This window comes from Choloepus didactylus (assembly GCF_015220235.1).
Source record: "Choloepus didactylus isolate mChoDid1 chromosome X unlocalized genomic scaffold, mChoDid1.pri SUPER_X_unloc1, whole genome shotgun sequence".
In the NCBI taxonomy this organism is placed as follows: domain Eukaryota; kingdom Metazoa; phylum Chordata; class Mammalia; order Pilosa; family Megalonychidae; genus Choloepus; species Choloepus didactylus.
In genome coordinates this window covers 319184-463362 of record NW_023637621.1, presented here as the reverse complement: position 1 = coordinate 463362, position 144179 = coordinate 319184, and the positions used below count along the sequence as shown (strand labels likewise).

Below are 144179 nucleotides of genomic sequence, written 5' to 3'. Positions count from 1 at the left end.
AAAGAGAGCCATGTGACAACAGAGGCACAGATGGGGTGATGTGGCCACAAGCCATGGAACCCAAGGACAGCTGGCAAACCCCAGAAGCTGGAAAATGCAAGGAAGGAGCCTCCCCCAGAGGTTTCAGAGGTAGCATGGCCCCACCGACACCTGGATTTTGGACTTCTGCCCTCCAGAATGTTGAGACAATACATTTCTGTATTTAGGCCTCTCAGTTTCTCATACCCTGTAACAGTAGCCCCAGAAACTCATAGAGCAAATAAAGCAACACATCCCCAGGTTCATGGGATTAGGGCGTGGACATCTTTGGGGGCTGTGATTCTGCCGACCACAGATGCTGCTGACCTTGGAGCTGAGGCCAGGCTGGAATGCACAGGCTGGTGGCTGCGGTGACCCAGGGGGCTGTCTCATCACCCAGGGCTTCCCTCAGGGGCTCCCAGGCACCAGATAAGGCAGACACAGCAGACGATGGCACAACGGAAGCAGGCAGAGTGGGAAGAGCTCCAAGGGCCATGTTAGGATGTGAGGAGGGTGTGGAGGACTCCAATGGGTAGAGCTGGTATGGAGTCCAGCCAGAGGAGGTCTCCGGAAGGTTCCAGGATTTCCTGTTCTTCCTCTCATCAGTTGTCTTGCCCCCATCTCATTCCTCCAAGATCACTCCATTAAGAACCCAGTCCATGTGCATGTGTACATGTGTGTGCAGATACGTGTGTGCACATGCATGTGTGTATATATGTTTTGTGTATGTGCGTACATGTGTGCACACGCATCTCTTTGTAGGTGTGCACTGTGTACCTGTGTTGTGTGTGTGCATGTGTACACGTGTGCATATGTGTGTAGGTGTGCATGCATGTACATGTGTTGTGCCTGCACGTGCATATCTCTGTGTGTATGTGTGTGTTTCTGTGTGTGCATGTGTACATGTGTGCATGTTTGGAAATATGCATGTGCATGTGTAGTTGCGTATGCTTGTATGCATGTGTGCATGTGTAGTGTACCTGAGTTGTTTGCATGTGTGGTGTGCATATATGTATTGTGTGTGAATGTGCATGTGTGTGTTTCTGTGCTGTGTGTACATGTGTGTTTATATGTGTGTGCATGTGCACATGCACATGTGAAGGTGTGTGTGCTTCTGTGCATGTGTGTGCATGTGTTGTGGGTGCTTTTGTGTGTGCATGTGTACATGTGTACATGTTTGGATATATGCATGTGCATGTGCATATGTGCATGTGTAGTTGTGTATACTTGTCTGCATGTGTCTATGTGTGTACCTAAGTTGTGTGCATGTGTGGTGTGCATATATGTGTTGTGTGTGAATGTGCATGTGCATGTGTGTGTTTCTGTGCTGTGTGAACATATGTGTATATATGTTTGTGCATGTGTATATGCACGTGTAGGTGTGTGCACTTCTGTGCATGTGTGTGCGCATGTGTTGTGGGTGCCTTGTACATGTGTATACATGTGTGCATGTGTGGGTATAAATGTGTCATGTACATATGTGCATGTGTAGGTGTGTGTGCTTATGCACATGTGTGCACTGCAGCATACATGTGTTGTGTGCATGTGGGGTGTGCATATAAGTGTGTGCACATGTGTGAATGTGAATATGCATTGTGTGTGTATGTGTGTTGTGGGTATGCACATGTGCAGTACACATATGTAGCAATACATGTGTGTATACATTATGGATTGTGTGCACATGTGGAAATCCACACACTGGCTGAGCCCTCCCGGGAGACACTTGCACCAGGAAAACTGGCAGGAATGACCTAAAGCAGGGCCCCTCTCCCTCCTGAACCAGGGGCTTTCTTTCGGGGTTGGAGACAATGCAGGCACACCCAGGGGCTTCGGACAGCACCAACAAGCAGACGGGGATTCTGGGGCTCACGACGTCCACGATGCTGAGTGTGAACTCCCCCTTTCCAGCTGAGGCAGGCCACTGGGATGAACTCCAAGAAGAGCTTGGAAGAGAGGAATCACTCAACTGCAGGAAATCCTACAAAATGAGGTCCTGAACAACAAAAAAGTCATCCTAATTTCAGCCAAAAACTCCGTCGTAGGCAGCGTGGAGGCAGGTAATGAAAGACCCTGGAAAAAAAGGCCTTGTTTCTGATTTGGATCATTTTTATGAGCTTCAGTCCATTTAATACTCTGGGTTGGAAGGGGGTGGTTTAATTTCCTTTTCTTTGGTGCCTTCATAATTAAAAAGCTGGAGTTCTCAAAAGGACAAAGGAACAAGACGGAATCCAGCCCCTGCTTGAAGTGATTCCAGAGAAGGGAGATTTTTCTCTTCTGTGAAGTATCAAGTCTAAATGTCATCAGCACTTAACAAATAACCCGGAGGTCCCCATCTTCCCTACAAACGCAGGGGCTTTGAGTTTCTCGCACATGGTGAGCACACGGGGGACACTTTGAAACCAGCTCCTGCACCCGTGCCCTGAATTTCCGTCTGGGACACGACATCCATCTACGCAGAATGTTCGACCACTGGAAAGGAAAGGAAAGGAAAGAAACAAAAACCGCACTGCTCTGATCTCATATTGAAGATCACACAGTGGTTTTCACATTTTAAAAGGTTGTAAAAATATCAGTAATAGCATACAGGCCAACTCTCAAGAGATTCTACCACCTCCCCTTCTTAAAATCTACAAAGCTCGTGCCCTCAAGAAACAATTTCATGCAGAAAACGGTTGTGAGGTGGAAAATAAGTTTCTCCCAATTGTGGCAAATGCAGGGTCCTTTCTGACAAAGATATCAAAGGAAAGTTTGGCCGAGGGCTTGAGGTCTGAATCACACATCATGGATCACACTTCACGGAACTGAAATTAGTTGGGTTGACTTTGCATCTGATCATGATTCTGTCATTTATGGGTTTATTTAAACTTTGGGTTTTATATGTTCCATTTTATGTGGGTTTATATACTTATGTACATTATATATAACATATATATACACACCAACCTTATATGATACATAAATAATATGTAACGATAAACCACTAAATGATACTCTATTAAACTTTAGTTTTTATAACCGTTTTAGATTTACAGAAAAACTAAGGAGCTAGTATGGAGACTTCCATGCACCCTACACTTAGACCCCCTATTATTAACATCTTACATTAATACAGTACGCTTGTGAAAATTAATGAACCAATACCATACATCATCATTAACTAAAGTCCATAGTTTATTTAGAGTTCCATGGTTTTCCCCTAAAGTCCTTTTTCTGTCCCAGAACCTGACACAGGACCCCACATGACATTTAGTTGTCATGCCTCCTTGGTTTCCTCTGTCCTGAGATGGTTTCCCAGATGTTCCTTGTTTCTGGTGACCATCAGAGTTTTGAAGGGCATTGCTCAGGTGTTTTGCAGGACACCCCTCAATTGAGATATGTCTGATGTTTTTCTCAAGGCTAGACTGAGCTTATGGGTTGTGGGAGGAGACCTCAGAGGGAAAGCATCAGTTAATAAATCCATTCTACTGCTTTGGAGACAAACCCCCACTTCCTTGGGGAAATACCCCTGGGAGGCTGGGAAGCCTGTGAGGAGCCCCTCCAGGCTCCCACCTGCTCCCAGCTGACCACACCTCTGTGAATCTACTCGGGCCGTGGAGCCCACGATTTCATGGTCTTTACATTCCCACTGACTCTCTTGAACTTTATATATAAATGTGAATTCTAATGTCTAAAATGTGTACCAGGCATTTCAAGGAATGTGGCTCTTATATGCAGCATGCTAACAAGTTTTACACATTTTAAAAAATGATGACAAGGTCAGAATTTTAGATTCCCCAACTGCAATCACTAGGCAGAATAATTGATGCATGGAAAGCTTGTGTCTTCATCAGACCAGCTGCTTTGAGCTTGTTGACAAACTATTGTCTTGGCAAATCCCTGCCACTTCCCATGTCCTCACGAGGGAATGGATTACTGCCAGCTCCCACCTGGCGGAGGTGGGGCAAGGATTAAACAGATGATGCTTGGAAGGGTCTCTCGAGGGGTTGGGCTTTGGGGACCTTCTCCTAACAAGCCTGATTTAAATGCACCAGAATTCTCTATTTAGGATCCATCCAGAGTAGTTCCTGCTGGAGATGGACTTTGGAGAGCTACCTGCTCCTGAGATGTTAGGGTGATGTTGTACCAAGAATTCTGTGTTTAGGATCCCCAAGAAGTTTGTGCTCCTGTAACGTGGGATCAAGACTCAGCTCTGAAACTTGCTATCTGTGCATTATTTGAAAAATCTCTTAACTCTACTTCTCTCACTCAATGGAAATAATATTTATTCCATCCGCCTCTGCATATTTTTGGGAGAACAGAATGAGAGTAAATGAAAGTAGTTAGTGGATTGCATGAGCATAAATTACTTTAATTTACTGTAATTTATTTTACCCAATCCTATTTATTTGGGCTTTCAAAGCACACAAATAAAAATAAACCTGTTTTTATACTCTGAAAACAACAGCATTTTTGCACTGAAATAGCATTTTACCTGGAAATACTCAAGGACACCATTGACTCTTGAAACCTGGAATTCCTTTTGAAGCTAACGCCATCAATTACCTGCATTTCATAAACTTGAAGTTACCCCCTAAGATGCCTGGTTATTACCTGGGAGACGGCTTTTAAATATAAGCTTTAGTTATTGAAATCCCTTACCAGAGAAATTGAATCTGCTTCTCTAAGGTGAGGATACCTCTTTGATGTCTTTGCTGCAGAGAACCATATGTGGCAAATATCTCCTTTTGTTACAAGTGGAAAAGGTGTGAAGTGATCTAATTTTTTGTTGATCATTTTCCTCCCTCTTCTTGCTTGCTCTGTGGAGTTGGGCTGGGGGAAAGTCTTTACCGATGAGGCTGTGTGGAAGAAGGCAGAGTAAACTCTCCAAGGCCAATAGGACAATGGGTAAATCTTTTTTCTTCCCCCTCAGAGGCTGGGTGCTCCTGGGGAGTTTGTAGGACTTGCTCACATCCAGTGTGTGATGTTGGCTTGCTCGGAATCAGCAGCAAGCCACAGGCTGCCCCTGTACCATTCTCAGACCCATGGAGAAGATGCAGCCCCTGTGGTTGGCTCAACATTGGCCACCAAGGATCTCCCGGTTCTGATTCCCAGAACCTATGAGTATGATGCCTTCCATGGGGAGAAAACTCTGGGTTATCCAGGTGGACCCAGGGTAATTACAAGAGTCCTGATAAGAGGGAGGCAAGACTCAGAGAAGGAGATGGACGACCAAAGCAGAGGTCCAATGATATACATGGAAGATGGCGGAAGGGGCTACGAGCCTGGGCATGCAGATGTCTTCCAAGGTGCAAAAAGTAAGGAAGCAGATTCCCCCCTGGAGCCTCTGGCGGGAGGCAGCTCTGCCACAGCCTGAGTTCCCCGGTGGACCCGTTTCAGACGTCTCTCCTCAAGAACTGCAAATTAACAAGTGTGAGTTGTTTTAAACCACGTTTGTAGCCCTCTGTTACTGCAACCAGAGAAAATTCATACAGCCTCTTTATTCTTTACATTGACCTTTCTTTCCTCATGGTTCCCCTCCACCGCGGAGTTGAGGAAACCCTACACCTTAGGGCAACCCACTCAACATTTCCAACCCAAACCAGTGCCAGCGCTTGAGGGAGATGCCCAGATTGAGGTAGAATGCCACCTCTTGCCAATTTCCACATCTCCATCCCCTTCCTGCTCGGGTGAGGCTGAGGACACCCCATGGCCTCCTGCTGGCTGAGTGGAGCTGGACCTTCAGATCCATGGGGGTCCCTTCCCACCACAAGGGCCAAGGCACCACTGCCCTGGAGGGCGCTGTAGTGCCCTGGCTGAGCATGGATGCCCCTGTCCCTGGATGATGACCCTCCCATGGTGTGGAGCCTCTGGGTGTCCTGTGCCCTGTCTGAGCCCTCACTGACCCCAGCCCTCACTGGTGATGAGCCTTGGGAAGTGCCTTCAAAGAAGAGACATTTGTCATTTCACAGTGCGGTAGACCAGAAGTCTGGAATGCCCTCTGTGCTCCTTCTGGTGTCCGTTGGGAAAAGTCTGCTCCATGACCCTCTGCTGGCTTCTATGGTGGCTTGCTGGAGATCCATGGTGCTCTCTGCCTTGGACACCATTTGGGTCCACCCAGCAGAGACCAGCAGACATCACCATGTGCCTGGCCAGGTGACAGAGGAGCTGAGGATCTCCAGGAGCTGATCTTCAAGGAGAAAGCATCGCCTGTTGATGCCTTAATTTGGACATTTTCACAGCCTCAAAACTGTAAGCTTGTAAGTTAATAAATCCCCATTGTTACCTATTCTGGTATAATGCATTTTGTCAGCTTTTAATGCATCTTTTGGGGGAACATGATTCAACCCAGCACACGGGGTTACCCCAAAATCTCTGTGGGTCTGGGAAGCCCACCATCACACTCCTGGCCCCCTCTGCCCTTTCCCACAAGTGGGAAAGCCTTCTCACAATGCCCTGGACACCTTCCAATACCTTCCTGGACAGAATTGCCTTTCTTCAACATTTTACAAATATCTGCTCAACTGTCTGTCTTTCTGCCTAGCTATGGAAATATAAAGTTCACAAAACCTCATTTGGAAATCCCAGGTAAATTTTTAGGAAGTTAGATTTAATGTTTGGAATTGGATAATGGGTAAGACAGCTACAGCACATTTGCCTGAGTGATAATTTACTTTTTTCCTCCTCCTTGTTCACTGGCAATTGGCCTTGCTATTGGCAGTAGATGGATTGCTTTTTATTACTTTCATATTTTTCATGAGGCCATGCTTCATTATTCATGCATTTAGATGCCTTGCACTTGTGTTCTAAATCATGCCACTAAATAAACTTGAACGACAAGATGCAACACGATGAACAGCTGCAGGTGTTTGCTTTCCTGTCTCTGTTTGAAAATAAAGAGACTTAGCAAACTTTGTACAAAGTTGGTACTGGCATGGTGTTCCTGTTTGCTAAAGCTGCCAGAAATGCAAAATTACCAGAAATGGATTGGATTTTTTAAAGGGGATTTATTAGTTTACAAATTTACAGTTCTGAGGCCATAAAAGTGTCCAAATTAAGGCATCAGCAAGAGGATACCTCCACTGAAGAAATGCTGGGGGCATCTGGAACACCTTTGTCAGCTGGGAAGGCACGTGGCTGGCATCTGCTGGTACTTTGATCCCGAGTTGCATTGCTTTCAGCTTCTGATTCCAGTGACCTTCTCCTTAAGCATCTGTTGGTTCTTACTTAGCTTCTCCAGAGCAAACTCTGGGCTTCATCTCTTACATTAGCATCTCCAGATGTCCTTTTGTCTGCCTCTCCAAGCGTCTGGGGATCCTCTCTGAGCTCTCTTCAAAATGCCTGTGCATTTTATCCATAGAGGATGCCAGTAAACTAATTAAGACCCACCCTGAATGGGCAGGGTCACACCTCTGGAAATAATCTAATCAAAAGGTCGCACCCACATTTGGGTGGGTCACATCTTCATGGAAACAACCTAACAAAAAGATCCCATCCACAATAAGTTTGGACCCAGCAGAGTGGATCAAAGGAACATAGTCTTTCCTGGGGTACACAACAGCCTCAAACCAGTATATATGGGAAGGCAAAATGGTGCAGCCCCTTGGAAAGTGTGCCAGTTTGAATGCATTATGTCCCCCAAAATGCCATTATCTTTGATTTGGTCTTGTGTGGGCAGGAAATGTATTGGTGTTGATTGGGTTGGAGACTTTTGATTGGATGTTTCTGTGCAGATGTGGTCACTCAACTGTGGGTGAGATCTTTCATAGGATAATTTTCATGGAGGTGTGGCCCCACCCATTCAGCATGGGCCTTGATTAGCTTACTGGAGCACTATATAAGCTCAGACAGAAGGAGCAAGCTTGCTACAGCCAAGAGGGACACTTTGAAGAAGGCACAGGAGCTCAGAGAAGAGCTGAAGATGAGAGACAGTTTGAAGATGGCCATTGAAAGCAGACTCTTGCTCCGAAGAAGCTAAGAGAAGATAAATTCCCCAAGAGCAACTGAAAGTGACATTTTGAGGAGGAGCTGTGGCTCCTTGAGGAGGAACATCCTGGGAGAAAGCCATTTTGAAACAAGAACTTGGAGCAGACACCAGCATGTGCCTTCCCAGCTAACAGAGGTTTTCCGGATGCCATTGGCCATCCTCCAGTGAAGGCACCCGATTGTTGATGTGTTACCTTGGACACTTTGTGGCCTTAAGACTGTAACTGTGTAACCAAATAAACCCCATTTATAAAAGCCAATCCATTTCTGGTATTTTGCATCCCAGCAGCATTAGCAAACTGGAACAGAAAGCAATATGGTGGCTCCTCAAAATTTAAATATAGAATTCCCATATGACATGACAATTCCACTCCTAGTATATACCCAAAGAAATTGAAAGCAGGGACTCAAACTTGTTCACCAATGTTCACAGCAGCATTATTTACAATAGCCAAAAGGTGGAAACAACCCAAGTGACCTAGTCCTCTGGGGAATTCCATGGGGGTCATGTTCCTCTACCCACCCTGCAGATAAGGGGTGCAACCGAGTGAGCCAGTGACAACCAGGAAGTGAGAGGCTCAGGCTGCAATTCCAAGACTGCCGAACTGCATAGCTGCTTTCCACAGGCCATGCCAGACATGCCCCTGAATGCTCCAGACCTCAAGGAGAACTTTTGGGGGAGAAGAAGACGATATTTTGTTTAGGTATATGCACATAAATGCATGCCCCTTCTCACTATCCCTTCTCTACCTTGGAGGATCATTGCCTAGTGCAGTTTTCTACACTGTCAGGAGATCTCTTTCTCCTAAAATAGATAAAGGAAAGATGAGTATGGAGATTTATTTTTTATTGCTTTGACTGGACATTAGCAATGTTTTTTCCATCACAATGACCAGCATCCATAGCTACTCTGTAATTTCCTGCCACACCTCCTTGCTCCCACCACCATGTCCAAAGTTTCCCATGAGGACTTCAAGCCAAGTGCTTGTTCCATTAGAGCCTCCCGTCCATTGCTCACCCTCCTTGTCCCTCACTTCTTTCCAGGCCAGCTTAAATCCAGTGCTCATGCCTTGCTCCTCTCTCACTCCATCATCCTCTTAAATCTGAAGCAGCAAACATGGCCCTGTTGGCTGGGTTCCCACTGAATCCAAGACTGCAAAATGGAAGTGGGTCCTTCTTGTGCATCACTGCTCTCGAGCCTACCTCTCTCCTGCCCCCAATCCCCATCTCCACACATTCTCACTCATGGCTAGTGGTCTGGCTTCCTCTTCACTGAGAAATCTGAAGCTATGGAGTGAGACCCCACTACTCAACCACCCATACTGCCTCCCTGATGGCCTCTTGGACCTACCACCCACAGCCCTGTCCACAGCCGACCCTTCCCAGGGCATAGACCCTCCTTCCTCCTTTGCAGGACCATCCATGTAGCAAGCCCCCTCCCTGTTGTGATTGGGTGGTGTGCCCCAAAAGACCTGCTCAATTCCTAACCCCTGATCCTGTGATGGCAACACTTGTTTGGAAATAGGCTCCTTGAAGATACAATTAGTTCAGATGAGGCCAAGATGGAGTCGTGTGGGCTGTAATCTAATATGACTGGGATCCTTATGAGAAGGGGAGAGACAGACAGACAGAGAGATGTAAGACAGCCCAACCCACCCACCATTGGTTTCTCCTCTTGATTCTCCCATTGGCAGGGAAACATGTTGTAGTTCTTCCTGTTAAATAAACCTTCTCTTGGTCTTTCCATCAGGCACCCCTACGTTTCTTGGTCATCTTTTAAACTGCTTTTTCTGGTTCTCAGCTCTGGCCCTTCTCCCCCAATCTCTCTCACACCCACCATTGCACACATGCTGTTCTTATCAATATCTCTAATAAACCCTGTGTTAATTCCACTGACCATATCATCTTTGACATGGCAGTCATGCTTGATTCACTTGGCCTCCAAGAGCTAATGCTCTCTCCATTTTCCTCCCACCTCCCTGGCCACTGTTGCTCAGCCTTCTGGAACTTTCTTCCCCCGGATATCCAGTCACATGGCTAACTCACTTCCTTCTCCCCACAACCATCCCTGGCTCCCCTCTTTAACCTACAGCCTACCTGTCCCTCACACACTCTCCTTTACTTTTCCTGACATCCACTACACTTACCCCCCTTTTATATGCTATTTAATATGCAAATTTTTTATGGGGTCATCTCATCCAGGAGGGTGTCAGTCCATGGGACCAGGATGCCTTTTTGCTTGCTTCAAACCCTGCCTGGCACAGGTGGGAGCACAACACACTCGTCCAATGAATGAGTAAAACTTCAAAGCCACCTGATCTGCTCTTATGTGTTCTTGGAAGATGGTGACCCCATCTCTCTTTTCTCCAGTGCATTCAAATGGTTTTCAGCATCATGCTATAAACATTCCTTCTTGGACTGGCTTTTGTTTCTGCGTAGGTGATATATTAGCCCCTTCTATCCGATGCCGCTTTCAACATATTAAATGGCACTTGCGTCTAATGGGAGACAGAGGTCTCGGTGCTTTGCAACGCCTTTTCCGGAGTCTTGTTAGCATCTGTCTGTGCAGCCACGGCCTGATGAGGTGCTAATATGATACAGTGGAGGAAGCATAACCCAACGACACTTCGGAGTCACATATGTATAATATACTGCGCTAATCTGATGGGACTTTCATGTGGTGGAATGTGTTTCAGTTCCCCGGCCCCAAGCCCCCCTAAGCCTTTGAACGTCTGTGGCTGATTTCCTGACCATTGCCCGTATAAGAATCACCCCCACTGCCCGCTCAGGAAAGCAAGGGCAGCCTGGCTGTGTGGAGGGAAGGCTGGGGGTGGGGATAACCATCTCTCCTTGTCCTTGGTTTTCCTTTCATTTCTCCCCAGATCTTGATATGAAAGAAGTGAGAGAAACTTCCACTCATGGGAAGCCACATGCTGCAAAATGGCGGCCAAACCAACTCTGAATGGATTATCTTGGAAATCAGAACAGAGAGAGGTTTTGTTAAAAATCTCAACTTGGCTCCACTTTTTCCTAGAGTATAGACCCATGTCATGTTCATAAACTTATTTGAGATGATTCCTTGTTATGCCTGAGAAGAAAGATAACTTTTGGGGGAAGAATGTTTCAGAATGTCCCCAGGATAAAATGACTTTATGAAGCCTGTAAAACACAGTGTTCATAAAATACCAGGCTTTTAAATATGGACATGGATGTATAAGTATTAAAGCCACACTCCCTCATGCAACATGTGCTTTGTGGTGCCATTTTGTTTTATCAGATTTTTTCCCTTGGCACCATAAGGCAAACCTTGGGTGAACCAGAGGGGGTGGGGGTGGGTTCTTAAATTGGAAGAGGGGATTATTGTCACTTTGTAAAGACCAAAAGGGAAAATAAATAAATAGAAGAATTCAGCCAACAAAAATACTTATGTATCTATAACTCCATGATTTACATTTATGAAGAGAACTGCATATAAATTGTGTATTCCATGGACCTGGGTCCCTTCTTCTAGGAACCAAACCAGACTTGATAAAGATGGCAGCTATGGGATTTCAAATATGTGGTTGAGATTCTCTTCCTTCGAGCAACAAGGAATGTGGACATAGAAGACCCACCTTAAGGCTTTTTCTCATTGTTAAGCTGAGCTTTCCCTGAAAACAAATACTAGCCTACATGCTCCAGGTTTCAACCTCGTAGGCATGAAATTTCCCTCAAAATGGAATTAATATCCTATAATAACTTTTTTGTTCTCTGGGTAATTTGCAGAAACTACATCAGTAGAAAACATGGTTTTATTCAGCACATAAACAGAAAATTAAGCTCATCAGTTGGTTGTGAGCTAATTTTTTCAAAGTAGCTTCCATGTTTGCTTTCCTCCATTTGTCTGGATGATCACAATCAGCTGCTTCCGATGGTGGGCTGTGTAAGTTTCCTTTTGCTGCTATGACAAATGATCACAAATGTAGTGGCTTAAAACAACTTGGCTTGTGGCCACCTCACTGCAATGTCTGCGTACTTACCCACATGGCCTTCCCCCCTGGTTCTCTCCTCTTCTCCACTTGTGATGAGATTTTGGGCCCACCCACCCCCTCCCTGTTTCACAATGTGTATGTTAGTCACATTTGCAAAGTCCCTTTTTCCAAACGAAGTTCGCATCCACAGGTTCTGGTATTCATTTGTGGACATATCTTTGGAGGTGATCATTCCACCTGCCACACCAGTGTTTGCTCAAACAAGACACCAACAGAGCAGAAATTCATGCAACGTGGCCCCTCACATGTGACTGAGGTTCTCTAAATTCTGGTTCTAGGTGACACTTGAGCTGCTTTTATGTTTACCATAAAACTTTGCTCTCCCCCTCCAAGTCCTCGGGGGAACACCCAGTCTCCTCTCTGGTCACTCTTCTTCTACTGCAGTAAAATGTAGGCTTGAGGTTGGTATAGAATCTTGGGGTTGGGTCTTCAGAAAATTACCTACCAGCCTCTGAGGGGTAGGGGTGGGGATAACTGTCTCTCCTTGTCCTTGGTTTTCCTTTCATTTCTCCCCAGATCTTGATATGAAAGAAGTGAGAGAAACTTCCACTCATGGGAAGCCACATGCTGCAAAATGGCGGCCAAACCAACTCTGAATGGATTATCTTGGAAATCAGAACAGAGAGAGGTTTTGTTACAAATCTCAACTTGGCTCCACTTTTTCCTATAGTATAGACCCATGTCATGTTCATAAACTTGTGGGGCTCTGTTGCCTTGTCTGTAAAATGGGGATGGGCTGTGAAGTCAATGAAGTCTTCCACAGAAAATGTTTGGCTCAGGGCCTGGCACGTACTGTATCATTGTCCTCTCTGGTCTACTTGGTGTGGTTGGTTTGACCATCGTGTTTGTATAACATCCTTCTGGACAGAAGGATGGAAATGTGGAAAGAGAGTTTCTAGGATGTCTCGAGAGATGGAAGACGTGCCCATATATTGCTTCAGGCCACCTGGGGGTCGGCTCAGCCTCAGGTCCAAATCGGCCGCATCTCCCTCACCTTCTTCCGCATCTTCTCACTGTTATCTGAGCTCACATCCTCTGATCCTTTGAACAGTGGAGGGCATCTGGGAAAGGAAATTCTAAGATTTGGCATTGAAGATTTGGAAGAGGGAGTTTTAAATGTCTCAGTAGACAAAATTTTGATTTTCTGTGCATTTCTCAGTGCTCTTTAGTAGGTAGAAGCCAATTAATAATGGACCAAAATAATTGCAAATGGTGATGTCTAAAAGGCCTTTTCCATTAATTTTTAAATTCATCTGCTTTTTAAAAAAAATATTCTGGTCGCTGTGAGCCACCAGCAGAACTGCCCAAGCCCCTCAATTCCCCTTTTCCACCTTATTTTTGTGAGTCTCTTGTGGTCATGACAGCAGCTTAGCCTTTATGCTCTGAGTAAACTTCTAGATGTGGACAGACATGAAAATATTTTAATTTCTGCCGCAACAAATTATCACAAACCAGGAGGCTTAAAACAACAGGGATTCTCTCCAGTTCTGGACACTACAAGTCCAAAATCAAAGCGTCGGCTGGGTTGGTTCCAGCTGGAGATGCCAGGTGTGAATTCTTCCTGCTCCTTCCAGCTCCTGAGGTCCCCAGGTGTCCCTGGCTCATGGCCACATTACCCCAGCTCTGCTCCATCTTCATGTGGCCTCCTTCTCACTGCGTCTCTGTGTCTTTCCTCTTTTTATAAGGACACCCACCATTGGATTTGGGGCCACCCTAAATCCAGATTATCTCATCTCAAGATCCTTAGCTAATTACACCTGCAAACACCCTATCTCCAAATAAGGTCCCATCCTGAGGTTCTGGGTGCACACGATTCAACACTTACATTTCCCCATGAAGCTCTCTCATCATGGAGATCTGTCTTCCACCTCTTCAAAGAATCTCCTGGTCCATGTATGGTCGCGTGAGAGATCAGAATCCAAGAGAGAAGGGACTACTGATCATGACATTTGATGAGTAATCCCTGGGCTTCTGGGAAATGCATCTAATTTAATTATGCAGCAGTTGCATCTGCAGATTTGAAATGACTTCAGGGCTGAGGGTGGGACTGATGGTGGGTCACGGCAGAGCTGGTTGAGTGTGTCATGATTCTGGCTCTCCTGAGGAATATTTCAAATGATTTTTAATTTCTAATGCCATGTGTGTTGCTGGAGGTTTCTCCTGGCCTTGCTTCTTCATTAAGTATTCAGTTCAGTAACATAGACTTCTTGTCTTAAGGCGAGCAAGGCAAAAGGTTTGGCTTCAAAACCCCAAGGTGTTGACAGGTATCCATGAGAGTTTTCAGCAGTGAAGTAAGCACTTCCTTCTCTCCTCGTGGAAAGTTGTGTTCACCTGAGCTGAAAATTGTCTGTTTCCCTCGCAATTGTTCTTGCAGAAACTTTTATCTGCTGCACGTTTAATTCTATGGGAGAAAGAAAAGTTGACTCCATCTGAGGTGGTGTTTTCAGCACCTGTCTTTTTAAAAAGCGTAGAGGCAAAATGCAACCACATTTTCTAAGAGGGCACATCATTGCTTAGTAAAGCAAAAGTCAGTATGCCTAGTTTTAGAAGATTCCTCAAAAACAGTGAATTCAGTTCCCTGCTCTTTAGCCCTAAATGAGTTGGCTCTCCTGCTTTGCAGACTTTCTTCAAGATATGAGGAAAATAACTACATAGGTCAAATTTTAACATTCAGAATGATTATCTCAGAAAATGTAATCCATTATTTTTATGGCTATCCCTGCCAATATTTAATACTCATAATTTTTTTTTAATTTAGGAATTTCAAACACTGGTTTTCAGTACCTGTATTCTGTACAGACTTCAAAAACTTGGAAGGCTCACAAGAAGAAATATATATATATATATAATACATATATCTTACCATCCATCAAATTTTCCAAAAAAATGCACACATTGGGTAATACTCCAATTTGTGTGCTTAAAAGGGAGGATCGTAGTGCAGCTTCCAATATTTTCTTTGCTAAGATATGCTGGGCTTCGGTTTAGCAAGCCTGCAAATCAGAAAAGCTCCAGAGACTATTGAAATGCAATTTCTATCCAAGGGCTCAGTTAATTCACTCTTTAATATTTACCTTAGACTTAGCAGGAGAGAACACTCCCTCTAGTTACCGATAGAAAACACTGGTGTTCTAGTTTGCTAATGCTGCAGAATGCAAAACACCAGAGATGGATAAGCTTTTATAAAACGGGGGTTTATTTCACTACACAATTACAGTCTTAAGGCCACAAAGCGTCCAAGGTAACACATCAGCAATCGGGTACCTTCACCGGAGGACGGCCAGTGGTGTCCGGAAAACCTCTGTTAGCTAGGAAGGCAGCTGGCGTCTGCTCCAAAGCTCCGGCCTCAAAACGGCTTTCTCCCAGGACGTTCCTTTCTAGCAAGCTTGCTTCTCTTCAAAACATCACTCCCAGCTGCACTCTCTTTCTTCCCCCCGAGTCAGCTCATTTATATAGCTCCACCGATAAAGGCCCACCCTGAATGGGTGGGGCCACGCCTCCATGGGAACATCTCATCAGAATCATTGCCCACAGCTGGGTGGGGCACATTCCAAGCAAATCCAACCATCACCAAAACGCCTGCCCCACACAAGACCACAAAGATAATGGCATTTGGGGGACACAACACACTCAAACCGGCACAACTGGCAAGTGGTGTCAGTCACAAAATGACTGGTGCTAATTAGCTGCTCTGCCGCTCGCTTGTTAAAATCGCAGTCTGCAGACATACGTCACTCAGAAGGGTTTAGTTTTCACTGCCTTGGCAAGCATCAAAAATGGACATCTTCCTCCAGGTCTTGATCGTGGAAAATGGTGCTGAAGAGGACAAATGGGGGTGGTGATTGGCGTTGGAAGGGTGTCTTGATCGCCGAGTCACAGGTTACAACCTGGCTTTTCTGCAACGATGTGGGGTCGGAACTGCTCAGGCACAAAGACAGCGCAGATTTTGCAATGAGGAACACCTGAGCAAAACGGCTAGTGGGTTATTATTGTTGTTGTTCTTACTACTTTTAGTCAGCAAGGTCATGTCAGGGTGCATGTGTTTAAATCAGGAAGGGAAATGTGAAAGCAGAATATGTCTTTCCAGGTTAAAAAGAGTTTCTGTTGCCAAAGTGGACTTGTGCATCTGCAGCTCTAAGGGTGAGAGTATGGTGGGCATGTCCAGTGACCCTGTCCTCTTGTCCATCCGTAAATGCCAATGGTTTACACCAAAACACCGAGCATGCTGTGTAATATCTATCTACCAAGCCAATATGCCTGGCTTAAGGAATATGTAAATTCCAATCTCTGAGTCATATGCTTTATGGGTATTTGTGAGACTTTGGTGGCATTTTATACTTTTCTTTGAATTCCTGCTTTTCTTCTAGATGAAGGGAAGGTTTTCATTGAAACTAGCTCCTGCACTTTTCACCCCCAAATTTCCATGCTGCTTCATGGAATTTCCACATTGGCATTCAACACGGGGTCTGAAACAAGGAGTTAAAATGTTTTGTAAATTGCAGTGTGCCACATTCTTTGCTTCAAGAAAAAAATATTTCCACCCATCAAGAGAGGATCACAGAATGTGGCCATCACTCACGTTGAAGACAGCACTTCATTGTTAAAGAACGCGGAGGAAGCTTGGTTTTCCATGTTGTGGGATTCCAGAGTTGAGTTTCGTTATCCGAGGATGATTTATCTCAAGCCGCAAAGCTTAAAGCTCTCGAAGCAGAACACAGTCGACCTCTTTATTCTCAGTTGTTCTCTTCTGTGACTTCCATAAGGCAAACACTGAATTCATGAAAACTGAGCCTTTGCCCCCAGGGGAAATGCAGGGACAGGTTCCTGAGAGCCTCTGGTCTCAATGTTTTGTCACCTGATCAATGCATAGCATGACTGATCAATGCATAACTCAAGCGATCAATGCATAATTCAGCCAATCAATGCATAACTTGATCGATCAATGCATAGCTCAACCAATCAATGCATAGCATGACCAATCAATACATAACTCGAGCACTCAATGCAAAACTTGATCAATCAATGCATAGCTCAACTGATCAATGCATAACTTGACTGATCAATGCATAGCTCAACCGATCAATGCATAGCACGACCAATCAATACATAACTCAAGTGATCAATGCGTAATTTGACCAATCAATGCATAACTTGACCAATCAATGCATAACACCACCGATCAATGGATAGCTCAACTGATCAATGCATAACACAACTGTTCAATGCATAGCTTGACCGATCAATGCCTAACTTGACCTATCAATGCCTAACTTGACCTATCAATGCATAACTCAACCAATCAATGCATAGCTCAATCAATCAATGCATAGCTCAACTGATCAATGCATAGCTCAACCAATCAATGCATAACTCGACCTATCAAAGCATAACTTGACCGACCAATGTATAACTTGACCGATCGATGCATAGCTCAGTTGATCAATGTATAACACGACTGATCAATGTGTAACTCACTACACGAGCCCGGTGTGTGGGCAGCGTCCATCACATGAAGAGAGACGGTAGTTGGGGGATCGAGCCTGCAGCTTCTGGGCCCTTCCTTGGGACCCACCTGAGGTCAAGTCCCCTTGGTGCATGCAGGGAGGGTCCACAAGTGCCCCCAGCACCTCCCTCCCAAAAACATCCCCAATATTGGGGTCCTCCTTTTCTTGCATCCAACCCCACTTTCCTTCCAGGTTATTGGGCTCAATTCCCATAGAAACCACTGGCTCCAAACCTGTCCTTGGAGTCTCGTTCTGGGGGCCCCAAGCAGAAGCATTGGAGGAATTGGGGATGGGAAGGTTATAGTGGACCCCTGGCCTCAACCAGCCCATGGGGGAGAAGTTGCAGGGGAAGCTGCACACAGACTTCCTCATACGCCTTCCCCAGGAAAGCCAGAGAGGAGCAGCCTGTAGTATGTCCAGAAAGCTGGGGTGGCCTGGGTACAACCACAGCCCCTCCCGGGATGTCCATGTGCTCCACGACCTGGGGACATGTGGTCCCGGTGCTTAGGTCTGCAGGGGAAAGGCTTGACTTCTGGCTCAGCTCTTCCTTCTGATAAGTCCCTGCCTTTCTGCAGGGCTGCTGCTCTCCTCTGTGAAATGGGAATTAACCCCCAGGACTCAAAGGCAGGGTCAGTGTGGCAGGTTATATGTGTGTCCTTGGACTGTTATAAAAAACGAGCACAAACTGGGTGGTTGAAAGCCACAGAAATTCATTCTCTCAGGGTTCTGGAGTCCAGAAATCAGAAATCAATGTGTGCCCAGGGTTGTGTTCCCTCTGGAGGTTCTAGGGAACCTCTCCCTGCTCCTGGGGACCCCAGGGCTCCTTGGCTTGTGGCTGCATCACCCAAGCTTTACCTCCATCATCACACAGCCTTCTCTGTGTCCGTGCCTCTTTTCCTTTGCTTATAAGGACACTGTCATTGGATTTAGGGTCAGGATGGCTACTTAACTGAATTACATCTGCAAAGACCCTTTTTTCAAATATAGCCCCATTCCCAGGTTCCAGTTGAGCACATCCAGTCAACCCACTCGTGTTACTCGTAGGTGATGGGTGATGCCCCTCTGAGTCTCTGCAGACCCCCTCCTCATTGAGGACAGAAGGGAGCCAGGCTCAGACCATGGCCAGGCAATAGCTCATTGATGAGACTTCAGTTGTGGACGTGCATGGCCCTGCATGGAGGCCCTGCAGGCAAATGCACAAACTCACTGCCTCCCTGGGGAAAGAGGTGAAGGCTGTGCATCCCAGCGAGTCCTGGGGTGGGAGCTTCCTGCCAAACCCATGGCCCAAACAAGCCCGGGGGCTGAAGCATCCAGGAGACCTGAGCTACGGAGACCGTGGGGCGCAGGGAAGATTTTATTAAAAACCACAGGAACTTTTCCAGTTTTTAAGTATTGTAAACATATGCAAGACACAGGAAATTAGTCTTCGGGGGCCGTTCATGGATGGCGCAGCCCAGATAATTGGGTTAGTAAAGTAATTGAAATACAATATCAGGGGATTGTGTTGCAATCCGTTCTGCCTTATTGGGGTAGATTATACCTGCTTGCATTTCTATTTATAGCCTGGCAGTATCTATATAATAAAGGATTTGTCATTGAAACATGTTCAAAGACACTTTGCAGAAGAGATGGGGAATGCAATTTTCCCTAAGAGAGAGGCAAGGGAGGGAAAATGATGAACTTATTAATAAAATGAAGACAGAAATCAGGAACTCACGTTTATTCAAACAGGTGCCCAGAATGAGAAACGGCGCGGCGTGGGGATTATTTGACAAAGCCCCGTGTTGTTTTGCCGTCGGTCCCGCCATCTGCTGGGGAGATGGACCCAGTATCTTAATATCATAATCATCCCTCTTCTTTCCTGGAGGCAGGTGGGGAGGGATAAAACCATCTGCAGGCAGTTCCGAGTACAATTACTGCATCTCAAAGGAAAGCAGACCTCGTGCTGGCTTAAGTGAGTCACAAATGTGCAAGCAACTGCTGTCCCTCAAAGGAGCCTTGCTAGGGGACAAGAGTTAGACTGGGCATTACCAAAATGCTGGAGCCAGGCAGTGTGAGAGGTGTCTTCCTCATAAGGTGCACTCTGAAATAAACATCTCATGGACATAAGTGGTTTCATTAAACGCTTAGCCTTGATTCTCCATAAATCAGAAGACTGGACATAAGATGAACATTCCACTGGCAAAGTCTTCTGCTGGTCAAAGCCACTTCTGGCCAGACCACACCTGAGTGTGTGCCTTGGAATTAACAAAGCAATATTCACCTGTGAATTCACAGGTGAAGGGCAGGTTTTAGCAAAACGTGCAATCTATAAGGTCTCCTGTGAGGAAAGTGGTCACAGATGGTCCCAATGTTTGGCTCAATCCCAAATTTTGGGTCATCCTTGGATGACTGGAGGCAATCTCCAATTTTTAAAGGATGCCCAGTTCTCGTGGACCACTGTGAAAAGAGAAGCTTCCAAGATTGGGAAGGAAAAAGCTGGAAGTTGAACTAAAAGTCAACACATTCAGTTGGTTTGTACCACTCAAGCAAGGAAACCAGCTTCTCTTAGGGCTTCAGCGTGAAATCATATGAACACCCACATGACTTTTCTCTTAAACAAAACCATGCAGAGAAGGGACAGAGCAGGAAAGAGTATTGGAAAGACCCTGCCCATAACCCTCAGCTACAATTGGTGTTGAAGTCGTTGGAAAGTAAGATAGATGCTGCCTTTAAAATTCAGTTTGTTCCTGTCACCACAGGTAGATGCTGAGTCAATAGTTGTTTGTCAGACCAAGTTGGGTTTTGTGTTTCTAGGCTTTCCACTAGCAAGGTTTGCCAAAGCTACAATTATGCTGCACCCAGATCTTCCAAACCCTCTGCTCTGAGCAGATCACCCCAAGTTTATGCACATTCTCTACTTCCTTTCTCCAGATTTTAATTTAAGTACATTTTGAGCAGGTTGCTCTGTCTGTTTTATCTTATAGTCCTCTGATTGAATCATTCTTTTGGAATAACTTCTTAACTTCCAATGAAGACCTTGATTTTTTTTTCTAATGCCCTATTTTTATCACTTGCAAGGAGAATCCCACTTGCAATTCAGGAAATATCATTTGACTTGTATCTAAGTCAGGATGCGGGGTATCTGCTGTGAACAAACACATGGTATTTTCTAGAAAAAGCTCTCTTGAGAAAATGAGGGATTGGCTTGTGGAACTTTCTTGCCAAACTGTTTGCAGTTCCCCTCCCTCCTCATCGTCACCCTGGGCCACTGTAGACCACCTTGTGGAATCCATTTCCCTGATGATAGCACCGAGCATGTGCCTTCTTGTTGGGATGTGCAGATGCCCATACCACTGCCCAAAAGGAGGATGCTTGGGCTGGGTGCTCTATGGAGAGAAACGGTGTCTTCTTTTCCCTGGGCTGCAGAAACAAAGCACCAGGAACTGGGTAGCTTAAAACAGCAGGAATTTAAGAGGCTCCCTCCTGCCTCCTCCAGTTCCCACTGGCTCCAGCTGCCCTTGGTTTGTGGCTGCATCACTGTAGTTCTGTTCCATCTTCCCACGGTCACCTCTGTGTTGCGGGACACTGATTACGTGCCTTAACTTGGCGGGCCTGGGCTGGGGGACCGGATCCACCCCTGGGGAGGGTAGTGGGTACGGGTGAGTGCGCCCTCTACAGCCCCCCGGGCCTGGGAAAGTGAGGCCGGAGGCAGGCCCCATTTCCTCACCCAAAATATACCAAATGTTAGGAGAGGCTTGCCGGAGGGAACCGCCTTTTCCCCACCCCCTTATCTTGCCCGGACACTCCCCGTTGCCAGCGCAACTCCCATCACCACCGGTGCGCATACATTGTTGCCGGACACCGTTACGGGAGCAACTCTCGCCCCTTTTCAATCAACCTCCGCGCCCTCTCAGAACCAATCCAAGCCTTTAACCCTTGCAGCTACCCCGCCCTCTAAACCGCCCGATATAAACTTGTACTCTCCCCTAATAAACTCTCTCTCTCTTGGTTTTCATCATCCTAAAAGAAACGTGTCCCGCCTGTTCCTTTCTCGCCGCCCTCCATACTTGCACGCCTCCCGCCGGGGACCTGGCCAAGTCCCCCGCCTCGCCCTCGCCTCCGGGAAAGAGCCCCCGCCGCCGGTACCCTCGGAGCAATCCTGGGAGCCTAGGATTTAGCAACCGGCCGCCACCCTCCCCCAGACGAATCAACTGCGACCGCACTGTGTGTCTTTTCCACTTCCTCTAAAGACATCAGCCGCTGGATTTAGGACCCACCCTACACTAGTATGACCTCATTTTAGGTTGATTACATCCACAAAGACCCTTTTCTCCAAGCATCACATTCCCAGGCTCCGGAGTTAGGACACGGATATATTTTGGGAACCACCACTGAAACCACTGCAGAAAGCAAGGAAGGAAAGTAAAGTCACTGGCCACTGATTCCTAGGTCTCCTCCTGGAAAAATCCCTTCTGTTGGCTTTTTAGCAGGATAAGCAAAACACAAAGCTGGAGTTTGAGGGGTGAGGACTGTTTTTATATTAATCAAGACTATATGTGAACATATCCTTTCCCAAAACTGCTAGATATATTGGCTTTATGTTCAACTAGAAACTTGGAAATGATGCAATGAAATTTCACTTTCACTTTGAAGGAAAAGAAACACACACACAATGAGAAGAGAAAAAGAAGCTTTCATGAGTGCTGGAACTAAAGCTCGTAGACTATTTCCTTAAAGGATGTCAACTGTTTGCAGTCCATAAACCCCAAAGCTGGCAGGACAGTGAGGTCCATCTTCTTTTCTGACGTGTTGGTGTTTGCAAAGGCTCTGCTTTGTTTTGCTTTCAGGCACAACTGGAAATAATACCTCAGTGAGTAGAACTCTGTAAGCCATTGCTTTCTCATGAGAATTTATGGTTATTCTGCCCATGCAGTAAGACTGGTTCTCTGGATGCATGCTATGCAACCAAATTAGCAGCTGCACTCCAAAAGCAGGTGTGGGTCTGTGATGGTTAGGTTCATGTCTCAACTTGGCCAGGTGATGATGCCCAGGTGTCTGGTCAAGCAAGCACTGGCCTAACCATTACTGCAAGGACATTTGTGGCTGGTTAATAAGCCAGAAGGCTGGTTTATTAAATCATCAGTCAGTTGATTGCATCTGTGGCTGATTACATCAACATCCAACTAAGGGAGAATCTTCTGCAATTAGAGAATTCAATCAGTTGTATTTAATCCAATTAATTGAAGACTTTTAAGGGAGAAGAAAGAACTTTCACTTTTTTCTTCAACCAGCCAGCCTCTCCTGGGGAGTTCATTGAAGACCTTCATCAGAGTTCCCAGCTTGCTGCCTGCCCTATGGAATTTGGATTCATGCATCCTGCAGTTGTGTGAAACACTTTTATAAAATCTCATATTTACAGATATCTCCTATTGGTTCTGCTTTCCTAGAGAACCCTGACTCATGCAGAGTCTATCTAAAATGTGATGAGCTCTAGAAGCCTGTGATGCATCATTGATAAGATACTAAACATGCATTTCACTCTGCTAGAGCTATTGATCAAGTCCTCAATAGACTCAGGTCAGCTAAGGAACTGTTGGTGCAGGACAAGCTTTGAAGGATAACAGGCTCAGGTTTTGTTTGGAAAATCTTCAGAAGGTGCCTGTAATCCTTTCTGATTCTCCAGTGTCACCTGGCAGCCAGGACATAAGGGCACATGTTCTCAGCAGCTTCATCCCCAGAAGTGAAAGAATGTGTATTCATCTTTGGGGTAGAGAGGTTGGGACCAGTGCAGCTCTAAAGCTTAGAAGGACACACAGGAGTGACAAGGAATTTTCTGCTGAAGGAATGCACCACACCACTTTGCTCTCTGGAAGTTCGGCTCTTTATAACACATGCCACGTCCAGGGGACAAAGGCGGACATGGCAGTTGTGAACCTATCAGAGGCATTGGCGGCTGCTCCACAGAGCATCCTCCCAACAGGACCCCCTCTGCTGCCTACTCCAGGCTCCCACCAGCCCTGCACCATCAGACTTGCTCCCATCTCCTGGAAAGTCACTACTTTGACCTCCTGCTGAATGTGTCAGAAACTTGGCAACTCCTACCTTCTCTTTCCTGATGGATGGATGGATGCCACAGGCCACTCACCCACCTGGACCACGAGCCTGAGCAGCTCAGGTGGGCATCACTAGGGAGGCTGGCATGAGCTGGATCCAGAGCTGGCTTCTGCAGTGCTGCAAAATGTGCACAGGGCAGCCTTCCCTGGCTTCCACTTCCTTGTCTCAAGGGGACGGGTGGGTCTGGTATCTTCAGCTCCCCTAGGACCCCTCCAGGGTGACAGTACGTTCCATAGCTTCTCCAGGGAAGGGAGTCTTGCAGGGTGCTGGGATGGGGGTGCATCTCAGCTGGTGACATCATCCCCAACACAAAGCCCATGCACCAGTCCAGGCCACCATCCACATCCAAATGCTTCTTGATTCCTTCCACCTATGGCTACAGACTATCCACAGTAAGCCAAATGTGGCTACACCTTGGCATTACAGTTGTGAGTGGCTGCAGCCATCCTAGCTGGAGCAGGCTGCCGAAAACAGAGGGAATTAGTTCAAATGCACTTGGTTTTTGTTAGTCAGGGATCTCCAGAGAAACAAAACCAAGAGGGTATTAACATAGATACCTAGATAGATAGATAGATAGATAGATAGATAGATAGATAGATAGATATGATAAATGATTGATAGATAGATGATAGACAGAAAGATGATAGATGATTGATTGATGGAAGGGTAGATAGATGATAGATGGCAGATACATTGACATGGATAAATAGATATATGCGGGACACTGATTACGTGCTTCAACTTGGTGGGCCTGGGCTGGGGGACCGGATCCACCCCTGGGGAGGGTAGTGGGCACGGGCGACAGCGCCCTCTACAGCCCCCCGGGCCTGGGAAAGTGAGGCCGGAGGCAGGCCCCATTTCCTCACCCAAAATACACCACTGTTAGGGGAGGCTTGCCGGAGGGAACCGCCTTTTCCCCACCCCCTTATCTTGCCCGGACACTCCCCGTTGCCAGTGCAACTCCCATCACCACCAGTGCGCATACATTGTTGCCAGACACCGTTACCGGAGCAACTCTCGCCCCTTTTCAATCAACCTCCGCGCCCTCTCAGAACCAATCCAAGCCTTTAACCTCTACAGCTACCCCGCCCTCTAAACGCCCGATATAAGCTTGTACTCTCCCCTAATAAACTCTCTTGGTTTCTTCACCCTAAAAGAACTGTGTCCCGCCTGTTCCTTTCTCGCCGCCCTCCATACTTTGCACGCCTCCCGCCAGGGACCTGGCCAAGTCCCCCGCCTCGCCCTCGCCTCCGGGAAAGAGCCCCCGCCGCTGGTACCCTCGGAGCAATCCTGAGAGCCTAGGATTTAGCAACCAGCCGCCACCCTCCCCCAGATGAGTCAACTGCGACCGCAACTGGCGCCCAACGTGGGGCTCCTGGAATTAAAAGTCCTCTCTACGCAGCGGTCCAGTAAAACCACCCGCTCGCCCGGACGCCTCTCCAGCTCCCCTTCTCCTCGCCTGCAAAGTAAGGGCCGCCTCTCCCTCGCCGCCCCGCGGAGCCGCCTCTCCCTCGCCGCTCCACGTCTGGGGCCGCCTCTCCCACGCCGCTCCGCGCCCGGGCCGCTCTTCCTTTCCCGCATTAACCTAACTCTTGCCCCCGACTACCTTTCGTCTTCTCTTCCTATATCCCCCACATTCCTCCTAACACTCTTCCTCCAGTAGCTTTCCCTCTTCCCCTCCATTACTTTGCTGTGGTCCTCTGTGTCTTTGTTTCTTTGTTTAGCGCGGTGTGGCTCTTTGCAACCGCCCCCCCCCCAAACTGCTCTCGCTACTAGAGGGTCCTGCCTTCTATTCTCACCGTCTCCTTCGGCCTCGCGGCCACGGTTTACCTCATTTTCTTTACTCAATAATCAACCCCCCTTTTTTTTTTTCTTTTCTCACTCCGCTATGGGTAATCGTCTATCTGCACGCCAAGCACCCCAAGTTCGCGCTCTGGCGGGTCTCCTAGACACACATCGCTGTAAAGTGTCTGTCCGGCAGCTGCAGGTATACTGGGACATCCTGCTGCCCTTTAACCCATGGCTCACCACTTGCCATCTTTGGGACCCTGTTACTTATGATCGCCTTATTGATCGGGTCACCAACGCCATGGAACATGAGAGCAAGCGCTTCCCTCCCGGCTTGCTCCCCACCTTAATAACCGTCCGCTCCTGCCTTCAAGGCTCCCTCCCCCCTGATCGAGGCCCCATTAAATCCAAGGAGGCCCTATCAACCCAGCCAACAGATTCAGACAGCGATACTAATGTAGACCACGATTCGGACACAGAATCCTTAGTCGAGCAAATTAACAACGCGCTCGAAGTCGCCCCCCCAAAAACAAAGCAATACTAAGCCTCGCCAAGATGGCGAACTTCCTCCTTCTTCTTCCATCGAGGGGAGGAAGTGCTCCGGCGATGACGTCAGCCCTAAGCTGGGCCGGAAACCGCATGCGCTTTACCCCGCCCTTTCACAGGGCGGAGTTAGTCCGCCATCTTATGCCTTGGGCCCCGCCCTTTCACAGGACGGAGCTAGTCCACCATCTTATGCCTTAGCCACTCCCACCGCGCCGCCGTCTTGCGACGCTTGGGGCCTCCCACTTCCGCCTCCCCCTCCGGCGAGCTCCCCCTCGGAGCCGCTACCGGCAGCTGCCGCCGCTCCTCCCACCCTGCCGACTAACAACCCCTGGCTGCCTTCTACACCTCAAGGCAACCCTTGGGGCAACGCTCCCCCTACCCCCACTCCCGCGCCAAGCCCTCTGCAAGCGCGTCCTCCTTTCTCTCGTGCTTTTCGCTGCTTTCCTCTTAACCTTACCCCCACACCACAGAAACCGTATGACTGGTATCCCATTGACTCTGATACTATCAAGCAGCTTCGCAGGGCCGTCAAGGAAGACGGGTTAGGTAGCCCATACGCTTCCCAATTACTACAGGATATCGCCATGAACTTTTGCCTCCCCCAAGACTGGGCCTCGCTTGCCCGTTCCATTCTTAACCCCGGCCAGTTTGTAGATTGGCGTGCTCACTTCCAGGCGGAAGCAGCTAAGCAAAGTGAGCAAGACGCAGCCACTGGAGTCTATCATCACCCCGAAGCCTACTTGGGCACGGGAACGTTTATAAATGCATCCGCCTATATTAATGCGCCTGCCGCCTTTTGGCCTATCCTTCGGGGAATCGCCTTGCGAGCTTTTGCCAACTGTTCCGCCTGTCGGCCTACTAAATTCACCAAGCTCCTCCAGGAGCCAAATGAGCCTTTTGCCACCTTTGTCTCTAGGGTTGAGGAAACCTGCGCTCGAAAGGTTAATGATCCCCAGGCCCAACTGGCTCTCGCTCGAGAACTCATTCTCGAGGGAGCCAATCCCCCTTGCAAGCAGGCTATTCTTCCCTTGCGGAAGAAGAGCCTATGCGATTGGATACTCGCCTGCAGTGCCTTTGACCCAGCTGCCGCGTCCCTAGCCCAGGCTGTCTCTGGCGCTGTCACTGCCGCCTTAGCCGCCACCACCGGTTGTTTTAAGTGCGGGCAGAGCGGTCATTTTGCCCGGGAGTGCCCCAATGCAGAAGTCAACTGCCCGCCTTTCATGCAGCGTAATGGGCGCCCCCCTCCCACTCCTTGCCCACGCTGCCAGCGTGGCTATCACTGGGCGCGCGATTGCAAGAGCAGCCCCAGAGATCTTAGCAAGGATAGCTTAAAAAACCTCTGCTATCCCTGGTGCCCTGACGGCAGTCAGCGCCAGGGCACTGAGCAAGCTTTAAACTCCAAGCGGGGCAAGCCTCAGCCCCGCCCCTAAGAGGCAGCGTGCCGGCCGGTTCTAATAAAACTAATCACTTCACCGGCAGTAAAACGCTTCTCTGGACAGTCCCTATCACCCCAGAAAAGCCTACTCGTAAGTTAAGAATAGAGGGGCAATGGTACACGGGCACGCTCGATTCAGGGGCAGAGGTCTCTTGCATGCCCGCTCAGTATGCCACCATGTGCATGGTTCTCGATGGTCCCTCGGTAGTGGGAGCCACTCGTACCTCCACCTCTCTTCAGGCCATAGGGCCCATTAAGTGGGAGGATGAAGAGGGCCACTCAGGCACCTTCCGCCCGTTATTTCTACACACCATAGACCAAATTTTATGGGGCCGTGACATCCTCGCCGCCTCTGGGGCAGTGCTTACCACGCAGCCCCCCCAATAATGTGCGCCACTGCTCGTTTAACACCTCCAGCGCCCGTTCCTCTGCAGTGGGATACTGAGGAACCTATATGGGTGGAGCAGTGGCCCCTTCCCACGCATAAATTAGTAACACTCCAAGCCCTTGTCCAAGAACAATTGGACGCTGGCCACATAGAGCCTTCTACTAGTCCCTATAATTCGCCAGTGTTTGTTATTCATAAAAAAGCCACAGGGAAATTTAGGCTCCTCAATGATCTGCGGGAAATCAATAAGCATATTCTTCCCATGGGTTCCCCGCAGCCTGGCCTCCCCCATCCGGTAGCCATCCCGGCCCACTATCATGTAGCCACCATTGACATCAAAGACTGTTTCTTTTCCATCCCGCTACATGAGCGAGACCGCCCGCGCTTTGCCTTTACAGTTCCCGTCCCCAATCACGCGGGCGCGGCTAGCAGGTACCAATGGAAAGTCCTCCCTCAAGGGATGCGTAACAGTCCGGCCATCTGCCAAATGTATGTTAATCACGCAGTGGCCCCCCTGCGAAAGCAGGCCATGCTCATCCATTACATGGATGACATCTTGGTGGCCTCTGAGGACGCCAAGGCGCTTCCTCTAATCCTCAAAGACCTCACCACTAATTTAGCCGACCTCGGCCTTACGGTTCAGCCCGATAAAGTTCAAATTGTGCCACCATTAGCCTTCTTAGGGTTTAGTATTGATAAAACCATTGCCCCGTCCGCTCCCCAGCTGGACATACCGGATCGGGTCACTATCACTGAGCTTCAACAGCTCTGCGGTCAGATCAATTGGCTCCGCTCTGCGTTGCCGATCACCACCGCACAGCTCCAACCACTCTTTATGCTGCTGAGTGTCCCTGAAGCCCCGCCGCTAGCAATGTCCCGGCGCATTAAGCTCACCCAGGAGGCAAAGGAAGCCATTGCCGCTATTAACAAGGCACTCGCCGCCTGCTGTCTCAACAGGTTCAGCACTAAAGAGGGCAATCTTATAGCACTCATCCTTCCTACGCCCGGCACACCCATGGGCTGCCTGTGGCAGGAAGGCCCTCTACTTTGGGCGCACCCTGCTAAAAGCCGGCTTAGAAAAATTTGCCCCGCAGTGCGGCTCTGAATCAGCCTAGCTTCAGATCTAGTCACCCTGGCTGTTCATGTATTTGGAGAGCCGCCAGAAAAAATTGTTTGGCCCCTAGACGCAGGCCAAACCCGCCTGCTTATACGTGACAACCCGGACATGCAAATCCTTTTAGAAGGATTTCATGGGGAATTCAGCTGCCACTATCCTAGCCATCGGCTGTTACAGGGACTCGCCAAGCTTCCCTTCCGCAGCCCCTTCCATCCTTTCCCCTCCTCTGCACCCATCCCGGGTGCCACTACCGTCTTTACTGATGCCTCTAATCTATTTCCCAACCCTCCCGTTGGCAGTAATGAACACCAATATTATATGTGCCCAGCCTCCAACCCTGGAAAATCGTATTGCAATGCCCCCAATCAATATTATTGTGCCTATTGGGGCTGCGAGACACTAGCTACTGGTTGGAAGCCGTCTAGCGTTGATCACTATCTTACCCTACGCTGGGCCCCCTGGAACTGCAAACCCCGTGATGAGCCTGTTTATTTCAGCACGGACGACAGTTCCCACCTTCCACCCACAGGTACCTGCACTCACCTTAATCTTACCGTGCAACTTCCCACTAATCCCTCCTGGTTACTCGGTCGAACTTGGGGCTTCAGAATCTATAAGGACGGAACTGACCCAGGATCACTTATTCTCATAAAAAAAGAGGCTGCAAACCAACCAGGCCAAAATACTGCATTAAGAACACCCTCTGGCATAGGTCCCAACCAAGTCATTAACCCCCTTTTTCCACAGCTCTCCAGCCACACCTCAGCTCCAACCAGCCGCACCTCAGCTGCAAACAATGCATCGCCAACCCCACCACCCCGACCTCCTCTACCCCACTCTCGCTACTCCTCTCGTTACTCCTCTCCCCTCCTCAGCCTTATCCAAGCGGCCTTCACCTCAGTGAATTCCTCCAACCCCAATCTTACCTCCTCTTGTTGGCTTTGCCTCTCCACTTCCTCCCCCCTGTATGAGCCAGTTGCCTCCAACCTCTCCTTTTCAGAAAACACAGAGGACAGCCCCTCGGAATGCAATTGGAATACCTCTGCCGTCCCCCTAACCTTTCATTCAGTCTCCTTTACAGGAAAGTGCATCCGCCCTCGCTCAAGTAACTCTCCCAACCTCACAGCTTGTGCCGACTACTCATCTCCCAGCAGCTCTGCAAAATTTCTCATCCCTCATAACTCCTCCCAATGGCTCTGCTCCTCTACAGGACTTACCCCCTGCCTTAACGTGCAAACCCTCAATACAACTAATGAAACTTGCCTCCTAATTGTCCTTATCCCTAGGGTCCTATACCACAGCGAGGAAGACTTCTTCCTCCGCCTGGAAACAACTGCAGCTTCTGCCCCACTGCAAAAGCGAGAGCCCATCACCGTCCTCACGATTGCCTCCCTCCTAGTTCTTGCAGGCGCTGGCACCGGAATCACTGCATTAGCCAGTCAAGACTCCGCCCTAACTCACCTCCGGGCGGCTGTTGACGAGGACATTCGTCACCTACAAGACGCTATTTCCCATCTTAAAAATTCTGTCAATTCCCTCTCTGAGGTAGTGCTCCAAAACCGCCGAGGTCTCGACCTTCTCCTCCTCAAAGAAGGAGGCCTCTGCGCCGCCCTAGGAGAAGAGTGCTGTGTATATGCCAATTCCACAGGTCTCGCCGAGGACAGCCTAAAAAAGGTCCGAGAGGGACTAGAACAACGCAAAAAAGACCGTGAAGCCACCAGCTATTGGTCCCACATCTTTACCCCCCTCCTCCCATACCTCCTCCCTCTCCTCGGCCCCCTACTAATCATTATTCTAGCTCTCACCTTAGGACCCTGCATTATCCGCAGAATTGTCCAGCTTGTAAGGAAACAAACGGATGCTATTTTTTCCTCGTTCGTGCAAGTCCAGTACCAGCGACTCGCCACCTCTGACGCTCCCTACTCCGAAATGACAACCAACCCTCCGCGACCTCACCGCCACCGGTCAACCCGCCGACCGCGAGGCCCTTCTCGATCGCCTGAACATCGCACCAACCTCGAGCTCCAGCTTCTCTGAACCTCCAACTTTAAACCCCCCACCCTCGTCCATCCCGCAAGCAGCAAGGCCCCTGTCGAGCGCCCGGGCGCCACACCAACGCCGAGCTCCAGCCTCGCTGAGCCACCGTCAACCCCTTTTCCCCTCCCCGACCTCCCCCTTCCCTCATCCCTTAGCGGACCTCTCTGGTAAGCTTCTTCCTTTAATTAGAAAAGAAGGGGGAAATGCGGGACACTGATTACGTGCTTCAACTTGGCGGGCCTGGGCTAGGGGACCGGATCCACCCCTGGGGAGGGTAGTGGGCACGGGCGACAGCGCCTTCTACAGCCCCCCGGGCCTGGGAAAGTGAGGCCGGAGGCAGGCCCCATTTCCTCACCCAAAATACACCACTGTTAGGGGAGGCTTGCCGGAGGGAACCGCCTTTTCCCCACCCCCTTATCTTGCCCGGACACTCCCCGTTGCCAGTGCAACTCCCATCACCACCAGTGCGCATACATTGTTGCCAGACACCGTTACCGGAGCAACTCTCGCCCCTTTTCAATCAACCTCCGCGCCCTCTCAGAACCAATCCAAGCCTTTAACCTCTACAGCTACCCCGCCCTCTAAACGCCCGATATAAGCTTGTACTCTCCCCTAATAAACTCTCTTGGTTTCTTCACCCTAAAAGAACCGTGTCCCGCCTGTTCCTTTCTCGCCGCCCTCCATACTTTGCACGCCTCCCGCCGGGAACCTGGCCAAGTCCCCCGCCTTGCCCTCGCCTCCGGGAAAGAGCCCCCGCCGCCGGTACCCTCGGAGCAATCCTGAGAGCCTAGGATTTAGCAACCGGCCGCCACCCTCCCCCAGACGAGTCAACTGCGACCGCAGATATAGATGGATGGCAGATAGATAGATATGATAAATGATTGATAGATGATAGATAGCAGATAGATGATAGATGATTGATTGATAGAAGGGTAGATAGATAATAGATGGCAGATACATTGACATGCATAAATAGATACAGATGAATGGTAGATAGATGATAGATATAGGTATAGGTATAGATATAGATATAGATATACATATAGATTTGGATTTAGATATATAGATATATTACAAGAATTGAGTCATGTAACCATGGGGATTGGCAAGTCTGAACTCTGTAGGGCAGGTTACATGTTAGAAATGCCAATGAAAGTGATGTTGGATTCCCCAGGAGAAGCTGGCTGGATGAAGCAGAAATAGAAATTTTTCTGACTGCTGAAATCCTCTGTTGTGGCTTTAAGGCCTTTAACCAATGGAATGAGGAGTCTCCCCACATTGCTAGGGGCAAGCTCCTTTGTTGATTGTAGATGCAATGAACTGTATGTAGATGCAATCCAGCTATGGAATACTCTTTCAGTAACAATCAGGCCAGTGCTTGCTTGACCGAACAACTGGATGCCATGACCAAGCCAAGACGACACATGAAATTAACCATCACTTGGGTTGAATCATGTCCCCTGAAAAATTATGTTCAAGTCCTAACTCCCAGAAGAGAAGTATGCGTGCGAGAGAGAAGATGGCCATGCAAAAATGGGGACAGAATCTAGAAGGATGGGTATACAAGCTGAGGAACACCAAGGTTTCTGGGCCATTTCCAGAAGCAAGAAGAAGCTAGGAAGGAGCCTCCCTACAAACCTCAGATAGAGCTTGTCCCACTGTTGCCTGATTTCAGGACTTCTGGCCTCAGAAACTGAGTGAAGACGTTTCTGTCATTTTAAGACAGCAAGTTTGTATACTTGTTAAATTCAGGACTACACCTGGGGAAATAAACACTTACATCCTCTGGGGGAAGGTGCAGATGTGTTGGACATCCTCACCTGGGCTGGTGTTGATGTTGTCACAAACATTGGGACTGGCGGTTTGATGTGCTGAGCCCTCGAGCATGGGACTTGCCCTTATGAAGCTCATTACCACAAAGGAGAGTCTAAACGTGCATGTAATGGTGCCTAAGAGTCTCCCCCTGAGTACCTCTTTGTTGCTCAGATGTGGCCGTCTCTCTCTCTAACTGAGCCATCTCGACAGGTGAACTTGCTGCCCTCCCCCTTATGTGGGACCCGACTCCCATGGTTGTAAATCTCCCTGGCAATGCAGAATATGACTCCCGGGGATGAATGTGGACCCAGCATCATGGGACTGAGAGTATCTTCTTGACCAAAAGGGGGATGCAAAATGAGACTAAATAGTTTCAGTGACTGAGAGATTTCAAATGGAGTCGAGAGGTCACTCTGGTGGACATTCTTATGCACTATATAGATAACACCTCTTAGGTTTTAATGTATTGGAATAGCTAGAAGTAAATACCTGAAACTACCAAACTCCAACCCAGCATTCTGGACTCCTGAAGACAATTATATAATAATGTAGATTACAAGGGGTGACAGTGTGATTGTGAAGACCTTGCGGATCACACCCCCTTTATCTAGTGTGTGGATGAGTAGAAAAATGGGGATAAAAACTACAGGACAAATGGGGTGGGATGGGGGGATGATTTGGGTGTTCTTTTTTCACTTTTACTTTTTATTCTTGTTCTGGTTCTTTCTGATGTAAGGAAAATGTTCAGAGATAGATTGTGGTGATGAACACATAACTATGTTATCATACTGTGGACAGTGGATTGTATACCATGGATGATTGTATGGTGTGTGAGTGTATTTCAATAAAACTGAATTTAATAAAAAAAAAAAACTTACATCCTTTCTCCCTGTTGAGAAAGGATGAATTTAGAAAAAGAGATCATCCACCAGCATTTGCCTAGGCAACAGCGTTTATGAATAATGATAAAACGTTGGCAAGGAATGTTCACCTTCTGTAAAGATTCTGTGACTCAAAAACAAGCAAATTCAGTTAAAGTTGCCTCGGCCACTGTGCTCAGGGCAACTTCTAGAAGTTATGGTGGGTGATTAAAGAATGCTTCTGCTTCTTTCCTCTGTTCCTTCTCCTTTCCGTCCTTTGATCCGGGACATCCCCTAAGTCACTGTCTCCAGCTTGTGGGCATGGGTTATTTTTACGAACAGAAGTCTTGATGCCCTGAAGTAAAGATTTTTTTTCATAAATTTACTATCAAGTAAAGGGGAAAAGGACACATCTTTGTCTCACTGAAGGCTTGTTAAAAGGGGAAAGCCACTTGAGATTTGTTATGATCCTTTTTCCTGCTTGAGAGCAACTTTGGGTGGGTTCATTGGAGTGAAACTGAAGGACCTGATCTAGGAGAAAGTCTTTACAGCCATTGAGAGGAGGTACAAAAATTCCTCGGAACAATCTACAGCTGTGCCTGTTTCATTCGCTGAATTTAAAAACTGCCAAATCTTGACAAGTCATTGGACCTAACATACTTGTGGGTATGTGGAGTGGTTATCCTTTCTTATTCCTGATTTGTAATAAGAACAATACTGGTTATAGGATTAAATGCTTCCAAATAAAGCAAAATGCAGGAAATATGACTTCCGTTCTGACCGGAAACTATTTTTACGCGATTCTGTCTGACAACCTTTGAAAAATATCACAAAGTATTGTTGGACCTTTCCATGGCACTTTACAGTTTATATATTAAGAGCTGTCTTTTTTCCAAAAGGTGATTTCAGAAAGCAAATAAAGGGAGTTGTCACAGAGCAAGGCGCATAAATCAGAAGAGATGACGAGTAGATGCGAGGAAAGGCCTCCAGAAGAGACCCAGTTGTGGTGCCGCGTGGCTGAGCTTCCCAGGAGCCAAGCCAAAGAGGGAAATGCAGTCGCCAGCTGTATGAGTTTCCTATTGGTGCTGCAACATATGACCCTAAACTTGGTGGCTTAAAAAAACACAAATGTGTAATCTCACAGTTCTGGAAGTCAGAAGTCTGAAATGGGTCTACCTGTGCTAAATTCAATGTCTGAGCAGGGCTGGTTTCCCCTGGAGGCTCCAAGGGAGAATAAACCATTTTCTTGTCTTTTCCAGCTGCTGGAGGCTGCCTGCTTGTCTTGGCTCATAGCCTCTTCCTCCATCTCCAAGACGCATCACTCAAACCTCTGCTTCTGTCATCACAGCTCTTTCTGTAGTCAAATCTCTCCCTAACTCCCTCCTTTAAAGATTCTTGTGGTTACATGCTCCCACCTGGATAATCTAGGATAATCTCCCCATCTCAAAATCTTTAATTTAATCACATCTACAATGTCCCTGCATCCAGGAAACAGTGGGGAAAGGGAGTGTGATAAGAGAGCTGTCACAGAAGCCAAGGGGACAGTGGAATAAATGCAAACAACTGCAGAACAGCATGCAGTCAGAGAAGACAGAGGTGAACCCTGACCTCAGTCTGTCTTGAGATGAAGATGACGGATTCCAGAAGAAGCATGGCTTCTCTTCCATTTAATCCAGGACACCTATACTGGTTCCAGTGCCAAGACCTCAGGATGAATAAAACATTCCCCCTGTGATTAGTCACTGTAAATGCTTATGCTATGTAACAAACAGTCCCAGGAATGTGGTGACTTAAAGAAGATTCTATGGCACTTCTGGGGTGAGTGGCCCTGATCCGACACAACCCTGCATCCCCTCTCACCTGAGAGCCTCCTCTTTCTGTACCAACATCCCCAAGATAATAACATCCACCTGTGTGGCCAAAGGCAGGTGGGGAGAGGGCACACCTGTGTCCCAACATGCTGAGAATGGAAAGAGCAGAGCTCAGGGTGGTAATTTCCTTTCAAGCCAGCAAGGTGGAAGTTGCACAGTGCACACCTGCCACAGTCCATGGGGGATGGTTTTGCTCGATGCCACACCTGAGCCCAAAGGTGGCTGGGAAATGAAAGTTCAATCTGGATAGTCAAGCTCCAAAAATAAAGGGGAGAAAGGAACTGGGGGGACCCCAAGCAGCAGCCCAGCACACTCCAATACACAAAGTGTCCGATTGCCTTTGGGGAGAGATATTACCCTCTAACCATCCTACTGCTCCTTCTCGCTTCACCTGCTCACCTGGGAAGGGAACACGGCTGCGAATTCCCTTCCCATTTGCCTGCCATATGTCTAGTTAGATGTCAACTTCAATGCCATTTTTATAAAAAGCTGTCCCAACTCCCCATCACCAGTATAAATTAGTGTATGAGCTTCCCCTGGCTGCTGTAACAAGTTACCACCAGCTGAGAGGCTTAAAACAACAGAAATGTATTATCTTATCTCCTAACACCAAGGTGGCAGCAGACTTCACTCCTTCCTGGAGGCTGCAGTGGAGAATCCTTTTCCTCATTTCCTCGTCTTCTCCAGCTTCTAGAGTTGTCTGCTCTCCGCAGTATCTGACCCCCTCCTTCATCTTCAAAGCCAGCATGCAGCATCTCCCAACCTCCTCTCCCTCTCTTTGTCCGACCCTCCTGCCTCCCTCTTACGAGGACCCTCTTGACTACACTGAGCCCACCGGACACTCCAGGACAATGTCCCCATCTCAAGGTCCTTCACTTCATCACATCTGCAATGTCCCTTTGCCATGTATCACTGCATATTCAGTTTCTGGGGTTTAGGCTGGACACATCGGCTGTGCACACTTAGCTTTCTCTCTCTCCCACCCTGTAGCATCCTTCAGAGTCCTCACTCATATGTGTGCTGGTTGCTGCAATGCCCGTCCCTCTCCATGGGGCTTACACCCAGTATGTGCATTTGGGAAGGCTTTTTTTGCATTCCCGTTAGTACGGTCTCTGCAGCTACCTATATATTTGTTCAGTGTTTTCAGGATGGGATCAACCAGAGGGAAAGCGCCTGTGTGACACCCTGCAGGCGCTTTTCTGGGAGTCTGCAGGCTCTCAACCCTGCCTGGGAGTATGTGCCTTTTTCCCGGGCTTTGGAGAAAAAACAGACTTTGCTTTCCCATTCCCAGCATGGGATTTGCCCCCTCCTGGCTTCTTCGTGCTCAAGAATGTCACTATCAGCCTCACTTCTTTGACAAGCTGTGACTATGCAATTCCACCTTTAAGAAGTTGTCCTCTAGCAACAACTTTTCTTGCCTCCCACTTTTTTAAACCCTCCCTTTGTGAGCAACTTAAAAAGCAGCAGGGTCCCCTCTTCTTTCCTCTTGACATGCAAATGGTATTTTTCTTGAGAGCTTCTTGGGGTAGGAGGATGTTTTCTTTCCTTTTTAACCTGTTCCTAGTGTTTCCTCCCTCCCTTTTTCTCTTACTGGTGCCTCTGAGAGACTTTTGTTGAGGTTGCCTGGGAGCTCTTGTGCTGGAATATGCATGCCAATTTTAAGTACAACCATGGAGAGGCGAAAAAGCAAACATTGATTCTAGCACTAGGAGTAAGTGTTCTAAAGCAACATTGTTTAAATGCTGGGAGCAAAAGTCTGGGATAGAACAAAGAAAGCCCCCTCCCACCCATACGGGTGACAACTACGTGTGGCTCAAATGTGTTCATGCCAAACAAGTCCACATCTGGGCTTTTCAGCCTTAGCACAAATGACACTTGGGGCGAGATGGTTCTCTGGGGTGGGCCATCCTGGGCACTGTAGGGTGTTGAAAAACAACCCTGGGCTCCACGCTGTAGATGCCAGGAGCACCCCCTCCCCAGATGTGACAACCAAACATGTTTCCAGACATCACCAGGGATTCCCTGGGAAGTGGGGCAAATGCACCCACAATTTCAAACCTATAGATGGTGTCCTAGTTTGCTAATGCTGCAGAATGCAAAACTCCAGAGATGGATAGGCTTTTATAAAACGGGGGTTTATTTCACTACACAATTACAGTCTTAAGGCCACAAAGCATCCAAGGTAACACATCAGCAATCGGGTACCCTCACCGGAGGATGGCCAATGGCCTCCGGGAAACCTCTGTTAGCTAGGAAGGCAGCTGGCATCTGCTCCAAAGCTCCGGCCTCAAAACAGCTTTCTCCCAGGACGTTCCTCTCTAGCAAGCTTGCTCCTCTTCAAAACATCGCTCCCAGCTGCACTCTCTTTCCTCTTTGAGTCAGCTCATTTATATAGCTCCACCGATCAAGGCCCACCCCGAATGGGTGGGGCCACGCCTCCATGGGAACATCTCATCAAAATTATCACCGACAGCTGGGTGGGGCACACTCCAAGCAAATCCAACCAGCACCCAAGGGTCTGCCCCACACAAGACCACAAAGATAATGGCATTTGGGGGACACAATACATTCAAACCGGCACAGATGGTAAATAGATAGATGGAAGATAGATGGATAATAGATAGGTAAAAGAGAGATATAGATAGATGATAGATGATAGATGATAAATAGATCGATAGATGATGATGATAGATAGATAGATAGTAGATGATAAATGATAGGTGATAGATTAGATAGATAGACTGTGGGTATGCATGAGTTCAAATTCTGTGGGGCAGGCAGCAAACTGGCAACTCCAATGAAGATGTTCTAAGAACTCCTCAGGCAGCAAACTGGCAACTTCGATGAATGTGTTCAATGAACTCCTAAGGAAACAAACTGACAACTTCAATGAACTCCTCAGGAAATGTTTTGTTGGTCAGCTGAAGAAGAAGTGAAGGTCCTCTATCTGCCTAGCTTAAAAATCAACTGATTGGATTAAATCCAGCTGATTGAATTCTCTCATTGTGGAAGACACACCCTTCATTGATGTAATCAGTCACAGCTGCAGCCAATTGACTGATGATTTAATAAACCAGCCTGTTGGTTTATTAACCAGCCACAAACATCCTTGACCAGACACCTGGGTACCATCACCTGGCCAAGTTGACACATGAACCTGACCATCACAGGTGGTATAGTGCTCTGTAGCTATGTACCCCCAGAAAAGCATTTTCTTAAACTTAATCCATTCCTGTGGGTGTGAACTCTTGTAAATAGGACCTTTTGATGAGGCTACTTCAGTTAAAGTGTGACCCAACCCAATCAGGATGGGTCTTAAGTCTATTACCAGAGTCCTTTAGAAGGGGAATCCTTTATAAGCAGACTGATAGAAATGAAAGCCATGGGAAGTAAGAAGCTGAAAGCCCTCTTCCCGTAAGCAGTGTGAGGTGATCTCTGAAAATGGTTTGCTATTCACTTGACCCTGAAAACTCCACAAAATCATGCAAATCAAGAGGTTCAAATCTTTGTGTTCACTTTAAGAACACCTGAGAAACTGCTCAGGCCATCGAGGGTATGCATATTCGAAAAGCCACCAAGTATCTGAAAGATGTCACTGTACAGAAGCAGTGTGTGCCATTCCGTCATTACAACAGTGGTGTCGGTAGGTGTGCCCAGGCCAAATAGTGGGGCTGGACACAGGGTTGATGGCCCAAAAAGAGTGCTGAATTTTTGTTGCACATGCTTAAAAATGCAGAAAGTAATGCTGAACAAAGGTTTAGTTGTAGATTCTCTGGTCATTGAGCACACCCAGGTGAACAAAGCCCCCAAGATGCACTGCCGGACTTGCAGAGCTCATGGTCGGATTAACCCATACATGAGTTCCCCCTGCCACATTGAGATGATCCTTACTGAGAAAAAACAAATTGTTCTTAAACCAGAAGAAGAGATTGCACAGAAGAAAAAGATATCCCAGAAGAGACTGAAGAAACAAAAACTTATGGCTAGGGAATAAATTCATCATAAATTAAAGCAAAAAAAAAAAAAAAAAAAAAAAGAAGAAGAAGAAGCTGAAAGTCAACAAACCCGGAAAAGAAGGGAGAGGCCAGGAAAAGTCGCCATGTGACAGAGGATCCCAGGACAAAGGATTTCCAGCAGTCAAACCCAGAACACCATCTTTGGAAAGAAAGCATCACCTTGATGACACCTTGATAATCAACATTTTCCCAACCTCAAAGCCATGAGCCAATAAATTCACATTGTTTAAGCCAACCTATTGCATGGTATTTGCTCGTGCAGCCAAGAAAACTAAAACAGATGGATAGATGGATAGAGAGAGATCAATGGATAAGATAGATAAGATTGACAGATGAGACAGAGATTAGGTAAAGAGATGAGTGGATGGATGGGTGGATGGGTGGAAGGATGGATGGATGGATGGGTGGATGGATGGATGGGTGGGTGGATGAGTGGGTGAATGGATGGGTGGGTGGATGGATGGATGGGTGGATGAGTGGGTGAATGGATGGGTGGGTGGATGGATGGGTGGATGGGTTGGTGGATGGATGGATGGATGGATGGATAGATGGATGGATGGATGGATGATGGATGAATGGAGGGAGGGAGGGATGGATGGGTAGATGGATGGGTGGATGGGTTGGTGGGTGGATGGGTGGATGGATTGGTGGATGGATGGATGGATGGACGGATGGATGGATGGATGGACGGATAGATAGGGTTTCTCCATTCAGCACTATTGGCTTTGGGGCTGGATGATTCTTCATGGCGGGAGCCATCCTGGGCACTCTGGGGTGTTGAGCAGCATCTCTGGGTTCCACCCAATGAGTGCTAGGCACCCCCCTCCCCACACACACACACTTATGGACCCCAAAAATGTCTGCAGACATTGCCCAGTGCCCCCTGGGGAAAGAATTGCCCCAGTCGAGAACTCCTGTTCTGGAGAACTCTGGTGTGGGGATGGAGGCCAGCACCCCATACACATTACAACAGAGTTTTACGCATGAGCGATTTTCCACAGTCCAGAGCATGCTCCTGCATTTACAGCCCTTAGAGAGACAAAGACTGGGTTCTTTCTCTCTGCTTTGAGTCCAAGGTGAGGTTTGGGGCTAGAAAAATAAAAGGCAGTGGCTCATCTTCCACCGGCGAAGATTGTTGGATCTCTGCTTCCCAGCAGCCATTTGGGAAAAAATCCTTTTCTCCTCCCAACCATCTAAGCCCATGGCAGATGCCCCACCTAACAAACCAGCCAGCAGCTCAAATTTATATAAAAGCCACTTGGGCTCCAGGCTGGTGAGGCAGGGAAGTTGAGTCAGGCTTGACCAAAACTTCCTGCAAGAAAGCTTCCCTTTCACTAATATTCTCCAACGTTTCTTACTTTTTTTTTTCAATGGGAATAGAAAAAGCTAACCAAAGAACAGTTGCTTTATTTATTTTTTCCCCAAACAATAAAGTCTTTAGCCTATGTGGTCCCTGGCTTCTCAGCTTGTTAGCCAAGTCATTAATTATGAAGCTTGGCCTCCGCTAAAAGGCTTTCCTGGCTCCTTCCGAGCTGGGCGGGCAACAGTGGAAGACTGTCAGGGTGTGTGCAGAGCACAGGGAAGGAGGGGGGCAGTAAAAAGGCTACTGTGGTGCAGGGGAGGGGGGCACGGAGAGAGGGGAGGAGGTAGCAGCGCTGCCTGACTGCTTTCTTTCTGTGCCTGGAGGAGGGAGGGGTTTGGGGCTGAAAGTGTGGAATTATGCTAGCTGGGGCTCAACTGCAAAGACTCCCCTGGGGGCAGCCCTTGGGACTTAGAAGGAGGGTCTTGCCTTCTTGGGGAGCTCCCTGTCTCCCCAATCATGATGAGAGGTGCATCTTTCCTTCTTCCCCCTACCACCATCCCCCTTGCAGCTGCTCCCCTTAACGTACTGTGCAAATCTATTAAGTGGACTCTCAGGGATATGTTTACATCTCTGCAGGTGATACCTGAGGAGCCTCTGTCAGGCAGCTTGAGCCTTCAGGCTTTCTCGGCCACCTCCATTCCCCTTCTCTGCTCCCACCCCAGGACTTTTCATCCTGTGAAGTGGGAGGGAGGCCCCCACATACACACCACAGGGAGCACATCACATGCACCCCTTTCCAAGTCCCCAGCCTGGCACATGGGGCAGCCTGTAAGGCTCCCGGAATAGGTTCCTGCTTAGCTACATGGAGACGCCTTCCGCTGGAAGGAAAGAGCTACTGGAGCTGCAAGAGCTGCAGGAAGCAGCCTCAGCAGGCACACTGAGCAGGCAAAGGAACACTATCCGGGCTTGCCCCCCATGGTGGAGCTAAGATTCCCGGTCAAGCTGGTGAGCCAGTTTTCCCAGATGTCCTTCCTTTCTTGCCTGCCAAATCTCCCAGTTGCGTGTCCTCCTGGCGCTCCGTGGCATCGCAATTCACCTGCGTCTGTCCTCTGCCTTCCCGCACATCTGCTGAATTCCTGCTGGGACCCTGTGTGACTGTGATGCTCGGCCCAAAGGCCTCTAAGTGGGGACTCGCTGTTTTAGAAACACGATGTGTAATCTGAGAGGGGATCAAATGCCACTATCTGAGTTCCTCACTGTAACAAAGCACCACACACTGGAGCAGCTTAAAACAACAGAAACTCGTCTCACAGTTCCAGAGGCCAGCAGGGACGGGTTCGCTCTGGCAGCTCTAACAGAGGACCATTCCTTGCCCGTCCCAGCTCCTGGGGGTTCCTTGGCTTGCGGCTGCTGTAAGACTTCAGTCTCTACCTCCATCTTCCTGGGACCTGCTCTCCTGACTCTCTGTTCAAATCCCCCTCCTCTTTTAAGGACATGAGTCACATTGACTCTAGCCCCACTCTACTCCAGTATGACCTCATGTTAACTAATCCCATCCTAAAAGACCCTATTTCCAAATAAAGCTACATTTACGGGAGGGTTAAGATGTGAACACGTCTTCTGGGGACACACGGTAGGCTAATTCTTCAGACATAAGCTTAATTTATCCTTAAGAATGGAGTATTTGATTCATTTAAAACTGTAACCTCCGTCTGAATCTCTCAGTTATAAAGGCTGAATTCCCCACCCCCACCCCCGAATATTTCCTCACTCTAGTTTGCATGGATTTTAAGCTCTACCAGCCAAAATGATCACAGAGACATTTTCTTTCCTGAACAAATTTCTTGAGGATTAAGAAAAAAGAGCATTGCATGTGCAAAAATTCGATTCTTTTATTTTTCATTGACTTTCATTGTAATATTCCTCACTGTAAAAAGAACCCTCCCAAACAAGTGTCCTCAGGACATAATAAAACCTTATTTAAGAATAATTTAAACCGCTTTTTCCCTGTGAGAATTTGGCCTTTTTGAGGAATGTAGATGGAAGTATTCAAGTCAAGCATTCTTTACATTGAAAACCTTGAGGAATTTAGCTCATTCTGTTTTCAAGGCTTCACAAAACCCACAGACAAACGGGCTAAAAGGAAATCTTCATGAGAGGCAGACATTAAAAACGCAATCACAACACTTTTACCAAAACCCATAAACAAGGAGAGTCAAAAGTACCAGGAGCAAACCTGCACAATTGTATCTGGAAATAGTTTGGGTGTTAAGAAATTAAATAATCATACTTCCCACCTATAGAGCACAAATGTTAATGAGTTTCACCTGTATGGGGTAAATTACAACAGACCCTGAAATTTCAGAGCAACGCTGGGGTGATGAAATCCAAAACTCATTCCTGCATATGAATTTTTGGCTAAACTACACATAATCATGCCATTTTTTCTTAACAAAGAGGCTTTGAATTATTTAAATATGAAGAAAGGGTGACATTTAATTTTACATGATTTGTAACGTTTTCTATGAAACTTAATCCAATTGCAAATTTTCTCTTATTTGGGAAATTCTTAACAAGTCCTATTTGCTTGGATTATCAAAAGTCCAAAAATGCACTCTCAGAGAAGAATCCTCCTTGTTATGTTGCTTTTGGCCTCTATCAAGGATATAATGGCAGTTATCAATTTGGGATTTGCAAGATACCTTCCCCCAGACACATCTCCCTCCGGGGATACAGCTACCCCCTGTTTTAACACAACTCTTTATAAACTACGTGCTGAGACAGAGAAAAAAATGTGACAATTTGGCTATTTCCTTTTGTGTAACTGGGTTTTCAAAATTATTCTCCCATTTTCAAAATGCTCCAGAAAATCTGCAGGGCCAGTTGTCAAATCCCATCTGCTTTGGAGTCATTCAGAAACCCCATTCACCACGTATACCTGCAACACTTGGAGCTTTTTGGCTCTTATCGGTTTCCCGGACTGTGTGTGGCTATATAAGTTGCCTCTTAATCAGGAGTTATATTTCATTTGGGATGATTTAATCAGTAATAGGCTTTCCCCAGCATTGTCCTTATTTCCCACGCTGAATTCTGGGGGCCTGACGTGTCCCTGAGTCAAGGGGAGTGAAGCAGCCCCAAGAATTTTCTTCCGTTATTGAACGGAGATGATTTTGAGAAGCCTCGGGGTCCTGCTGCCACCTAGTGGCGTGTAGGAGTGTGGAGCAAATTGCAGATCTGAAATGTGGAACGAAAAGTAAAACTGAAAGAATTTCTAGAGCTGTCCCTACCAGAGTTAAACCGAAACTCCTCGAGTTCTTGCTTTTCTGCATATCCTCTTCATATTTCACTTAGTGCTAAACCTCCTTTGGCTAAGCATATTTTGTAGACCTTTAACATACAGCTTATCTGCCAGCGATAAAGGGGAAAAGAGCTCACGTCCCTCCACGGGGCAGCTTTCTGGAGCTCCTAAAGACTGGTACTAAAGAGGTTTGACAAAAGAAAATTTAAGTTTCCTAATATTATGTGTATATGTTGTTATCCTCAGGACAAATAGCAGTGTAGATGGCAGCAAGTAAGCTCGTGGTAAAGAAGGTAACATGCGTTTCCATCCCTCTCCAAGGGTGGTTGTAAATACTCCACGAAAGCCTCAGCAGATCCGGGCAACTCACCAAGCACAGCAGTTTCACCACCTCTGCCTTCCATCGTTAATAGCTTGTGACAAACTCTGATTATCGAAAGCCCCACACACAGTGCATGCACGGAGGAAAATAATCCTGTTTGTTATGTTGCATTTGGCCTCTATCAAGTATATGATAGTCATCAGTTTGGGGTTTGCTACAGCATAGGAGGAAAGCATTGCAGACACCTTGGAGATCAGTGTCCCAGGACAAACCCAAGTGGGAAAAACTGAGGCTGGCTGCTGGAAAGCTTGAGCTCTCTCTTACCCTCCCTTCCCTTTCCAGAAGGATCAGGAAACGGAAGGGAGTCTGCCTTGCAAAAGTATTCCAGCACCCAGATCTGGACCAACCCCAAACAGATGCTCTGTACAAGATTCAAGGTGAAGATGGAAGATGGGAAGCTGTGGAATCATCTCAGAAAGTTTCAGCTTTCCATGCACTTTAATTCTGATAACAAAACTTGAGTCTTTTTTAGTGTTCTTCATAGTTCTATTAACATATACCATTTTAAAACTCTCATTCAAATATTTGTCCTGGGAGTCCTTGTCTTACTTTGGGTATTTTGAAAAGTCTGCATTGCCTAGCAGGGCATAAATATGAACAGAGTTTTCTTACTGCACGCCATTGAATTCTGTAAGAATAAGAACAATGATGCATTGTTCTGTGTGTGTGCTGCCTATCGTGAGTGCTAAGAAAAATAATGTGAAAACACTAAACTCTAGAAGAAGTGTTCCTTTTGTTCTGTAAGCAGACACCCAGGTAATTTAGGGCTGGACACAGCAGCTTGCCCCTTTTTGCTCCTCTAAAAGACAGACAGGTGGCTGCACAGATGTCTCACATGTTTCCAGACTTTGGGAATCTGAAAATACCTCCATCAGTTCAATTGCTATAGTACATATTGAATATGGATCATTTCTCCAATCCCAATGGGGGAGGTGAGGTCCAAAAACATTTAAGTTGTTTATTATTTAAATTAATTTAATTATGAAAAATAACATCATGCACACATGTTTTAAAATGCCCTGCCCTAAAGCCACATCTTGAGTAATTGTTAAATTTCTTGCAGACCTCCTTCTAGGAAGTACTGTTTTTCTTTAAAAGTGAGAACACTATTTTATCTGTCAGTGGAAAGTTTGCACGTTGTATTTCTTCCCTCATAGGCTGTGTAACACGAGGTGCTTTCATTTCTCCCTTTCTTCAGAAGGCAGGGACACGCATCTGGTTATGTTCTGTAGCTGCACATTTCTGAAGGCCAGTGAGATTTAAGCGGTGGTTTTGGGGAAGGCAATGAATGGCGGGCTTATGGCAGCTGCCTACAGAATTATGAATAATTCTGTTTATAAATGGGACTTCCTACACATGCCGCTCCTCGGGGGCAGAGAAGGATTTGTTCTCTTACAAGAAAGCCTTATTTTAAAGAGGGGGAGAAAGCAGGGTTCACACCTATAGACACTAGCAAAAGAAAAAAAAGAGCAGTATGTTGGTTCTGGGCGGCTATGTTATTTGTGAATGGGGCTTGTCTAAGCAGCGAAAACTGCATTATTCTTGGTAAGGAGGACTACATAATTAGAAGATAATGATTTTTCTATTATGGAAAGCCAGCTCTACATGCTGGAGCATTCTTTAGGAGAGGCAAATGCATTTCTTTGCAATACAGGCATCATTACAGACATGTAAAGTTCTCTGATGGACTTAAGCACCTATACAGAACTACAGAGAGGGAATCACGGGAGAAGGTGGACAAAGCCACCAACCATGGATCTGAGGACAGAAGGCAGGCAGACACAGCATTGCTTTCTTGGTTGTATGATTGGAGATCAGCAATCAAAACCAAGTTTGGTGGATGCAGCTGCTCAGGGACTTCCCTTCCGGAGGCTCAGAGGCACCCCCATGACATCAGCAAGCCAAGTCTGTATCAATAACCGGTTATTTTTAGGTGCTATATATACTGTCTTTGCAGAAATTACCTACTTAACAAACACTGACTTGGCAAAAGGCACTTACTGAGGAGCCTGGCTCCTTTTCAGAGCTGTGGATGCAACTATGTAACTTGAGAAATGAGTAGGATAAAATGTATCCAATCTTATGCATTTAGGTGGTGGTAAATAGTAGGATACAATGTATCCAGTCTTAAACCCTTGCAGCTCAGACCTCTTCTAGAAGGGAGGCTTTTGTATACATAAACAATGAGAGATAAAATGTATCCAACCTTATGTATTTAGGTGGTGTAAAATAGCAGGATACAATGTATCCAGTCTTAAACCCTTGCAGCTCAGACCTGTTTCATGAAGGAGACTTGTGTATAAATAAACAATGAAACACCCTCCTTCTCATCGGAATCAGGCTAACAAAGTATCCTTCTTGACTCTTTATAAAGAAGTATTCAAAACAGCTGCTCACTTTTGGTGCCTCCCACTAGTTTCCCACTTTGGGAAGGGTGGGAAACTTGGCCTTTGAGATGCTGCCGAAACAGCAGTGCGATGCGGGGAAAGCCTCTGTTCAGATCGTGGTGCGACGGCCAGGGAACTTTTCTCTCATTGTGTTTAGAAAACCCAAGCAAAAATTAAAAGGGAGATGATACCCATGGCCGCCACCTCCTGCATCTCCCCCACCTCCCCAAACCCACACGCACTGAATCGTGATTCTTGTGGGGAAAGCTCAGAAGAGGGAACACGTCAGGCAAGAACATCGACAGACACCGCACACCTGGGAGGAACCAGGAGAGTCAGCGGCAGCTGCTGCCGGTGACCTAGACGAGCCAGCGTCACCCCCTCCTCTCCGGAAAGCTCTGTAGTTATTGGGTGAGCAAGCACCAAGCAGGAGCACAAAGTTCAGGAAAATCTACCCCCTTCTCTGGAAAGAGCCCGATTCAGAAAGCAACTGGAGACCACGGAGCGAGCGCCGTGGCTCAGAGAGGAGGCGGGTTGGAGGCAACTCTCAGGGACGCACAAACAGCTTCCGCTCGGAAGCCCTGGAGAGCGCACCCCGTGGGCTTCCCGGGAACCAACCGCCCCCCTAAGCCTTCAGGCTTGAGCCCCAGCTCTAGGTGGCCTTGGAAAGCCACTCAAAGCCCTGCTAAAAATCCCTGAATATTTTATGAACCTAGCAATGGAGAAAATGAGCAGTGCAAACCGTCGAGGACTGAAAAGAAATGCATTGCACATGTGGCGGCTTTGCCCCGGGGCTGGAGAACAAGCGCTGGGCCGCCGGCACCCCCGGGATCAGGGGTCAACGGTGGCGAGGGCTGCTGCGGAGCCGCGCCTGGAAATCCGGGCAGGAAAACGGCCCCTCCGAGGCGCAAGCGCTGGGAGGGGTCCCGGGGCAGGAAATCGGGTATGCGCCCGCCCAGGAGAGCAAATCCGAAGGATTTGGGATTCTCGGCGGAGCTTGGGGACGGCTGGCATCATGCCCACCCTGAGCCCCCCGCGGAGGGCTGTGCGTGAGGGTCTAAAATAGGCGCGAATCCACGTGTGCCACTTCAAATGCGCCACCATCAGTGAGCTTTTATTGTAAAATTCCTGCTCTCCTCTCCCCCTTCCTCCCGCCCCATGGCGGGGACAGAGGCAGCTGTCTGTGGGTTGGTGGACCCCATGTTTCCTGGACTCGCATTTTTTCTAGGGTGGGGCGGGGGGCGTGTAGGTGAGGCAACAGAGCTGAGTTAGGACCATAGCAAGAGGGCCACGTCCAACCCCCTTCTTCTCCTACCCCATTTTCATCCTTGCTCCTGGTTTTCCTCTTCTTCCTCAACTCTTCACCCTCGTAAACACAATCACAAGCAGGCTTTGGTCTTCTTGAGGTCACACCCTGTGACCCTGAGGCCAAACCGCCCCTCCCTCATGTGTCTTTAGGGAAGGGTCCTGGAAGGGAGGCGGAAACAAGGGGGCTCTGGAAAGTAAAGTGGGAAGCACAGCCATTACCTGAATCCTTGGAAATCCTGTCAAGTTCAGATGCAAACAATTTCCAGCAGCCGTAGAAGGGCATGGGGGGAGGGTGGGGGTGGTGGTGGTGGTGGTAAGGAAGAGCAGTCTGATTTCTGCTTTCTTATATGTTGTCCTGCCTGCAGACAGCTGGCCAATCTTGGCCACTCTCCCAAATGCCAGAACCTGAGCTCCAGACATGCCTGACTGCTCCTGGGCCAGGGGACTGACAGAATCCCGGAGCACCAGAAGTGAAATGTTGCTCCACTCAACCTGGGCCCACAGTCTCAGCACTCCCACCTCATCACAGGGCAGGGTGACTGAATCAGTGCCTAACTCTTAATGCAGACTTGTGAGGATTGCCTCGCTTTCTTTGTTATTTTGTTCTGGAGAAAGAAAGCCCATCTTTGCCAGGATGGGCCACCCAGAATCTGTGACTGAATATTTGTACTGGAAACTAATGAGTTTCCATGAAGGTGTCTACTTCAGGCCCTGCGAGTCAAGCTGATGTGAGTCTAGCCTTAAGGGAATTGTCTGCTTTGGGAAATCTGGTAAAATCAGAATTATGGGCCTATCAGTTTAGGAGAGCAAGCCTAGGAATGGAGTAAATCCAACCAACAAGACCCACCCTGCAGATTCCTGGCAGGTACCAGAAGGTCATTTGTTATAACCTGATTCCTCACCATTCACTCAAAATGCAAATAAAGTACAGACTTGGAAAGAATGTGGGGAGGCAATATGTCTCAGCCATTTGGAAGGATTGAACTGGGGAGCAAAACAGAAGAGCAGGAGAAAGGCTTGGGGTTTTAGGGGCATTTTGTAAGATTTCTGGTTTCCAAGATGCAGATAAGTAATGCAAGGTGTCTCTGAATTCCAAGTCAAGAATTAATTAATGGAAATTCCCTAAGGAGAGAGAATTCTAAGTCAGGCAAAGCTGTTGGAGATAACAATGAGAGATGATTCTAACAAAACAAAAACAGGCAGCAAACAAAATACTGCCTGTGACCTTGTTAAAACGCTAGGCAAGGGAAGGTCATCCGCTAACTCTCTTCCAGGACCCCCATCCTGTGTGTGTGTGTGTGGTATGGTACTCTTGACTCATCTGGGCAATCACACAGGAAACTTGATACAATGAAAATACTAACTCAGTATGTAAAAACGTAACTGGAGGGGGAATACGGGTGTGATATTTTTTCTTTGTGATTTTTTGTACTTCTCACATTTCCCAATAAACTTTAAAAGTTACACTTTGTTCAGGTGAGGAGGGAATTAGCCAATGAGAGGAAATAAGTATGCTTCATTTCTATTGCAGAGAGACATCGTTACGTTCACATTTTAGGTAGTAAGCAAGCATTGCTTGATTTGAAACAGGGAAAGCATGGTTAAAACTGTAAAAACAACCTAAATTGAGGTGTCTACAAAAGTAACTGGCCTGTAGTCTTCAAACACATCAAGGGAAAGAGAGGGATTACCCCAGATGTAAGGAAACTAAAGAGACTGACAAAGATGGCATGCAATCCTGGAGGATCCTGGACTGGGTGAAAGTGCTGTGAAGAACATTATCAGGACACTTGGCAAAAGGTCTGACATTATATCAATGTTGAATTTCCTAATTTGGAAAACTGTAACTGTTTACAAAATTGGAAGACCATGTCTTTAGGAAATAACCCTGGAATATTTTGGGGAAAGAATCATGGTGTATGCAACATACTCTGAAAAGATTAGAAAATATAATAATATGTCTGTATGGAGTGAAAGTTAAGATGATTCAGAAAAAAATATATCTATAACTATGTTTCTCAGCCATTTTTTTCTTTTTCATTATTGTCTCCCTCCCAAGGAGACTTTTTGACATTTTCCTTAATTGCGTGTTGCTTATATGTGTATATATACTAGATATACAAATAGAGGCAATCAAATGTGTAAGTGTATATGTGTTTATATACTATATGTATATCTGTGCCTTATTCATTAAAAGAGTAAGGTATTTCACTCCTCAATAGTTAATTTCCCCCTTTGAGGGCTGTATCACCTCTACTGAGAATACATAGTATAGATAAACTAGATAGATGATAGTAAGATAGATGATTAGATGGAGAGAGATGATTGATAAAGGACAGAGATAGATGATTGATAGATAAATGATACACAGATGTGCTTGGTAAATAGATTGGATAGATAGGTGATAGGTGATTGATAGATGCATGATAGACTGATCTATAGCTAGATAGATGAGATAAATATTAGCTGATAATATAGATATGTGGATGGGTAGGATGGATGGATGGATGGATGGATGATGAGTGGGTGGATGGATGGATGGATCAGTGGATGGATGGATGGATTGGTGGATGGATGGATGGATGGATGGATTGGTGGATGGATGGATGGGTAGATGGATAGATGGATGGATAGATGGATGGGTAGATGGATAGATGGATGGATAGATGGATGGATAGATGGATGGATGGATGGGTGGATTGGTGGATGGATGGATAGATGAGCTTCTTCTCTGAAGATCTGGAGTGTGCACTGGGGCTGGAAGCATGGTGTCTGGAGCTCCATGTTCTCGATCAGATGAGTGTGGGAAAACAGCACGAGAGAGAGAGAGAGTGAGTGAGAGAGAGAGAGAAAGAGAGAGAGAGAGAGAGAAGGAAGCGAGAAACTCCTGCTTCCTTTGGCTCTCTTAAAGAGAAATTAATGGGCCACTTGATAAATGGCTCCTTTCACCCAAGGCTGACAACGATATCCTCTTATTAATCTCCCTCAAACTCAAAATAAATGTCCTTCTCCTTATTTTCTTCCATTAAGGAAACTGAGGCTTAATGTGTTTTATCTACCTTGTTCATCATGAATGCTTAACCCCTGGGGCTCATGAACAAGGATGTCAGCTTTTAAAACTCTGATTCAACACTTAGTGGAAGTTGTGGTCAGTGCAACAAAGCAAGAAAACCAATAAAAGATATAAAGATTGAAAGAAAGAAAGAAGCTGTCTTTATTTGCAGACAACGTGGTCATGAACATAAGCTATTTAGAAAATCTTAAAGAAGTACAAAAGAGAATTAAGAATTAAGTTATTTAAATAGCTTGTTATACAATAGCAGTTTATTTGAATGAATAGCTAAGCCACGTGGTGCCAAGGCTTCTCCCTACAGAGACTGAGAGGTAGTACGTCTACAATGTTTTACAGCAGCAGTAAATAACACAATCCCTAACTTATAGTTTATATAACATGGAATAAACACATCAAACACCTAAATATAAATATTAATAATACATTAGTTTAGCTTTGGGGAAAAATAGGAAAATGTATACACAGCATTGGGATAGGTAATGACAAATTACCTATTTTGAAAGAAACAAGGACAAGACCAAGATAGCAGAAGATCACCCTATAAAAGAAAAGACTTGCCACCAAGTTTCCCATGATTTGGGAAATTCAGACTGTGAACAGCCTTCTAAAGATGGTGAATGACTGCAAAAAAAAAAAAAAAAAAAAAAAATCTAGGACACACAAATAGTGGAAGGATGCCAATTTAGGTCATCAGTCAACACCGTTCAGATTTTATGTTTGAGGGAATGCAGAGAAGCCCGTGTGTGCTACAGAATTCCTAAAACACGGTAAGCACACGATGGATCTAATGCAGCTGTATGAAAAATGCAATGCAATCTTCCTACAATCCGTTTATGACCCTTTCCCTCCAAGGGATTTCAAACCCAAATAAATGTGCATTTATATGATGAAGAAATTAAAAAGCCCTTAACTTCTGCAAAAACATGAGGTTCCAGCACTACAGGCTGTGACCACCCAGGTGCAAACCCAGGCAGGGAGCTGAAAATAATTCCCCCTTTAAGGAGTTCTAGATTCACCAGCTCTGCTAGACAAACAGGAACGTGAAACAAGGCTCTGCAAATAGCTAAATAGGAAAGCGTCTGCCCACTTGTGATAAAATTTAACTGTTGGTTGCAAGAGTCCGTGTACAACGATGTAGGGTTTTAGAATGTGAATACAAGAGTGTGTGTGTGTTCAACCTTATTTGGCATGTAAAAACTTGGTAAAAAGTGATTTCAACTTAAAACTTGGAGCCTCTCACCCCTGAAGCTCAGCACCTCTTAAATTTATGGTTGTTTTGGCACACATACAGAGGCACAATATCTAGCCTCTAGATATTCATCTCTGGGGATTTTTTTAATTGAAAAAAAGTGGAAATCTAGTAAGCAGTGATGCTGACAAAACACAGACATTTTTATGATGTATTTTTCCAAAATAACCAGAGGCACCTAACTATGACTGGCTAATGTCTGGAATTTTTTTCTATTGAAAAAACTAATTGATGTCCGTGTGTAATTTAAGCACACACGCATTGGATCTCATACGCCTTGCCTCGTGTGCAAGGGAGTTCGGACAAATTGTGCTTGCAAATCCGGATGTAAGTTTTTATTAAAATGAGGACTAAGGACTAATTTTCCTTCAGGGATTTCTGAACATGTAGTTTTACGGCTAAATTCTGAACACTCATACAGGCCAAACAGCTATGATTCAAGGATGCCATACTTTCTGTGGGTTCCAGGCTTTACAAATGAGTAAGTTTCTTGAGATAATGGGAGTCACCTTGGGGGAAGGAGTTACAGATATGGAAAGAAGGAAATGCTGAGGTACTTGAGTGCAATTAGAAATTTCAATTATTGGTATGAGCTCATGGATTTTTACTTCTACCTTAATAATTTGTATTTGATTTAAATTTAATTTAAAGCCATTTAAAATAATTTAATATATTAAATAAAATCTAATGCATTCAAATAATTTTAAAAATTATATCCAATTAAATTAATTAAAATTAAATCAAATCATTGTGTTTAATAAACTTTAAATTTATTTTATTTTAAATTTAAGTTAATGATTTTAAATACTTTATTTAGAAATGATATGTGGAATTTGTTTCTCCTTGGATTGAAGTCTGATTGCAGGGCTCAGCAAGGACAGGTGCCAGGTGAGCCTAGAGTATCTTGCTGTGCCAGAAAGAAAAGAAGCGCTCAAAGAATGACATGACACATCCAAAGGATGCAGGTGTCAGTTGTGCAGAGATGTGCATGGCAAAATAAACAGTGATAGCAATGGTTTGCGGTCGCAGTTGATTCGTCTGGGGGGGGGGGTGGCGGCCGGTTGCTAAATCCTAGGCTCTCAGGATTGCTCGGAGGGTACCGGCGGCGGGGGCTCTTTTCCGGAGGCGAGGGCGAGGCGGGGGACTTGGCCAGGTCCCCGGCGGAGGCGTGGAAAGTATGGAGGGCGGCGAGAAAGGAACAGGCGGGACACGTTTCTTTTTAGGGTGAAGAAACCAAGAGAGTTTATTAGGGGAGAGTACAAGCTTATAACGGGCGGTTTAGAGGGCGGGGTAGCTGTAGAGGTTAAGGGCTTGGATTGGTTCTGAGAGGGCGCGGAGGTTGTCTTTGGTTGTTGGGTGTTGCACAATGATTGGTGCATGCGCACTGGCAGTAGGGGACGTTGCATTGTAACGGAGGGGTTGAGTGGTTAGACGAGGGAGGCGGTCTTACCCGGCAAGCTTCCTCCAACGGTTGGTTTTGGGTGAGGAATTGGGGCCTGCCTCCGGCCTCACCTTCTCAGGCCCGGGGGGCTGTGGAGGGCGCTGTCACCCGTACCCACTACCCTCCCCAGGGGTGGATCCGGTCCCCCGGCCCAGGCCCGCCAGGTTGAAGCACGTAATCAGTATCCCGCAATTCCCCCTTCTTTTCTAATTAAAGGAAGAAGCTTACCGGAGAGGTCCGCTAAGGGATGAGGGAAAGGGGAGGCCGGGGAGGGGAAAAGGGGTTGACGGTGGCTCAGCGAAGCTGGAGCTCGGCGTTGGTGTGGCGCCCGGGCGCTCAACAGGGGCCTTGCTGCTTGCGGGATGGACGAGGGTGGGGGGTTTAAAGTCGGAGGTTCAGAGAAGCTGGAGCTCGAGGTTGGTGCGATGTTCAGGCGATCGAGAAGGGCCTCGCGGTCGGCGGGTTGACCGGTGGCGGTGAGGTCGCGGAGGGTTGGTTGTCATCTCGGAGTAGGGAGCGTCAGAGGTGGCAAGTCGCTGGTACTGGACTTGCATGAACGAGGAAAAAATAGTATCCGTTTGTTTCCTTACAAGCTGGACAATTCTGCGGATAATGCAGGGTCCTAAGGTGAGAGCTAGAATAATCATTAGTAGGGGGCCGAGGAGAGGGAGGAGGTAAGGGAGGAGGGGGGTAAAGATGTGGGACCAATAGCTGGTGGCTTCATGGTCTCTTTTGCGTTGTTCCAGTCCCTCTCGGACCTTCTTTAGGCTGTCCTCGGCGAGACCTGTGGAATTGGCATATACACAGCACTCTTCTCCTAGGGCGGCGCAAAGGCCTCCTTCTTTGAGGAGGAGAAGGTCGAGACCTCGGCGGTTTTGGAGCACTACCTCAGAGAGGGAATTGACAGATTGAGGGTCAGTACGTTAAGGCAGGGGGTAAGTCCTGTAGAGGAGCAGAGCCATTGGGAGGAGTTATGAGGAATGAGAAATTTTGCAGAGCTGCTGGGAGATGAGTAGTCGGCACAAGCTGTGAGGTTGGGAGAGTTACTTGAGCGAGGGCGGATGCACTTTCCTGTAAAGGAGACTGAATGAAAGGTTAGGGGGACGGCAGAGGTATTCCAATTGCATTCCGAGGGGCTGTCCTCTGTGTTTTCTGAAAAGGAGAGGTTGGAGGCTACTGGCTCATACAGGGGGGAGGAAGTGGAGAGGCAAAGCCAACAAGAGGAGGTAAGATAGGGGTTGGAGGAATTCACTGAGGTGAAGGCTGCTTGGATAAGGCCGAGGAGGGGAGAGGAGTAATGAGAGGGGGGCAGAAAAGGTTGGGGTGGTGGTGTTGGCGACGCGCCGTTTGCAGCTGAGGTGCGGTTTCCAGATGTGCTGCTTGTAGTTGAGGTGCGGCTGGAGGGCTGTGGATAAAGGGGGTTAAGGACTTGGTTGGGACCTATGCCAGAGGGTGTTTTATTTTGGCATGGTTGGCTTACAGCCTCCTTTTTTATGAGAATAAGTGATCCTCGGTCGGCTCCTTTCTCATAGATTCTGAAGCCCCAAGTTTGACCGAGTAACCAGGAGGGATTAGTGGGGAGCTGCACTGTAAGATTAAGATGTGTGCAGGATCCCTCACTTTCTTGGCCGAGCCAGTTAACTGTAGGAAGTTTGCACCCTGTAGGGGCCCACTTTAAGGTAAGGTAATGATTAGGAACAGGAGGCTTCCAATTAGTGGCTAATGTTTCACACCCCCAGTATGCACAGTAGTACTCGTTGGGGGAATTACAGTACGATTTTCCAGGATTTGAGGATGGGCACATGTAATATTTGGCCTGGGGATCACTTACCTTTCGAGCGCAGGTTTCTTCGACTCTGGAGACAAAGGTGGCGAAAGGCTTACTCGGCTCCTGGAAGAGCTTGGTGAATTTATTAGGCTGACAGGCGGAGCAGTTGGCAAAAGCTCGCAAGGCGATTCTCCGAAGGATAGGCCAAAAGGTGGCAGGTACATTAATATAAGCAGATGCATTTATAAACGCTCCCGTGCCTAAGTAGGCTTCGGGGTGATGATAGACTCCAGTGGCTGCGTCTTGCTCGCTTTGCCTAGCTGCTTCCGCCTGGAAGTGAGCACGCCAATCAATAAACTGGCCGGGGTTAAGAATGGAACGGGCAAGCGAGGCCCAGTCTTGGGGGAGGCAAAAGTCCATGGCGAGATCCTGCAGTATTTGGGAAGCGTATGGGCTACCTAACCCGTCCTCCTTGACGGCCCTGCGAAGTTGCTTGATAGTATCTGAGTCAATGGGATACCAGTCGTACGGTTTCTGTGGTGTGGGGGTAAGGTTAAGAGGAAAGCAGCGAAAAGCACGAGAGAAAGGAGGACGCGCTTGCAGAGGGCTTGGCGCAGGAGTGGGGGTAGGGGGAGCGTTGCCCCAAGGGTTGCCTTGAGGTGTAGAAGGCAGCCAGGGGTTGTTAGTCGGCAGGGTGGGAGGAGCGGCTGCAGCTGCCGGTAGCGGCTCCGAGGGGGAGCTCGCCGAAGGGGGAGGCGGAAGTGGGAGGCCCCAAGCGTCGCAAGACGGCGGCGCGGTGGGAGTGGCTAAGGCATAAGATGGTGGACTAGCCCCGTCCTGTGAAAGGGCGGGGCCCAAGGCATAAGATGGCGGACTAACTCCGCCCTGTGAAAGGGCGGGGTAAAGCGCATGCGGTTTCCGTCCCGGCTTAGGGCTGACGTCATCACTAGAGCACTTCCTCCCCTCAGTGGAAGAAGAAGGAGGAAGTTCGCCATTTTGGAGAGGCTTAGTATTGCTTTGTTTTCGGGGGGCGACTTCGAGCGCGTTGTTAATTTGCTCGACTAAGGATTCTGTGTCCGAATCGTGGTCTACATTAGTATCGCTGTCTGAATCTGTTGACTGGGTTGATAGGGCCTCCTTGGATTTAATGGGGCCTCGATCAGGGGGGAGGGAGCCTTGAAGGCAGGAGCGGATGGTTATTAAGGTGGGGAGCAAGCCGGGAGGGAAGCGCTTGTTCTCATGTTCCATGGCGTTGGTGACCCGATCAACAAGGCGATCATAAGTGACGGGGTCCCAAAGGTGGCAAGTGGTGAGCCATGGGTTAAAGGGCAGCAGGAGGTCCCAGTATACTTGCAGCTGCCGGACAGACACCTTACAGCGATGTGTGTCTAGGAGACCGGCCAGAGCGCGAACTTGGGGTGCTTGGCGTGCAGATAGACGATTACCCATAGCGGAGGGAGAAAAGAAAAAGGGGGGTTGATTATTGAGTAAAGAAAATGAGGTAAACCGGGGCCGCGAGGCCGAAGGAGACGGTGAGAATAAAAGGCAGGACCCTCTAGTGGCGAGAGCAGTTTGGGGGGGCGGTCGCAAAGAGGCACACCGCGCCAAACAAAGAAACAAAGACACAGAGGACCACAGCAAAGTAATGGAGGGGAAGAGGGAAAGCTACTGGAGGAAGAGTGTTAGGAGGAATGGGGGGGACATAGGAAGAGAAGACGAAAGGTAGTCGGGGGCAAGAGCCAGGTTAATGAGGGAAAGGAAGAGCGGCCCGGGCGCGGAGCGGCGTGGGAGAGGCGGCTCCAGACGTGGAGCGGCGAGGGAGAGGCGGCTCCGCGGGGCGGCAAGGGAGAGGCGGCCCTTACTTTGCAGGCGAGGAGAAGGGGAGCTGGAGAGGCGTCCGGGCGAGCGGGTGGTTTTACTGGACCGCTGCGTGGAGAGGACTCGCCCCACGTTGGGCGCCAGTTGCGGTCGCAGTTGATTCGTCTGGGGGGGGGCTGGCGGCCGGTTGCTAAATCCTAGGCTCTCAGGATTGCTCGGAGGGTACCGGCGGCGCGGGCTCTTTCCCGGAGGCGAGGGCGAGGCGGGGGACTTGGCCAGGTCCCCGGCGGAGGCGTGGAAAGTATGGAGGGCGGCGAGAAAGGAACAGGCGGGACACGTTTCTTTTTAGGGTGAAGAAACCAAGAGAGTTTATTAGGGGAGAGTACAAGCTTATAACGGGCGGTTTAGAGGGCGGGGTAGCTGTAGAGGTTAAGGGCTTGGATTGGTTCTGAGAGGGCGCGGAGGTTGTCTTTGGTTGTTGGGTGTTGCACAATGATTGGTGCATGCGCACTGGCAGTAGGGGACGTTGCATTGTAACGGAGGGGTTGAGTGGTTAGACGAGGGAGGCGGTCTTACCCGGCAAGCTTCCTCCAACGGTTGGTTTTGGGTGAGGAATTGGGGCCTGCCTCCGGCCTCACCTTCTCAGGCCCGGGGGGCTGTGGAGGGCGCTGTCACCCGTACCCACTACCCTCCCCAGGGGTGGATCCGGTCCCCCGGCCCAGGCCCGCCAGGTTGAAGCACGTAATCAGTATCCCGCAATGGTTTGTAACTTCTTGAATAAAATAAGAATCCCTGAGTCTGTATGATCAAATAAATAAGTGATTAAATAAATAGGTGAGGCAGGAAGCCACTTTCCAACAGTAGGATGCTGACTAATAAATACAGATGTGGACTAAATTGGGAAAGTGCTGATGAGCACTGCAGCTGCTGGGTAAGGGTGATGGGAGCAGGATGTAATAGAGTACCACAAGTATCCCCCCCCCCAAATGTTTCATTAACAAATGGGAAAATACATTACAGTGGAGAAACCTGGTGGATGGTACTTTCTATCCAAGTGATCAAAATTAACCTCTCCAATAATTAACCAAACTGACGCCAAGTACATCTTGGTGGGGTGCACAGACAATTGCAAAACCTCAGTCCCTTGGAATTCCTGCCAAACCAGCACAACCATCTAATCATGAGAAAATATCAGATGAACCCACACTGAGATCTATTCTACAAGAAATGGCCTGTACTCTCCAAAACCAGCAGGGTGAAGCAAGACAAAGAAAGGTGAGGAATTGCTGCAGATTAGGGAATAATTGGAACAAATCATCCTGGGTTAGATCCTGGATCCAGGACAGAATAGCTATAAAGGACATTAGTGGATGGTTGAAATGTTTGAATATCGATTAGATGATAGGTTTTTATCCATGTTAAATTTCCAGATTTTAGTAAATGTACTGTGACTATTCTTCAGGAGTACACCATGAAGCATTTAGTGGTAAAGGACTCAAAGTCTACAATTAACTCCCAACTGGTTAAGAGGAAAAAAAAAAAGCATAAATATATACAACTCCAGAGAGACTGAATGATAAAGCAAATGGGGCAAAATGTAACCTGCTGAGAGTTTGGCTAAAAGGCATACAAGAGCACCTTGTACTGTTCTTGTAACTTTTCTGCAAGCTTACAAGTCTATTAAAGTAATGTTACAAAGCATAAAGTCATAAAGTTAAAATATAGAAAAGATCAGTAGATACAGCTTCATTAGCTAGGATCTGTTATGGGCTCAAGTTTGTCCCCCAGAAAGACACGTTCAAGTCCAAACTCCTGCTTTTGGGAATGTGACTTTGTTTGGAAATATGGTCTTTGAAGATGGAATTGGTTCAGATGAGGTCACTCTGGAGCAGGGTGGGCACTCAATCAAATATGACTGGCTTCCTTTTAAGAAGGGTAGAGGACACTGTGTGAAGATGGAGGCAGAGATTGGAGCCCAAGTTTGGCCACTGAAATCGCCAGAAGTTCAGAAGAGACTTGGAAGGATTCTCTCTGCCAGATTTCACACTTCTGGTCTCCAGAACTGTGCAACAGTAAATTTCCGTTGTATTAAACAAACTTGTGGCAGCCCCAGGAAACTAAGACAAAACCCATAGCAAAATTTGTAGAAACATCGGCCATTTTTCCTTTGCTGTCAAGAGTCAAACTTCAGTGATCATTTAGACAAAGACCAAACTTCCCAACACAACAGACCAGGAAAGCTCAGGTGGTGTTTGCAGCATTACATTTTGGACTGGTTACAGGGAGTCAGCTCTGGGCTTCTGTATTACCAGTTTGGGGTCTCTGTTGAAGACTGAATGTGGTGTGGCCACAACCAGAGTCTTAAGAATCTCTGATCTCTTTCCTTGTGAAACCAGGGGACACCTCTACAATGGTTTCTAAATCCCAGAACAAGGCTGGGTGGCCAAGGAGCCAAGGATGAGCGATCTCTCTGCAATGAACATGGAATTCCTGTGGAAAACAGGTTCCACTGTTTGTTGTTGGAAATGCAGACATCAACTGCTTTGGACCTGAGCATACTGGCCCAAATGGAATCCATTTAATTAACTAAACACCTAGACTTTAAATAAATACATGGGTGTATTAGTTAGGGTTCTCTAGGGAAACAGAACCAATGAGAGATATCTGTAAATATAAGATTTTATAAAAGTGTCTTACACAACTGTGGGGATGCATGAGTCCATATTCTGTAGAGCAGGATGCACGAGTCCAAATTCCATAGGGCAGGCAGCAAACTGGCAACTCCGATGAAGGTGTTTGATGAACTCCTCAGGAGATGCTGGCCAGCCAAAGAAGAAGTGAAAGTCCTCTCCTCTGTCCCTTAAAAGTCTTCAATTGATTGGATTAAATCTAGCTGATTGAATTCTCTCACTGTGGAATACATGCCCTTTGTTGATGTAATCAGTCACAGATGCAGTCAACTGACTGATGATTTAATAAACCAGCCTTCTGGTTTATTAACCAGCCACAAGTGTCCTTGCAGTAATGGTTAGGCCAGTGTTTGCTTGACCAGACACCTAGATACCATTACCTGGTCAAGTTGACACGTGAACTTAACCATCACAATGGGATGAGGGAAAACACAGCCTCAGCAAGATGCAAACCAGGAAAATCTTTACTGATGGAGACCGATTGTTTGAGATGGAGCACCCTGGGAGCTACGTGCTGTGCACTCTCTGCTGCCCTGTGTCTGCTCATTCACTGTTGGCTAACCCTGAGAATTTGCAATTCCCACTGCATGAAACCAGGTTGGCATGAAGCCAACCTATCTCTGGCATTTTTGTTTTGGCATGGAGTACATGAGGCATTCCTTAAGTGCTGTTTCCACTTGCTTCTTTATTTCCCTGGCAACTATAAATGTTATTGGAAAATGACAAATTATCTCTATATTTAATCAGCTCAATTTATAGAGAATTCCTGCAGTTACCAGGCTCACTAGTGGAAACAATGACGACAACATCAAAAAATGCCATTGAAATTTCCAAAGGTACCTCTTCTCTGATTTCATCCACAAAGTGCTGACCGCATCTGCAGGAAAGGTTATGTGTTTGTGCTTCCTATAATCTTTTTAGCATGTGTGAAGCTGCTCAGAAGCCCCAGAAAAGTGTAAAAAGCCCCTTCGTGGGAGTTGGAACGTGTAGTTTACTCAAGGAGACACCTACAATGGGAGGCTATGGGGCAGTCAGAAGGGGTGGCTTCAGAGAGGGTCCAGGGCAGAAGGAAATAGCCCAAAGTGGCCTGTCCCTGAGAGCCCAGAGCAGAAGAGACAGCAGACACAGCCCTCTCACCCCTGAGATGCTGCAGAAGTTGGCAGAGAGACAGTGAAGGATGGGCCAACCAATGTCTTGTGGTCATGACATGTGGGGAGGGTTCTCTGCAGCAGAAGGAGGTGAGCCCTTGGCCCCAAGGTGTCCCTGTGGACAAGGAACACCATGCAAGGACAACCAGTGTGCAAGCCACGTGCCACCAGGTACATACCAGACACCAGTATGGACAGGGATAGAGGCTCCTAACTCCTCCCTGCTGGGCCAGGATATCTGAACCCTCCAGAGCTTTGCCACCTCCCCAGAGAGAAGGTGCCAGGCAGGAAGATCCTCAGGACCTGCTGAAAGAAACCCAAAATGACCAAGTCTGCTCAGAATTGAATATAAGGGAATAGTATATTTCTACCCTCAGGCTGAAGAGGGGAAATGAAGATTCATTTGTGCTTGTTTTAGCATGCCAGCTGCTGAAAGCAAAAATACCATGCAACGGGTTGGCATAAATAATGGAAACTTATTGGCTCACATTTTTGAGGCTCCGAGGAGTCCAAAATCAAGGTGTCAGCAAGGCGATGCTTTCTTCCAGAAGACTGTGGCACTCTGGGGCTAGCTGTTGGAGATCCTTGGTCCTTGGCTTTTCCATCACAAGACAATGCACATGGTGGCCTCTTCTCCTTTCTCCTCCATGTTCCATTGACTTCCAGCTGCATCCTGTGGCTTTTACTCCCTCTCTGTGTGTCTGAATTTCATTCTGCTTGTAAAGGACTCCAGTAATCCTCATTAAAACTCAACCTGATTCAGTGGGGCCACATCTTAAGAGCAGTAACACTTTGAAGAGATCCTATTGACAATGGGTCCACACCCACCAGAATACAGACAAAGATCAAGACCATGTCCAAACTGGGATGCACATTCAGTCCACATCAGAGCCACAGAAGAACAGGCATCTTAGAATTTCGTCTACCCGAGTGTGATTCATGAGCTATTTGCAGCTGCCAGAAGTGCAATACAAAGCTGTGTTTTCTGAGTCTCACCTGCTCAGCTTCCAATTTCTCTACACGATTATCACCTGAAGCTTTGATTTTGCCTTTTCAAAGGCTGACACTGCAGCATCATCAAATGTGAATGCATGTTTTTTCAAATCCATACAAGCAAAATGAAAAATATAAAGGGTTGTTAGACTCCAAAGTGATTGATCACTCAGAGCCAAGACCAAATATAAATATCCACCCTGAAGCACTTACACCATGTCGATTTTGTTACCATCTATTTTTGCCAGATCCACAAGTCTGTGTTTTAGAATCCAATGGGCCTTTTCACAGAATGAATTATTCACATATTTGGGCCTGAGTTTATTTTTCATTGGGCGACTTGAATGGTAAGACTTCTTGCATCTGAAGATGAGAGAAGAGCATTTGCTTTCCCATGTTCCATCAGCCAGGGTCGAATCACGCCAAGCTGGGACACTTATGGTTTATTTGCCATCATCCCCTGAGATGGGGTTGGGGGCAGCCAGGTGGTCTCCACCTTGAAAAGGCCTTCTGTCTCTTCACAGGGCAAAACCAACTCCCAGAGGGAGAACTGAACTGCACATAGACTCGCCTCCACATGGGAGAGAAGTTCTTGTCCCTTCAGATGGAACTGGGCCATGTCCTGGGTGAGGGGGCCAAGGGGGCAAGGCCAAGGGGGTGAGGCTGAGGGTGCAGGGCCAGGAGGCAGGTGCAGGGTCAGAGCCCATGGCCCAGATGGACAGGAGACCCCATGACATCCTATGGTGTCTGGGCCAACTTGCTTCCCAGGCCACAAACTTCAGGGTCAGAGCCTGTGGCCCAGATGGATGAGTGACCCCATAACATCTGTTCCAGTTTGCTAATGCTGCCCTTTTGCAAAATACCAGAAATGGATTGGCTTTTATAAAGGGGGTTTATTTGGTTAAACAGTTACAGTCTTAAGGCCAAAAAGTGTCCAAGGTAAGGCATCAACAATAGGGTACCTTCACTGGAGGATGGCCAATGGTGTCCGGAAAACCTCTGTTAGCTAGGAAGGCACGTGGCTGGTGTCTGCTCCAAAGTTCTGGTTTCAAAATGGCTTTCTCCAAGGACATTCCTCTCTAAGCTGCAGTTCCTCAAAAATGTCTCTCAGTTGCTCTTGGGGCGTTTGTCCTCTCTTAGCTTCTCCAGAGCCAAAGTCTGCTTTCAAAAGCCATCTCCACAATGACTCTGTAAGCTGCAGCTCCTCTCTCAGCTCCTGTGCATTCTTCAAAGTGTCCCTCTTGGCTGTAGCAAGCTCATTCCCTCCGTCCGAGCTTATATAGTGCTCTAGTAAACTAATCAAGGCCCATGCTGAATGGGCAGGGCCACACCTCCATGGAAATTATCTAATCAGGGTTATCACATACAGTTGGGTGGGGCACATCTCCATGGAAACACTCAAAGAATTGCAATCTAATTAACACTAATATGTCTGCCCACACAAGACTGCATCAAAGATGTGTTTTGGGGAACATGATACATTCAAACTGGCACAACATCCAATGGTGTTCTGGGCCGACTCGTTTCCCCGGCCATCAACTTCCTGGTGAGAGTGAAACTGAGATCCACCGATGCCCAGGAAGCCTGGTGTACATCTGTGTATGGTTTGAGTCCTAGAAAACTGCTGTATTCCCCTATTAAAAGTCTCACCTGATTCCAAAATGGGATAAAAGGCTGAACAGGCCCCTCACCGAAGAAGATATACGGAAGGAAAATAAGCATCTGAAAAGATGCTGAGCATCATTTGACATTAGGGAATTGCAAATTAAAACAAGGGAGACACCACCATGCATCTATTAGAATGGCTAAAATCCAAAACACTGACAACATCAAATGCTGGTGAGGCTGGGAGCACCAGAACTTCTCAAAGTTCACTGCCAGGGTGGAGTGCAAAGTGGTATGGCCCCTTTGTAACTCTTACAAAGTTAAACCCGGGCTTATCGTACAATACAGCAATCATGCTCCTAGGTATTTTCCAGATGAGTTGAAAACTGATGTCCATGCAAACAATCCTGCACACAAGTATTTATAGGAGCTTTATTCATAATTACCCCACATTGGAAGCAACCAGGATGTCCTTTGATAGAAGAATGGATGAACAAACTCTGGCATATCATATAGTGGAATACACAGTGCTATTTTATTCAGTGGTAAAAAGAAATGAGCTCTCAAGCCACGAAAACACATGGAGAAAGCTTAAATGCATGTTGCCAAGTGAGAGAAGCTAGTGTGAAAAGGCTACACGCTGTATGATTCCAGGTATACGACATTCTGGAAAAGGGAAAACTACAGAGACAATAAAAACAGCAGTGGCTGCCAGAGGTCCAGGGTAGGGGTGGGGGAGAGATAAGGAGGTGGAGCTCAGGGCATTTTCAGGGCAGTGAAACACTTCTCTATGATGCTGCACTGGTGGATGCATGACATGGTACATTTGTCGAAACCTTTAGAACTGCTGAGCAAAGGGCAGCTCTGATGCAAACTGTGGGCTTTAGTAAATAACAATGTATCAGTATTGGTTCATCAATTGTTACAGATGTACCACAATTAATGCAAGATGTTAATCGTAGGGCAGAGGGGGTTGGGCAGAAAGAGTATATGGGGATTCTCTGCTCATTTTGGGCAGTTTTTCTGTCACCTAAAACTGTTCTAACAATATAGTCTATCGAGAAAAAACTCCGGAGTGTGCAAGCCCCTGCTTTATGCCACTGCAAATGAGGAGAAAGGAAGTGGGATTTAAAGCACTGCAACTCTTCAGGAGAAAAGGAAAACAAGAGAAGGGGTAAAATAAGTATTTAAAATGGACACAACAATTAAAGCTCTGAATAAATCTACTCACACTGACAGTGGAGGGGGTTCTTTATCTTAATTTGCAGAAACTTTTTTTATAGCTTGTAATATGCAGTTGGTAGTTTTTCCATATACCACTCTGTTGATAACTCTTTGTACCAGAGTCATACCTTAGAAGTATATTATGCATGTTGGAAGCAATGTAGTTATTTTATGTTATTTTTCTTATTCCTTCATTTTGTTTGAAATTTTTTTTTAATTTTTTGATGAAGTAAGTTTAAAAAAAATGAAGTGTATCATGCAAATGCTTATTTATATTTGTAGTGCTTCTCTGTGGGAAACGTGTGGGGACTTTTTGAGTAGTTGCAATTTCATGTTCAGATAAAAGGATCCATGTTGAAAATTATAAAGTCAGCGAGAAAATCCTAGAGAATTCCATTTCTAGTTAATTTAAGGAACACTAACTATATGCTTGGGTGATTTTCTTTGTGTTCCCAAAATGCTATAAATTCCAAGTAATGACAAAAGCTTTCTATATTTTATTGTATACCTATCACATGGTATACATAATCTATGTATACATACATAATACATACTATGTAATATGTCTATAATATTTATAATATATAACATGTATTGCATTGTATAGCTCAATGGATTCCACATATTTAACAATCTCAACAAATAGGTTTTTTATTAACTGCATATCATCCTTGGAACATAGAGAAAATTTTCTTTTATAAGCTTGAATCTGTTCATCTGAAAATATATCTTCTCCTGTAAATTCTATGTACAATGATACTAAGGAATTTACTCTCAACAAAATGAAGAGGTCACCTTCCAAAATATAGAACAATTTGGGATAAAGCATCTCAAACTGAATATGGGTGTAGTTTCACCCAATCTAAAGGACTTTTCAAATTATTTTTGCATTTGTGTCATGTAGCAAGCCCTCAGCTAGGCAGGCACCTCTCTCATTTGATGCTGTGGGAGCCCCAAGAAGGGCTGCAAGTAATCAGAAGAGGCTCAGAGAAGCTGGTAAATCACTCATGGCCACACAGCACAGCTGAGACAGTGAGTTGTCATTTTAGGAAAATCTGATCCTTCTCCTTCTGTGTTTTGCATTTGGACCATGGAATCTGTATCCTTGCTCTTTGACTTGAGTAGCAACCCTTTGCCTTTCCAAACTGTGGGCTGGGAAGGCAACACCCATTTCCACTCAGGGTTTTCAGTTTTTCGCAGCTGAGTGTCACACAGTCATTTCCGTTTTTGATTACGGGTGATAACTATTACCGGGGATGAGCCAAGCAAAAGGGGCCTCTTTCACAAAGAACATCCCAGGCAAAGGGGAAATAGCATCTCCGACTAACCACTCTTACTTAGAATATTCTCTGCCTCGTTCTTTCTACCGGTTTTCATTCTGCACGCAAAACTCAACTTCAGGTACTCTTCTGGGAAACCAGCCTACGTATTCAAAGAGTGCCACAAGATGAATAAAAATGTATGAAATGAACAGAGGAGCAGAGGGTGTTTTTAGCACGGTGGAATTATTCTGGGTGATACTGTACTGGTCGACACATGACATAAGTCTGTCAAAACCCATAGAAACATGCAGCCCAGAGAGTGAGTCCTCTTGTAAACTACAGACTTTAGTTAATAACAATGTATCAATATTAGTTCATCCTTTGTAACAAATGCACCTCGCTAATTCAAGCTGTTATTCAATAGAGAAAAGTCTGGTTGGGGGTGGTGGTATGGGGAGACCCTCTATGCTTTCTGTGCAACGTGTCTGAAAACCTAAAACTGCTCTAAGAAACAGTGTGTTAAAATTGTTTTAAAAACTAAAAAAAAAAATGTATGAAATGTATAAACTGAAACCGACTACTCGGATGAGAAGCTTCCCTTTTGCTAACCTTTGTCTTCACGTTTGATTCCCACAGAAAACCTGAGAAGGAAGTTCTCCCTTAAGTGTGTGGGCCAAAGGGATGCTTATAAATGCTGTGTGTGGGAAGGGGGTGTTGAGGGGCGGGAAACATAGCTTTCTATCGAGGGGGATCCAGGGACCCCCCAGGAGCAACCTTTCTTTGTTCCACCAAGCTTCTCTGCAATGGTGTCAGACAGAGGTGGGGAGAGAATTTTGCTGATGGGCTGCCCTTCCTTGGGTGCTTCCCCCACAGCTCCATTACTTTCCCCTGGGGAGGAGGAGCCGATGTTTAAGAATCTGGGACCCTCCTAGAAAAGGCCCTGACTTCCAATCTTGAGGCTCTAGACCTGAACCTGGCACGGTGCCCCAGGGTGTCCCACACAGGGCTGCTGGCAGGGAGGGACTCAAGTTTCCCCAATTAGAAGCCCACCAAGCAGCAGGACACAGGTTCCCTGGGCAAATCCTAATATCTGAGTGTGTGGCCGAAGGCTGGGAGTGGAGAACAATGCCCAAGCCCCACCTGGAAGTGGGGACTAAAAGGAGCTCATATTTGGCCCCAGTGCAAGCCCCATGGTAGCCTTGACGATCAGAACCCCTTGCCTCCCCTTCCCCACAAAAAAAAGCAGATGGTCAGTCTTGTCCACTAAAGTCTCCTGACCAGTTCCAAGAGTGACTCTGTGTGATGGCTATAGGTTCAGAACACAGCAGACTCGACTCCTGCTTTCTTCCAGTTAGTGCTTGGAATGTACACTGTCCTATGGAAGGGGAGGCTCTGAGATGAGAGAAGGTTTCGTGGAGGTCATGAATGTGATTTGGGCTTTGGAAGGCAGAGAAGCAGGAGCCTCTCATGCATGGGGTCTTGTACACAGGTGTGGTGGGGGGAGAGAAAGGGGTCAGTCTCTGCTGGGAAGAGGGCACCATGATGAGAGAGAAAAAAGACCATATGGGGATGGGGAGGGGTTATACTGATGGGGACCACAAATCCACTTATTTCTCTTGCTCCAGCAAGAGTGTAGGAGCAGCAAAGAACAAAAGTAAGTAAAGACCAAAAGCACAGAGCCAGGGAAGGGGAGGGAGGCAGGTGGCATTGGGGCCGGCCAAGAGGAGGTACTTCAGGGTTGGTGTCCTCCATCCTCCTGCTGCCGTCTCAGGATTCAGGGGCCACCAAGGGGAAGGCACCCCTGCTTTATGTCCAGTGAAGAACAGCCTTTGTGCAAACAGAGGTGCATCGATGCAAAGCTTTAAGGTGAAGGTGCTTTTGTGTGTCTGGGTAGAGTGCAGAGGTTCATTGGCTCTGCCCAACTTGACATTTCAGCCCCTCATTTGCTCATCTCTGGACATGCAAAGAGGACTGTGCTTGGGACGTGTTCTCCTTGTAAATCCATGTGACTTGGGATAGGCGTGTTCCTACCTTTTTTCCCATGCCCAGGATATTAGTCAGGGTTCTTCAGGGAAACAGAAAGACAGGATATATATATAGATATAGATATAGAATGTATATATTATATATAATGTACATATTATATATAATGTATATATAATGTATATATTATATACAATGTAAATAGTATATAAGTAAATATATAATGTATATATTATATATATAATATAAATATTATGAGATTTATTGTAGGAATTAGCTCACATAACTGCAGAGATGCATGAGTCCAAATTCTGCAGGGCATGCCACCAGCTGGGAACTTTAATGAAACTTTTAACAGATTCCCCAGGAGAAGCTGACTGGCTGAAGTAGACATGGAAATTCTCTCTTCTGACTGCTGAAATCATCAGTTTTCCTTTTAAGGCCTTCAACTAGTTGGATAAGACATCTCTCATTGCTGAAGGGAGTCTCCTCAGTTGATTGTAGATGCAATCAGCCATACAGGCAATCAATGGCTCCTCAGTTGATTGTAGATGCAATCAGCCATAGAAATGTACTGATGATTTCAGTCCATGAAATATCCTCCCAGTAGAAATGAGGCTGGTGCTTGCTTGATCAGACAACTGGACACCATTAGCTGGCCAAGTTGGCATGTGAATTTAGCCATCACATCCAGTCATGCATTTCTTATGGACAACCTGTTCCAGGTCCTACATTTCAGAGGTTTACAGGTGACCTAAATATTTAGGGTCCACCAAGGACAGGTGGCAACACAACTGGAATCTGCGCTGATAAGGGTATAGATGACCAGCTGGCATTCTTTTTCTTAATGATTTAATACCATGGAATAGAACACATCAAGGCAAAGGTGAAGAAATAAAGGGTCAGGGTCTGGCCACGTGCCCTCCCCTAAAATCTGCTTCAGATGACTGAGCCTCATGGTGCTCCTGCTCCACCTTCTGTCACTTTGTCCCACCCCACAACTCAGCCCATGGCTGATATGAGCAGCTGTGGGTCAGAACACAGGCCAGCAGAGTCAGGAGTGCAAAGCCACAGAGCCTTTTCAGCTGTGGATCCCCGAGGGAGGGCAGCCACTGGGGCCAACTCACCATAGACCCACGAAAAGGACATATGGACCCTGGGGAGCTCAGGGTGGAGTCTCCCCCTTCCCACACCCACCTATCCACCCCTCACCCCCCCCCCCCCACACACACACAGACTCCATGTGTAGCTTGTCAAGACCTTGCAAAGCTTTTCCTAGATGGATGCTGGAGAGAGAGAACTTAAACCCAGTCCCTGCTCAAAAAACTAAAGTCTCAATAACCTCCAAGTCTGAGGGGCTCTTGGTGATTGAATCATGTCCCTCAAAATGCATTTTCAAGTCCTAATGCCCAGTCCTGTGGTTGTAAACCCATTTGTAAATAAGAACTTTGAAGATGTTGTTAGTTAAGATGAGGCCAATCTGAATCAGTATGGGACTTCATCTAACATGAGTGGAGGCCTTATAAGCAGAGGAAGTTTGGATACAGTGGTGGAAGGAGGTAGATGGGGAGAGAGATGGCCAGAGCATGAGTTACAGATCATGGCAAGCCACCACCAGAGCCCTACAGACTTCAAAGAAAGTGTGATCCAGTTGGTTCCTTGACATTGGATTCCAAGTCTCCAAAACTGTGAGACAATAAATTCCTGTTGTTTAATACAACCAGTGTTTGTATTTGTTACAACAGCCCTGGTAAACTAAGATGGGGAAATTGCTACTAAAATAAGTTTCTCCACTATCTACCCCAACATCAAGCCAACAACCAACGTAAATTTCATAGATAGCTCTCAGGCCAACTTTTCTCTCTTACTCTTTATTCCAAATACAACAGAACAAAACACAAACTCAAAAGGCTGGAAGCTTTGGGTGAATGTGCTGAGGGTTTTTTTAATCCACATGTCTCTTAGTCACAGAATTATGTCATGAATATGGAGTCAGGAACAAAAACTATGTCTCCTCAAGAAAATGCTCAAATTGTTGACATTGTGGGCTTCTCCTTTCAGAACTGTTTCTTGGTGAATTCTTGGTATTTTAAAAGCAGGATTATTTTGACTACCCAGGAACATCAAGCCTCACCTTCTGGGATGTGTGCAAAGGTACAGAGGATGCAAGAACCTGTTCAAAAGGGGAAGCATTGACAGAGAAGACTTGACATGTGTGCTTGAAGGAAAGTGACTTTGGTACAACCTGGAGATTCCTCCTTAGGATTTATGTTGAAAATATCAAATGTGATGAGATGCAACCTGACAGCAGAGAAACACGCCAATGAGTTGGGTGTTTCACCTCCACTTAATCCACCATCAAGCCCTTGAATAGAGATGTCAAGAGATTGAAACACGACACAAGTATGACATTGGTTTGGTGATGGGCAACTTGAGTGGTTCTAGGCACTGGTGTCACTGGTCCATGGTGTCCCTCCCTGGTGGGACGTTTCCCTTAGTCCTTTAATGACAATACAGACCTTTGTCTCGGTTTTGAGGTTGTGCCCCTCACAGCGTCACATACGCGTCGTCATTCATAAGAAACCTAAAGCCGCTGAGGGAGATGACGTCGCCGCCTTGGGGGAGCTGGTGAGGTAGCTGGCCAGAGCCCCCAGCCACTTCCTCCTCCACCTGTGGGCACAGATGACCTATTGTGGGCATGTCCACCTCCACCTTGACCAGTTGGGTCACTGGCACGTCTTCCAGAACACACTCCTTCTCCCCATCTTCCATCTTGTTCAAGGGTGCCACGTTTTGGGTGTCTTTGATCCACTCCTGCATAGAGAAGAACATTCCAGCTAAAATCCAGTGAAAATGGGACAACGTAAACCCCCAATGGACATGGGAAGAAGGGCAACCTGGCCAAACATCCAAAACACATAGACGCTGTCTCTTCCCATGGATGTCCCCGAGCCAACATCCTCCGAAATGAGGCAGCCTCTGACAGGATGTCCATCCCCAATGGACCTGAAAAGCCTGTTCCTTGAGTTTTTCTGCTAAGCCCCCACTAGTTTCAGACCTGTCTTTTTCCAACAACCTCAGTGGACTGGCCTTGATGACCCTTCAGACACAGAGAAGGTCTGAAGGACTATTCAGTAGGAGACATCCCAAACTCAAGGCAGGAAATACAGATTCTTCTTTCCCAGGTATGTCCTCTGGGAGGTGGTGGCTTTTCTTCTATCTACTGCTGACCTCCTGGGGCTATTTAAAACTTTGGAAAGGAGAGATGTGACCTCTAGAGCTGCCATTGTCCAACTTTAATGAGTACACAGATGCCCTCAGAATTGTTTTCAAATTAAGATTCTGATGCCTGGGTTCTGGTGGGGACCAAGATTCTGCATCTCTAACAAGTGCCCAAGTGACATTTGTCAGGCTGGTCTGGGGTCCACACTTTGAATAATGAGCATCCACAAGACTCTGTCCAGTGGAGGACATTCCATCTCACCCCTTTCTCACCTCCTCCCCAGCCTTCTCCATGTCCTTCTTCTTGACCCCAGTACTTAACAACTCAAGCTTTTTCCAATCCTCTACCTTAACTCCTTCTCCTCTCCCTACACCCACACAGTTTTAAAATTAACTGTGCCTCCTATCATATTGTATTTATAAAATTCATTTGCTGGGAGTGGACGCTGGCTCTGTCCACCATGAAGCCTGGCTACGCTGGTCACGTTTGTCCAGTGAGTGAATTAATGACCAGAAACACCTTAAAGCAGAAGTTTACAGTTTCTTTTCAGCCCTGTCTGGAGGGAACATCAAAAACCCAACTTCCTGATTAGATTGGAAGGTATCTTTAAACTGGAAAATCCCGTGTGGGGCAAACTCTGTGAGCGAAGAGAAGCTTGCCTTTGAAACTCTGGGAACTTCTCTTTCTGATTGAATGATAAAGGGGTAAAGTTGCTGTTTGAAGGTCAGAGGTAGCTGGAGGGAGATTGTTGGTGAAAATGTTCTATCGCGGAGACATTGGCCATAAGGAAGCAAACCAACTTAGTGAAGAGAAGACAATGAGAAGGAAGATCAGAGTTACCTGGAAGTTCCCTCTGTGGTCCTCAAAGAGCCCGGGAAAGGTGAATTTGAGATCTGGCACGCTGGGCATGAGGAGCTTCCTAACTCTGAAATGGACAAAGGGTTCTGGTCAGATAGTGGCAAGCATGGGTCCTTCATGGGTACAAACCCTGAGAGGAGCTGAGAATAGAAGTGAACCTGGCTCCCCAGAGACGCCACCCATGGTTTAGATATGCCCCTGATTCCAAAACACGTGACCCCTCCCTCAACCTCCCCTGCACCCCATTCCCATACACAAGAAGCCCTCTGCTAGGGACTGTGATGAATAAAGAGCCTCTTTTTTTGCACAGTATGAATCCCATTGAATGGGCGTATTGTTTCACTTCATCAGTTTCTCCACTCATTTTGAACAGGGGGTTCCCTTGAAGACAGGTCTAGTGTTAGTTACTATATACTAAGAGGGATGCCCCCCAGTTTCCCTTGGGGGTGATTTCAGCTCTGTAGTAAAACCCCAAGTGCGCCACCAATGCTGTGTCTTATACCAGTGAACGCTCTTATCTGATTGCCTTATTTCCTCTCTGGCAGAGGGTGACAGTGACAGCAGTTGAGCCGGTAAAATAGATAAACTTGTATTGGAAGGGCCCATGATTAAATGCAGCATCCCCACACTATGTTAAACTATGACAGAAAGCATTTGAAGTTGTCTAACTCAGCATAGCTTGCACTCAATGGGATTCTTCCAGAATGGAAGTCTGTCTTTCTCTCCTTGTCATTCTATTGTGGCTGTGGGAGACTTATCTTAAGAAACCAAGATGGTGACCACAACTCTGGGTGTTAGTGCCTTCAAATGCCACCAAGAGTCCCAAAATAAGATGGAAATAGCAATGGTTAAATTGTTACATGGACGTTTAAAAAAAAACTGCTCAATATGGTATTTTGAGAAGCTATGATCATCTCAAAGAAGTCTATAAATGTATAAACAAAACCTGACAGGTTTTTCTTGTTCAGTTCAGTTCACTACTCCCACCATATTTCCTAGTTTAATGGGTCTCAATCAAAAGTCAAAGGCATCTTAAGCATGTGTTACAAACAAGACTCCAGAATAGGTGTGTGACAGAAACCAGCTGGCCTTCCAAGAGAAGCTTAACAAACAGTCATTTTACTGTCTCCACGAGAATCTTTCTGAACGAATATTTCAGATTTCCCTGCATTTTTAGCATTATTTCCCTCTCAATTTCCTTGGAATTTACTTTTGGCCAAGTGAGCAGTTGTAGAGGATGTGAGGTTTAGCAAAATTACCCCATGCAGGGATTTGTCTTTTTTTTCCAACTTCATGGATATATGGTAACCAAAGAAAGCCTCCTACCCTTGTGGTTTGGGGGATGGTGGGAGTTATCCTCACCTCCGCTGTTTCCACAGGGACAGAAGTAGAAGGGCTGATGTCAGGAGGGCCACCGGACTAGAAATTAAGATATATGTTGGGAAAGTCTTTTTCTCCTGAAGGCACATATCTAAAATGAAACAGAATGACTCCTGTAACTTTCAATGTGATATTAAATCTCACTCCCCCTCCCCCATTATTTTTCCTTTATAAATGCCAATGTCAGCAAATCTTCACTGCTGTGGGAAATAACTTGGAAAGAGAGATGGTATCTCCAAACAGGCACAGATCACACAGCTAGTAGCATAGGCTTGAAAGCTTACTCTTGGAATCCCAGTTTGCCTGGGGATGTTTAGGGACTATTGGGTGCTGTTTATCACCATTGGTAGCTCTGCTCTTATGGGTTGAATCATGTCTCCTACAAAAATATGTTGGAGTCCTCATCTCCATGCCTGTGAAGGTGACCTTATTGGGAAATAGGGTCTTGGCAGGTGGAAGTAAGTTAAGATGAGGTCATATTAGTAAGACCAAACTCAAGGACTGGTGTCCTTATAAGAGGAGGGAAAATTGGATGCAGAGATACAGACAAACAGAAGAAAGACCATGTGCTGCTAGATATGGAGATGGAGCAATGCCAGCTACGGAGATTGGAGCCATGTCAGATATGGAGATTGGAGTGATGCTGGATATGGAGATTGAGTGATGATGGATATGGAGATTGGAGTGATGTCAGATATGAAGACTGGAGTGATGCTGGATCCAGAGATGGAGCAATGCTGGATGTGGAGATTGCAGTGATATCAGATATGGAGATTGCAGTGATATCAGATATGGAGAATGGAGCGATGTCAGATATGGAGATTGGAGTGATGCCGGATATGGAGATTGAGTGATGATGGATATGAAGATTGGAGTGATGTCGGATACGGAGACTGGAGTGTTGCCAGATATGGAAATTGGAGCAATGTCGGATACAGAGATTGGAGCGATGTCGTATACAGAGATTGGAGCGATGTCGGATACGGAGATTGGAGTGATGCTGGATATGGAGATTGGAGTGTTGCTGGATATGGAGATTGAAGTGACGTCAGATACAGAGATTGGAGCGATGTTGGATATGGAGATTGGGGTGATGCTGGATATGGATATTGGAGTGATGTCGGATACTGAGATTGGAGTGTCGCCAGATATGGAAATTGGAGCAATGTCGGATACAGAGATTGGAGTGATACTGGATATGGAGATTGAAGTGACGTCAGATATGGAGATTGGAGCGATGTTGGATATGGAGATGGAGTGATGCTGGATATGGATATTGGAGCAATGTCAGATACAGAGATTGGAGTGATGCTGAATATGGAAATTGGAGTGATGTTGGATACGGAGATTGGAGTGTTGCCAGCTATGGAGACTGGAGCAATGTTGGATATGGAGATTGGAGTGATGCTGGATATGGAGATGGAGTGATGTCAGATATGGAGATTGAAGTGATGTCAGATATGGAGATTGGAGTGATGCTGGATATGGAGATTGAAGTGACATCAGATATGGAGATTGGAGCGATGTTGGATATGGAGATTGGAGTGATGCTGGATATGGAGCTTGGAGCGATGTTGGATACAGGATTGGAGAGATGCCAGATATGGAGACTGGAGTGATGTTGGATATGGAGATTGGAGTGATGCTGGATACAGAGATGGAGTGATGCTGGATATGGATATTGGAGCGATGTCGGATACGGAGATTGGAGTGAAGTCAGATATGGAGATTGGAGCAATGTTGGTTATGGAGATTGGAGTGATGCTGGATACAGAGATGGAGTGATGTTGGATATGGAGATTCGAGTGATGCCAGATATGGAAATTGGAGCAATGTCAGATATGGAGATTGAAGTGATGTTGGATATGGAGATTGGAGTGATGTCAGATATGGAGATTGAAGTGACATCAGATATGGAGATTGGAACGATGCTGGATGTGGAGATGGAGTGATGCTGGATACAGAGATTGGAGCGATGCCAGATATGGAGGTTGAAGTGTTGTCAGATATGGAGATTGGAGTGATGGAGCTACGAGTCCAGGATGCCAAGGATGGCTGGCTCCCACCAGAAGCTGGGAGTGGGACATGTAGTGGATTCTCCCCAAGAGCCTCAGAAAGAATCAGCCCTGCCAACACCTTGATGCTGGGCTTCTCGCCTCCACAAATCCACAACGGAATAGATTTCTGTTTTAAACCACCCAGCTTGTGGTGATTTGTACTGCAATCCTTGGAAAGCAACACAGTGGCCAAGAGAGATCTCAGGACCCTGCTAATACAATCCTCAAACTCAGAGACATCCATGGGAACCTCCAGGAACAGGCAGGAGGAATGCGGAGCCGTTCACCCCAGAGGCAAAAGCCATCTCATGTTCGGTTGTTGGAGAAGCATCTATAGGTGACCTGCTAACAGCCATGGTCTTGTGGAACACAGGAGCAGACAGGTGAGCTTAATGTGATCTCTTCCCTCAAAGAACATCACCTGAGGATGTGTGGAGCATGAGTGTGTAATTCACTTTCAAGGCACGCTGTGTTATCCATTGTGCATCTCAGCTTTGAGGTCCTATGGGGACCTCTAGGTGAATTTATAAAAAATGGTGCTTCTTCTCATTTTGTATAAATTCCCTTCAAACAAGGCATGTTCCAGGGAGGGTTTCAATTGTTGGATCAAGCCAGTGCCTGGGAACCATCCTTGTCATCCTCCCACACCCTGGGAAATCTTTCCAAACAAAGACTCTGAGTGCTGTGCCACTTTGCTCCTGGCCTGCAGGGATCTCCCGGTGTCCTGCTCAGAAACACTGTCCTGGTCTGGCTCTGCTCTCGCCTCCCACCTGCTCTCATCTCCTGTCTGCCTGAGCTTTGGAATATGGTGAGGGAAAGTGTGAGCAAAGGGGTGGGAACCTTCCTTCCCATGGTGGAAAGCCCTGGGATCTGCTCTTCTCTCTCCTCTTCTAGCTTCTTGGAGATGTCATATTTACAATTTTTGAAATGATTATCTTTGCTAATAGGAAATGCATTCAAAATGTGTACTGCCATCCATGAACTGTAGTGGATAGGACAGTGAATTCAAAAGACAGACAGCGACAAAGCTAATCACAACGTGAAGCTTACATCCTGCTGGGCAGCAGCAGGGAGAACAAAGAGAAAACAAACCTACTCACACAGTGTGTTGTGGTGAGTGCTGCAGAGAAAACCAGAGAAGAAAAGGGAGCTATGTAGAGCAGCTGAAGGGAGCTGGGGAATGGGGGTGTTACATTTAATAGGTAGAGAGATACGGTTTCATGGAAAAAGTGACATTTGAGCAGGGGCTGAAGACGGTGGGCCTCCAGTGGCCCTCAGAGAGGACTGAGTACCTTCCAATATGGGGTTACCTTTCCAGGTATCTCTGAAGATACAAACAAGCATATGTGTGGGTTCCTCTGTAACAAACCTTGACCGTAAACCATGCACACATTTTCCACCTGGTCACTGAGGCATCTAGGGAAGGGCAAGGTCTAATCTGTGGCCTGTAATCATTTTTACAACATGCGAGAAGCCTAGAAATGGAGAACTTCCTTCTTTTTGATAAACTGAAAAGTTGCAGAAATATACAAAGAATAATACAATAAAAGTTCATGGCCCTGTCCCTCAGGTGACCTGTCTGTCCTTTTGCTACCGGTTAGGTCTTTAAAGAAATCAAACACAATAGATTCACACAAGTCCTCCATCCCTCACACCAAGCAAGTCCTCTCTCACTGCCCCCATTCCCAAAAACAAACTACTCTCAGGATTTGGCATGTACTTTTTTCCCATGCCACTGACACTTTTTTTACATATCTGTGAAGGCATCCATGTTCAACATGGATAGAGTTTCTTGCATGTTTAGATGTTTTAATTACCATAATAGCAGAGATTTTAGTGAGCAAAAGTTAAGCATAATAATTAATTAAATCAACAAGAAAAATTTTAAACACACATAAAAAGGAGCTGCAAATGCATAGTAGCTTCAGTTGCAGGAAAGGGAAATAGAGAAGCCTCATTTCTGCTTAGAATATAATATTAGAGATTTCTGTTCAATCTAAGAAACAGTTCTGTGAATGTAAGGAAAAGTAGATATAAATAGATTGTTGAAAAATGGAATCTGTTTCATTGACAATTTTTATGAGTGGAAAAAATTAATCAGTCCCTGCCAAGGAAGGATCAGTGGCATTCTGTTGTAAGGAAGGAAAGAACAAATTGACTTCTTTGGGGATACCCATTCTTGATGTTTTCTGATGGACCACAGATGTGTGTTTAGTCCCAGGTGGCAGAAGAGCTCAGACAAGGAAGACTGAAATGGAGCCTCTTCCCTTTCCTGAATTTGCCTCTTCACAGCAGCTTTGGCTGACTTCAGAGAAGAATGGGATGTCCACATGCCTGGAGATGGGCAGGGAAGTCCAGGACACCCTCTGGCTGGGACATGGTCCACCATCATGTCAAGGGATCAGATACTGAGTCCATCATGTGCCTTTGCTGGTTCCAACATCGAATAAAATTTCTGGGTATGCTGGGTTGAACTGTTTGCCCAAATTAAAACAATTACTGATGTAGCAATGAGTTTGATGGAGGAAGCCACTAATCTTTACAGATAAGGATACTGAAGCACAGAGTCCTCACAGAGAGACTGAATGCCCGGCTCAAGGTCACACAGTGAAAAAATGGCAGAACCAGGGTTGGGACCCAGGAAACCCAATGCTCAAAACCACAGCACTGTGCTGCCTCACAGAGAAACCCCAGAGGAAAAAGCATCCTTTAAAAAAATCCTTGCACTAAGGAGAGGCTAAACCTGCTTATAACTGTGCCTAGGAGTCTCCCCCTGAGTACCTCTTTGTTGCTTAGATGTGGCCCTCTCTCTCTCTAGCTAAGCCAACTTGGCAGGTGAACTCACTGCCCTCCCCTTACATGGGACCTGACTCCCAGGGGTGTAAATGTCCCTAGCAATGCAGGATATGACTCCCGGGGATGAATCTGGACCTGGCATCATGGGATTGAGAACATCTTCTTGACCAAAAGGGGGATGTGAAATGAAACAAAATAAAGTTTCAGTGGCTAAGAGATTCCAAATGGAGTTGAGAGGTCACTCTGGTGGACATTCTTATGCACTATATAGAAAACCCTTTTTAGGTTTTAATGCATTGGAATAGCTAGAAGTAAATACCTGAAGCTATCAAATTGCAAGCCAGTAGCTTTGACTCTTGAAGATGATTGTATAACAATCTAGCTTACAAGAGGTGACAGTGTGATTGTGAAAGCCTTGTGGATCACACTCTCTTTATCCAGTGTATGGATGGATGAGTAGAAAAATGGGGACAAAAAATAAATGAAAACTAGGGTGGGATGGAGGGGATGATTTGGGTGTTCTTATTTACTTTTATTTTTTATTCTTATTTTAATTTTTTCTGGTATAAGGAAAATTTTCAAAAAATAGATTGGGGTGATGAATGCACAACTATATGATGGTACTGTGAACAGCTGATTGCACTACCATGGATGATTGTATGGTATGTAATATATCTCAATAAAACTGAATTTTAAAAAAATCCTCGCATTTAGCATCAAAAGGTGTATTATGGGTTGGTTTGTGTCCCTCAGAATGTTATGTTGAAGTTCTGATCCCTAGGACCTGAGAATGTGACATAATTTGGAAATAAGGTCATTGAAAATGGAATTAGGGAAGTTAAAATGAGGTCATACCAGAGTACAGCAGCCCTTAATCCAATATGACTGGTGACCTTATAATAAAAGAAATTGGGACATAGCACAGATGAAGAGGCAAAGGCCATGGATTCTTGGCAAATGCCAAGAACTGGAAGATCCAAGAAAGGATGCTCCCCTATGGATTTCACAACCCTGTTGTCACCTTGATTTGAAGCATCTGATCTCCAAAACTATTGGGCAATAAAGTTTTGTTGTTTTAAGCCACCCGTTGGTGGTAATTTGTTACTGTAGCCCTAGGAAACTAAGACACAGTGCTTCTTGTTTGTCTTTGGAAAGCAATGCCCCTGATTTTCTGAGGATGTACAAAACTCTCAACAGAAATACAGACCACATTTCTGGGCTTCCCTCTTCCCCACTAACCAGATGGCATTTCCACTGAATTCCTTCATGCTGGATCTGTGTCCTGATACAACTTGCTGGTTTGTTCATGTATAGGGTCAGTGAGATGTATGTTTTGGTTAAAGTACCCTTCTAGCTGGTTTTGGATGGACTAAAGGAAATGCTTTTATGTTTCAGGAGAGGTATTCATGAACCCAATGTCTATAAAAAACATTGCATGATGATGTCAATAAGAATTTGAGAACAACTTTAGTCCCACAATCTGATGATTATCTGCTCATGGGCTATGAGATGCAGAATAGGCAAAAACCAAAGAGTATAGTTCAAAGGGCTGGAAAGTTCTCTCTGCTCAAGAAAATCTCTTTCCTCACTTGTTTTGGAGGCTTGAATACTCCTTTTTGTATTTATTCCTTTGGATGAAGGCTTTATAAACTCTAATATCCTCTGGTAAATGATGCAGAAAGGTTGTAGATGATACTTTTTATGTGCAAATTATCTAATGATCAACTTATTTATCAAATATCAACCAAGATATTTAGGCAGTGAAGAAGGAGAGAAATCAGTCCAGACCTTAGTGGGTGTGTAGGGAGTGGCCCTAAATGGCTTTGAGCATCCAGGTCCTGATCCAAGGGTTCAGAATTGGGGGGGTGGGGAACAATATGAACAGGGAGAAACCACATCATAAAACTCCCACTTCTTTTTAGACACATGCTTCATGAAATACTTGGATAAACATTAACTCTAAACAATGAATCCAAATTCATAGAGGTTCAAAATGCTCAGAAAAGAACATTCATCCACCCACCCAACCACTCATCCATCCATCCACCCATCCATCCATCCATGCACCTATCCACCCACCCATCCATTCATCCACCCAACTGTCCATTCATCCATCCATCCATCCATCCATCCACTCACCCACCCATCCATTCATCCATGCATCCACTCATCCACCCTCACCCATCCATCTATCCATGCACCCATCCAACCATTCATCCACCCAACAGCCCATTCATCCATCCATACTTCCATCCATCCATCCATCTACCCATCCACCCATCCATCCATCCATCCATCCACCCATCCACCCATCCACCCATCCATTTATTCACCCAAACACCCATCCATCCATCTATCCATCCACCCAGCCACCCATCCATCCATCCTTCCACCCGTCCATCCACTCATCCCTGCATCCACCTACCCATCCACTCATACACATACCCAGCCACCTATCCATACACTGACACACACACACAGCCATCCCCTACCCATTCACCTACCCACCCACCCATACATACATACATCCATCCACTCATCCACCCACACATCTATCCATGCACCCATCCATCCATTCATCTGCCCAACTGTCCATTCATCATCCATCCTTCCATCCATTCATCCATCCACCCACCCACCCATCCATCCATCCACCCATCCATTCATTCACCCACCCATCCATCCATCTATCCATCCACCCAGCCACCCATCCATCCATCCTTCCACCCATCCATCCACTCATCCCTGCATCCACCTACCCATCCACTCATAAACATACCCAGCCACCTATCCATATACTCACACACACACACAGCCATCCCCTACCCATTCACCTACCCACCCACCCATCCATCCAAAACATATTTATAGAGTTATAATCATGCACAAAAAGCCAGATAAACTAGAATTTAAAGGCTAAGTCAACAATGGGCTAGCTGTGTGTCCTTGGGCAACTAATTTTACCTCCCTTAATTCCACCATCAAAAAAATTAAAATAACTGGAGTTTTATTTCAAAGATAAGAGACAATGTATGTAGTAACTGGCACACATCAGGTTTTTAGTAAATGGTACTTGTGATTAACATTGCTATGATAATAGAAATAACAGTTATAATTAGCCCATTGAGGAAGGTTGCCCAGAGAGAAAAATATTAAGAAGAAGCACTCTCGCATTGATCTTTGGAAAAGGAATTGAGGTCATTCATGTTTTCAGGTCCCTCCTCCGAGCTCACCCTCACTAGAGGAGCAGTACTGGCCCTTGACTTTGTGGCACTGCTGTGTAACAAGCATTACCTCTTGGTTGGCCCCTCTGCCAGTGCATCACTTCTGACCAGTCACTTGGGTATGTGTCATGGCCATAGGTGGACTCCTTCGTTCTCACTCTGGCCCGAAAATAGTAACATTTGACATCATCCAAGCCTTCTATTGTAACATTGCAGGTTTCTTCCTCCTTGGACTGGAGAAAAATTATACCTAATGATTAGTGACTTGACCTAGCCATCTTAGTCCCTGGGACTCACAGAAAGTCTACTTTCATGCCTGCACATTCTATGGTTTTGCTTCTTTTTTCTGCCCAATCTTATCCCCTCCCCCCCCCCAAAAAAAGTCAACAGCACTTCTACCCTCCCTTTCCTCTGTATCCCCCAAATTCTTTGTGAAAAAATACTTCTGCAGATGCTTTTGAAAAATTGTTTAGTGACAAGCACTTCTTTTATAACATAAATAAATGATGTTTTATGATTATAAAAGTAGCATGTATTTGTTTTTGAGATCTTAGAAAACCCAGAAAAGGGCAGAAGAATAAAACAAAAAAAAAAAACAAGATATAATCACCATTAACATGTTGATGTGGTCTACTTCCTTCCAAGAGCACTCATATAAATAAGATTGGGGTCACATTTTCCATAAAAGTGTGTGTCTTTTTAACTTAACATTTTACTTAATGAATTGTCTCTTTGTCACTAAATTTTCTCTAAGATGCCATTTTTTGGCTGTTAAATATTTTATTGTAAGGATGTACCATACTTTATTTGACTATTTTCCTAATGTAGGACACATAACTTATTCCCAATGTTTTCTTTATTTTAAGAAATGCTTCAATATATATTTTTGCACAAAAAATCTTATCCATGTTTAGAATTATTTCCTTAAGATATACTTCTAAAAAGGGTCAAAACTAGGATTGTTTTTAAGCTCTTTAATTTTATGGCCCTTGGCCTCATTGAGTGATATCATATTTACATGCTATTTGGGCAAAAATCGATATCCTCAATTGCTTTAATTTGCATTTCTTTGATGAGCAGTGGGGGTGATTTTATCAGTCCAGCAATATGTCACATGTTGAAACATGTCTTACTGTGTTTCCCTGTTCTAAGGGCCTTCCTCCTGCTTCTATTACCTACAGTTTCCTTTTGTGGTATTTTGTCCTCATTTTTACCCTTGCTGCTGTATTTTATCTCCACCATTTCCAAATTTTAGAGCATGTCAACCATCACTGTCCCCGAGTGTGATGTGAGCTATCCCCTTCGGAGCAACAGTTTTGGCAAAACTTCTCTCTCCCTTCTCCTCTCTTTCTCCTCCTGGGATTTGTTGCCCAATTTTTCAACTTAAATTATAGCTCAAAGCAGTCAACCATGTACATTCCCTTGGCTGGATCATATATATTAGCCCTAAATTATATCATTAAATAAGTACAAATGAATGCACTTAGCAGTCTAGGGAGTGCACTCCAGGAAAGTGTAATTGTTTCTGAACTTAGCAATATGTATGTGTGAAACCTTAAGAGAGAAAATGAAAGCAAAATGTCTTCTTCTGGCAGCACTGTTAGCTCACTTCTAAACTTCCCTCATTTCACTGCTCAGAGCCCCACTATTATTGCCTTCAGCATTCTTCTTGCATAAATAAAGCAAAGTATCAGCAAACTGAGCCAAACATTTACTATCTCAATACTTTTATACATGAGCAGAAAGACATTTGGAATTAATGATGAGCATTTATCATGGACTCTCAGAAATTGCTGAGCAAGTGCCTTTCTCCCAATAAGCCTGAGATGCTGCCTTTGAACAGATATGCAATTAGAAAACACTCATAAATGATGGTCATTCTAGAGGCAGAGTTGCTGCTTCTAAGTGCCTACTGAGCCAAGTAGCAGTGAAAGGTAATGCATCTTGGTTAGGTCACCTAATTTCAAGGAGAGATAATGGAGCCTATGTCCCCTTCTGGAAGTTTTCAACAACACCTGCAAAATAAATTTGAAATCAAGCTCTTGAGTCTCCCACCCTGCTCAGGACTCTGTCTGGGTGGAATGACCATCCTATTCAGTGTCCCATGAGCCATCTGCCTAGAAAACAGCTTCAAAAAATGGCAAGATGCCTTTTTCCAGGTTCCTTCTACATATGAATAGCTAGTCATGTCTTGAAGGAGTTTGGGTCATAGGAAGTGGCAGGGACAAAAATATAGAAGCATGTCCTGCCTCTGAGTTCCCACCAGAATTACAGGTCATCTGAGAACTTCTTGGGACCACAAGTGGTAGGTACCTGACTCACAACAGACCTTAGCACACAGATGTGTTTCCTTTTTCCTGTACCTCACCCTCAAAATCCATGGTGTTAGCTGCCTTCAAAGCCAAGTCTCCAGCCATCACCACACATCACATCCTATAAGACAGTCTGCCCTCCTGCCTCACCTTTCTGAGTTACCAGAGCACATACAGTTTTAGGACCCATTGGTGATTCTTGCCTGAAACAATTATTACTAGGGTAGTGGTCAACTTCTGATTTTTCTAATTCTGTAATTCCTTCTGATTTATTAGTTGGCATTCTACTATAAGGAAATACCTTCCCTTGTCTCCCATACACCTATTTCTTGCAAACCTAGAACTGTGGAATGGTTAACTCTTGTGGTTGGAAGGAGCTGCAAGCCCAAGTAGTCTTAAACCCCTCCAGTGATTGGCCCCATCCTTTAGAGGTATTTCTCCAAGCGAACTCTAGCCTTACCTTGGTCACCTTCAGGAATAGTCACCTGGCTATACCTGATTCCAGCTGATTCCACCTGCTCCCTGCAGTTTTTGTCCATTGGTTCCAATTATCTACCTTGATAGGCGCTTAATCCCTCAATTACATGATAGCCCTTTAAATATCAGAAGACAGCTATGGGGCCCTGGGTCTTTCTTATTCATGTAAGTTTAATGCATTCCATTGGTCTTGCTTGCATGTTCAGATCATGCTGTCCTGTGTCTGAACACATGCACAGAGGACTGTGTGGTGCAGGTGTGACTTCCCAGTGGAAGGAGAAGAGTGGAAGCCAAATGGGATTAGGTGTCACTCAGGAAGAAATGGTGGAAGGAGCTGCAATGTCATTGAGACAGAGGGGAGAGGGGTGTTGGATGGAGAACCCGACCCCATGGGGACAGTTCATGGACTACTAACTCCTAATAAACCCACCTGCCACTCAGCATCAAAGTTGCTCCTGTGCTGGATTTCATATAAGAGGCCATTGTACAGCAGGTCAGAACATGTAATGGTAACTGCTTCATGATCCCACAGGAAATTCACATCTTTTGGGGAGTTGGGCTTCACTAAGAAGGAAAAACAACAAAATGGTGACCTCCTATACAAAAATAAACACTAAAAAAAACTAAACCTCTTAAAAATTAATTGTATGTTTGATTAAATTCACTTTCTTCTGCCCACTTCAATCCTTCTGCTAGTACCTTAGGGGATTTGGGATTTCCTTGTCCTCATTACCTTTGTAGTAGGAGTTTTTTCCAGAGTTCAAAGGACCTGTGGGTGTTTTGTGGAAGGAATTCTCAGAAATTGTGTGAAAAATTCCAGTGTGTGTGTGAGAGTTGATGATGGATTTCAGAAGTTCCTAGCGGGTCCATAGCTCTCATCAGATTGTGAAATGGATCTGAGACACCCCTCCCCCCAAAAAAGAATGATGTCTTACAGAATTCTAGAATAAAGAATAAATATTTTGGAGAGAGGATTTCATTACATTTGTGCAACTTCTCCTCACTTAAGACTGACAGTCAACCATAAGGGCACTTAAGATAAACTAACAGGATGGTGTATGTGGATAAGAGAGGCAAGAGGGTTTTCTCTTTCCCAAGACCTCATCCCCAGCTTTTTTCTCTCAAATCATAGCCTTCCTGGACATTTCAGTTTCCCACTAGACATGCTGAGCACATACTGCCCAGCCTGTTTGTTGAGATGGACCTTTTTAGAAGGCCCATCTCTTCCCCATGGGGTCTCATTGTGGGCATGCACGAGCTCAGCTCTGGGGTGATTGGGCAAGGGGCTCTCTTATCGGCACTCACAATAGGTGCTGGTCCATAGATTCATGGTGAGAAGCAAATATGCCCCGTTCAAGATGGAAAAATCAAGAAAATCATCTCCAGCCTTCAGGATGCACCCAGCAGTGTGATGTTCATGGAGAATATAGTTGGGACATTCGCAATAAACCTCATCTTCATTGAGTCTGTGGTTAGAAAGGAGGACCATTTAGTCATCATGTATATTTTAAAATAGCACCTCAACATGTCTCAAGTCCATTCTTTCTCTCCAAACCCCTGCTATCGACTCAGATCAGGGACCTCCCTCTCTTTCTTCATGGATGCTCCTTCTTAGCTGTAGATAGACCCATCCAAACAGAAGATTGTCCCCTCTTTCAGATGTTTAAACACCTTGAATGATCCTTTTAGTGGGTTGAGTAATGGCCCCAGGAGGTACATCTATATCCTAACTCCAGAACCTGTGAATATGATTTTATTTGGAACAAAGGTTTTTGCAGATATAATTAGGTCAAGGCTCTCAAGGTGATGAAGTCATCCTGGATTACCAGGGTGAGTTGAATCCAGCAGCAAGTGTCCTTATAAGAGAGAGGGAGGTAGAGAGATATTGGGGACCCACGGGAAAGACAACCATGTGAAGATGGAAGCAAAGACGGGTAATGTAGCCACAAGCCAAGGAACACCTGGGGCCACTAGGAGCTGGAAGAATCAAGGAAGGGGTCTCCCATAGAGCCCCCAGAGAGAGATGGCTCTGCCAACACCTTGATTTTGGACTTCTCACTTCCCAGAACTATGACGAACAACATTTCTGTTGTTTCAAGTCACCAAGTTTGTGTTCATTTGCTATAACAGTCCTAGGAAGCTAATTAAGGTGTGTTTTGACTTACAGAATAACCAAGCCCCTAATTTGAGGCAGAGCTTTAAAGCATGGATGTTCTGTCTTTGTGTATCTATCTTGGTTTTCTTGCTGTACAAAGAAGAAGCAGCATAGTACCCAGGAAGAGACCAGATTATGCTCCCTCATTAAATCTGTAATCCAGCAGAGGCTGGATAAAGAAAAAACACCTTCTTTACAGATGGGGATACTGAATCTCAGAAAATGCAAGTGACTTATCTGCATGAGTCTTATTTTCCAAATAAATTAATCTTAAAATTTCCCTCCTTGTGCTCTTTCCAGTTTATCTTTTGTGCTATCAAACTGTCAAGTATAAACCATGCATTATACACCTCCCATTTATAGAACTGGACTAAATTCACTGGAAAAACCCTCCCACATTTACATTTGTGTGCTCAGGTGTAAAAGCCAAAACAAACAAGCCCACACCAGGGAGACACATTGTTGGAAGGTCAGCTCCAGTAACCTGGCACAAAAATTTCAGAGTGTGAGATTTCTGCCCCAGCCCATATGGAGCTCCAAAAACAGGGCAGCTGCTGTGATATTACAGAGAGCTGATATTACAGCTGCTGTGATATTACAGATATTACAGAGGGGGAATGCAACACTTAGTGGATGTTTTGGTAAGTATATAGGTGGTTTTGAATGTGACTCAGTCATCACCCAGAAGGTTCAAGAACTGCAGTTGTAGTGAAGGCTGAAGTTTAAACAGAATGCACACATTCAGACGTGTGTGTTCTGATGCACATCTTTACTTTCTGGCATACCCAAATGCTAATGCCTCAGAAGATACGTTTTACTGCAGGGCATCAAATTCAGTTCAAAAAAGCACTTACTTGTAAAAGAAAGTCAGATTGGTCTCAGAATATTTGCTTGCATTCCATGTAACATGCATGGTTTCAAAATTAAAGTCGATGAGCTGAAGCTGCATCTCTTCTCCTGGGTATAAAAGGAGACAATGAGGATACATTTTGAGGTGACACTGAACAGTTTGGAATTTGTAAAATGTGTCAGCATTCCTGTCTTAAGAATGATATGGAGCTTTGAGGGGAAAAATTAAACTGTGATTTCCACAAACAAGCCAGTCATAAATTACTTCAGCAGGAGCCATGTGATACATAAAGTTTGGTCAGAAATCTCACTTTGCCCTGAGATAGAAGTGGACAGCAAGATAAGGGTTGTCTTTCTGCTTGTGTCTGCACTGGGTAATGGCTCTCCATTAGCACAACAAACAGACAGCACTGACATTCCAGTGATGTAGTACTCTGAGAGCAAATAAACAGGCATTACACACTGCCCTACCACCCCATCAGCCGACATCACCAACTTACTGAGACCACCATACTTGACCTTTTAAGATAAAGCTCAAGGACAAATTGGTCCTTCAATCTGTGCTTTAAAGTTTAGACTAGTGAGTAGGTTTGCTTTTTTCAGCAGTCTGGGTTAGTGATTTGGAAACTAACTAATGTGTGTGTTCTAGGATTAAGCAAATATGTAAGTATATTATGGATAATTGGAGCCAGGTTTTTCACAGTCAGAGAAGAAAGTTACAAATATGGAAGGATGGAAAGCTAGAAAGTACCCTGATGTGTTGGATTGGAAGTGAGAGTGCTGTGATGGGGGGGGTGGGGAAGAAAGAGAGAGAGGTGATGGATAGGTAGATAGATAATGGATGGATAGAGAGACAGATAGATAGAATGAAACATAAGTGAAAGAATGAAGAAATAAATAAATGGGTGCAAAGGGAAAGTTTTTCCTTACAGGAGAGTTCCAATAATGAATTAGAAGGAATTACAGAATTAGAAAAATCAGCATATCACAACTACCCTAAAAATAATTGTTTGAGGCAGGCATCATCAATGGGTGCTAAAATTGGTGGGAAACAGGATGTTTATATGGTCCAAAGTATCTTCCTACAATGTCACTGTTCATTACAAAAGGAAAAGGAGTAACTATAGTGTGAAGAAATCTGGTAAATGCCATCTTAATTGAGTGACCAAAGTTAATGTTGCTAGAATTGGGACAAATAAATACTCAAGTACCTCCTGAGAAAATGCACTCAGAAGGGCACAGCATCCCTTCTGTGATATTCTAGCTAAAATACTCTTGCCTAAAATTCATAACCTGCATCTAATCATGCGGAGAAACCAGACGACCCCAAATCAAGAGACATTGTTCTAAATAACTAGCCTATACTCTTCAAAATTGAGAAAGTCATGAAAAACAAAGAAAGACTGGGTAATTTTTCCAGATTGAAGCTAGGTTGAATTTAGCACCAGATTTTTCTTTCTTTTGCTATGCACATTGGTGAAACAACTGGTAAAATCAGGGTAAAGTCTGTGGATTAGACAATAATATTTTGCAGCATTAATTTCCTGATTTTGATCACTGCACTGTCATTATATAAGAGAATGTGCTTTCTAAAGGGGCATCATGTCTGCAACTTGTTCTCAAACATTTCAGAAAAAAATATATGAAAGGAGAAAACATAAAACACATGTGAGAATTTATTCTGAATAAACAGATGGAATTGTGCACAAAGATTTCTGTTGAACATATTCATCAACATGTCATTCATAATGAAAAAAATTTTTTAAATCACACACTATGGAAATGTACAACATGTGGAATTAATTAAGGACCACCCATATTATTTGGAAACTTGGACCATTAAAACTCATGTTGATGGAGTATATTTAATGATATTTTTAAAGTCCTGGTTACTGATACATATTTAAAATTTATAAAACAGCTTGTGCATTGATGCACTAGCTCTTTGTCCTCCAGTAAGGAACGCACAGGAAGGGTATTTATTAACACACACAGAGGGTTTATCTCCAGACCTTAGAAAGTGTCCTGGAGTACAGAGGGTAAGTGCCCAGACTTGAGAGTCAGGTAGCCTGGGTTCATGCTACACCAGTGTTTCTCCAAAAACCTCTGACCAATATTCTCTTTCCCTTTCTGATCACCTAGACCAATGACTATTTACACCTGACACTTTGGCATAGCTGCAATCAATTGGAACACCAGTGAGACCTCTTTTTACTCTTCTCAACAAGTTTCTTGCATTCATTGTGTTTTCCCACACTAGTTGACCGCTCTGAGTCACCCATTGTGCTTAGACTTGTGCTGAGTACATAGAAAAATGTTCAGAAAATACAAGCTTAATTGGGATGAAAATAAAAAGCAAGTAGAAATTACTCTCTCTGTACAGGATCTCTTTAGGTGATTCTGGGTCTATCCCAGCTTCTGAAACCAGAGAATAAAATTAGATGATGGACATAAACATTCTTTGAGTTCTTAAGAAGGAAGTCCCTATATATTCCCTAGGTGTACGGAATACTTTTGTTTTATATTGACAACCATTAACTCTGTAACTGGCAACAAAATGAACAATATTGAATTTGAGCCAAGACTTTCTAAATTTGAAGCAGAGATATCAGGGAGGGTATCTGGGCATGTGGAAATCCTCCAACTTTGGAAGAGGAACTGGTGTCTGCTCCTTATCCTGAATGCCTTCCAAGCTCTGTATGGCAAGGGAGGTTTACAGCTCAGTCCTCAGATCTCTGGACCTCCATGGAAAATGTCTGATTGATAGAATCCCACACCCCCGTTTTCCAGAAGAAAAGCAGAAGTGTTCTGTGGTTCAATGGCTCCCCCTCAGGATGAGTCAGAGTCAAGGAATGGAAGCAACCTCACTCTGGTGCTGGAGCTCGTGCCTGACCTTTAGAAAGACAAGGAAGTGGCTTGTCCACCTATTGCTTCTTTGCTGAGTGCCCATAACTGCCCTTAGTGGACTCAGCCTCTCCTGCCAGCTCACTAGTGACCATAAGGTCCAGCCTCGATGAGGGCTGTGATTGAGGTCCTCAGGCTCACCACAAGGATATGGTCAACACTTCTCTGAGATGGGATACGGGAGGGAAAGGATGCAGACTTTCCCACCGATTCCATAAAATGTTTTCAGTCAGCACAATTTTGATCTTGCAATGGAGTCATCTCACAACTGGACCTGAAAGCAGGTCCAAGAGTAGCGAGCCCTTTGTAAGGGTTTAAGTGCTGTTTGGAAAACAGAAAGGGAGCAGATACTAGCCCATTTGTCCTCACCCCTGACCTATGCTTCAGAAATGCCCCTGCCTCCTCTTCACATTTCCAGGTACCTCCCACCCTCCTGGGCCATCATCTGTCAGTCGTTAACATTTATGGGGCCACCACTTCCACCAAAAGCTGCCATTTTTCTAGTGGGTTTTCACAGCCCTCACCTCTGAGATCAGGTCCTCAGCAAGATTCTAAGCTCTTTGACAGAAAGGAATTCATGTTTTCTTGGAACTGTGTTTTACCTACAATTGTCACTCCAGAAAATATTTGTTGGTTTTATTGGATATTATGAACTTATTTTGACATTTTAAGAGGCAGAAGAATAAATGGCAAACAGTACCAGAAAACCTATAATCTAGTGGAGCCCTGGTGAAGAAAGCTGCCAAGACCAAGAGAGAAGTTACAGAGACAGAGAGGAAAGAGAGAGAGAAAGACAGAGTGGGAGGTCTTTGTGCTTTTGATTCCAACCTTGAATCCATAGAACATTTACATTCAAAATATCACTGTCACCAAAACCCGAAACCCACCCCAAGGCCCAGCAAATGCTGCCAGCCACATTTCTAAAATCAAAAAGACAAGCAACTGAACTGCTTGCATTTTTATTTATTTTATTTAAAAACTATGATACCACTCAAAATAATTTTATGTACTCTAAACTTGGGACTGTGTTAAGAAATGGTTGAAATGCATTTCACTGCCTGATTTGGTTTCAGATCTTAGATTGCCAAGTTGTTCTAGTCTGACGATATCTGGGAAAAAGGTTAAAAATCACCTCTTTGAGAACATCTTCTTGATCAAAAGGGGGAGGCAAAATGAAATGAAATAAAGCTTCAGTGGCTGAGAGATTTCAAATGGAGTTGAGAGGTCACTCTGGTGGACATTCTTACACACTATATAGATAACCCTTTTTAGGTTTTAATGTATTGGAATAGCTAGAAGTACATACCTGAAACTACCAAAGTCCAACCCAGTAGCCTTGACTCTTGAAGACAATTGTATAACAATGCAGCTTATAAGAGGTGACAGTGTGATTGTGAAAGACTTGTGGATCACACTCCCTTTATCCAGGGTCTGGATGGATGAGTAGAAAAATGGGAACAAAAACTAAATGAAAACTAGGGTGGGATGGGGGGGATGAATTGGGTGTTCTTTTTAATTTTTATGTTTTATTCTTATTCTGATCTTTCTGGTGTAAGGAAAATGTTCAAAAATAGATTTTGGTAATGAATGCACAACTATATGATGGTACTGTGAACAGCTGATTGTACACTGTGGATGACTGTATGGTATGTGAATATATCACAATAAAACTGAATTAAAAAAAACACATCTCTTTGAATAAACATGGATCTGTGGATTCAGTATATCCATTTAATGGAATATTACTCAACCATAAAAAGAAATGAAATTTTGATCCATGCTTCAATGTGGATAGACCTCTAAACCATTATGTTCAGAGAAATAAGCCAGTCACAAAAGACCATGTACCTTATGATTCCATTTATATGAAATGTCCAGAATAAGTAAATGCACAGAAACAGAAAGCAGATTAGTAATTTCCAGGGGCAAGAGTGGGTGGTTCATAGAAGGATAGGGGAGTGACAGTTGAAGGGTTCAGGATTGCTTTGCGAAATGATGAAAATGTTCTAAAACTGACTGTTGGGTGGTTGCATGTATCTGTGAATATATTAAAAACCATTGAATTGTATACTTTAAATGGTGAATTGCATGGTGTGTGAATTCTATGTCAATAAAGCTGCTGCAAAAATCACCTCCTGTCATACCATTTTTGCTGAGCTTTGGCCTCCAGGTACTTCCCATCTCTTCTGATAATGACAGCCTTTCCTATCACTGATAAGGAGGTAACTAATGAAACAGGTCTGTGGAAACAAAGGCTGGTATCAGCGACATCTGTTCCCCAAGCAGATCAGACCCATGTGAAACTCCTGGTACTTTTGTAAAGCTGCCTTTTGATTCCATAACCCTCCCCCCCTTCCTTTTCTTTTTTTCTCAGAAAAACACAAGAGTGGCAGGAAATCTGGAGATGAACAGATTTGCACGCTGTGGGTCTCAGATATATAGATATATCATTCAAATGCAAGAATTTCCTTTTGATACTAGAGCCTGACTCTCCATTAAAAAACACAGAGCAGGTGATGAATCACAATTACTTGCTGTAATGAGCTAGGGTATGAAAAGGAGCTTGCACCCCATTACTTAGATATTGGTCAGAACCAGTGGATATCTGGTCGACCTCAGAGGGCATGACTTACGTAACTCCACTTAAAACCCTAATAGAACATTTACTTGGCAAGAAATGATTGAAGTGACCTTTGCAATGATAAAAGATAACAAGCACCCATAGCATTAATCAGAGATAAAAATCTTAAAATGAAATGAGCCATTGGGTCTGTCCCAGAAGTAGGGGCAGAGAACTTGTGGAAGCAGAAATGTGCAGATCTCCAAATAAGAGGCAGGGTCCCTGATGAAACGAAAAGACAGAATGTCAGCATGGGCAGGGGTGTTGAGGGGGGCCCAGCAGCCCCTACCCCGAGTCCTCACTCTACACCCCCAGCCCCATCCTTCTCTAAAACCTTGCCATTGGCTGGACAGGGACAAGACAGGGGTTGGGGAGTGACTGCTTAGTGCATGTGCTCTCCTTTTGGAGTGATGAAAATGTTCTGTTACCTAGATAGAGGTGGTGTTTCTACAGTATTGTGAATGTACTTAATGCCACTGAACTGCTTGCTTAAAAATGGTTAAATGGTAAATGTTATGTATATTTTACGACATCATGTTGATATCCCACTGTTACCTCAAGCACATGTTGCCATCTCTTCCCATTTCCATTTAAATCATATGTGCAGATGTTTCCCATCTCCCAGACCAAACAGGAACCTTTCCCCCAGGAACAGTTTTCAGGGCCACCATGAATTATCCATTTATCTGTCTCCACCATTGTTCAGCTCGTGTCCTGCTCTAATCCAAGTCTCAATTCTGCTCCATTTGGAGTTCATCTGCAGACATCTCTCCATATTTGGTGATGAAGAAGTACTCCAGAATGGAGGAGTGTTAAAAAACATGTAATCTATGCACATACCTTACTTGAGTTTCCCACTTTATCTGTCGTCTTCTCCTCAATCTATGTCCTGGTCCCCCAACCTCTACGTTCTATCATAATGGGAGCAGCTGAAGTCTGTAGAGCATGGAGCGTGTGCTGGGGATGAGCTGTGCTTCTGCAGGCATCTCTGCTCTATCCCTGCAACAGCTGATGGAGACAGGTGCTACCACCTGCTCATTTCAGGTGTGGGAGCTGGGCTTACAGAGACCTAGTCACCTTTGACAGAGCTGATGGACAGATGCTCTGCTCTTCCCTGAGGAACAAGGCTGTCCTGACATTCTCCTCTCTGGAAATGTTCTCCATCACAGCCCACACCCATACACACTTTGGCTTCTGTGCTTGGATATGAGGTTCCCCCCTCCTGATGCCCCCAACTTCTACACACACCCAACTCCTCATCTCCATCTCTCCCTCCCTTTCTGCACACCCTACATTGCAAAGCACAATTTCAGGCACACAAAGTCACTGGTCAATGAAAACCAATGTGCTGATGGACTGATGGATCAAAGAAGCCACTGGTGTGGGATGGGGGGAGCAGACTTTCCCACCAACATCTCTTTAGCCTTTAATGGACCTGTGCAGCCAGCTCACTCACACTTATACACGCTCTCCCTCTCACTTTCCCCCATTCTTGCTTTGACACCATCCCACGCTGTTGACTCACATTGGGTGATGGCACATCATTACTCTCCATCAGAAAGGCAAAACTTCCTCTGATGGAAACACCATCTGAAAGCCAAATTGCCCCGCTATTTCTAGAAGAGATCTATTCAGCGGTGCGAGCTCCAGTGGGGTTCCATAGGTACCCAGGAGCACTGATGGGATCCTTACTCTCCCCCATGTTTTGGGGTGACTACCCCAGCAGCTGGGTCCTGGTGAGTTTACGATGAAGAACCAGGGCAAGGGCAGATGTTTCCTAAGGCCTCAGTCTTCCCATGCACCATCAGCTAGTTCAGAACAGCTTTTATACCTCTAATGACATTGAGTAAAAAGCAATGTGTTGAAAGAAAAGAAAAACAAATCACAGTAGGCTTCATCAAAAAAGAACCTTTCTTGTTTTCTAAGAAGTTTCTAGGAGAGCATTGAGGGGGCTTGATTGTAGCAGGAAACCTGACTGGGATGTGCATGGACAGCTTTTAGATCCACTTCTGCCTATGAATCTGTCTAAACTGCACCTTCCCAACAACTTCCTACTCAGGGTATGGGCTAAGAGAAAAAGGAGGTCTTAAGAAAAGGCTTGAAATCCTTTGCCATGGTGCATTGGAGCTGCCTTCTGCTGGTGATAGACAGCAGATGTGATTCAGCAAAGGTGTCAACATGGTAACCCATCGATCAGGCCACGTGAGCTCGAGTCCAGTGGAGAGTCCATTTCCAGCTTCCCTAGTGGACTTGCTGCATCATTCAATTTACAATCACAAGACTATGAGCAAAGGGGGTTTCTAGGGAGCCTTGCAAATCCAGGTGAGCAGGAGGCTGGCACAGAATGAGAGGGAAAGCACCCCATCCTGGTTGATGCATGGAAGCTAAATGGGCACTAAGAGTCGTTCATATCTGCCAAGCATGTGACTGTTTGGCCCTCTGTCTTGACCTTGTTCCACATTCTCTCCTGTGTTGGACCGTTCCAGCTATTTGTGCTTTGAACAGGGTGACAAGCTTAGGCACAAGGCTTGGCCACGTTCATCTGGGAAAACGCAACAAACAAGACAACAAAGATGGCAAGATGAGACTCTCGCCATTCTCAGAAGGTGTGGGCAAGCACGTTCCCCTCCGCAGATGTGCGCAAAGGTGTGGGATTTCTGTCCCAACTCCCTGGAGCCCCTTGGTGATGCTGATTATTTCTGAAAGATGACACCCTTGTCTTCCTTGGAGGTATCCTAATTATGCAACTTCACCACAGGAAGATAAATACTGATTTAAGAAAGCAAAAGATTCACCCTCTTGGGAGATAGAAAATGAAGATTAGGAAACTGTTTAAACCACCCCACACGGTTGACGCAGCAGCCAGCACCTCTTTCTTTATTTTCCATCCTAGCATAATCCTGGATTCAAGGAAGAAGGGGAGGTTTGCAATGGGTTTAGCTTATATGAATTCATTTATACAGATGCAGAAATCTTTACACACCTGTTGTAACTTTATGAATAAAATAGTACGGTTGAAAAACCACCCAAAAAAGGTGGATGAGGAGGGGGTATGAAAATAAGAAAACATTTTGCACACTTGTGTGGCCACATCTCCAAAAGTCCACTTACCTGTCCTTCCTACATCCTCTGACACCATCACGTCTCCGAGCAGAAGGAGGGCAGCCGCTGCCCAAGGGTGGAAGTAGCTCGTCATGCTTGGAGAGGAGCAGCAGTGAGCAGACAGCCAGTGGACTTGGAGGACTTTGGCTTTATGACTAATGTACAAGGTCACCACATTTTAAACGGGTGGAAAGGGAACTAGAAAAATGACTACAGGAAACAAAGAGTCATGATTCATTTTTAAAAATAACACTTGTAAAAAAAAATGCTAAGCAGGATTGCTATTTCCACAAGCTCTGAGTAGCTTCACTGGAAAGCTGATCAGGAATTCAGTGCAGGAATCTCCTCTCTCCAGATAAAGATTCAGAACACACTCAATGTCTGCACAAATAATCTCACTGAGATATGTCTCCCAGCCTTCTCAGGGATGGATATGGCCATCCACCCCAGTTAGCAGTGGAGGGGATCGTGGCTAATTTGGCTCATTATTAAGAAGTGGGGCAGACATTTGAACCCTTGCATGTTTGAACCCTAAGTCGGCTCTCACACTCTTTGTTGGCCTCCTGCTCAGCCCCAGCTGCCGCACTTGGGGTGTTCATGGAACACAACAAATATGGCACGATCACGTCCTGTTCATCTGGTACCCCAATGTCGGAACTAAGCAGGTACAACACCTGAAAACTTCTCAGCTCATCTGTGATTCCTTGCTGGCAATTCAAACAGCACAGGGTCAGGCTACCCATTCTCCCTGGGAATTCAGCCCTGGAGGTATCTTGAGCTGGCTCCATCCTAGAAGCAAGCAGAAGCAAGGATTATATCTGGAAGGGATGTGGTTTGGGGACTCTAAGTATTCAAACAGAGAATTTCTGGGGCGATAGTAGTGAGAGTGTAGGATGTACTCGGTTTGAGAGCTGGCAGCCAAAATTGGAACACAAGTAGCCAGTTTATACCATCACTTCTGCCTACAAATTTGCCTACGTGAGTTGGTGTCAATGACTCTTACTAAAAATAACAAAAACAATGGCCTGTATTTATAAAAATATCTCATAGCTGCAAAGCACTTTTCACACATATTCAAAAATCTGAGAGCGATGTGAAAGAGGCAAAGTGAAAATGAGTATCTCTGTTTACGGTTCAAAACCGAGGCTCCAAGGAGCTAAGAGGGAGGTGATTTGCTCCAAATTGCTCGTTCAGTGCAGGCTCAGCCTCACTCATCTCCACAGCCTGCAACTCCTCACACCAAGAACATCCTCCCAACACCCTGGGAGGTCTGAGGGCTGCTGTAAAAATTCCCGCAAATTGAGTGACTTAGAACAACACAAAATTATTTTCTTACCATTCAGGAGGCAAGAAGTCTAAAACTTGTCTCACTGGGGGCTAAAATCAAATTGTGAACAAAGCTGGGTCCTTCTGGAGCCTCCAGGGGAAAATCCATTTCCTGGCATTTTCCAGCTTCCAGAGATGACTGCATTCCTTGGCTCATGGCCCTCCTTATTAAAAGCTCATCCCCTCAACCTCTGCTTCTGTCGTCCCATCTCCTTCTCTGACTCTTGCCCTCCTGTCTGCCTCTTCCAGGGATGCTACTATTATATTGGGCCACCCAAATCACCCAGGATAATCTCTCCAGCTCAAAATCCTTACCTTAACCCCACCTGCCAAGTCCCTTTGGCCAGGTAAGTATCCAGGGATTAGGATTTGGAGGGCATTATTTTGCCAGTCACAGAGGCCAATCTTGGAGAACAGAACCCAGCCCCAGGTGGAAGCAATGATGTCACACACCTTTACCTGGCTGTGGTGCATGCTGGGAACTCCCAACCAGGAAGTGGAGAGACCCAAGATGGCCAGGGTGGTTTCTAGGGACCCAGATGGAAAACACTGGCTTGGGGAACGGCAGTCACCTCTTTAATGTCTCCACAGCTTTTCTGATGTTTCTATGGAACGTATCACCTATCCCAGGCTACCTCCACAGCACAGTGCCCAGTGTCCAGGGCTCAGATGCTGAGAATCCTGGAGAAGTGCCAACATCCAAGCAGGAAAGCACTCTGACCAGGGGACAGAGCTGCCTCACTGTCCAGCCTGAATGCTATAGACTCAGGCCACTGCTGGTCAACGTTCAGGCTGCTGCCAAGACATGTCCCATGGACAGTCAACTCACCTGGACATTTAAAGATGCCCTTGAGCTAGAAACAGCAGGTTCCTTCCCCCCAGTGTATCTGTCGCCCATAAGTTTTGGAAACTCTATCAATAAGCTAGAACTTCTCAGTCCCCATAGTTTGGTCACCTCAACCAAGGTGTGGAGGATCTCACAGTTTCTATGAATTTAGAAATCACCATGTTTGCTGCAATTTCAAAGGTTAGATGATGAGGGCAGCCAGAACATCATGTGTCATGGGAACACCCTGGAGATCAGATGGTGAGAAGGTAGGATGTGTCTCACCAAACAGCTCAGCCCTAGACACTGTATGCCTTTTGTGGCAACAGGTGCAGAAAGGGGGGTTCATTCAACATTCATTCCAGGTTCAGCTGTTGGGTGTCTGCTTGCTATGACCCAGACTCCAAAATGCTTCTATTAAATGGTGCCTCACTCAAAAGAGCATGAGGACGGAGCACGATAATACATATGAGCATTGAGCACCCAATGAATGCTCTCTATTGTTAGTGGGTGATAAAACTATATTTGCTGCTGTCCAGAAAAGGTAACTCTATAGAGATTAAAGGCGATTAGCCAACAGACAGACCCCTGCCCTCCGGGAGCTTCCATTCTGTGGGAGGAGTAGAACGTGAGCAAATATGTGTTTAATGGGTCAGGCAGTGGGGAGTGAGTGAGGAGAGGAGGGGAAGGCTTGGGGAGGCTTGCTCTCCTCCATGTGGGGTCAGGGAAGGCTTCTCTTATCAGAGAATAAGGGAAGGGGTCCTCCTTGCTTAGCTCTGGCCTCTTGTCCAGCTCACATAGGGTAAGTTCTCCACCTCAGCACTACGGACATATCAGATTGGGAAATCCTTCACAGTGGGGCTGTCCTGTGCATTGTAAGGTGTTGAGCAGCATCCCTAAATTCTGCCCTCTCAATGCCAGGAGCACCCCCTCTCCCCAGCTGTGACAACCAAAAATGCCTCCAGACATTGCCAGTGTCCTCTGGGGGCAGAATCATCCCTAATTGCAGACCACTGACATAGATAGATACATGGATAGAAACATAGCTTGCTAGGCAGAGATGGATTGATAGCTAAATTATAGAGATAGATATATGATAGATAGATGCATAGATGATAGTTGATTGATAGATGGTGAATAGATAGAGATAGACAGATAGATGGATAGATGATAGTTGATAGAAGATGGATAGATAGATGATAGATACATACATACATACATAGATGATGGATAGATAGATGGATAAGTAGATAGATGATGAATAGCTAGATGGATGATGGATACATAGATGGATAGATAGATGATGGATAGATGGATGGATAGATAGATGGATAGAAGATAGTTGATAGAAGATGGATAGATAGATGATAGATGAATAGATAGATAGATAGATAGATAGATAGATAGATAGATGGATAGATAGATGAATAGATAGATGGATGATGGATTCATAGATGAATAGATGATGGATAGATAGATGGATAGATAGATAGATAGATAAGGAGTAGACAGAGGTTGTCTTGCTAAGACCCAGGATTTCTCAACCTTGGCACTACTGACATTAGGGCTGGATGATTCTTTCCCTTAGGAACCATCCTGTGCATTGTAGGATGTTGAGCAGCATCCCTGGGTTCCACGTACTAGATGCCAAGAGCATGTCCATCCCAGCTTTGACGATCAAAATATCTGCAGACATCACCAAGTATGCCCTGGAGAGCAGAATCACACCCCTTCCCCACTGAGAACCACTGCCCTAGAGAAACTAGAGCTTCTAGCTCATCTTCAGCAGAGGTTCTGCCTTCCTGAAACTGTCACGTCAGGTGTTTTACATATAAAAAGGGGAGATGCAGGCAGATGGCACAGACACAAATTGCCCAAGAGACTATTAGCCCAGAGAAGACAGTCAGGCCTCACTTAGACTCCTCCATGTGTAACACAGGACTTGTAATTTGATGACAATTATGAAAACAGTAACATGTGTGTTTCCTAAAAATGGGTTATCACAGCTACTTGGGTCAATTAAATGAAAAAAAGAGTATTTGATCTCGGGAGTCCAAAGATGTGCAACAAGGTCTTTGAAAAACTCCATGTTCTCTTGAACTTCCTCATAAACTATTAAATAAAGTATCCCCCACATTAAATTCCTCCTTACACTGAAATAACAACTCAAAGTAATAGAACTGAAAAGGGGGGTACAGTGGAAAGAAAATGTTCCCTGGAGTTCAGCTGACGTAGATGAACTGCTGCTTGAGTTCTTAAGCTACCTACGTTCTCTGACCCTTCCCTTTATGTGGGGGTAAGATCGGGAGGACTAAGGATTATGAGTGGGTTGGCCAGGCACTTCCTTCCCTTCTGAACTCCTCAATGGAAACTAATTCGGAAGAGCATGCTGATCAGTCATGGAGATGACACATAACCCATCTGTTCTACTTCCCTTTCTTCTTCATCTTCATTCAAAACCCTCAACCCAATATTGTATTATTCATATTTCACAATACCAGACATGTACAATGAATTAACAACAACAAAAAAAGTACAGGGGTGTAAAATATTTGTTTGAATGTAGCTAGAAATGTAAGCACTTCTCTAAGAATACTTTTCTTATGTCTTTCATGCATCACTTTTTACTTATCCTTTGCTGTGCAACAAGCTGTCCCAATGAACTGCAGATCACCATCTTCTCTCATGATTCTGAAAGTTGAATGGACTCAGTTGGGAGTTTCTTCTGCCCAGTGGAGTCTTAGTTGACTAGGAAAGTTCTAGATGGTCCACTCATATGTCAGTCACTTCCACCACATTCTCGTGGTCATAGCAAGTCAAAAAACCAGCCCAGACTCAAGGGGAAATGGACTTCTCCCTCTTCATGGGAATTCCTGCTGAGAAGTTGGTGCTGTCTCTAATCTTCTTCAATAAGTTAAGGTTTTGTGTGATTTCCAAATAAAAAACTCAATTCATATGTTAATCTGTAGATGAGGCATCCTAATTGCAACGACGATGCCCCTGGTAATTTAGTCTTCCCCAGCCTTCAAAGATCAAGCTCCTTGCATATTAAATTTTGTCAAATGTATGCTGTACCATGAACTCTTATCTTTACTCTGGTCAGCTCTATTTCAAAATCTGCCAAACACAGTGGATGTAATCACAAAAACTGGTATCTGCAGCTCAGCACCATGAGCGTTGTGGTTTGCTATCAGACTCATCTCTGAGCAAAGACCTGTCAAAGCTCACGCCCACTGTGGGAATCATTACATAAGAGAAATATTTCCCTGCCTCAGCAGAGAGAGGACAGCATGTCAAGAGACATACAGTACAGCAGCATTGTAATGTCACAGAACAGTGTGGAAAGTCATTCATCATGTCATCTGTTTTGGTAGGGATTTGTTTCTGAGACTGGAAGCTGCACACAGTCTGATCCAGAATCTTCCAGGCTGGAGGGAGAGTTGCTTTCAGGGGGTGTGTGAATGCCCTGCCTTGGGAGCATAGAGGCTCATCAGCTTGAGGTGTTGTTACAGCCCTACATGTACCTATCCACCCCTCTCTCTGAGGACTGGTCAGCACAGACCATTGGCTCAGGGCATGGACCGAGTACCCTGCTGACACAACAGGCAAAAGAAAACACAATGCCTCCTTGCCTGCATGGTGTAGAAGTACCCATACTTACCAGGAGGGGATATAATTGGTGCCCAATGTCCTGGATATAAATGGGAGGACTGGGACAAACAGAACACAGTTTCTTAACAAAATGCAATACAATCACATCTGTGATGTGAGAAAGTCTTGTGAGTGAAATTACAACTTAAAAACTGGCAATGGAGACCACAAATGAAAAAATAAAAGGTGTAATTATAATTGACATATAGGGATCTATCCATCTGGGTCTGTACCTCCCTTGAGCCTGATGTCTGTCTACTTACTGTCTGACACACAGTGAGTGAATGTTTTTAAAATTTGACCAAATTAATACATGGATGGATGGATGGATGGATGGATGGATGGATGGATGAATTGATGGATGGATGATTAGGTGGATGGATGGATTTGTGAGTGGGTGGGTGGGTGTGTAGATGGATGAGCAGATGGATGAATGGATGAATGGATGGATGATTCAGTATGTAGATAGATGGATTGGTGAGTGGGTGGAAGGATGTATGGATGTATGGATGTATGTATGTATGTATGGATGGATGGATGGATAAATGGATCAGTCAATCAATGATTAGGTGGGTGGATTTGTGAGTGAGTAGGTAGGTTGGTTGATGGATGGACAGATGAATGGATGGATGAGTGAGTAGGTAGATGGATGGATTGGTGAGTGGATGGATAGATAGTCAGATGCATAGAAGTATTGGAGAATCAACCAGTCTTGGTTTTTCAGGATCCCTGAGTATTCTCCAGAACAGCAGGATGTCTATAGACAGAACAGTCAAGCACACTTCTGAATGTCAGCAATGGATAGGAATTCCATTTGCCATCTTCCATGCCCTCCTACCTCTCCTCTGACCACACAGAAAATCCATCTCCATGTGACCCTCCTGCAGACAACTGAAAATGGCAACCACAGCTCTCCTTTCTAGGTTAAAAAAGTCTCATTCCTTCATGAGCTTCCAGACCCTTCAGCATTCCAATCTCCCTCTGGTCAAAATCTCTCAAGTTCAAGGTGGTGAACCACACTTCAGACTCTTCATTCTCATGGCAAAACAGTAATAAAAGAAAAGGAATAAATCCATGAGAGTAAGGAGGACAGGAGAGGCAGGTATCAGTGTAGGACAGATTTCTACAGATTTATGGACAGAGGAAAGAGGCTTGAAACTTAAGGCAGTAGACAACTCCAAGCAGAAGAAGATACAGTTTGGACCGAGGAGTTTTCAGCAAAGACTCTTCCTGGAGAAGCCTACACAGGGTATGAGAAGGAGACAAGTCTAAGGAGAGAATGAAACAAGCATGAATTGAAATTCAGTTTCTGAGAGTGCCATTGCCAGAGGCTGGCAACCTCTCATGTGGAAAGAGAAGGTCCTTGACTACCTCCCCCTACTGTAAGCAGTCAGCAAGACTTGCCCAAGGCACAGGCTTCCAGCAAGTCCATCCATTCAGAAGACAGTCTCAGCAAAGGGAAACAAAATACCCACCTAGCAGTAGACAAATCCATGCCAGGTGCATAGAATCACAAACCCAGATCTTCTGCCTGAAATATGATTTATTGGGGAGCACATCTAGTCAGTAACAGCACCAGAAAAATAAGAGGTATGCTGAGATTTAAAAAAAGATCAAAAGCCTCCCCAAGTGCTGAAACAAAGGAGAATTTCTTCTGGGGCATCTATCCTCTGTTGAAGAATCCATAGATAAAATTTAAAGTTGTTATTTCAAAACAGACCTGCATGAACACAATACTTAGAATTCTGGGCTAGCCATGAGAAGAAAGGGTGAGAAACATTAACCTCTGAGGAGGGCACTTGGTGTAGAAGGATGTCCGGCAAGGTCCAGGACCTTTCCTTTAGGATTCTCTCTAGACTTATGCCCTAAGCCTTGCTTAGGATTAGGAGCAATCTTTCAGATAGGTTTGCCCAGGACTAAGGGTTCCCACAGGATCTTTCAGTGCTAAAACCAGGAGAAGTTGGCCACCTTACTTCCAGGAATGGAAACTTTTGACAGTAGGGCTTTATGGAACTTCATATCCCTCACTGTAGACACTCAAAGTTTCATAGGCTGGGATCATGGTGACCTTATTAGTCTTAAACCCTGTCAGTCATAGACTCAAAGACCACACAGGAGCTGGGCCATATGCAAAAAATTTGGAGTCAGTGAAGATGAGGGCAATGATTGGGTCCCAAGCCTGGCCCATGGAGTCCTTGGGGACACTCACCATGGCACCAACCTTATTCTACATGGACTGACCAGTATTAATGATGTTGTTCTGTGGCCAGCACCTAATGCCCTAGGCACCGGTGATCTTGCCCTCCACCTTTAGAAGAACTTCTGTATTAATCCCAAAAGAGTGGATCATTTATGAGAAGGATATATAAGGATAGACTATAGAGTTCTGATGACCTCAATCTCCTCTTGGTTCTTGAGAAAATATTTGAATACCTTCTCAGGTTTTGGCACCATGAAAAAAGATAATTTTGCCCATAAAAAGGAATGGAGTCCTGATATATGCTACAACATGAATGAACCTCAAAAACACTACGCTGAGTGAAAGAAGCCAGACACGAAAGGCCACATACTGTCCAATTCCATTTCTAAGAAATGTCCAAAATAGGCAAATCTGTAGAGACAAAAAGTGGATTAGTGGTTGCCAGGGGCTTGAGGGAGGGGGAAATGGGGAGTGACAGATGATGAATATGGAGCTTCCTTTGGGGATGATGAAAATGTTGTAGAACAAGATCTTGGTGATGGTTGCACAATGTTGTGAATGTACTTAATGACACTGAATTGTTTGTTCCAAAATGGCTAATTTTATGTTATGTGAATTTCACCTCAACAGTAATAATAATAAAATAGATAACTTTGTACTGAAGTATGATACTCACAGAAAAGTGCACGTGCCCCCAAGTGAACACCTGTAGGAACTTTGACAGATGGAGAACACTCTGCAACCAGCACTGTCATCAAGATATACAGCAGTGCCAGCTCCCCAGAAGCCCCCTCAAAGCCCTCTCCCTTGTGCCCCCCACCCCAGCTGCTACAACTGCATAACTGTGTTCCACAGATCTAGAGCCTCATATAAATGGACTGACTTTGTGGGTGACCTTTCAGCTGCCTTCTCCCATTCAACATGGTGTGTGTGAAGTTCAGCCATCGTAAACATCCTGAACAAGATCAACTATGACATGGGGTTATAATCAATCTTTCTGAATGCTGTGTGTGGAGACCCTTTTAAATGCCAAGTCTTGCTGCTCCTCCCATCTGAGAATATTTGTACTTCTAAGTATTTGGACTATAATGAAGGCTTATTGCTTGTGAGGGTTCTTGGATCTCATTAAACAAGGCCAGGCTCTCTCCCCAACTTCATTCCACAACCCAGTAGGTCCACAGCCCACGGTTTCAGAAATGAGTGGCCAAACAATCTACTGGGGTCCTCTTCAGTACCCCTTAAATCCATGTTTTTCCCAGAAGTTCAGACAAAATGGTGAAGTTCTCAACGACCATCATTAAAAATAATAATAATAGAACAATTAGGTAAATGTTGTTCCTTCTTCTCTCTGTTCATACACTCCCATTCTCTTGCGTTACAATCTGCTACTGTCCTTGGAAATGTGTATAGAGTGACTCAAAAGAGGAACACCTATGAGTGATATTTAGACATTAGGGTCACAACACACTGAGTTCATAAAAGACAATAGAATGGGTGTGAAGAAGCCAAGCAGCAGTGCCTTCACTGGAGAAGCGCCAACACACACATCCTCAGAGTCAGCAAAGTCCCAGGAGATCTTACCTGAGTCTCTCAGACATTCCATTCAGTGGGACTGTTGGATCCTGGACAGAAAGACCTTTGGCCAATGAATATAATGTCTAAAATCTGCACCAGATACTCAGACGGAACCTCTGTTGAACCAGACAAGCAAGAAGGCAGAAACACCAACAGCACCCTGTCTAGACATCAGACGATTTGGGATTCCAGTCTGAGGACCCCAAAGCTGGACCACACCTGGGCTTGAGCCAACACCCAGGTCAGAAGCTCCCAGCTCTGAAACCACCTGGCATTCCATTCCCTCACTCACAAACCCACTTGGACCCATGACCGAGCCCTGCACCCTTAGCCTGTAAGGATGTGTGTTTCTAGTGAGACAGATTAATGTAAGAGAGTTACAAGATAAGGAGTAAGCAGATTTGCCAATGAAAGGAAATAGAAATTTGACCCAGAAAAATCTAATAATTTACAGTCCAACCTGTGGGCAAGTGTGGTAAGGGGCTGCCTATTTTCTATGTAGGTGGTTGGCTCTGGGGTCAGCATTTAAAAAGAAAGTCAAGTGAAAAGTGTGTTCCTGGATCCTAATTTTCCCTGCTGGGAGCTTCCCCACCATACTCAAGAAACTTTTAAGGACACTTTGATCTCCTCCGTCCTTCCTACCAGCTGTACACCTAAAAAATAATCTATCTAAATGGGATTTGATCCACTCCAACTGAAACCATGGGCATACCAAACCAGTTTGGGAAGGGGAAGATATCCTCTGTTCCTATAACCTTTTCTTCTGAGCTTGTTTAACTGCAGGTCATACAACCTGAGCATTCACAGAAAACACAAAATCTTGTCCTTTAGATGAACTTTGAGACACAAGGAACAAAGGTCACCTCCCTTGGAACCAAGCTTACAAGGACAGGGAGATGTCAGAAGCAAATCAAATGTAAGAGGTCCTTCAATAAGGAAGATCCAGCCTAAAATCCAGTCTACACTTCATATGGACAGCTCCAGAACCAACCAATTGGACTATGCCAAGTCAGACCTCCCCACTTCTGTCCCCACCTCTCACCTCCCATTCTCATACAATCTCCCTTAACTCTCAGATCACGGAGTCACATTTGAGCTTCATCTCCTGTCTCCTTACCAGTCAACCTTGCAATAAAACTCTTTTCTCAAAATCCCGATATTGTACTATTGACCTCTGTGCATGTTGGGCAGTGAGTCCTTGCTCTGTAATATACCCACTCTCTCTCCCAAGGTAAGCACTTTCAGAATTATGTCTTGGATTGGGAAATAAAACATTTATTCCCATATCGGGGAGCAGAACAAGAGTTCTCAACCTAGACACTGTTGGCATTTGGGGCTAGATGATTCTTTGTTTTGGGGTTCATCTGGGTATTGTAGGATGCTGAGCAGCATCCCTGGCCTCCACCCACCATATACCAGCAACATCCCAGTTGTGACAACCAAAAATGCCTCCAGATGTTGTTAAAAGTGCCCAAACAGGCTCAGTATAGTTGGGAGTGAAAGTAAGAGGGAAAATGTCTCCTTGGGACACCTGTATCCACATTCAGCCATTGCCCCTGGAATCAAAAACTGGGATTTCCTGACTTGTCACAAAATTCACAACTCATCAGTCAAGAGCATCCTCAGGAGACCTCCTGAGAGGGGAGATTTTATTGGGTGGGGGGAGCTCAGGCTCTCAATTTCTTTGCCAAAATTGACTTTGTAAGATTCTCTCCTAAAAATTATCAGTAATTTATTTGATGTGCTCAAACCAGAACTTTTCTTGCAATTGCTTTAACTTTCAACACTTAAAATCCCTTTTTAATTTCCACTTAATGCCATGTTGGTCTGTCTGCTTGGTTTACTTCTGAAAAGTTACAAATGGATGGGATTTCTGTAAATCAAATCCATCTTTCCTTTGATTTCCAATTAAAAAGTTTGAAATTAATTTTCCAAAGGCAAAAAGAAAAATGCAGCTCTCAAGACATGATTAAAAATTTACTTTCAAAGGATTCAGCTGCTTGATATGAAGTAATTCATGGGAAATATGGGATGAGATGCACTGTAGTCCTTAGATTGTCAAAAAGAACTTAAACTCTGCCTAACATGTGAGAAACTGATTTTTGGAACAATACCAATAGGAGAAAATTAAAACACTCCAAATTTTTGTCTTGCCCTTTAAAAAAAGAGGCATCCTGAGAGATTTGTCTTCCTTTTGATATTCGAGGGAAGAAATACTGTGTGAAGGGGCTTTGCAAACTGAAGTCCCTACTGAGACCCTTACGATGCCACCCAGTGATGTTCTCAGATTACTTCATGGCCGAGAGCTCCTGGTAATGCCTGTGGCCACAGATAACATCTTTCCAAGACCCTTCCTCATCCAATCCATTGTTCCACTCCATCCATACCCATCTCTTTGCCAGCTTAAATGTGGTGAGTTTCAACATCCCTGCATCTCCTCACAATGCTCACAGCCTAGCACCTTCTTCATGTCACCTACACCCACTGCCCACCATCCCCATCACCCTTACCTGCCTGGTCAAACGCAAGCCCCCTTCAGGGACCAGCCACAAGGCCACATCCTTAGAGAACCCTCAGCACCATGGACAGAGAGCGCCACGCTTGACCCCTCTGTGACCACTATCACGGGGAACTCTGCTTAGCATTTATTTGCTTCTGTCATGGGTTATGTGCTCTGTGCCTCTCCAGTTCTCATCCACGTCTGCGCTGGCATGTTGGACACCTCACGTCAGAGGGAAACCACTTCCATAAACCACATCAATGGCCGGTGGATAGAGACACTTGGCAATGCTGAGTAGCTGCTTCTCTTTTCAGTACTACCATGGTGACTGGTTAGCATGACTAAATGTCATTAGCGATCCCCTCAGTTTGTGGTGTTTTTTGTGGCAAGAATTCAGAAATAAGCCATTTAGACTTTTGGGGAGCCCATGGGCAAGAGGAGGGCAGGGCACAGCCATAACAACACAACATGTTTTGTTTTGTTTTTCCCTCTGCAATTCAAAGATGGGCAGTTTTGTTTCAAAATGGATGTTGTCAAGAGTGACAATGTTGGATTTTACCTGAGCCCTGTTATCCTGGAAAACAGTGAAGGTTAAGAAATCCCCCACCCTTTGGGTTCTTGAAAATAGCTTACTGCAAAAAACTCCCTTCCCCATGGGACTTAGGTAAGGTCCCCTTGTTTACTTGGGACAAGGCCAGATGAGGACACTCCATGCTCCCATAGTTTGACCCACCAATAATTAGCTGAGTTGTTTGTCTCTGCTGATCCATTAGAACAGAATGCTTGTTAGCCAAACTTTGGTTAAGCGTCTCTGCATTCCCACACCTCTGAACTTTGGACACCCTCAGTGTGAGCTAGCAAATAGCCCTCTCCAGAAGTCAGCTGTCCTTGGGGTAACTCATTCTCTGATGACTGTTGGATCAACCACCTCTGCCCTTTCATTATGATCATGCTACTTCCCCACACTCAGTTCTTTTTAGCCTTGGTTACTCAGCCTTCCTTGAAAAGGAGAACCCTTTTGCCTAACCCTTGCAATGTCTGCAAGCCTTAGGGTCAGAGTGTTCTCCTGTTGCAATAGCCCCTTCCCCCTTACAATAATCCTTCTGAATGAAGTCCATCCTTACCAAGTCCAGAGTTGTCTTTCATTTGGCAAAAGAAAATCATCCAGGCAAATTTACATGCTCCCAAATGACTTACACACCCCCAATGACTATTCACAGCCCCACATTTGTTTTGAGGGGGTGGGATATGGCTCGGCACAGACTATGAAGAGAGAGGGATTGAGGAAGATTGAAGGAGCTTCTGCAGGTGATGAGGGGGCTCAACCCATAGCCCCAGACCTCCATCTGCTACTCTTACTTTCCTTTGCAGGGAGTTTCCACCACCCACAGAGAGTCTACCTGTGGCTGCCTCCTCCCTCATCCCTCCCCATCTCTTCACACACTACTTTTGCTTTTGTTTAAAAAAAGAGCCAAGAAGAAGACACTGTTTTATGAACCCATGTCACTGGCACTTTGATCTCCAGAAGCCAACTTTTAAGGGAGGCTTTCTTTGATGAAGTACATTGAAACTTGTGAGGTCATCAGCACAGTATTCTCCAGTATGTCCTTTTGTTACTGGGTACTGTGGGGGAGATAGTCTGACCTGAAAGCCAGTAGTTCCTCACAAGTACCTCTGCTTTGTGATGGAAAGCAAGGGTTCCTGAGGTGAAGGAGCTAATTGTAACATGACAGTGTTATGGTCCAGCATTGTGTTAAGATCCTTAGATGCAGTATCTTACTTAATCCTCTTAAAACAGAGTATCCCTGTTTTATGAATCTGGGGATGAAGATTGAAAGAAGTCAGATGCTCAAAGAAAAGCAAGGACCAAGAACCTACTTAGCGGGTTGACCCCAGTCTGCTCAACCTCAAAAACGAGGCTGTTGGCTGCCATTTTGCACCTCTCCCTGAAACAGCTTTTGGAGCTCTCTCCAGGATCCTACATGTGCTTCTGTTCAAAGGCTTCTCTGATTGAATTTACTTTAATTTAGACAAGGAGAGCTCCACATTGGAGCTGAAAGCAGGGCACTCATCAGATGCTCAAATGAGCTTCTGAAAAGCTGTTTCAGTCACACTTACGGGTGACCTTTCCCGTGTTCCCAACTAAAAAGGGAATTTGTTTCTCTGAAGATCAGAAGAATGATTGCTCTTAATTCACTGAAAAAAAAATCTCCCTTTGGGGACACACCTCACTTTGACAAAATTACATAGTTAAAGAGAGTCATTATTTTATAATAATCTACTCTCTAAAAACAACAGTTGTATAGACAGAAATTAGTTTATGTCTGTTTTAGGTCTCTGTTGAATGGCTAAAGGGACAACCTGGATGAATTAATTGAATGAAATCCATTGAAAAGGAAGTCACCAGCTTCAGTGAATCCTCTTGTATCAATCGGGAAGCTTTCGGCTGCAAGTAAGAGAAGATCTGGCTCAAAGTAAGGGAGAGATGAGGACATATAGTCTCATGTGACAGCCCATGGACCAAGTTCATTTGGCAATGTTACCATTTCCAGAATGGATGGCCTGATGCTTCCATCTCTCTGCCCACCATCCTCAGCAGAGAAGCTTCAATCTGTAGTGTGGCCCCTCATGGTCTCAACCAGCACCCCCAGCTTTGGGCAACCTGTTCTAGCACAAGCAGCTCCAAGACATGGAGGGAAATTTATCAATGTATTTTTTTTCCAGAGAGGAAGAAAACCTTTCCCACTAGGCCATCTGCAGTCTGCTTTCACTTCAGGTTCTTTCAGCCAAGATTCTGAAACAGTTCTGGGCTCTGATGCAAGGGGGGAGGGAAAAGTACCTGGAAATTTCTGCTTCTGGATTAGGAGGTGGCTGTGCCTGAGGGGAGGCCCAATGGTGAGGCCAGCTGCTGAGATGGCCACTGATCACTGTGTCAGATGCTCAGGCTCTCCACCCTTCAACAGCCTTTAAAGACCACGTTCCTCATCCTTGAAGGGATGGCTAACTCTTAGAATTGAAGAATTGCTACCTCTGAATTCAATCAGTGGTCATAGACTAAAGAACTAACAGACAGAAGAATCTACAGATGCAATTATTAGCATCGAAGCAGTAATTTGACAAAGGCACAATGATTGGAATACCCAAATGTTGAAATACATAATAAAGGCACACCCTTACAATGTCCAACACTGGGGGGACCTTCCATGTGAGGGGAGTTGGCTTTGGGGTGCGGTAGTTCCCACCAACGACTTCCATATCTTCCAGTAGCAAAACTCTGGCAATGAAACTTTGATATAATGGAGTTTAACTCACATACCATTAGCAAACTCACCCTGGGAAAGGGTTCTTAAATAAGGACAAGAAGCAGCAAGGAAGGTAAGTCCAAACCTTTTGCTTCTGCATGTTAGTCTCTCTGAGGCACCATGACCACTTAGCATGCTGACCACAGGACCCCAAAGGTTAAGACTCCTGTGGTGGTTGGAAGTGATGTACCCCAGAAAAACATGTTCTTAAACATAATCCATTCCTGTGGGTGAGAAGCCAATGTGTGTAGGATCTTTTGTTGAGGTTACTTCAGTTAGGGTGTTCTCCACCCTAATCAGGAAGGGTCTAATCCTATTACTGGAGTCCTTAATAAGAGAATTAAATTCAGACAGAGAGAAAACCACAGGAAGCAAGAAGCTGAAATTCAACAGAACCTGGAAAAGAAGAGAGAGGCCAAGAGAGGCCGCCATGTGCATTGCCATGTGACAGAGGAGCCTGGAACTGAGGATCACAGGCAGCCAGCTCCAGAACCCAAGTCTTCAGGAAGAAAGCGTCACCTTTTTAAAGCCTTGATTTGAACTGGTCTCCAGCCTCAAAGCTGTGGGCTGATAAATTCCCATCGTTTAAGCCTGTCCATTGCATGGTATTTGCTTGAGCAGCCAAAGGAAAGTAACATACCTCCTGAAACTGGTGGACCCTGGGGATGTTCAAGGACCCAGTAGACACAGTGTAAGTTCTGGCAGCTGGGTGTCAAAGGGCCATTCTGGAGTACTCAGCCAAATCTACCCTCATGGGAGCTGAGAACAGCCCAAGATCCCCCATAGACAGACAGCAGCTGTCTTAGTTTCCCAGCTGCTATCACAAATATGACAAAATGGGTTGAATTTAAACAACAGAAATTTATTGGCTCTCAGTTTTGAGGCTAGGAGAAGTCCAAAATAGGATGTCATCAAGGTGATGCTTTCTACCAGAAGACTTTGGCATTCTGGGTCTGGCTGCTGGTGATCCTTGGGTCATTTTCTTTTACGTCACATGGCAACACACATGGCGGCATCTTCTCCTTTCTCCTCCAAGTTCTGTTGACTTCCAGCTTCTGCTTCTCCATGTGGTTTTGTCTACTTGAAGTCTCCAGAATAAGATTAAGACACAAACTCATTCCATAGGGCCACACCTTAACTGATGTAGCCTCATCAAATGTCCTACTTACAATGGGTTCACACACACAGGAATGGATTAAGATGAAGAACATGTTTTTCTGGGGTATGTAATTCAACCTTCAACACCAGCATCAGGAAACTTTGGGTTTCTTTCTGGGACTCCATCATGGAGGCTCCTACTGAGACCCCAACCATCAGTCACTTGGACATAGGGATTCATGACCCTACAGAACTTCTAAAGTGGTCACCTGGCTCATACCCTTGGCTCGTGCCCTTTGCTCACCAACTCACACATTGCAGGCTGGGGTGACACTCCTTGGATGTTTGAGAGCAAGGTACAAGAGTTCATCTCCACAAAAATGGACAGATATTGGTCACAGTGAGAGGCTACAGCTCAGCTCAGCACAGAGTCCTCAACCTCTTCCCCCATCTCCTGGCCAAGAAGCAGGAATGGAGAGCAGAGGAAGGAAGAAAACTGCAAAGTGAGGTATGGGCTGCTTTACAATGAAGGGTTTGCTCCTTTCGTCTTCTAGCTTCTTGGGAATGAAGAGCCTGTTTTTCTTCATTGGGGTGGTGTTTCTTAATCAAAGCAAGCACAGGACAATATCCTAATATGCATGTTACCCTGAAGACATGACTTATATGTGATCTGAAGTCCTTTAATACCCCTTGTATGAAAGCTGCTCTAGTAATAAAAGATTCAGCTGTTACCCTCCATCTTAGGTTCCTGAAGCTTCTGTAACAAATTAACCCATGTGGTAGCATACATCAGAACATTTTTCCTTTTTATGGCTGTATAATATTCCATTGTACAAATGTACCACATTCTGTTTATCCATTCATTTGTTGCCTATACATGCATTTACACATTGAAAACCAGACTTGGTATCTATCTGCCATAGGAAAATAGAAATCATATTCCTTGTTTTCCATCTTTGTTGGTTGTTACCCCACAAAGTTGATGCTTGAACATCATACTGGTTTCCCTAGCACACGTTGTTGTCCCTACAACAAGAAGTTTAAAGTGGCTATGATGGCACACTTTTTTGCATTTTTGCCTGATATCATTTTTTCTTACAATAAAAACTTTTCTGATTAAGAAAAATTAGGGGGGAGAAGATGGGTGGAATCCCTGAGCAGGGCTTTACCCCTCTGGCACCTTCAGAAGAACTGGGTGGGGCCCTTGCCAGCCCTAGATTGGGTGGGATTCGAGCCCAGAAGTCAGCCTGCTTCTTGGTGCACCTCTGGGATTTCTGGGATTGGAGAGGCAGCCAAGAGGAATTTTCTCTAGGCTTGGCAGCTCTTTAGGGGACAACCGCACACCCTGGGGAGCAGTATGGGGTTGGATCTGCCTATCGAGGTGAGAAGAACATGATGGGAGACTGGCAATTGGGGTGTCTTCCTGCCCAAGAGATTGACCATCTGGAAGCCCGTCGGATGAGCTGGGAGCTGTTCCTGTTATGGGGGAATGTTGCCTGCCCCCACTCAAGCTCATTCATTTATTATTTAATGGGTCAGACTCCTGGGAGGAAACGTTTCCCAAACCCCAGTTGTATCACATGACTTCCTCTTACTCCTGGTAAATGTTCTCTGCAGACTGGATGACCCTACACAGAGAGCTTCAGCTCTATCTTCACGTCACATGGAGTCTTCTCCACCTGTGGGTTCAACGTCCTCCCAACCTAACTGCTCCTCATTGCCTGGACAGTGGCTGATGTAACAAATTACCAGAAACCTGGTGGCTTAAAACAGCAGAAATTTAGTCTCTCTGTTCTGGAGAACAGAGGTCCGAAATCAAAATACCAGCAGGGTTGGTTCCTGCTGGGCAGTGAGGGAGAATCTGTTCCCTGACTCTTTCCAATCTTCAGGTAACTTGGATACATCTTTGATGACCCTATTTACAAATAAAATCCCACTGATACATACTGGGAATTAGGACTTGAACAGGTTTTGATTGGACAAGAATTTTGAGGGGGAGACAACTCAACCCAGAACATGACTCAAAGACACTAAAGCAGCAGGAGTGAATTTACCAAGAAACCAAAGATCTCAGCTTCCAGCATCCTTCACTTTCACATTTCTGAGCCATGCAGAGGGCACCGGTAGTATCTTCTTGTGGTCATGGATTTTGTGAACTTTGCAAAAGAAGACCCTTAAACCACAGTTAGCCACTGTCTCTTTGTGTTGTGTGGCTGCAGAGTGGTCAGAGACCTTCTGGAGTCCACCTAAGGTGATGGTGACTGAGGATGTGCTGTGTGGTCTCTGTGGGTTCGTATGGTTTTGCCGCACACCCATGATCAGCTCAGCAACTACTAGTCCTCCTACAGCAGGGCATGGCTTCTAGGAACATCTCTACCACACTGTCCTGACCCTTCAGAGCTGTCACAGAAAGGCAAAAGGTCAGAGGTGGTAAGTATCGTATGAACCTGTCCTAAGACAGGTGGCTCTGGATGCACCTGTATAGAAGAGGCTGAAGCAAGTTTACAGAAATGAATAACAGAAGGACAGGGAATGGAGCGAGCAGCAAGCCTATAGAAAATATAAGAGAAGCATGGCAAGCAGCCAATGAAATTTTGTGTCATTTTCCTGGATTCTGCAATATCTATGGTATTTTCCTGTTTTGAAAATTTTGTAACTTTTCATGCTTTCTTTTCTCATTCCAAATAAATATTCACTTTCATACTTAATTTTGAATAATTTTCTGAAACTTACCTTCTTCCCCAAATTGCATTTAAATTTTAGGTTCTACAGAACTTGGATCTGTGCCTGCAGGTAATAGTTTTGTCTACTAAAATGTATGAAAGTTTAAGTACTTTTTCTCACAAAATCATAACCCACCTTTGCTGTGACTTTGATCATTATATGGGTTTTTTGTTTTTTTTTCTTTCTGAGAGATTTTTCTCTTCTGTATTTTCTCTTCAATGTTTCTCTCCCTCTAAGCACTTAGCATGGTCTTGGCAACCACAAAAATCTTCGCTTTCTCCCTGACCTCCATGCTTGCTTTATTGGCATTTTAAGTGTGGAGGGTAAAGGGGCTGTAAGTCTTTCTTCCAAAAGATGACGAGATGCATTTTGAAATACATTTTCGTTTTAATTTATATAAGGGATTGAAATTACAGCCCCAGATCCAGGAACTATAAAATAAGTGGTCGTTATGAGTCAGTCCCCTGACACTTAAATTCTTTACCTGGAAAATTGACATTATGCCCGGGAAATTGCTCTCTTGGGAGTCACCCTGTAGGTTGGCTTATTGAAACTGGCTTTATAACCTTCTGAACCACGAGTGCAGCGTAATCTTCCTGAAATCCCGAGGCAGCCCAGTGAACTTTTGCTACCCTTATTTGGAAAACGTGGGGGGGGGGTTCATATCAGAAGCCAGAAACTCAGCCGTCCCCTAATTTTGTCCTCATCCGGTTTGCAAGATGCAGTGGGGGTCTTTGTGCACTTTCAAACCACCCACCCGGAGGTCATTTAGAGCAGACAAGCAGAAGTCATTAAACGGGCTGGTTATTAACCAGAGCTAAGCACCTATGACAGCGACAAAAGCACACTCTTTTCTTGAACCTGGATTCAGTTTCTCCCTGAATCCTTTGCACAGACTCAGATTTGTGCCATCTTCCTAACTCAAAAGCCTTGCAATGAGGTGCCACATCTGGGAGTGAAAGGGGGAGAGGAGAGGTGACCTGTGCATTTCAAGACTGTGCTTGTAGATAAAGAACGTGAAGTGGGCAATCGAGGCAATTATTTCAATAAATCCTGCTTATGTTTGTGTTTTTTTTTTTCCTACCCAGAGTGTCTGGAACACTGAACTGATGACAACTGGCTTCAAGTATCTGAAGTATCTGGGTTTCCACCTCACTTCTGCATTTAACTTAAATAGAAAGAGTAAGAATAGGGAAAAACTAAGTTTTTGTATTACACATATCAGAAGAAACCCATGTCTGGCAGAGGGAGATATGGGTTTTCCTTTTTTGGAGGGTGTGGTCTATAGGGTGAGGTGGGGTCTGTGAGATGAGGTGGGGTCTGTGGGGTGAGTGTCATGTCTGTGAGGTGAGGGTAGAGTCTTGGTGAGGGTGGGTCTATAGGGTGAGGTGGGGTCTGTGGGGTGAAGATGGGTCTGGGGGGTAAGGATAGGGCTATGAAGTGAGGGTGGGGTGAGGGCAGGTTCTGTGTGGTGAGGATGGAGTTTTGGGGTGAGGGTGATGTCTTGAGATGAGAGTTGGATCTGTAGGGTGAGGATGGAGTCTGTAGGATGAGGATGGGGTCTGTGGGGTGAGGGTGGGGTCTGTGGGGTAAAGATGGGTCTGAGGGGTGAGGATAGGGCTGTGAAGAGACGATGGGGTGAGGGCAGGGTCTGTGTGGTGAGGATGGGGTTTTGAGGTGAGGGTGATGTCTTGAGATGGGGCTTGGGTCTGTGGGGTGAGGTTGGGGTCTGTGGGGCGAAGATGGGTCTGTGGGGTGAGGATAGGGCTATGAAGTGAGGGTGGGGTGAGGGCAGGGTCTGTGTGGTGAGGATGGGGTTTTGGGGTGAGGGTGATGTCTTGAGATGGGGGTTGGGTCTGTAGGGTGAGGATGCAGTCTGTGGGGTGAGGATGGGGTCTGTGTGGTGAGGTGGGGTCTATGGGGTGAGGTTGGGTCTATGAGGTGAGAATGGGGCCGTGAAGTGAGGGTGGGGTCTTTGGGTGGGTGTGCAGATTGGCAGAAACTTGGCAACTCTTGAGCAACCTCAGCAAAAACCCAATTTGGGCAGAGTGCAAGGACCAAAAACAAATTTTCTTCCTACACAATTCTCCTAGAGCTCTCTGGGACGTGAACAGCCTGAGCTACTCCTTCTGTACCAAGATTCGAAAGAAGAAGAAGAAGAAAAAACAAAAACAAAAAAAAAACCCCACTGATCCAAGCTGATTAATCAAAACTGCTGTTAAGCACAAAACGCTTTCTGGGTGTGGGAAAGTCCCCAAAGTGTGCCAGGTGACCTCAGAAAACGGTGGGTCAACCATGCTGGAGATAAAGACACGAGCACCCACAAACACCCCCATTCCAATTGTTTGGAGAAACTTTCAGGTCCCTGGGCAAGGGGCCTGGAGCCCACACACCCAAGCCTTCAACCACGGGGCGTCTCCAAGGCAGGGAGGACTTTCAGAACTCGGACAGCAGAGAAGCTCACTGCCATTCCCTACACTGGAATATACAGGGTCCCTGGAATGGAAGGGGATACAACTAAGGGCTGGACCCTTCTTCCCAGAAATCAGGAGTCTCTTAACATGGTGCATCTTCACGACCACTTCCTTCTGCCTGTGAAGATTTTTCAAGGCACATGAAGCAAAGCAAAGCTGTTTAGACATAAAGAAATTTTCCGTTGCGCCAACAATGGAGATAGCCCTGGGAGATAAGGATGTTGTTGTCTTCTGGATGATTAAAAAAAGCTGTTACTGAGCCAATTCTGCAGCCACCAGAAAAAAAAAAATGTATTCATATCTGCTTGTGTTCATTGCATGTGGCTCGAGTCACTCAGGAATCACTCAGATTAGGACAGAAAAGGTACAGGAAGTAGTGAGCGTTCCTCCTTGATGAATCCATGCCAGTCTTTCCTGGGCTCCAAATTTAGGCTGAAGTTTCCCTCATCAACTTCAACTTTAATGAGCACATCAGCTCCTTCCTGAAGTGCTCTGGCCGGATTTTGGAACGCACTAACCAGCAGGATCAATTTCTCTCCTGTGCATGAATCTCTTGGTATCCACTGGGATGGGCAATTCACCCATTGGAGGGAAAAGAATGGACACCCTTTTATTCCTGTAATGCTATCTTGGCCCCAGAGCAACTTGAAATTTCCTCTCTAAGTCTTAGAGCTCCCAAAATAAGCTCAAAGCATCCAAAGTAGCTAATTTCCATCCATGACATGGGATTGCTTCATTCAGATACCCAATTTGGAGCCTTAAGTAGCAGACTGTGAAAGTCCTTCTTTGCTGGTGGACGGGTCCTTGCGTCTTGAGACAGCCCATCACTGTAGGACAGGATGCTTTCCATAGCCATTTATGGCCCTGGTCACCTGCTAGCGATTTATCCGCAGAGTTGAGCTCACCGGGATCTGTTTTGCAGAGAGCACCTCCTGACCCCTAGTGTCCAAATCTTCCAAGCTTGGGGACTCAGCTTCCTCGGAGCCTGTGGTTTACCAGCTGTGAACACAGACAGGGCTTCCTAAGAACATAACCCTAAATCCTGCCTGGCCACAAGCCCTCGGAAAGCCTCATCCCTGCTCCGCCCAGCGCCCCCAAAACTGGGAAGTCAGCTCTCCTGCAAAGGCAGGGCGTCGCCAGCAGGTGGCAGCAGACACCCCAAAGAGAAACAGCTTGGCCTGACGCAAGGTTTGCTTTAAGATCCAGCTGATTTGGTAAATAAGAAGGTCAATGACATGAAGTTGATGAATTATCAGGTAACCCCTTACCAATAGGCAGCTGAGATTGAGACACATTAAGTGACTTGCCCAAAGTCTCTCGATAAGAACCGGGGTGGAGGGGGGGGGTGGGTGATGGTGGAAGGGGAATTGGCAAGAACCATAACTGACGTGAACATTTTGCTCTTTAAACGTCATTCTACTAATTTCTTTTAGAGAAAAATCAAATTATTCTATAAGCGATAGAAATATACAACTAAAACTAACACAGTACATGTGCTGAGAGCCAGAGCTGATGAAGTACATAATACCTTTGCCACCCTGAAAGGCTGTTATGATCAATGCAAATTGGGGATCGTCTATACTGCAGCTCTAGCTCTGCTACAAGCTCCACTAAACACCGTTTCTCAATGAGACTCCTGAGGGTGAGCTGCAGCTTGAAAATCTGCTTCGTGAAGCCAAGTGACTCTGAGATCACTCCATACATATCAGGGATGAAACCAACCCAAAGCCTAGCTACAAAAGCTAGTCCTGTACTTGAACACACTTCTGATTTTCTAACCAGCTATATCCAGACAGCAGAGCCTGAAGAGGATTTTTTTTTCCTGCAGAGCCTGAAGAGAATTTTTTTTCCTGCAGACTATTTAAAAATTGCTAGTTTACACTGAGTTGGAAAAAGCTGACGAGAATAACTAAACTGCTCTGTTAGGGATTCACATTGTACCTCACCTTTTGGGGTTTTTAATTGCTTTAACAATACTTTGCTTGCAATTCTCTTGACACTTATATTCTTTCATTCTTGTCTTGCACCCTCTGCTAATCACACATACCCCTCTGCCATCTTCCAGTTACATGACGGGCTTATCTCTCGGCAGATCTGTCACCCATCAGGCCCTGGAAGGGATCCCCGATTCTGTGGGTGGCTTGGTGTGCCGGGCACAGGAGATGGTAGCTGAACCCTTTCTCCTTTCTGTGCCTCTGTTCTCCCCTGTGAAATGGAGATAGTGGTGATGATGATGATGGTGATGAAAATCATCATTCCATAGGTGTTTCAAACACCAAAGGAGAAAATACATGCACAGCACCTCAAGCGTGGCCTGTCACCAAGATTTGCTGAATCAGGTGAAATGCAGATATCTACAAACCCACCTGTCCTTCCCAATATGAATGCCAGGAAGGTTCTGGAGTGCTGGTAGTGTCTCCAGCTTCCCCCCAATAAAATCTTAGGGATCTGGTATTTATGTGTCTCCACCTTCTTGAGTTTTTTTTTTTTTTTTTTCTTTTCAACTTTTAGTCCCTCTTGGAACAGAAAGTACACTCAATTATGAAACTCACTAAGCCCCCTGAAAAGTTAAGCTCTGGATACTCCGTGTTTGGGGGAACCCCTCTGTTGAACTGCTTCTGTGATCTAAGGGTCAAAGCAGTGGCAGAAACAGGGACACAGGGCCAGGGTTGGCTGATTTCTGGTGTTGAGCCATGGAGTCATCTCCAGGGAACTTCACTCTTTCACCCCTCACCTGTGTATACATGGAACTGGATTCTGCCATTGGCTTCTTGAATGTGGGCAGGGGTCATTATTAAAAATTGGCCAACAAGCAGAAGCCATATTCTTAGCCTCTGCATTGAATAGCTGTGGGTTGAAGGCATCAGGTGCATGAGAGAAACATTTCAAAAGATGTGATTAAATAAAGCCACAAGTTGTGGCTTGAATCGTGTGCTCTCCACGGCCCCCCAGACTAGTGCAGAAAGGGGTGTCTGGACAAACAACGGATTCTCTGCTCCATCAATGCCACAGTGGCTGGAGTGCACCCAACTCCCTCTGGCTCAGAAAATCCTTTCAAGAAGCATCCCTCCCAGGGACCTTGGTAGAGGTCCAGCAGAGAGAGGCTGAAGAGAGAAGGGGTACTGAGCAGAGAGAACCTGAAGGGCAGTGACAGGGGTGCTGAAATACTACAAGTTCAGGGAGCTCTGGCCCCTGGATGTGGCATACCTGGAGGGCAGGTGGGCAGGGTGGCAAAATCATCTGGGGCATGGGCCAGCCTGAGTACCTGTGGGGCAGGGGTTTCTGAGAGAACAGGAGCTGCACCTTACAAGTGATCCGCAATCTGTCCAGGGCTGGCCTGCTGAAAGCCACCAAAATCCTGGAGCAGGTGGATACAGATTTCTGTCTCTTCCCCAGCACCCAGTGGGAAGGGTGGAGCTGCCATCTACGGATCCTAAACTGAGAAGTTTTGGCTACTGAGAAGGCAGGTTGTGAAGGGGCCTCTCTTCTCCTGCTCTTCTGGACTTTATTTGCTGTGTAAGTGGCAAACAGCTTACTTGCCCTTCTGGACTCATACTGTGCAAATATTAGAGATCATTTGCTGAAATTTCCAATCATTGTGCCCTGAACTTTCATTCCCTGGCAACAGACTGCTCTACACCCTTTGAAACTCAAGTATGAAAGAAGCCTGCCTGAGTTGCAAACTGTCCCCCTTTGGAAACAATGTGCAGCAAAGTATCGTTTCTTCCTCTGCAGGAAATGGGCCAGCCTTGCAACATGTTCTCCTTTGCAACTTTTGTGAGACTGAAAGGAGTCCTAGGGATCCATTCACACACATGGGTGTTAAGAAACCCAGCTCGGTTTGCAGAGAACAGCTTACTGTCGGATGACATGGTCCTTCTGGACACCTAAGAGCAATCACCTAGAGAAGGAGGCCTGGCAGTGACACATTCCCCTGAAGTTTTGGGGCCAACTCTATAGTCAGGAAGTTGAGAAATTTTAACTAAGACTATTTGGAAATGTATCTTACAGTGTGCTACTATTTCTGGGAAAAGGGAGGTGCACATTTGTCAGGGTCACACCCTCCCCAAAAAGTTTCCAAGTAGCTGTCCCCCCACCTCTTGCTGCAAAAGGGGCCAGCCTCCCCTTTCCTTTCTTCTAAGACCAGAAGGGTAGTCTGATGATGATGGAGGAAAATTGAGTTCTGGAGAATGCAGTTGGCACTGGAGGAAAGGGCAAGCAATCAACCCCACCACAGATCCAGGACAAAGGTCTCGGCCTCGGTGCTATTGACACTTGGGACCTGATGCCTTTCTGGGGTGGGGGCCGCCCCGTACGTTGTAGGGCATTGAGCAGCATTCCTGGACTCCCCCAGCCAGGTGCAGGAGCACTGACCCCCCGACTCTGGTGGTGACGACCACAAACATCACCAGTGTCTCTGGGGGTGCAAAACCATCCCTGACTGAGAACAACCAGCTTAGGAAAAACACTTAAAAATGAGCAAGGCAAAGCTTTGTGGCTCAGAGCAGAGTGTCCCACCCTCGGCTCCTCTGACATTTGGGGCTGGATGATTCTCGGGTGTGGGCTGTCCTGGGCACCGTGAAGTGTTGAATGGCTTCTCTGGGCTCCCCCCAACTCGATGCCAGGAGCACCCCCCTCCCTTGGGTGACATCAAAAACGTTTCCAGACGTCAGGCTGATTGGAACATCACAGGGAGGCAACGGGCATTCCCTGGTGCAGCTCTGGTTTGAAATAACACAAAGGAGATTTTAATCCCACTGGAAGGTGGACTTAGAATAGGAAAGGATAAAGGAAAATCCTTTCTTACTACCTGGCTCTTAGTGCCAGGATCTCCACCTCCGTGCATAACTAAATGGGGTTCAGATGCAGAAAGGGAGGGCGTTTTTGTGAGCCGGGGCCCATAAAGAGCAAGGCAGGGAGCAGAACTCAGCAGAAGGCTTGGCCTAATTAAACCACAAGTGTCTGTTTATTTGGAAGGCACGAGCACAATCCCTTCGCCAGCCCTTCACCAGTCATCCCTCACCTGACCCACTTGGGCAGGGGGTTAAGAGACAGCCCAAAGTTCATGGAGCCTGGCACATGCAGAGAGAGCGCCAGTCACTGTGCTTTTACAGAGGAAGAAAGTGAGACTAAGGGACGTTGATGGAGCTGGCTTCAAGCCCAGATATGACTTCATATCTGGAACTCATCATCACTTCCTTATTTATTAATTACTGCCAAGACAGTAGCTAGGGTGAAAGGGAGGTCAGCTATTTCCATAAAGTCCACCCCAACATGGACATCTATCTCCACTAATATTTTATTAATTCTATTAATAGTGTAGTAACAATCATTATCTTATATATAATCATTAATATTTCATTAATATGATTAACAGGGGTGAAACCACATGAAGCATGAGCTACTGCAGCAAACACATAAGACATACTTTCATTTTTTTTAAAAAAATTAAATTCACACTAAAGTGTATTCGCATTTGTCAATCCTTATGGCAACCAACATTTAGTAAATGTCCCTGCAGGATTTTCTTTAATATCATTTTATTTTGTTTATTTATGATCCCCATCAGGATTTCTTTGAAAAATTACTATGTATTCTGGTTTCCTTTCAGCATGACACATGGAAAGACTTAAACCTTCTTTCATCAGGAAAAATAAAACAATTAAGAAGATAAGGTTTAGTTCTTTTCTATTTAAATTTTAAATATTTCAACCATGCAAGTGGTATAGAACATAATGCAATGTTCACACTTTAACCCCTACTCAGTTTACACAAATCCTGGTTTGCCCAATTCCATTCACTTTTTTTTTCCATTCACTCTTTCAGCACACAGTCACTCAGTATTGATTATGTGACAGCAGGTTCTAGGTGTTTGGAATACAGAGGCGAAACTCCCTGCCCTGGAGTGGACAGTCAGTTGATCAATAATCAAACTAAATTTCTAAAGAAAATTACATAGAAGACAAAGGTCACAAGCCCTGCAGGGAAGATGAGCTGGGACAGGACTTGCAGGCGGGGGCTGGGTTGGAAGTTTCATCTCGGTCCTTAGAGGGCAGGTATAGTTAAAAAGATGCACCTGGCCCTGTCTGTGAAGCTCCCGGTGTGCTTTTCACCATAGCCAAAACAGGGAAGCAGCCCAAGTGTCCATCAGCTTATGCACAGATACATTCCATGCAATGGACTATTGTTCCACCATAAGAAGTTCTGATACCTGCTACTATGCAGGTGAACCTTGAAACATGTGGTAAGAGAAAGAAGCCAGATGCAAAAGGACACATGTCGTATGATTCCACTTATACAAAACGTCCAGAATAAGAAAATCCATAGAGACAGAATACCGGTTAGTGGGTGCTGGGGAGTTAGGATGCAGGGAACAGAGAGGGAGTTTGGAGGGATGATAGGGTATGCCGATTAAATGTGATACATTTTTTTTGAGGTGACGGAATATTCTAAAATTGAGTTTGGTGAGGTTGCACAACTCTATGACTATACTACAAACTACTGAATATCCTAAAAACAATTTAAATGGGTGAATCAAATGGTGTACAAATTATCTGCTATTTAAAAAGAGAGAGGCTTCTCTTTGGAGAACACCAGCACTCACCCCCTTTAAGCATGAGCATGTACTTTCTCTATGCATTAAACTTTTTGGCTGTGAAAAAAAAGAGAGAGAGAGAGAGAGAGGGAAAGATAGAAAAGGAAAATCAGATGGAACAGTAGTATGCAATACTTTTAAGGAAATTTTCCATAAAAGGGACAGGAAAACAGAGATGTAGGGATAAGACTGCCTGGGGATTGGGGTTTGCAGCAGGTGTGGTGTTTATATGGCTTTGACTTGAGCTTGGGAATGAGGCTGCAGAGGAGAGCTCAGTGATGGGGTGGGACAGGCAGGAGAGGAGTTTTGAGGGGTGAGTGGCGTGGGGTCCTGGCACCCAAAAGGAAAGGCAGACTTTATCTGAAGCACATGGAGGTCGTCTCCATCAAAGGTGGGGAGGTGAAGCATGGCAGAAAATGCTGGTGCCAGGTGCAGGCCCTGAGTAAGGATGCACCCTGCTGCAGGTTTCTCTTTTCTCAGTGAGAAAGGAGGCAGGGACACCACCAGAGTGCCAGGGGCTCAGGTGTGAAGTCAAAGGTGGGAGGGAGGTCTGGGACAGTGGCTGCACTGGGAGGCAAAGTGAGGGTCAGGTAGCTCGGAGCACCCACCCAAGGGAGTCCCACACCTGGGCAGCTCTGAGTGCACACCTGAGGGAGACACACACCTGGGCAGCTCTGAGCACACACCTGAGGGATTTCCATGTTGTGGGCAACCCTGAGCAGCCACCTAAGGGAGTACCATGAAGTACATAAAATGTACAATTTAACCTCTTTAAATTGTACAGTTTAGTGATATTTAGGACATTCACAATGTTGTGCAACAATTACCACTGTCTAGTTCCAGAACATTTTCATCTCCCCAAAAGCAGAACCTGTACCCATTCTATATTGGAAAGGAAGAAGTAAAACTCTATTTTCAAATGTTATAATCTTGAATGTAAAAAAATCCTAAGAAATCCACACAAAAAATATGATTAGAGCTAATGAATGAGTTCAGCAAGATTGCAGACCCAAAATCAATACACAAAGCCAATTGTATTTTGGTTCACTAGCAATGAACAATCCAAAAATTGTCTTTATAATAACATCAAAAATAATAAGATACTTACAATGGATTTAGCAAAAGAGGCAAAAGACTTGTACACTGAAAACTGCAAAACATCACTGAAAGAAATTAAAGACAAATGCTAGTGAAAAGAAATTAAATAAAAAGATGTACTGCATGCATGGGTTGGAAGACTTAAAATTATTAATGTGGCAATACTCTCCAAATTGATTTATAGATTTAATGCAGTCCCTATCAAAATCACACTGCCTTTTTTGAAGAAATTGACAAGCTGATTCTAAAATTCATGTGGAAATGCAAGGGACCCAGAAAAAACTAAAAATAATCTTGAAAAAGAAGAACAAAGTTGGTTAACTCTTACTTCCCAATTTTGAAACTTCCTACAGGGTCACAGTATTCAAGATAAGTCATACTGGTTTAAGAATAGACATTTAACTCAATGGAATAGAATTAGGACTCCAGAAATAAACCCTTAACACTTATCACCAATTGAGTGTCAACAAGGAATCAGAATCAATAGGTAAAGAATAATTTTTTCAACAAATGATGTTGGGACAACTGAATATCCGCATTCAGAGTAATAAAGTTGGTCTCCATTCTTATTGCATGCAAAATTTAAATTCAAAATGAATCAAAGACCTACAGATAAAACTGTAAAACTTTTACAAGAAGTCATATGAATAAATCTTTAAGAGGTTGAATTAGGCAATTAAACTTGACACCAGAAGTACAGGCAAATAAAGATAAATTGGACTTCATCAAAATTAGAAACATTTATGATTCAAAGGACGCCATTAAGAAAGTGAAAAGACAATTCACAAAGCGAGAGAATGTATCTGCAAATCATATATCTGATAAGGGACTTGTAACCAGACTACATTAAAAAACACAACTCAACAATAAAAAGACAAATAATTTTTAAATGGTCATGGGACTTGAATAGATATTTCTCCAAAGAAGGCATACAATTGGTCAACAAACACATGAAAAGATGCTCAACGTTATTAGGCATCAGGGAAACGCAAATCAGAACCACAATGAGATGCCATTTCATACCCACTAGGATGGCTAGGGTTGAAAAGTGAAAAAGCAACAAGTGCTTTTGAGGATATGGAGAAATCACAGCTCTCATATTTTGCTGCTGGGGATGCAAAAATCTGCAGCCAAAAATGCTGCAGTGGGAGATGGGCAGTTCCTCAAAAAGTTAAACAAAGAATTACGCATGACCCAGCAATTCCACTTCTTAAGTACATAGCAAAGAGAAATGAAAACCTAAGTCCACACGAAAACTTGTACGTGGATATTCACAGCAGCATTATTCACAATTGCCAAAATGTGGAAACAACCAAATGTCCATCAGCAGATGAACAGATACTCACATTGTGGTGTATCCATGCATACAATGGCTATTAGTCAGCTATAAGAAGGAAGGAAGTCCTCATACTTGCTACAATGTATATATGAACCTTGAAGACACCATGCTGAGTGGAAGAAGGCAGTTACAAAAGGAAACATATTGTATGATCCCATTTATATGAAATATCCAGAATAGGCGAATCCGTAGAGACAGAAGTAGCTTCGTGGTTGCCGTGGGAGAGGAGTAAGAGGAGTGACTGCTAACGTGTGCAGGGCTTGTTTGGGGAGGGGGGGTAATGAAATGCTCCAAAAGTAAATTGTGGTGACAGGTGCACAACTCTGTGAATGTACCAAAAATCACTGAATTGTATACTTTAATGGGGTGAATTTTATGGCTTGTGAATTTTATTTCGATAAAGCTGTTTTATTTTTTTCTTTTTAAGTAAATGGGGTTAGTGACTGGAAGCAGATACAGACGGGCTTCTGGGGCACAAACGGTGTTCTCTTCTTGACTTGTTTTCTTGACACAGGTGTTTTCAATTAGCAAAACACATTAAGCTGTTTCTTTTTATTATCCCATACTTTTGTTTGTGCACTTTTCTATAGGTTTAGTATACTTCAATAAAAAATTTGGTAAAAATGTCATATATATATATCACACACACATATATATACATAGTAACATATCATTTGCTTGCAAATCTTAAGTTTTTATCTAAATTATGCCAAATGTATGCTCCCTTTTGCAACTGTTTTCACTGAAGAATATATTTTCCTATGTTTTGTTTTTAATTGACCACATGGATTTGTTCGTTCAGTTTAACAGCTTCTTAGTGTTCCATTGTCTGTTGATGCTAGGGTTAATTCAAACTTTCTCCTCTCCCCCACCCATGAATATTTTACTTGTTTCCATATTATTAACTGCTGTGAGTTCTTAAACATTCTCCTTGTGCTCGTGTGTGAGTCTTGAGAATAAATATCAACAAGTGGGTGCTAAATTGTAGCCTACTCAACGTTACTAAATTGCTTTTCAAATGGGATTTGACAATTTTTACTCCCACCAACAGAAAAGACTTTCTGCAGCCCCTCTCATTATCAGACCTGTTAATTAGTATCAATCTGGTAGATAGTTAAAAGCATTTCGTTGTTATTTGAATTTCTATTTCTTATTGAGGTTTGCACCTTTCTGTGTTTATTGACCATTTGGGGTTCCTCTTCTAGAATCTGCCTATTTGTAACTTTGTACAGTTTTCTTTTGTGTTCTTTGTCTTCCTCATATCGATTTACATTATATTTTAATTGTGACTCTTCTTTGTGACGTGTTATGCACGTATCTCCTCCACAATTTTCCTGATTGGGGTAGACCCTAAAACTCTCCAACCTGGTGTTCCTGCACACTCAGCACATGCAACAGATGCAAAGATGGGAGGAGGGAGCCGCAGAGAAAGACAAGCGGCAGGGAGAAAGCAGGATGCCCATCAGGCTCAGTTCAGGGTTGGCTGCCAGGGGAGACGATTGTTGCCACTCCAAAGGGCATAAACTATAAACCAAAGCCTCTGATCTCTGGGGGTCCCCGTGAATTATCCCTGAAGGACAGAGGGAGGTTCTGCCCCTGATGGAGAGAGAAGGGATCCCCCAGTTCCAGAGGCAGGCAGGGGGAAGTCCGTGTCCCGAGGAGGTCAGCAGGGCCAAGCAAAGAGGCCGGTAACTGCAGGGACAGACTCCACAAGCACAGCAGCTCTGATGGCCTGTGGGACCATCCCAGACTCCAGGGTCACTCAGTGGGAAGAGGCCAAACCCAGATTCCCAAGCTCTTTACACTAACACATCACATCCTCTAGGACAACTATAATCAAAGTCAGACAATAACAAAAGTTAAGCTTAGAGTTGCCCTATGACCCTGAAATTCCGCTCCTAGTGATATACCTGAGAGTGATTAAAACAGACATCCATGCAAATACAGGTATATGAATATTCATAGGAGCATTATTCACAGTTATTCCAAAAGAAGGAAACACCGTACCATCCATCAACCGATGAATGGATAAATGGATACACATGCAATGGAATATGACTGAGCCATGAAAAGGAACAAAGGACTATAAAAAGGAGCATGCTACAATGTGGATGAACCTCGAAAACACAATACTAAGTGAAAGAAGCCAGACACAAAAGGACACGCGTTCTAATATTCTACTTAAATGAAATATCCAGAATAGTTACATCCACAGAAACCAAAAGCAGACTGGTTTTTGCCAGGGGCTGGAGCAAGGGAAAGCTAATGAGCAATAGGTTCTTTCTGGGGTGATGAAAATGTTCTAAAATTGACTGTGTTGATGGTTACACAAACCTTGTGAATACACTGAAAAACATTGACTTGTACACTTTAAATTGGTGAATTGTGTAGAATATGAATTATGTCTCAATGAAACTGTTTAAAAATTTAAAAAAGGAAGCTCCAGTCTGCTCAGGCATACGTGAAGCAGGAGGCCCTGGGAAGATCTCACTTCCTTCTTGTCTAAGCCTGAGGATGGGGTGATTCTTCACCTATGTCCACACATATAGTCTGTGATGGGTGAGTCTAGATGTAGATCAGCAGAGTAAGTGAGTGAGGCAGGTCACTCACTGCCCAAAGGAACACAGCCTTGTGCCCACATGCAGAAGGCACTCTATAGATATTTGTGGGATAAACAAATCTACATCCAGAAAAAGAGGAAGTCTGCAATACACACAGGTCCCTAAGCCAGCTTGAGTGTGCAATTGCTACATTCAAAAAGCAGGATCTTTTCTTTGTTCCTTCTTCATGGCTGCTCTGAGCTGGGGGTGAAAGGTATAGGGTATCTGCCCCCAGAATGCCCACATTCTGGGCAGGAAGGTAAGACATGCATGCAGGAGTTTGAGTAACAATGGGAGGTCCCCACCACAGTATGGCAGGAGTTATCCACATACCCTGGGGCAGGCATTGATCAGAGACAGGGGGCTGGTCTTTGAAATGAGAGAAACCCGAATACACTGAAAGAGCACTCTGTGTGCAAGTCCATCTTCCTGATGGGGCCTCTCTAAGAAGATAGATACAGATATATGGAGAAAGAGATATAGGCATATTCATAGATATAGACATAGACATATATGTAGTCGCAGACGTAGGTGTAGATGTAGTTGTAGATGCAGATGTAGATGTAGTCCTAGACATAGACAAAGATATAGTTGTAGATGTGGTTGTAGATGTAGATATAGACATAATCATAGTCACAGGTGTAGTCATAAATGTAGACCTAGTCACAGTCATAGACATAGACATAGTCGTAGATGTACACATATACGTAGACATAGAGATAGCCATAGATTAGACATACATGTGGCTGTAGATGTAGACATACACATAGTCATAGTCATAGACATAGATGTAGATGTAGACGTAGACGTAGACATAGACATAGACATAGTCATAGATGTACACATATGCATATACATAGACAAAGACATAGTTATAGACGTAGACATAGACATAGATATAGACATAGACATAATCATAGACATAGATATAGATGTAGACATAGTCATAGATGTAGACATAGATATAGTCATAGTCATAGACATAGACGTAGACATAGAAGTAGACATAGACATAGACATGGTCGTAGATGTAGACATAGACATAGATATAGACATAGACATCATCATAGACATAGATATAGACATAGACATCATCATAGACATTGATATAGACATAGACATAGTCATAGATGTAGACATAGACATAGTCATAGTCATAGACATAGACGTAGATGTAGAAGTAGACATAGACATAGACATGGTCGTAGATGTAGACATAGACATAGTCATAGACATAGACATAGACATAGATATAGACTTAGACATCATCATAGACATAGATATAGATGTAGACATAGTCATAGATGTAGACATAGACATAGTCATAGACATAGACGTAGACGTAGACATAGACATAGACATAGTCATAGACGTACCCATATGCATATACATAGACAAAGACATAGTTATAGACATAGACATAGATGTAGACATGGTTGTAGATGTAGACATAGAAATAGACATAGTCGTAGACATAGACATAGACATAGACATCATCATAGACATAAGTATAGATGTAGACATAGTCATAGATGTAGACATAGACGTACATATGGTCATAGATGAAGATGTAGACATAGCCATAGACACAGGCATAGATCAAGTCATAGACATAGGCATAAACATAGATACAGTCATAGACGTAGACATAGATGTTGACATAGTCATAGACATAGACAAGATGTAGACGTAGTCATAGACATAGACATACATGTAGACATAGTAGTAGATATAGACCTAGACGTAGTAGATGTAGACATAGACATAGTTATGGACATAGACATAGTCATAGACATAGACAAAGACAGAGACATAGACATAGTCATAGACAGTCATCATCATAGACATAAACATAGACACAGATGTAGACACAGACATAATCAGACAAAGACATAGAGATTGGTGTAGGTGTAGATATAAGTATAGATGATATAGATATAGATAGGATAGGTATAGATTAGATATAGATATAGATATGGATATAAATATAAATAGATATCAACATAAAACATAGATATAGATATATAAATATATAAATATAGATATAGATAGACAGAGATATAGGGATGAATGATTAAAATATGAACAGAGAAACACAAGAACCCCAATTACTGCCCTTTCAAAACTACCAGGTGTGTTGCCTGCCCCATATCTTGGAAAATTCTTGAGCAATGAGAGCCACTCTATCTGCTAAGACTCAACTACAGCCCCAGTGTGCTATCTGGTAAAAAGTTTCACAGCTGTTTAATTCTTTCCTTCATTCAGTGGACCACACTACAGCTGCACCAGACCCAAGGCCCTCAGCTAGCTGAGGCACGGACTCCCACTTTCTGAGGATCCACCTACCCACTCCCAAGGCAGTAAAACGCCCCAAAGCTCCCTCGTGAGATAAACACCACCCTCCCCCTGCAAGCCTGCCCTCTCCGCCATCTTTGCTCACAAAACACCAATTCCTCCTGAGCAGAGCTCCCACGCCTGGTTTCTTGGCTGCTCCCCTTCACGAGTGCATGGACGTCTCCCAAGAAGAGAGCAGCGTGGGGATTTCCTAACCTCTCCCACTACCCCAGATAGATGCCAGCCCAGGCACTCACCAGCAGTGGTAGGTGGACCAACCCCATCCCATCTGCAGCTGTCTCCACTTTTGTAGAAGCCCCAGCTGTCCTAGGCACAGGCACAGACAGTGGTGCCCACTTCCTGGTGGCTTTCTGCCAGGCGGAGGACCACAGGGCAGTGCTGTGTGCTGGCACTGGGACCTTTCAGCCCAGAATTGCTGGTTCTTCACAGGCGACAGCCACATTTGTGGACTGAGATGGGAGCGGGGGGCGGGGAGGGCTCCTCACTTCCCCATGTCCCTTGCCCATATATAGCCCTGGGACTGTGAGAAAGCATTTCAACCAAAAGAGTGAAATACATTGGATTAAGACCAAGATGCAATGTTTGTGAGCGTAAAATCCCTCTTGTATCTCTCGACTGATCCCAAAAGTTGGGAGTGATTTCTAAGTCTGCCTAGTTGTCGCTGAAGGCACAGCATCATCAGGGAAGGACTGCACAGACTTAAATTCCAAATTACCCCAGCAGCCACCACCACGAGCCTCCACAGTTGTGGGGATGGGCTCCCAGCCGGAGACACTGTGTCCATTTGCCAACACTCTGGTCTCACCAGATGCCAAATAATGCTTACAAAAAGTCCCTCTGGTTCTGCTTGCTTCAACCCCACAGGCTGGAGAACCCTACGTCCAGAGAATGTTTATTTCTGCTGGGAATCCACAGTCCATTATAATTTTGGTGACCATTTTGAAGCCATTTGTAAGTTCATCCTGTGCTGCCCTCTGAGACCCCGATACTGCTAAATTTCACCAGACCACATTAAGGGATTCTTCCTTTTACTTGACATCAACTTGGAATGAACACATTTCAGGAATATTCTGTGTCTTCCTGTGGGTGGTGGAATAAGAGTGATGACAAGGAGGTCCACGCCTAATTATTGGAATCCATGAATATGTGACATTACATGGCAAAAGGATGTGAGGAAGTTAGGGATCTGGAGATGAGATTATTCTAGATTGTTTGAAAGGGCCCAATCCATCCTATGAGCCCCTAGAAGGGGACAACTTTCTCCACCTGGAGGCAAAGAGCTGCTGCAGAAGAAGGCACGGATTGCAAGAGTGAAAGAGGCTAAATCTGATATTGCCAGAGTGGCCTGAGTGTAAAGTATGGGAAGAAATGTGGTGGTCTCCAGAACCAAAGAGCAGCCCTCCAAAAGCAGAGACATGGGGACCCCAGTCCTACAACCTCAGGGAACTGAACTTGACCAACAGCCTTATGAGGTTGTTTGGGATCTTCTCCAGAGCCTCCCGAAAGGAGTGCAGCCTGTCGACATCATCTCAGCTCCATGAGAACGACGTTGGAGCCCGAGCTCTGACCCATGGCCATTGTGAGACAATCGATCGAGGGATGCTTAAAGCCACTAAATTTGGGGGAGTTTTTACAGCAGAAAGAGAAAGCTAACACACACAAGCAACCAGGATTTGGGGAGCCCTCAGTGGAATCACAGCTTTCATGATGTTCTCCCTTGTCTTTCCACCCAGAAGTGACCTCGCTTGCAGGAGCCTCTCTTCCCCATCACGTCACTGCCAACATTTCAGATATTTCAGTTTCCTTTCTCCAGCTTGATTCCTTGGGTACAGGGGTCAGAATTATGCAGAGTCCTGGGATCTTGCAAGCATTTGTGACCCCTCCTTAATTTTCTTGAAACCTCCGTGAGTTTCCTCTTACCGATGTAACCCATGATCACAAAGCATTGGTTATGGTCTGAAGGCTGAAAGCAACACACATTTGTTCTCTCACCATTCTGGAGGTCAGAATCCCAAAACGGGCAGCTAAATCAATTAATCAGTTGATTCAAGGAGAGAGAGACACACACGCAAAATTTCCTTCTGCCTTTTTTCATAAGAACATCGCGAACTTGGGGAAGCTCCATTCAACTCACTATGATTGGTTTGACTGGATCATCACCAATGGGTGGTCCCAACCATGGCTGATAAATCTCTTAGTGAAAATCTAATTCCAAGTCCCACTTTGCTTGTTCCTATGTAGAAAGGTAGGAAAACACCACTGAGAGAAACACCTCAAGTTTGGCTTTTCTGTCCTGGTGCCTTGGCTATTCTCCAAGGGCAGTCTTCATTCTGGAAGACCCTGGATAGTTGAATGGATGGATGGATGAATGGATAGATAGATGGATGGATGGATGGATAGATGGATGGGTGCATGGATGGATAGATGGGTGGATGGATGGATGGATGGGTGGATGGGTGGGTGGGTGGATGGATGGATGGATGGATGGGTGGATGGATGGATGGATGGGTGGATGGAGATGGGTAGATGGGTGGAAGGATGGATGGATGGATGGGTGGATGGATAGAGAGATGGATGGGTGGGTGTATGGATGTGTGGATAGATGGATGGGTGCATGGATGGATGGGTGGATGGATAGATGGATGGATGAATGGATGGATGGATGGATGGATGGATGGATGGATGGGTGTATGGATGTATGGATAGATGGATGGGTGCATGGATGGATGGATGGATAGATGCCTGGATGGGTGGATGGATGGATGGATGGGTGGATGGATGGATGGGTCGATGGATGGATAGATGGGTGGATGGATTTAGCTGCTATTCAGAGCCTGGGTAGGAGCTTTCCATTGGTTGGTGGGTCAGCCTGAGCTTTTGAAGCTGAGGAGAAGAACAGCTACTGCCTGTTAGATCAGCAAAAGAGAAAGAAATTGGGGTAGTAGCACAGATCTCTCACCAGCTACAGTACAGAGAACAGGCCACCACACCCACCACCATTCTGAAAGACTTTGCCATCAAAACTGAAACTTGTAGAAAAGACAGACTCAAAGATAATTTATTGCAATGATATTAATAAAACATGCTTATCTCCGCCCCCCCCTCCCCAACTTTTGGAAATAGTTTATGGTGCAGAATAGGTTTTATTAGATGAGTTAGGATGGGCCTTTACCCTACCCCAAATCCCCCACTATTTTTTTTACCAGATATATCTTATTCATAGCAAGCCAGAAATATAAAAATCTGGTCTTACAAGTTAAGAGGGTGGCCTTCTTTATGTTAGCTGTCTGTCTAGTTAACCTAACATGTAGAGACAGTAACTTTGTTACAAAACATTGATACAAATAATTTGTAGACTCCCATCTTAATGACTGGTGGCATTCCCTTCCTAAGTAACCACACAACCATCCAGGGGTCACCTCTGCATGACCTTGTTCATCTCCATTCTCGCTGAAGATTGGAGAACGGGCTGGAAATTGGGGGTTTGGGTGACACCCTCTCCCACTTTCTCTGAGCTTCTGGCCCCAGCTACCCCATGCCTTGGCATTCCTCCCTGCCCCTTCCTCATCTGCCCTAGGAAAAGGAACAGAAAGCGGGAAGGAGAGGCAAAGACCACAGCTGTCATCAGCTGGGAGGGAACTTTGGTCCGTGAAGAGGAAAGCCCCTGCCCAGTACTTGCCTCTCTTTCTAAAAAGAGCAGCTGGGATTCCCAGCCAGGCCAAGGAGACAAACTCGTGGAAGGTTAATTCTGTTCAGCTTTCGCTCCTTTGGGCCCACTTTTAAATTAAAGCAATGATGTCTCCTCTCCAAGTCTGCAGGCAAGAGCAGACACCTCCAGGAAGAGCTGCCTATGGGTGATGGGGTTTAGCCATAGAGCTGAGACCTTTAAATAAATCACCACCTGGCATGTTCTGGAATTGGTGCTAGAGGTTCAAGGATTAAAGGGCCTTGTTCTCAGAAAGGCGGTGGGGAGGGGGTTGTCTGTGTTGGCCAGTGTCTGTATCTCCTGGGCCAGGCTAGGGTCCCAGTGATTGAATCAGGAAAGAGGTGAGGCTGGGGAGGGAATTTGTACATGTGGTTAATATCTGCAGTCAGTTGACTTTGAGTAAAGGAGACCAACGTCCTTAATGTGGGTGAGTCTCACCCAATCTATTGGAAGCCCCAAGAGAAAAAACTGGGGTTTCCCAGAGAAGAAGGAATTCTGCCTCAAGTCTGCAGAGTCACTTCCTGCCTTCATTTTCCAGGCTGCCCTGTGGATTTTGGACTTGCCAGTCTCCTAATTGTATGAGATAATCCTTAAAAGATCTCTCTCTCTCTCTCTTTCTCTCTCTCTCTCTCCAAATATATATTCTGTTTCTCTGGGGAACCCGGAGAGATACAGGCAGATATACTTCACACCACCCAAAGGGATAGTCAACCATGGGAAGAAATTATGAAGGATGGTGACCCAGCCATGAACTGTGGGACCTGTTTACATGTTCACAGAGAATGGTGATTAAAATGTGAGTAGGAAACATACATTCCATCCAAGAGGGAGTGTGCCAGTTTGGATGTATTATGTCTCCCAAACACCATGTTCTTTGATGCAGTCTTGTGTTAGCAGATGTATTAGTGTTGATTAGATTGGAATTCTTTGATTGAGTGTTTCCATGAAGATGTGATTCAATCAACTGTGAGTGAAATGTTTGATTGGATAACTTCCATGGAGGTGTTACCCTGCCCAATAAGGGTGGGTGTTAATTGGATCACCAGAGTCATATAAAGGAGTTCACAGACAGAAGGACCACAGAACAACTGAGAGTGACATTTTGAAGAGCAGCTGCAGCTTACAGAGACATTTGGAGAATGCAACCTAGGAGCAGGCAGATGCTTAAAGAGGAACATCCTGGGAGAAAACCATTCTGAAACCAGATCTCCAGAGCAGATGCCAGCCACATGCCTTCCCAGCTAACAGACGTTTTCTGGACACCAGTGGCCATCCTCAAGTGAAGGTACCCCATTGTTGATGCCTTACTTTGGACACTTTATGGCCTTAAGACTGTAACTATGTAACCAAATAAACCCCCTTTATATTTGGTATTTTGCATAACAGCAGCATTAGCAAAACCAGAACAGGGAGTCACAAGGACAGACTCTACCCTCCCTCCTAAAGCAGCCAAGAGAAAAATGGCAAAAATATATGAAATAATGGTTTTCTGAGAGATAAGGCAAACCAGGGCAGTAACCCCTGAGACATGGGATGCATGTAGGGTTTACCATGGATGCCCCCAGCTCATGGCCTGGAGAGAGTTTTCAGTCTACAGTGCAGAAGGGGGATCAGGTGGGGCCTGGGGAGCCCATGGGCTAAGTGGATGGAGCTGCAAGTCCAGGAGTCCAAGATGATGAAGGTCCAGAGGACACAGTGGAGAGAGAAGAAAGGTGAACAGAAGAACACCAAGATCTGCAGAGGGGAGGGGGGCCCTGGAGGGTTCACTGGGGAGGAGAGGAGAACAGATGATAAGGGGGGGGGTTGAGAAGGGGAGGGATGGATCATAGGGGGGGAGGAGAGGAGGGAAGGATGATGGGGAGGAGAGGAGGGAGGGATGATGGGGAGGGGAGGAGGGAGGGATGATGGGGAGGGGAGGAGGGAGGGATGATGGGGAGGAGGGAGGGATGACAAGGGGGGATGATAAAGGGAGAGAGGGGAGGGATGATAAGGAGGGAGGGGAGGGAGAGATGATGATGGAGGAGACGGGGGAGCATGATGGGGGGCAAGGAGAGAGGGAGGAGTGACAAAGAACCTCCTGGGCTGATGGAAAAGCTCATTGTCTGACTGGGGTGCTGTTTTCCCAAATGAACCCAGAGCCAAAACTGAAGAAAAGCATCTTTGAAATAATGCGCAGTCCATCGTGAGTAATTTATCCTCAATAAAGATCATCTTCAAAAACTTGAGCGGAGCCTCCCGGTGCCCGCCGAGCGGCAGGGCAGCACCCGGAGGGGGCGGGAAGCTTGTGGGCGCCCTAGGCCGGGCTGTTGAGGACTGTTGGAGTGTGAGCTGTGAGCCGGCTAAAAGTTGGGCCGGGGTCTCTGGGGCTGGGAGCTGGGACCAGGCCCCGGGTGGGGGTGGGGAGCGCTGGGCAGGGCGGCTCCACGCCCGGACTGGAGCCTCGCACCGCCCTACCCTGGCAGGTCGCGGGCGCCTCCCACAGCCACGCAGCCCCCGCGACGGCGCAGAGCAAGCCCTGGTCAAGGCAGAGCCAACAGGCCGCCTCCGCGGGTCCTGAACCCGCAAAGAATCACCTGCGGAGAGCTTCCCGCCAGGTGCGGGGGCAAGCCCAGGGCGCAGCGGGAAGGCACCTCGGCTCGCCACATCACCCCAGGGCAACGCATCCTCTGCGGATGAGAAGGCCTCATTTCCCAGCTCCCTCCCAAAAGCGACGACAAGGACGCGGAGAGCAAGCTGGGAAGTCCCCAGATCAATCGCAGAGATCGGTGGGCAGCTGGGCTCGGTTCAGCGAAGGCTTCAACAGTCCCTCCAGAGGAGCGGCGCACAGGGACCCGCTGGCGGCTGCAGGCTCCGCTTTGTAGACGCCCTGTTGACGCACAACATCTAACCCTCCACGCAGACGGAATTCCCGCAAATGAGCAGACATGAAGGCAGAGCGAATCCCATCGGACAAGAACATCCCTTGAACAGGCTCCAGTTACGCAGTGACCCCATCACTCCCAACTCTTATCAACCCAGGGGGCGGGCCTGTGCCCAGGCATCCAGACATCCATCTCCATCATCCCAGCGGACTGTCCCCCAACCCCACAACCCACAGCAGCTGGAAGTCAGCAGGTCTGAGGGAGCACAAGTCCATTCCTCTCTGCCTGAACCTCCAGAAATGGCAGCACTGTCCAGGGGTCGCTGGGGAGCCGTATGGAGATCTCCCCACGTCCCACCTCCTTCCTCACAGCTTCCGCAGGCTTCCCTGCCCCTACCTTGATTTCAGACTTCTAGCCTCTAGAGATGTGAGCGAATACATGTGGGTTGTTTTAAGTAGCCCAGTTTGCCCACATTTGTTATGGAAACCATGAGAAAAGCAGACACGCTCTATGGGGAAGTCAGAGCTTCCCCATCCAGCCACGGGCAGACCTGGCTCTCTGGGTGCAGGAGGGCCCCATCACGGAGAAGCAGGGATCCCTGAAACTGAGCCCCAGTTGGGGGGGATGCATCTGAAATCAAAAGAAGCCGTGTGCTCCGTAATGAAGCTGTGGGACAAGGATTTAAAACCAGCATGTGGCTCAAATACCTGTAACAGTGAGACTGGGGGTGCATTTGGCTCCACCTAGAGCTGCCTGTTCACCCCTGCTCCCTGCTGCACCCCCAGCCCTCAAGCGGATAAAAATCTGTGATGTTTCAGTGGCATGTAGATTCCAAGGATGCACGGGGACATCACCCCTTTAAAACCTGTCTGGGTGATTTTCTACCACCCAGGAAGCAAATCTGGGTTGAGAACTGCATCTTTGGGCTGGTCCCCAGCTTTCCCTTGTACATGGGGGGGAGATCCAGGGTATCCTAGTCAGAACCGAGTGCATTGAGGAGGGTCAGGGGGCCTGGAGAACAATCACATTTCCTGGAAGTGAGCCTCGGCTCAGCCCTGGCCATGGGCTTCTGCCTTCTTCTCGGCTTCAAGACTAAGGAAGGGACCTAAGGTCCAGTTCAGACCATGCCCTGAGGGAATGTTACCCGAAAAATGAATGAAACCAAACAGCCAGCGACTGGACGGTTCAACTCCTTGTAACGAATTTGACAGAGGGAGACATTCAGCCACTTGTGACCCAGCTGCTCCCAGGAAGTCTGGAATTTTCCAACCGGACCCTCTTCATCACTGAATCTTAATCACAGAGGAGGGTGGAGATTTGTGAAAAAAAAAAGAAAAGAAAAGAAAAGAAAAGTTATGCTCCAATATAAAGTGAAAGAAGCCATCAATTAGTAAAGGAGGGCTATACTTAAAATTAGTTAAACAAATTTAGCTGATGTTCTTACATTAGATTTTAAATGCTTATGGTCAGACTTATTACATATGTTTGTTATATGTGTTTACACAGCTATAGAGGTGATTAATATAGCACAATTTTAATAGGTAATGCATTTTAAATTTAATGGTAAATTAATGTAAAGAAATTTATTTCAATGACTGGAAATTTTTCGAGGGGGTGTATAAGGTTTTTCTTTCTTTGTTCGTTTGTTTTTATTTTTAAGAAATTGCTTTCCAGGTACTGGGGGGAAATGTGGAAATATTAAACTTCCCCAACTGGGGAATTCCTTATATTCTCACAAGCATCGGGGACTACCAATCTAATAGACCAAGCCCTCGATCTTTGGACTTGCCCTTATGAAACTTATTCCTGCAAAGGAGAAGCTAAGCCTACTTATAATTGTACCTAAGAGTCGCCCCCAGGGAATCTCTTTTGTTGCTCAGATGTGGCCCCTCTCTCTAAGCCCACTATGCAGATAAACTCCCTGCCCTCCTTGCTATGTGGGACATGACTCCTAGGGGTATAATCTCCCTGGCGAGGGGGAACATGACTTCCAGAGATGAGCCTGGACCTTGCATTGTGGGATTGAGAAAGCCTTCCTGACCAAAAGAGATTTCAAATGGAGTCAAGAGGGCTTTCTGGAGGTTATTCTTAGGAGCTACTAGATATTCCTTTGTAGTTTTTAGTGTATTGGAATAGCTGGAAGGAAATACCTGAAACTGTTGAACTGCAACCCAGTATCCTTGATTCTTGAACATGATTGTATAACTATGTAGCTTACATGGTGTGACTGTGTGATTGTGGAAAACTTGGGACTCACACTCCCTTTATCCAGTGTATGGACAGATGAGTAGAAAAATGGGGACAAAAATTAAATGAATAATAGTGGGGAATGGAGGGATGGATGTTTTGGGTGTTCTTTTATACCTGTATTTTCAGTCTATTTTTATTTTTTTGGAGTAATGAAAATGTTCAGAAACTGATTGTGGTGATGAATGCACAACTCTATGATGGTACTGTGAACAATTGATTGTACACTGTGGATGACTCTGTGGTATGTGAATACATCTCAATAAAACTGAATTTTAAAAATATGAAAAAAAAGAAAAAAGAAAAAAGGAGAGGATCCCCAGTTGCCTTCTGTGGAATCATTTGTGGATTGAAATAAAAAATAAAAGAAAAGCTTTACATCCTCAAAATGATTTTAAGATTGAAATTTAATAAAGCATTATCTCTTCATATCCCGTATCAATCCAGATTCCAAGTTCCATTTTTAGGGGTTGTTTCAATGCTCATATTTGGGTGGAGTGGGCACAGTCCACAGAGTTTAGCCCCACAGGCCAGGGGAGTTGGGTCAAACCTGGGTGGGCAGAAGTTGTCCAAGGATGTCCAGGGAAGCCCACCAGAGATTCTGCCCCAGCGGGTGTGGAGGTGAACCCTAGGCTGTGATATACAAAGAAGGTCTCACCAGGTACAAAGAAAAACCAGCAGCCATTCTGCATCACGAAGCAGCTCTCCAGGAACTGGGCTGTAACAATTGATTTGGCCCAAGCCATGCGTTTGAGGTAAAAATGGCATTTTTACCCATTTTACTGAGAAACTAAAGGCCAAGGTAGTCCAGAACTGTGCAGCAGAGCCTCAAACCCATCACATTCAGGATGAAGTCTAAGTGCCCACCAACCCCACCGATCTACCTTCCAGTCACGAACAACCTGCCTTTGTCCTCCTTTAGTAACCACCTACTACCTGCCATCATCACTAACTACCTGCCTTCATCACTAACTATCTGCCACTGTCCCCCATCACTAACTACCTGCCACCATCACTATCCACCTGCCACCATTCCCCATCACTAACCACCTGCCATCATCACTGTCTGCCACTGCCCCTTCACTAACCATCCGCCATCATTACTAACCACCTGCCACCATCCCCATCACTAACCACCCACCATCATCACTAACTACCAGCCACTGCTCCTTCACTAACCACCCGCCATCATTACTAACCACCTACCATCATTACTAGCCACCTGCCACCATCCCCCATCACTAACCACCCACCATCATCACTAACTACCTGGCCCTGCCCCATCACTAACCTCCTGCTCTCATTACTAACCACCTGCCACCATTCCCCATCACTAACTACCCGCCATCACTAACTACCTGCCACAGCCCCATCAGTAACCACCCACCATCATTACTAACCACCTGCCACCATCCCCATCACTAACCACCCACCATCATCACTAACTACCTGCCACTGCTCCTTCACTAACCACCCGCCATCATTACTAACCTCCTGCCCTCATTACTAACCACCTGCCACCATTCCCCATCACTAACTACCCGCCATCACTAACTACCTGCCACAGCCCCATCAGTAACCACCCACCATCATTACTAACCACCTGCCACCATGCCCCATCACTAACCACCCACCATCATCACTAGCTACCTGCCACAGCCCCATCACTAACTACCTGCCATCATCACTAACCACCTGCCACCGTCCCCCATCACCAACCACCCACCATTGTCATGAACCACTTACCACCATTCCCCTCATGAAACACCTGCCACTGTCCCCCAGACGGACAACAAATGGGCCAGAGTCATGGGAGACACCTCCTGTTATGGGTTGAACTGTGTCCCCAGAAAGTCATGTTCAAGTTCTAACTCCTGGTCCCATAATGAGACCCAATTTGGAAATCGGGACTTTGCAGATGTGATTAGTTAAGATGAGGACAAACTGGAGTAGGGTGGGCTCTAATCTAAGATGACTGGGGTCCTGATCAAAAGAGGGGAATTTGGAACTAGACACAGACACAAGGAGAAAGCCATGTGAAGCTGGAGGCAGAGATGGGGTGAAGCAGCCACCAGACAAGGGACACCAAGGATGCCAGCAAACACCAGGAGCTGGAAGATGCAAGGAAGGAGCCTCCCCTACAGCTTTCAGAGGGAGCGTGGCACTGTCCACACCTCCATGTCAGACTTCTGTCCTCCAGAACTGTGGGAGAATCAATGTCTGTTGTTTGAAGCTACCTGTTGGTGCTACTTTCTTATGGTGGCTCCAGAAACCTCATACATCTCCTCTCTCCCCTTCTCTCTCCACCTGCTGGATGCCACCAAGGGCTGCTGGAAACTCTCTCACCTCCATGAGGAAGTCACCTGAGGATGCCCAGAGAGGGTCAGAGCCAGGGAATCCCACAGCAACAAAGAGCCAGTGCCCTGATCAAACCATACCTGCAACCATCCCACCTTGGGTGCTAGGTTGTTTAGTGCAGTTTGAGCCTCTCACTCAAACTGCTTCCCTGGTTGCTCCAAGCTATTGCACTTCCTGGTGACAACCATGCATTTACTTGCTTGTTTCTGATATGGGAGCAGGTATCCCAGAGGGCAGAGAAGACACTTATTAAGTCCTGGTACTTGAATGAATTCATTGCCATCATCATCTTCATCATCAAAGGATGGCTGGATGGATGGTTTAAAAAAAATCTGTTTTGTGGAGAACCTTGTTCTTCTTTTTTAGAGAAGGAGCCCATGTGGGAGGCTCGGGGTCTTTTTCTGGGTTTCTTTCCCCACACACCTTTTCCCACACCTGGGAGAGGAGGCTGCAAGGCTGACAGCCTGGCCAGGAGCCTCTGAGTCTCCGTTCCCCTGTGTGGTTGCCAGTGAGCCCCTCTCGCCCAGCAATGCTGGCTGCGGAGATGAACCCCTGAGCCCTGCCCAGATGGCACCCGACCCCCAGCCCCCCAGCAGGGTGACAGTCAGGAGGAGAGCTGGAGCTGTGGGAAGAGTTGACCTTTCTCCATCACCAGTTCCTGGAAGACTGAGGTGTCTCCATCTACGTCTACATTTAATTTCTCAGAAAGTGAACTACCCCAAAGGTTAACGTTTGTTGTTTTCAGTAAGAGGGCTAAGTCCCAAATAAAGGAAGTAGGAACGAGAAGATAGAGTGTGTTGTCTTAAAGTTACAGGGTCCGAAGGCGGTAAGCTTCGTGTTTGTGGGCGGCCCAGTCCCTGACCCCTGCCGGCTCCCCACATCTCTTTCCAGGCAGGACAAGCTTCTTGGGGTTTCCTTTTGCCTCAGTCACCCTGGTGGGGTCTCCAGAAAGATCTGAAAAGGCCAAGGAA

General features: G+C 45.6%; 1 protein-coding gene and 1 pseudogene across 7 annotated transcripts; one reads left to right on the top strand and one right to left on the bottom strand.

Annotated features, from left to right (window-relative positions):
- Positions 1-38909: 38909 nt before the first annotated feature.
- On the top strand, positions 38910-39462 carry LOC119525831 (annotated as a pseudogene).
- Positions 39463-70271: 30809 nt separating this feature from the next.
- On the bottom strand, positions 70272-132475 carry CRLF2 (cytokine receptor like factor 2). Of its 7 annotated transcripts, XM_037824632.1 has the most exons (11): positions 132273-132475; positions 125753-125807; positions 97048-97162; positions 96383-96583; positions 87753-87855; positions 86049-86209; positions 85174-85307; positions 82025-82187; positions 73860-73968; positions 72480-72564; positions 70272-71230 (listed from the first exon to the last, which is right to left on the bottom strand). In XM_037824632.1, the coding sequence occupies exons 4-11, from the start codon at positions 96465-96467 to the stop codon at positions 70964-70966; spliced, it is 1107 nt and encodes a 368-aa protein (XP_037680560.1). In that variant the 5' UTR covers positions 96468-96583; positions 97048-97162; positions 125753-125807; positions 132273-132475; the 3' UTR covers positions 70272-70963. The 7 variants fall into 7 exon arrangements, with proteins under 7 accessions (XP_037680560.1, XP_037680559.1, XP_037680562.1 ...); XM_037824631.1 differs by lacking the exon at positions 125753-125807; XM_037824634.1 differs by lacking the exon at positions 125753-125807 and having other exon boundaries at positions 96383-96528.
- Positions 132476-144179: the final 11704 nt, after the last annotated feature.

What these genes read in the sequence shown, in the direction of transcription:
- CRLF2 (XM_037824632.1), bottom strand. Translation starts at nt 96,467, where the DNA reads ATGACGAGCTACTTCCACCCTTGGGCAGCGGCTGCCCTCCTTCTGCTC. An exon ending in AATCTGACTTTCTTTTACAA is followed by an intron (nt 86,210 to 87,752) that starts GTAAGTGCTTTT and finishes TTCTAACCACAG; the next exon opens with ACTCAATGAAGATGAGGTTT. An exon ending in ACCACAGAGGGAACTTCCAG is followed by an intron (nt 71,231 to 72,479) that starts GTAACTCTGATC and finishes TTCTCTATGCAG; the next exon opens with GAGTGGATCAAAGACACCCA.